At 41.4% G+C, this 144179-nt stretch overlaps 4 protein-coding genes and 1 long non-coding RNA gene across 13 annotated transcripts; 3 read left to right on the top strand and 2 right to left on the bottom strand.

Annotated features, from left to right (window-relative positions):
• Window positions 1-27905: 27905 nt before the first annotated feature.
• IPMK (inositol polyphosphate multikinase) lies at window positions 27906-72940 on the bottom strand. 2 transcript variants are annotated; one of them, XM_056494541.1, is made up of 6 exons: window positions 72571-72938; window positions 68387-68472; window positions 54730-54826; window positions 49013-49185; window positions 40647-40728; window positions 27906-39701 (listed from the first exon to the last, which is right to left on the bottom strand). In XM_056494541.1, the coding sequence occupies exons 1-6, from the start codon at window positions 72818-72820 to the stop codon at window positions 39067-39069; spliced, it is 1323 nt and encodes a 440-aa protein (XP_056350516.1). In that variant the 5' UTR covers window positions 72821-72938; the 3' UTR covers window positions 27906-39066. The 2 variants fall into 2 exon arrangements, with proteins under 2 accessions (XP_056350516.1, XP_056350517.1); XM_056494542.1 differs by lacking the exon at window positions 54730-54826 and having other exon boundaries at window positions 72591-72940.
• A 57-nt stretch (window positions 72941-72997) lies between these two features.
• LOC130254702 (uncharacterized) lies at window positions 72998-77449 on the top strand. Its single transcript, XR_008840796.1, has 2 exons — window positions 72998-73414; window positions 76930-77449. It is a non-coding gene; the product is annotated as an uncharacterized LOC130254702 (long non-coding RNA).
• Window positions 77450-84065: 6616 nt separating this feature from the next.
• On the bottom strand, window positions 84066-96021 carry CISD1 (CDGSH iron sulfur domain 1). Of its 2 annotated transcripts, none has more exons than XM_056494553.1 (3): window positions 95917-96021; window positions 90124-90329; window positions 84066-85999 (listed from the first exon to the last, which is right to left on the bottom strand). In XM_056494553.1, exons 1-3 carry the CDS (start codon window positions 95945-95947, stop codon window positions 85910-85912), a joined length of 327 nt encoding a protein of 108 aa, XP_056350528.1. In that variant the 5' UTR covers window positions 95948-96021; the 3' UTR covers window positions 84066-85909. The 2 variants fall into 2 exon arrangements, with proteins under 2 accessions (XP_056350528.1, XP_056350527.1); XM_056494552.1 differs by having other exon boundaries at window positions 95738-95928.
• Window positions 96022-97430: 1409 nt separating this feature from the next.
• UBE2D1 (ubiquitin conjugating enzyme E2 D1) lies at window positions 97431-128549 on the top strand. 6 transcript variants are annotated; one of them, XM_056494550.1, is made up of 8 exons: window positions 97431-97809; window positions 120063-120126; window positions 120210-120241; window positions 122758-122871; window positions 123236-123313; window positions 123556-123661; window positions 125909-126002; window positions 127677-128549. In XM_056494550.1, exons 4-8 carry the CDS (start codon window positions 122821-122823, stop codon window positions 127720-127722), a joined length of 375 nt encoding a protein of 124 aa, XP_056350525.1. In that variant the 5' UTR covers window positions 97431-97809; window positions 120063-120126; window positions 120210-120241; window positions 122758-122820; the 3' UTR covers window positions 127723-128549. The 6 variants fall into 6 exon arrangements, with proteins under 6 accessions (XP_056350525.1, XP_056350521.1, XP_056350522.1 ...); XM_056494549.1 differs by lacking the exon at window positions 97431-97809 and adding an exon at window positions 101809-102139; XM_056494546.1 differs by lacking the exons at window positions 97431-97809; window positions 122758-122871 and adding an exon at window positions 101587-101793.
• A 2281-nt stretch (window positions 128550-130830) lies between these two features.
• TFAM (transcription factor A, mitochondrial) lies at window positions 130831-141545 on the top strand. Of its 2 annotated transcripts, XM_056494544.1 has the most exons (6): window positions 130831-131159; window positions 132983-133053; window positions 137160-137309; window positions 138657-138752; window positions 139600-139656; window positions 140645-141545. In XM_056494544.1, the coding sequence occupies exons 1-6, from the start codon at window positions 130883-130885 to the stop codon at window positions 140855-140857; spliced, it is 864 nt and encodes a 287-aa protein (XP_056350519.1). In that variant the 5' UTR covers window positions 130831-130882; the 3' UTR covers window positions 140858-141545. The 2 variants fall into 2 exon arrangements, with proteins under 2 accessions (XP_056350519.1, XP_056350520.1); XM_056494545.1 differs by lacking the exon at window positions 138657-138752 and having other exon boundaries at window positions 130838-131159.
• The last annotated feature ends 2634 nt before the right edge of the window (window positions 141546-144179 follow it).

The following is a 144179-nucleotide window of genomic DNA, read 5'->3' as shown; positions in this document are numbered from 1 at the left end:
CAAGCACAATAAAAAGGAGGGGAAAATAACATTAGACCCCTTATCATGAAATCTTCTTCTACAACAATGTACAAGGGTGGCACATTGGAAGTGTGGTGCTAGTACATCTCCATGGCAACTGCTGAAGGATGTGCAGAAGAACCAACATGCCATACCCTGACACGGCAACTCTGCCCCAAAGCACTTAGAGAGTCTTCCCAAGGCAGGAAAAGTGAGTGTCCTGCCTATCCACACCAGGCACAAAGCATGGAACACACTGCTCTTGTGGCAATGTAGGTACACTCATCCTTCTACAGTAGGGCCAGGTGCCCATCTCAACTCAATGCATCAAGCTAACAAGAACAAATGACGGTTCCCTCCATCTTTCTCCAAGTCCCCAAAAGAATAACAGAGTAACAGAGAAAGGTTAAGAACCAACAGGAAGAAGCTGAAGCCAAATTGTAAGTTAAGCAATATCCTTGCAAACAATTATTGAAGTTAGCCAGCAGGATGGGGGAAAAATAACTAATTAGTTGTATATTCTCTATCTTCTTGTGTTTTCAAATCAAATAAAATTCTTTATAATATGCATTCACTAAATGCCCATCCCCAAGGTCAGTACAGAATACACAGGTTAAATACAGTGATTTGTGTTCACGCAACAGAATGAATGGCGTGAACTAGGAGATCCCCCAGTGAAAACACTGATCAGTCCCTGAAAACATTGCAATTAGCTGTCATTCTGCTTGTCTCCCAGTAACAAGCTTCATGACTTTGCAGCCCAGAAAAACTCCTGCAGTACATCCTGGCAGTTAGGCCCTCTTTCTGGATCTCACCTGTAGTACTTCACCTCTGATGGAACTTCTGCTGTGCTAACTTCTAAATGTTGAAAAAAGCTGAAACTGGCAGGCTTTAAGTCTTGAGATGTAAATTTAAAAAATCATATATTGATGTGTTGGTTTCACATGCTAGGGGAATGGGGTTGATTCACCTGAGGGAAGCAACATGAGGCTGGGGAGTGGGAGGGACTCTCCCGTCTCTGGGAGCTTTACCTGTGAGCTGCTGGCACCAATTAGAGAGCTGGTTTGGTGATGGATAGCTCGGGAAACCAATGGAAGGTTATTTCGCTTTCACAAATCACATTGGATTAAGTTAACTGCCCTCTCTTTTGGCTTCTGGCTGCTGGGAGGTCTGGCTCCGGGCTCGGCGCGGGGAATCCAGCCCGGCACCCCGGCCCTGTGGGGCTGGAGGACTGGCTCGGCACCCCGGCTCTGGGCTCGGCGGGGGGGAGCCAGGCCCGGCACCCTGGCCCCGGTTTGGTGGGGGGGGGCCTGGCCCGGCCTGGCTGCATGGTCCTGGCCCCCGGGCCCCTGACCGCATGACTCTGGGCAGCCCTGGCCCTGGCCTGGTGGCCCCCGTCTCCGTATGGCCCCAGCACTGGCCGCATGGCTCCGGCACCGGCCCCGTGGCAGAAGAGGCCTCCAGCTGCCTATGTGGCTTTCTTCACGATCTGGATACAATTTTAACTTCTTAATGCCTGGATAAGATTCTTGATCTCCTGAGCTGCCCTGAATGAGAAGAAATAAAGCGTGGAGACTACAGAGGTCAGCGGAATGAAGATAAAGTTCCTGGTGGGAAGAGATTGAAAAGATGCAACTGATAAGTAGCTGAAAACCTTTTTTGTGGGCCAAGGGGATTGTGACTTCACTAAAATTCCTTTAAACTGTGAAATATACTTGGGGAGATTTGGATGCTTGAGAAGAAAACTTTTTGCCTCGGGGAAATTGGGCTCTCTGTTTTGGGACTGGATTATGAACAGAGACATCTGATAGAGAAGGAGATTAAGAGAATTTTGTTTTTTTCAGCAGCCTGCCTTTAAAAGTAGTACCCCATGTGTGAATCATAACCCATAAAATGGCTCTGGAAGGACTGTGTAAATGGGAGGAAAATTCATGGTTCTGTAGGTCCCGGGTGGATGCAAATTTGTAGGTGAAGACACCCCCCTAAGCCATAACTAAAAAAAGGGACTTTTCTCTCTTAAGTGAACTGAAATGATTATTTGGGTGGATAACTGACTGAAGTGTTTTCTGTATGATGTGGTTAAGGAATGTGGAATGAAGGGAGGAGGGAATAATCTAGGAATCTTATTCTGAATTCTTTTTTGTGTTATTAATAAATTTCTTCTGGTACCTTTTTAATTTTTGAGCCTGCCTTGTCTCTACTCCCAAATCCTATCTCTAAAAGAAATTAAATATATTAAAATTGGCAAAACCCAAGTCGCACCGTGACAATTGATCAGTTGAAGCACAGTGCTAAGTTAAACGTTGATTTTCAACTGACATTTTGCATTATTTTAATACTGTGACCTCTCTTTCACCACAGATCACAAAAACAGTGCTCAGCAGGAAGCAGTGTTTTGAGGGAGATCTTTCAGCTGTTTTAACTAGCTCTCATTGAAGCTAGTGAAATGAGACTAGGCATTACCAAAGTTCTGTCATGATGTGGGAAGCATGCTCCCCCTGCAAAAGGCACCAGCATAGCAAGGCTTGCCTGTTAGAGCTTGGGCACCCAAGTACTTTTGGGGCAGTGAAAAGTCTGCAAAATAATTGGAGCTTTCCCTAAGGAGTGGAAAGGCCTTTAGCTACTATAACAAAGGCAACTTAATTGCAGCCATTATACCCCCAAATAGTTTGGTTGATTCAGGCACAATATACAAATACCAGGGTAAGCAGTGTGGATAGAAGTATTTAATTGTCTACAAGTATAAGTGGCATTTTGGATTGCTGCATGCCTATTGTGGAATGATGTCTGGGGTAAAATTAGAGAAAACTGATGTGGTTTAGGAATTTAAGTCCCCCACAAATACTCCAAACCACATTGCTACTCACCTTCCCTTCCCTTCCCTTCCCTTCCCTTCCCTTCCCTTCCCTTCCCTTCCCTTCCCTTCCCTTCCCTTCCCTTCCCTTCCCTTCCCTTCCCTTCCCTTCCCTTCCCTTCCCTTCCCTTCCCTTCCCTTCCCTTCCCTTCCCTTCCCTTCCCTTCCCTTCCCTTCCCTTCCCTTCCCTTCCCTTCCCTTCCCTTCCCTTCCCTTCCCTTCCCTTCCCTTCCCTTCCCTTCCCTTCCCTTCCCTTCCCTTACCTTACCTGAAACTTCCCTGAAACTTCCCTGAAACTTCCCTGAAACTTCCCTGAAACTTCCCTTCCCTGAAACTTCCCTGAAACTTCCCTGAAACTTCCCTTCCCTGAAACTTCCCTTCCCTCTCTGGCAATGGAGTTAAGAACTGGAAGCACAAAAGGCAAACATCATAGGTTGAGATAAGAACAATCTTCCAGAAACAGCATTGAGGTAAGAAAACAAATAGTAACAGCAACTATATTAGTAACGGAAGTACACAAAGAGAGAGGGTGATTCACACACAAAAATGCTCACTGAAGACCCTGACATAACGAACAAGGACAGACAATGCCACTACCTTTTCTGACCAGAACCACCAGGCTTCTTCTTGGAAGACGGAGCCCCTTCCCCTGCCCCCAGCAATGATGTGAAGTAGCACAGAATAACCCCTCTGTCCTGGCCAAAACTGGGACAACTGGGAAGTATACAGAAGGTGTAATGTTGTAATGTAAACAGAAGGTGTAAGATGTAATGGCCAAGACAGAGAGTACTGTGAATTTAATTGGCATATGCAGTTTGATAACCAAGATGCCTTGGCAAGAGCAAACAAGTTTGAAGATTACAAGAAGATTGGATCAAGACTGGCAGCAGGAAAGAAGATAGAATTAAGTAGAAATGTAAAGTTTGTCTGTGTGATTTTTAACCCAATGTACGTAGTAAAAAATTACTAGCCTTCCTAAAAATGGTATATAAGCGTATGTAGCTCACAGTAAAATTGGATTCAGATCATGAATCAGTAGTCCCTGCCTCTCTCTCAGTCGTCGATATAATGATACAGAAATTATAGAATGAAATGCATTTGATACTCCCTGGATGGAATGCAGTTGAAATGCCCAAAACCTGTTCCATGACGATTCCTCACTCACCAACCATAGCACTTGCTAGGGAGATGGAAGGGAGGCTGGAGCAGAGTGGAGACACCATGGCCAGGCTCTGTAGAAATCCTTGCAGGTTGGGGAACTCCATACCTTGTAGCAGATCAAACACAGAGAACCCCTCAGCCAGGGGTTGAGGTGAAGCAGAAAGGTATCCTGTTGGTGAGCCAGCAACTGGGGAAAAATCACTTTCCTCGGGTGAACTTGATTTATTAAAACCTAACCATAATATTAATGCACACCTCCATCCTGAAGTTACTGGCATCCAAGGTATGTTCACCCCTCGCTGGGGATGCAGTCGATATTTTATTGGCTATATCATTAAAAGCAAAGGCAGAGAATTTTACACCAATCAGTAACAAAGGTATGTATGACTAGAGTCACTCAAGCTCCACCTAAACATAAAGAAATATTTTAAAATGTGAAGAAATCAAGGAAGACTCCATCATATCTTCTTGGACCAGCTGAGGGGTTGAACCTGCCTTCTCCCTCACAGGCACCCATTGGGTGAGACCTGCACTTTGTGCATACTGAATGCTTATCTCAAGCTCACTTTTACTAGGGATTACAGCTTGTCTATATATCACTTTGAATACTTCTTTGCAGTCAGACACTGTCTCCAGTAAACCTTGAACCTTAATCTGTCACAATTTTCTATTACCAGTGTGTGTGTAATAAAGAGTGTTATTCTGTAAAATGTTAGTGTGAGTCCTTCACAGGTGCTGGCAGTCACCAGTAGTGGGTAACAGACTCAAAGGTACGGAGACTCAGGAAAGACTCTCTGAGAGTCTCTATGGAGACTCTTATGCTGTTGGTGTGTGTCCCTGAACATGTCAGTCAAACACCCTCTGATCCAGCAGGACTGCTCAGTGGGGAGTCCCCCTAATGGGACACTGACAGACTGGTTGGGCACAAGGGTCTCAGCTTTCCTGAGCACTGACAAGACTGAGCAAGCACAAAGGGTTTGCTGAGATCTCCCCTTGTCACATGATACCTATGAAGGGCTGTGCAAGTGGAAACATGGAGAAGCAGGAAAGAGAGCCTGGGAATCCTTGTGCACATACGTAAGTAGCCAGGAAAGCCCAGAGGGGGTGAACTCACAAGACTTTGCATCTGAAAAACCTTTTCCTACAGGTACCACAGAAAGGAAGGAGGATGGGATTTTCTGCTGTTCGCACCTGCAAATATCCTTTTAACTAACCTCCATCAAAATACAGTCACTGAAGATAACAATCCAGCAAGTTGTGGTAAATAACACTTCCAGCTCCAAAGCTTACCTTTTAGATCTCCAGCAAGTGAAAAGTTTCTAACACCAGGTCTACTTTAGAAGCAGGATCCCAAATTTATGAGATGATCTGGTGTCTGCAGGGCCTACAATGTATTATCCTACTAATGAAAACTCTGTCTTCATATCTAATCATGACATAGACATTTAGTCTTCAATGCTAGATTATACATCTAGAAGTATAATATAATAAAATATAAAAATAATCAGTTTCCTTTTACTCCATAATGCATTTGGCTCTTGTATCCTTTTTCTGGTTTTCTTAACTCATCAAATGAATTATTAAATTTATGAGTTTGGTTGAATTTATAAGTTTGGTTGAATTTATAAGTTTGGTTAAGCAAAAGCTAGCCATCAGTAAAATCAAGTGCAACTGGGTGTAGACACTACAGAGAAACATGATTTATCATCAGCATTTTTTATGCTGTGAGAACATAAAGCATTTAGATTCTAGAGTTTCCTGTGATTATTTGAGTGTAGACATAACAAAGCAGAAATAACCAATGGTCTGCCCTAAAAGCATGTGTAAGCAAAGACCAAACAAAATGACACAGAAATCTGCATGAGTACACCCAAGAATTGAAGTTATTTGAGGAATAGTAATACTGATCCTCTTGCTATGAAGTAGTTTTCAGTCATTCCTGGCTCAGAGATTAGAAACGTTTCCTGAAGCATGGTGTGAAAAGAGTTTCCCTTGAGGTCTCTTCCATAGGCCTCTTGCTATCTCAAGTAAATGCCTCAGAACCGTGGCTCTAAGCTGCTCCTCTTTGTGCTTGCTCAGCTGCAAAGCATAACTGTGAACACAAGCCTGCCCTCCACAGGGAACTTTCTGCAGCTTCCTTTGGGAGAGCAGAAAGTCAGTTCCCAGCAGGTGATGTGGTAGGAGCACATGGGCGCATTCCAGCTTAGTCACCAGCTGAAAAGACACAGAGCTGGCACATGGCTTGAATAAGCACTGTGCATTACGAGGACAGGTTGATGAAGGCCATTTCATTTCCCCTGGTATCTCCATAGGGAGGTTAGGCTCAGCTGAAACACAGTTAAGACAGATATCTCTTAAAGTTTTATCAGTATGAAAACCAGTGTCTCCAAGTAACTAACCTGGACTCATACCTTTCTAAGTGGTTTGGACTTGTTTGCTGTGTTTTGTTGGTGAACTTTTTTTACTTTACATAAAACCTAAATGCATTAAATTATCTCCATCTTTATAGCATGATAACCAATGCCTGTGCATTATTACAGGGCAGGGGATAAAACAGCAAATATATACACTGGTATGTCTGTGAAGTCCTACTGTTGACACTGAATTGATTTCTAAAAAATGTAATTCTTAGTGGTCAGTCTGGAGGGGGATAGCCATTTACAGCAGTGCATTTCCACATAACGCTGCCCTGCTATGGATTACCATCTATGTAATAAAATGACTTAAAATACTCACAGTGATTCAAAGGAATCTACTCCACAGCAGGTATTGTATAACGTTGAATGGGGCTGTGGTTGGAGACAGAGACATGACCCTCTTGGTGGTTCATGTGACAAAAGCTTTTTTTACTGTTCTGAACCCCGCTAAAAAGGGGGTTTGAATTTCCTGGGTGTGCACATGTGATTGGTTGTGGTCTTACGTCACTCATTTCCTTGGCCAATAATACATCTGCTCTTAGGGTTCAAAAGATTGGCTGGGCTCCTCTGTATTTGTTCAAATCATTCTATCAGGGCTGCAGCTTTTAGGCTAGCTGCAATGTGACAGTATTGTAAAGTACACCTTTATTGGCACCAGAGAACATGTAGGGTTAATACCTCTATGTATATGTCTAGCTGTTGTTCATTTTACACAGACTTTTATTTTTTTACAGTTTTGGTGACTGTCCTTGTTTATTTGCTTATCTAAAAGTTGCAGTTTTAAGGGTCTTACAAAACTTGTGGCTTCTTTATCTCAAGGTTACAAACACAGCACACAGTACACACCTAACTTTGCTATTACAAAACTTATATTCTGTTTATAGCTGTGCTTTATTGATTATGTTCTTCTGTTTCATTTCTGTTACAAAATAACTTATTTTTTTATTGTTTTGGATCAGTTCCCCTTCTTATCTTCTTGGCCCACCTGGGCTGGACCCTTGTTTACAGAAGTTAAAGTTAGACACAGCAGTTATACTTTTCCTTCCTGCCATGTCCTTCCTACCTCCTTAAACCACCAGAAGCAGCAGTAGTTACATTCAAACCCTTCCCTTCTTAGCTCCTTAGCCCACTTAGGGCTAGGTTTCTATTTACAAAAGCGGTTGCAGTTATATGCAGCAGTCACACTTAATTCCTTTACTTTTTTTTATAGCTTGGTTCTTTTGCTAAGTTGTACCTCTACTAGAGTGCTTATTCCAAGTGAGATCTGTATTTCAACAGCTAAGGTCTTTTTGAGCATCCTAAATTTTTTTTAATGGTTCCTTGTAAGAAATTCAAAAATTCAAGCTGGCACTAATTATTCTGAGGGTACCTACATGAACACACAACAAATGCAAATCTTTATATTACTATAAAAACTATGCTTTCTGGTACTAGCATGGCTCCTGATGGATTCAGTGAGTTTCTTCACCTACTCTCAGGTTCAACATGTTGGAGGGAGACTCCCCAACTTCCACCCAAACTCAGTCACACTTCAGGATATATAGAAAAGAATGAAACACTAATGCAAAGAAAAGTACTCAGATACCGTGTAAAATACTGGAAATAAAACCCACTCAGGCTCTAAACCAGAGGAGACATATATATTTATGTAATTCCCTTTACAAATCCTCCTGTCCAAAGAAGAACTTCCAGAACAATGAACCCCCATTTCTTTGACAATCTCATAGTTTTACAGTTTGGGTTTTGGATGAGCTTTCTACAGGGTTATTAAGAAGTCATAGTCTGTCACATCCTGAGGTGTCCCCTTAGACCTGAGATCACCTCGGGAGGACATGCAGGTGGTCTGGAACCCAGCTCTTTCCGATGCCCACCGATGAGAGACTGCATGAGGCTGTTCTTAGAGGTTTTCATGGTTGTTTATTCTTCCTTATCTCAGGAATGCTTTGTCCAGCGAACAGCGGTCTGCTCGCTAGAGGTCCAGGGCAGAATCTGCCTGGTAGAGGCAGAACTTATCTTTTATACTCTAAATTACGTACTAGGTATTTACAAATGACCCCCAATACAATACAATCTTGTTACATGGTCCAGCTCTGTCCTCATCCAATCTAAAAGTGCCAGCATGTCACCCAGCATGGATGACACGGAGAAGAAGGAGGAAGAGGTATCCACACCCCAATTCTCCATGTTGGCCACGTGTCCCTTATCACAAACATTCTAGAAATCTGCTAATTCTACATTCTAACAGTCTAATTTACACTCTATTTATTTTTGCGGCTTGCATTTCTTCTCTCAATGTTGGTAAATTGTTCCAAGCAGCTAAATCCAGCCCCTGAGACACCTGGGTCTCATTCGAGGGTCTTTGAGGACCCCGCCAGGGGGGTCTTAAACCTTCCAGGGAAGCCAGAGGAATACTCTGGACTCCCACAATAGTCAATATTAACTTGTTCAAGCTATTACAGCAGTATTACAGCAGTGTTTTCCCTTAAAAATTTACCTAACTTTATGTATCTATCCAAACATTGGACTTACTCCTACCTTTAAATACTTCATTATAGCTGTTTGTCTTTCAGCAAGAAGTTTGCGAGAACAACAAATGCAGTTTCTCCAACATCATTCTTTGCATTAGCTAACATGAGATGCTCTGAGACACAGACAGCAGCATCACATACTCAGAAGCAGCTATAATATGTAACCAGGATTTAAGGAACAATGTAAGTTTGTCTGCAAGGCTCTGACTTGTATTTCTTTTTTTCTTGTAATTCTTTATTCCTCTAAACACCCAGAGCCACAGCAGCCACTTCACATTCACTGCTGCCCACTTCAAAAAGCAAAGGAAACTAATGGGTAACACCCACAATTTCAAACTGAACATGTCCCCAGAGGCAGGCAAAGGCTAAGTACACCAGCTGGTAGATTTATCATCAGCATAAGCTTGCTCTTCAAACACTCAGACTTGTTCAATGCCCCAAGAATCAATCAGATTCTTGAGCACGCTCATACATAGTACAGAGGTGACTGAGAATAAATTAATTTAGCCTGTGCTATCCAGAGAAGGAAAACATTGCACTATAATATCCTCTCTTTACATGTATGGGCATTGGGTGAATCTGCCACCTAATGACCCTTTTTATTTGGTTCAATAAAATGATGGAAATATAGTATTATTACAATAAATAGACACCAGGTAGAGCTCTAGGGGCAAGGCCACACTCTCCTGTGCCAGAGAGAGTTATCTCCAGTGTGTTGGCTGTTTCTCCTTAATCTTGCACAGGCTGTCAGTGACTACCTTTGCTCAACAGTACATACATATGGAAATAGCCTGTGCTCAAAAAAGCCCCAAACCCCACATATTGCCCAAAGTTCATCTGAATCACTTCATTCTCCATTCAGAGGGACCCAAAAGACCATCAAAATAGGCTCAAGAGCATCATTTCTACAGCAAGTAAAGGAAAGCATATATCCTGCTGCTGCAAAAACATTTCACTGAATTCGGACCATCAGAAGATGGCAATGGCTCACCCAGTAACACAACAGGAGTTGCACAGGCATGCAGATATACTGTGAGGAAAAACTGGTATTCAGTGGCCCAGCATACAGAGCAGGCTGTGGGCACAGCAAATCAGTTTTGGACCCCACTCCAAGGACAGTAGGGGCAGCTACTGTTAAACACTATGCATTTGCTCTTCTCTAAAAGGGGCTCTCTTCAAAAAATTTATTTTGTGCTAAGGTCATGATGTATTCAAGTGAACAACACACTCATTCTTTAGAATTAATTAACATATTATTCATATCATGTGAATTAGCATTCATCAGTGTTTGTAATGATGCTTATACAGGGCTGCAGAGCAATGTCAATAACTTTCATTATGAAATTTATCCTTGCATTATGAATAGCCAATTGCCCATTTTGATGCCAATTGATGGTGATTGAGAGACGGGACTCTGCAAGAAGCCAAAGCCAAAGTCAGTTCGTTGATTCTATAGCTCAGTTTATGTACTCTTACAGCTCTGGATAGAACTCTTTACCACCTAGGCAATAACCGCAATATTTATATTTCTTAGCAACATTGATTAATCACAGTTTTGCATGATTCCCTTTAGACAAAGTACAACATTCCTTTTGCTTCATCCTTCGGATATCTGTTTGATGTTCTCAAAGCTTCTAGCCCACCAGGTGCAGGATGTCCACATCATCCATCAACTCTGCAGTTGCTTTCTGCTCTACTACCCAGCTGCCCCCTTGTCCAAGTTTAGGACAAAACTGGGGGAAAGCCTCCAAAGGAGCCCCCCAAAATAAACCCCCCTCACAATTCCTCCCCCCACTGGGCTCGGAGAGAATTTTACTCGGGGGGAAAAGTGGAAAAAACTTGTTTATTAACAAACACAAGAAAAACACTTCCCAGCAACAGGAAAGTACAATCCCAGATGACAAAAGAACTGTTTTCACCAAAGTGAGAGACGGTCGCTGCTGGGAAGGGCGAGAAGCTTCTTGGGCAGGCTCCGGAGGCAGTCTCTGATGCTCAGGTCCCGTCCGGAGCCGGTACAGATCTTGGAGCTGAAGGAGAGAAAGGGGAAGGGGAAGGCAGCAGCAGCCAGGGCAGAGCTGGGGCAGCAGCAGCAGCGGGCAGAAGCAATAGGGCAAAAGCAGCAGGCAGAAGCAGCGGCCGGGGTAGCTAGCGCAGCAAGCAGCAGCAGCAGCCGGGGCAGCAGGGCAAGCCAAGCAAGCACAGCCCGGGGCACCACCCCCCCAGGGGGGGAGAAAGGGCACCGGCGGCAGCTCCATGCAGACAGTGAGGTGTGGGAGCGGGAGAGGAGCAGACAAAACACCAACCCAGGACACCCCTACAGCCAACCACTAAAATGAAAAGCAATTTGATGCAGACAGTGAACATACAACCTTACTGAGAAGTTCAAGTCACAAATCTTTAAACAGTTTAATTTTACAGACTGCTATCCACATTTCCATGTGGATTAAAAAAGGCAGGACAACAAGAAAAAGCAAGCCCACCAAAGGATGCTGTGCACAGCCTCACCTTAACGCACTGACACACAAACTGACTCCAGTTAAGGAGCTTAAGCCCACAGGGGCAGACAGCTGCACTTTTCTTCAGGGCCCCAAGTGCCCTGACAGCTCCAGAACAGTCACATCTCTCAGGCTATTCATGGAAAGCTGGAAATGAAAGAAAACTGCCTCTGTCAGGAACTTCGCAGAGGGATTTCCATACCGGCATCCCCAGCCAAGCAGGATGGGAGCACTGGTGGGCTCCTGGCCAATGCCCATTTCTCAGCTGTTCCTGCTCAGCCTGACCACCTCAGCTCAGAAACAGCAGCCAGCTCCCCCTCAGCATTATTTTATTTTTATGCTTTTACCAGGTTTTTGTTGCGTTTTTTTTGCAGTCTTCACAGGTTTTTCCCACTGACCTTTCTTACTCTTCTCTGATTCAACAGCACACATTTCAAAGCACAAAATATGCCTAATGAACATGGGCAGTCAAGAGCTAAAATAAGTAGCTTTATTCTGGAAAGATCATTGATATGAGAAACTCCCAGAGTACTCAGACTCCCAGGCTATATTTCCTAGTGATATTTCCTACAGTCACTGTCAGAAAACCTGCTCTGAGTTTTATGGAAAGCCTGTTCTGCTGTACAGAAGACCCTAACAGTAAAACAGCTTTAAAATCTCAGGCTCCCACAGCAGGTACAGGCTGGTCACACATGACCACAAGCTGCTGGGTGAGCATCTTTAGTCTTAGTACAAGAAATTATGTTAGTTTTTTCTGGGCCCATTTTCTCCAAGTTGAAGGGTAATACATGTCTTGGTACAATATGAACTTCACAGGGGCTGGGGAATCACTGACGTGCCCAAATCATACAACTCTTACTAAAGCAACACTGTCCACACTTGTTCCAGGTAAGGAAGCTCCACCTGGCCCACATCACCACCAGGACATGGATCTATGTCTGACTGCAGGAGATGCCCACATCACGCTGGTTCTGTTCCCTCTGTTCTGTTCCAAATAAAGCATTCTTTAAAAGTTAAAAATCTCTGCTTCAAGGAGCTCAGATTTCATTTTTCTTGTCATAATGGCTCATACACTAGCTTTGAATTACCAAAATAAGAGTATTGGTCTAATACCGATACTCAGCTGTGACAGACAAAAGACTCTCTAACAGTTTAAAGTTAGAAAGTGTATGTTTATTCAGCGCTGAGCAGCAGTATGAGGTAATCCTCTAATACGCACTGCAAAATCACAAAGGTGATCACAAAGTCTATTTATTAGCAATGGATTCAAACAAATACATATTCATAATAACAGCCCCTCCCATCCCCCACTTCCTATGATAATTAGCTCGAATAGCTATTAAGCATGCATGATTGACTTCTTAAATTAAGTCTGGGGTCGTTTTTGTGGGGAGGGGTCTTAAAAGGAGGAAGTAAGGCACGTCTTCTTCACTCTAAACTTTTGACCTTTTCTATCACTGACAATACAAATTATTTCTGGGGATAGTCCAATTTTCCAAAGAATGGGTTTCTGGTTTCATTGTCTATTTTCCTTTGGATCTGCTCACTAGTTTCATCTTTTCCCATTGTAAGCACAGCTGAGCAAACATGAAATGACAGACAATTAATTATTTAAGTTTTGGATAACTACTTCCTTCTAACTTTTAATTGTTTTCAGCAAGGTAACTAAAATCCAAATTTTCTAAGATTAGTGTTTCAGCTTCATTCCTTATCCTCAGGTATTTTCTGCTTTTTAAGTTACAACAAAATAGCTTTTAAAACTTTTCAAAAGCCACTTATGATTCAAGTTTAGTAATGTCAATATATCACTACAGAGGGGAAGGCTTGAATCTAACAAAGACTCCAATCTTCTTTATTCATATCCAGTAATTAGCAGATGCTAAAAACAGCATCATTTCTGAGTGAGCCTTTCCACACTTACCTTCAAATGCAGGAATTAATTTGGAAACTTAAACTTAGTACAGCCTCATAGTTCTCCCGGCTGCAGGAACACTTAGGTTGGTTCACCACCCCTTCTGGCTAGAAACTGCACCATCAAGCCTCTTCCAAATATCTACTGCTGCCCTCAATTGCCTCTCTGGTACAGCAGAATGCTTTTCAAAAAAGTAATTCTTTATATCCAGAACACTGCTGTCAGCTTAACAAAAATGGCACCAAAGAGTGTCACCTCCACCACATTCTCTACAGCTTCTTCACACATTTTGAAGATATTTCTATCATAGAAGTGTCTGTTGTTTCTAGCCAAGGCCTTGAATGAACACACTCTTCCCAGCAGGCTAGCCTGCAAACAAAGAAGCACAGTCTGAATTCACAAGGCATTAGATGAAAGGAGAAAAACACAGAGGTGTGAGGTTACCAGTAAAATCAGGGACAAAACCAACTCTCACGAGTCAGGCACAAGTCCCTTTATCAACACAGCCTTCCTTTGCCTCATGAATCAAAGGCCTCTCTGGACTGCACATGTACTACTACTCAGAGAATTTACTTACTTGGTTCTACATTCCATTCTGCCACAGTTTGTACATCACTAATCACTTTCTACTCTTCATTTCAAAACAAGCACTAGTTTCAAGGTATAAAAATCTCTTCCTTGCCAATCCACCCCATTTCCTCCCATGAGGACAGTGACCTCTTGTGTGTCTCAGTACTGCTAGATTATCCTGCTTCAGCAACTCCTGTTTTCTATTACTTTAACATTGCAGTTTATTAAATCCCATATCAAATACTGGAATACTTTTTGACCAAGTTACCAAGAACTCACAATAAAATTTGTAAACACTATCTGAGGGCGAATGGAAGGTTTCAGATACCTTATGTATTTTTATGGTTTTGAGAACCAGCATTTGCAAACTGTCCTACCCGAGACCAGTCACAGGAAAAGGTGACTGAAACTCTAAGCCCCTTCCCAAAAAACCCATCCATGTTTGGAAAGGAACACACAGTATGGCACATGCTGATACTATGCTTTCTCTTTCATAAACATTAAGTTTGACCAAATAATTTACTGCTTGGCGTAAATCCACCTGCTGCCTTTTGGGGTACAAAAGAGTGTTTTGGTGTTCACTAAAGCCTTCTGGGGCAAGCTGTGTGGGCTGATGGGTTATTTCTAGAACACCACTGAAAAGTCATCCCTGAAATTACATGCAGGAGATCACTGGGAAAATCCCCCCACTTTTAGTGAAAGACTCCTCCAGAGAAAAAGATCCCACAATCTCTCCTGGAAGCAGAAGTGATGACAGAGCACTTTGTGACCCTTCTTGAAAATGGTCCCAAGCAGAGCCAGGGGAAAGTCCTATTATTTGAGGACCTGATATTGCTTCTAGTGTAGCTCTAAGAAAGCCCACCAGAAATTACAAGGAGAGGACAAAGTCATGTGTAGCAAAACCAGGAGGAACAGGGTACATGCAAGAGAGCTGTGCCCACAAATGCCAGGGCGTATGGCATTGGGAATGAACTTAAAATCACTCCCTGTAGTGTCAGAGTATACACGTCATGTAATATTTAACATCAACAGCGCTGTCTTCCTATAAATCATACATAAATCTGGAGACCCTCATTTGAGGTTCAAGCACCAACACAAGGGTTTCTCAACAAGGTTTCTCCTGTTTCCTTCTTGACCAGCCATGCATGACCACCACTCATCACATTTTCCCAATATGATAAAAAAGCTTCAGTTAGCAGAGGCAGGTAATCCACTATGGCAAGAGATGAAATGGGACATCAAAAGTATGACAACATCAGGGAGATCTCAGCAGTATTGACTGCACCTGCTTAGACCACGATGGCTCCACAGTGGCTATATCTACCCATTAGAGAGTTTTGCCACCACAAATTTTAAAAGATTCTTTCCCTTACAGTTATTTTACAAACATTAAGGGAAAAATTAAACTCAACTTGTTCTCAGCTCCTTAAGGGATTTGAAACAAGACCACTTAGCCCTTTAAAAGTCATTACCCTATTTTGGAGAACAGGATGAAGCTCAGCATCCAGGAAACTAAGAAATTGTAGAAGAATTCTACTTTCATTTTCTGTTCTAAAAATTCAGCTGTCCAATTGCATCAAGTCTGGTTTGCTGTTTAATACATGGGGACACACTGAGGAAAAAATAGTGAGAAGAATAAGCAAATAATTTCACTGAAATAATTCACAAGTACATTAAATTTTTACATACATAGGTGCATTTAAAGAATCTACTTTATTAGCATCAGGCAACCAGATACTCCTGCTAGCAACCTGTCAATATAACACAATCTTATTGTAAAATATAGTTTTGCAGGACTCAGTTAAATAGCAATTTGTACAAATTAATTCAAGTATATGATATCTTCTTCATATTCACAATGCTCATCTGTCCTTATAAGCTTTTGAAACCAATAACCTCCACATTTATCACTTCACAAGTTTCTACTGTTCTTAACTAGAAATGCTACTATTTATTTCTGGGAATGATAGAGCCAATATGGAAAGCCTTTACTTAAGAGTAACACTTGATCCAATTCCCACTATTGGAAATAATCACACAGAAAGAGCAAATTGTACTTGTCTTAGAGACAGTCTGTGTACATAGAGTAACTTAACAGTTTTAAAAGTTGTTTTTAAAATACTTTCCTGTCCTTTAGCTGCAAAGCTCAGTTTGGCTGATGCCACCAAGCAAAAAGTCATAGAACACATTCAAGTTTCCATGAGAACACCTTAAATTGAACAACACCAGATTATATTAAAAACACTGGGATCCCAAAGTTGACATTCTTTTTCACAGATTCACATTGGGATTGACTTTTTTAACCTTTTTCTTCAGCTTTGGTTAGTATTTGATAGTAGTTCACAGTGACTGGACAGCAATGTTCACTGCTATGTGTACAATAACACAACACAAGTGTTCTCTTTCACCCCAATACAATTGTCTTTTAAACTGACAGCATATATCTCCTCAGGAGGGATAAAGAGTACCTATCTTTGGTGCTGGACAATAACAGAATACATCACTGTCTTGGGTTGCAATACAAGAAGTAACCAAAAACACGTATTCTCTCACCATCTGTTGAAGCTAAGTAAAGCATGATCTTTATTGCTGTAGCACATATTATCTGTTAATGAGCCATCTTTAAAACCAAGAAAACAATTATCTTTATCTTTTCCACAACCCATCCTCCCTCCAAGAAGATATCATCTGCTAATAAACCATTAAGTCCCACTGTATGCGTGATAAAATTACATCATCCCATTAAAAAATGCTCCAACCAAAGGGAGAAGCCAAGCCTTTCCTACCTAAACAAAAACTGAAATTTTGAACGCCAAGGTACCTTCTTTTCACTTGCTTCAACTAAACCACATCCGCCACTGCAAAAAGATTGTAGCCACCAATTAATCAAACTGCTACCAACACCCGGACTGACAGTGTCAGGTTGTATTCTGACCCTGTTAGTGTTTTAAAATTGTTCTTTGTAATACTGTATTTGTATTTTAATTTTCCTAGTAAAAAACTGTTATTCCTAATTCCCGTATCTTTGCCTAAAAGCTCCTTAATTTCAAAATTATAATAATTTGAAAAGAGGGGATTTATATTCTCTATTAAAAAAAAAACAAACTTCTGCCTTTATTAGCAGGCACCTGTCCTTCAAACCAAGACAATCACTTAAACCTCTGTTCCCCCAGTGTAAACCTGACCCTTTGGCATATTGATGGTGGCAATTTTTCTCAGACTGGGTCAGGACAACGACTCTGGGTAACAGCCACCTCTCCTACATTCACCCATTTGAAATTCAAGAGATTGTGCATACAATATACAGAAACATACACATGTATTCTGGATGTCACAAATACCTGTCTGTAATGGACAGTAGACCTCATGTTGCATTTAAGGTTATTTTATGATTAGTTTATTTGAGCTACCTTACACAATTTATTAGTAGTAGTAGTTCATTTCTCTTTTCCACTACAAAATAAAATATTTCTGCATGACCAGTACGTCTGTCCTTAAACTCCTATAAACAGACGTTTGGACTCAAAAATTTTATATTAATCTATTAAATATTTCTTAGGAAAAAGAAGTACGAATAGAATCCCAGAATGGTTTGGGTTGGGAGGGATCTTAAATACCATCCTGTTCCAACTCCCCTGCCATAGGCAGGAACACCTTCTAGACCAGATTGCTCCAAGCCCAGATCAATGTGGCCTTGAACACTTGCAGGGATTGCAAAGTTGGCTGTATTATCCAGCTTCTGTCACAACATTAGCCACAGTATTTTTTTACTAAGAATTATGAACCAGGAAACAGTCTAGGACCACCATGAAAATGTACTTTTTCTTTTATAGAATTTTAAGCAGAAAAATCTGAATATTTTAAGCAATTATGCCACCAGCTTTTTATGTTAGCTTTCCTGAAGTGTGATAAAGAATGCTTCATTAAAGCACCTTGCTGGCAGTGGTCCAGTGTAAGTTTACAGAGGCAAGCAGCTAAACCAGAGCCTTTAGACCTAAGCTACCTTTTTAAAAATAAAATGTTCTTTGGTAGTGTTTGAATCACCTTTGAAACTTTCACACCTGCCTTTTAACAAGCAATTGTGACAAGACAGATATTTGCCAAGTTACAAGCCAAGATGCAAATTTTATACAGTAAGAACTAAATAGCCTATGCATGATCTAGAGAAATGTCAGAAAACACATTATTTTTGAAAGTTGGTGACCTAAGATAATTATTCACCAAGGACAGCAAAGAAGGAGAAAATATAGTTTCGAAGGACAGTAAATTTGTATGTATTTATTTTTGAAAATATCGAGTAAGGAAAAGGCATCATGTGCCAAAAGCCAGCAGCAAATAAAACCTGTAAGGACTGACACAGACGCTGGCAAAGCATTACTGACATCTAGTGCTACACCACAGCTTGTCAGCATTGAACATGCACTGCAGAAGCACTTATTTCTTTCTAATCCAAAAAGAGGACTCAAAGCTATATTTGAGACAACACTAAAATAAAATTGTACTGGTTAAGACTTAAAAGGACATCAGGTCAGGACTTTTTCCATTTTGGCAAAGACTGGAAACATAATTTCATAGTCATGCATTGCAAAGTAGTTGCAGTACCCACCAGTATATGTAAATTTTTGCTTCTACAAGATGTTGTCTCACCTGACATTGTTTCAGCATAAAAGCTGGCAGTAGCTTGCTCATAGTCCTGAACCATAATTTGGCCTGTTATAGATGGGTAATGTGATGATTTGCTATCACAATTAAGAGACTAATACTGTGTGTATGTTAAGAGAAGTTTTGTTGATGTATGGTTATGTTATTGTAGTTTGTTGTTTGGACACCGTCTGTTCTCCCCATGGTCTCCTTTCCCCCCCTGTATCGTTGCCACCTGACAGCCTTGGTTGTCAGGGTCATGTGGAGGGAGGGTGTATACATGTGCCCTTTGCATGGGGCAACTGAGACACCTCACCGCCAACCAAGTCATAAGAAGGTCTCCACAAATGGACAGCAAAGAAGAGTTAACTGGCAAACTTTGGGAGGGGCCAGGGTTGGCTGAGGCAACACCAGGAGTATAAAAGGCAGAGAAGCCATTTTTTGGATGAGTCTCTGGCAGAGGCCATGATCCCAGTGCTGTTCCTTTTACCTTATTGAGTCCTTTGTTGTGTTTGTTAAGGTTTAATGAACCTTTAAAATTTTAGAGTGGTCATTTCTCTCAGGCTTGTGCTTGACCTTCTTCCTCTGTTTAAAGGAACACAATAGCCAGGAAGTAGGTGACAAAGTGCAGGCAAACCCTGCTGGATCAATGCCAGGATTTGAGCCCTCAACTTAACTAATTGAACCATATCACTCCCACTGGCAGCAGTGGGACAGGATTTCACTCTAGGACTTCAAAGCAGATCTGAGCTTAGATGAAGGCAGTGTCAGCAGGATACTGATGTGATAAGCTTCAGGCTCTACCTTTTTGCACTTTCAAAACAGCAAAACAAACAACAAAAGGGAGTTTTGCCCCCCAAAACCTCATATGTGTCCCCAGAGACAGACATTCCTGTCATTCCACAGCCCAGCCTACAGCTCCTCTCAGCCTGGGGGAAAATAAATGCCCCATGAGCCAGGCTTCAAGGGGTAAAACAAACTCTCTGTGAGCCAGGATCCAAGACTGTGGTGAAGGCAGAGACCTGAGCATTGACAAACTTCAAATTCACCTCATAGCACACAGATATGTGCCCTGCAGAATGGAGCGGCTGCGTGAGTGTGGGTCAGCTTACCACCACCTTGATGTCAGCCCCAACATTTTCCACATGCACACACCCCTTGAAGGCAGTGACAGGGGTTAAAGTGTGGCCTGGCTCACCTGCAGCATAAGCTTCACCCATTCAGGAGCCACTGCCTCCCCCCCTCCTGGGAGCCCCAGCTCAGGGCTAGAAGAAGGGCCCAGCTGCCGCCCCTTGGTTTAGCACAAACCAGCCTGATCTGCATTGGGTTTAGCAGTGTTAGAAATAAACTAACTTTCAGATACAATTAAATGGGGGCAAAGTACTCGAAGCAAAAGAAAACTATTTTTTAGTAACGATTCAATTGAGCGAGGTGGACTTCTCTCACCCTTCCCCGAGCCAAACACACACACACACACACCCTCCAACAAAATGGCTACATTTTAGACCCTTTCCCTGGCCAGGGGTGGTCCCTGTCCCCTTTTACATTGTCTGGGTACTCCGGAACTCACATTCTCTTCCGACCGCCTACTTTTCTGTCCCCTCCCCTTTAATTCCAGTTTCTTGTGGTCAGGTCTTCAACTCCGCCTCTCTCCCAGCTCGCAGGAACACCCAACAAACCAACCAGAACAAATTCAAACCACAAACAACAACACATAGAACCAAAAACTTTCACTTAAGAACTTTTTGGCTGCAGCAAAATATTACCTCATCTCTCACAATCCACCCTTTCCTTTTATTATCCTTTCTTGCTGAAGCCCTTGATTTAATTATCCTGTCTGATCAGCAAAAACTGATTCCTTTTTCAAAATAGTTATAAAAAGATAAGTCAGTTTTTTATTCCGTTTATTTAAAATATACCTGAGCTGCCAATTCACGTTGTTGTTCATTGGTCTCCTCCAACCTGCATAAAATAAGCAGTAGATATACTTGTGTATACTTGTATATACTTGTGTATATACTTGTGCGGTTCCTCCTATCAGCAGTTCCATCTTTGCTTGCTTGCACTCTAAGTAAACCTTAGACCACCATGACTGTATAGATTCCCTTCCTCTGAATCCATACCTGCTTCCTAAGTTCTATATACTAGAATAGCACACTGTAGGGATAATACAGGTAAAGCACATAAACCATGATACTCCATCCAGCAACTTCCAAAGTCTTAGAACATCATTTCCTATTTTGTCATGGTCTGGTATGACTTATATTTCCACTACTCAACACCTGAGGGATTACAGTCCACAGTGGAGCAAAAGTCTGGTGGCAAATCCAGAGGTCAGTACAGTCTTGCCCTTGACTGTTTACTATTAAATTATTATTTGAAGATTAACTTTAAAGGGTCACTTCCCTGTACAACTGTCCAAGTTTGGGGAGGAGCTTCCACTGGTCCTTTTACTTGAGAGGCATGAGACCATCCCTTTACCAAAGTCCTGACAGCTGTTTCAGTTGTTAAAAAGTACTTGAAAGGGACCTTCCCATCATCATCTTTCCCAGATTTTATCAGAACCCAATCTCCTGATTTTACCTGGTGTAACATTGATTGGTGCCAGGTCTGAGACAGAGACATGGCACTCTGATTCTTGTGACAAGGACAAAAGCACTTTATTTCCTCTTTAAAACACTCTTTAAATAGGGAGTCACGGGGAACACACGTGATTGGTTATAATCTCAATCACTCGTTTCCTTGGCCAATGATACATCTGCACTTAAGGTCCAATAGATGGCCCGGGATTCTCACTCAGGTAGCTGCCTGCTTACAGGCTGGCTGGGCTTCAGATTGCAGCTTTAAACCTAGCTGCAATATGCAATGCAACAACCCGGTGTCTATGAGAGTCTAAAGATGATGTTTGGGGTAACAGCCCTTTTCTTCTAAGATCTAAGAGACAAAGTGTGATTGCCTGCAAATAATTTCTTAAAGTCATTAGTTCAGCAATTGGCAACTCCTCCTCCCTTCCCAGATAAGGTAACCCAAATAACATTCCATAGGGAGATACTTCTATATCCTTTCTTGTAGCAGTTCTAATCCATAATAATGCCAGAGGTAAACATTTAATCCATGATAATCTGGTTTCAAACATTAATTTGGTAATATGGTTCTTAAAGATAGCATTTATTATCTTAAGACGTCCAGAACTTTGAGGGTGTCATGGGGTACGAAATTCCCAATTTTTGTCTAATGCAGCATATATAGAAAGTAATATTTTTGAAGTAAAGTGTGTTTCCTTATCTGAGTCTATTCTTTCAATTATCCCACATCTGGGAATGATTTGTTCTAATAGGATCTCAGTCACATTTGAGGTAGTTGAGTTGAGATAGGAAAGGCTTCTACCCAGTGGATGAGGTGATCAACTATTACAAGAAGGTATTTCCATCAATGTAATTTGGGGAATTCAGTATAATCTATTTGTATATTTTTGAAATAGTCTAAGGTCTAAGGCTCTTCCCCCTCTAGGGCGTTTTCTCATTATGTGTCTATTCAGTCTCTGACAGATCACACACTGTTCTATCACTTGCTTGCTTACTGTGTAAATTCCCATACAACCATAGGGTCTTAAAATTAATCACATAAAGCTTGCATTCCCCAGTGTGTTTCCTGATATAGTCTGATTAAAATTTCTCTAGCAATTGCTTTATTCACTATTTCCCTCCCATCTGGTAAAAGCCACTATCCTGATTTCTCTCACTTCCCAATTTTTATAACTATTCCTCTTCTTTAGTAAATGCCAGTTTTACCTCCTCTGTCTTTCCACTACATACTAGTGCTAGTACCTTTGTTTCCTCTTCCTCTGCAGCCTCTTTAGACAGCTTGTCAGCTGAATGGTTGCTTTTTACTTCTAAAGTTCCTCCTTTCTGGTGTCCCATTACTTCGGGTAATCCTAGGATTTCTAGAACTTCCGAAACCAATTCTTCATGCACTAAGTCCTTCCCTCTGGAAGAAATTAGTCCACATTCTTTCCAAAGGTGTGTGCTACCTCAAAAGCATATTTAGAAACAGTATATATCGTTCCCTTTCTTCTTCTTAGCAATTCCAGGGCTTGTTTTAATGCATACAATTCACACATTTGAGCTGAACAATTTTTTTTTTTTTCTAACAGACTGCTTTGCTCAACATCCACAATAGCATAACTTTTAGAGCATTTCTCACTTGTAAATTGAGGTGATCCATCCATTAGGATTCTTTTTCCTTCAGCTAATGGAGTTTCTTGTAGGTACTCCCTAACCTTTTTTTGATATTCAGTGATCTCCATGCAGTCATGTTCAGGGACCTCTACTCCTGACTTCCTGTATAAAAATTAAGAGGGGTTTAAAATTTTGTCGATGAGTAATGTCAAATACTCCTTTTCCATAAGAATAGTTTTGTATTTCCAAATTCTAGAATCTGTCACTGTCTTGAGTTGCAATATACAGGATATATATATAGGATGTGGCCAAAAATGTTTATTCTATCACCATCTGTTGAAGCCGGGTGGGCTAGTGATTTCCTTATCTCCGTGGCAGATACTATCTGCTAATGACCCATCTTTAAGACTAAGTGAGGCAATGATCTTTATCTTTTCCACAACCCATCCTCCCTCCAGGAAAATATCATCTGCTGCTGGGCTATTAAGTCCCACGGTATGACTTATAAAATTACATCATCCCATTGGGAGATGCTCTAGCCAGGGGGAAGAGCCAAGCCTTTCCTACCTAGATAAAAAAATCCATGATTTTGGACAGCAAAATATCATCTTTCCACTGGATTCCAGAGGAAAACTGGACCTTTCCACATCATCCCTGGACCTTCAGAGGAAAACTGCACCTTCTACAGGAGCACTGTTTCAGCTGAGCCACATCTTCCACTGCAGATGCCACCATTTAATCAGACTACTACCAACACCCTGACTGACAGGGTGTCAGGTTGGATTCTGACTCTGTCAGTGTCTTGGGATTGTTCTTTGTAATACTGCATTTCTATTTTAATTTTCCTAGTAAAGAACTGTTATCCCTAATTCCCATATCTTTGCCTGAGAGCCCCTTAATTTCAAAATTATAATAATAATTTGGAGGAAGGGGGTTTACATTCTCCATTTCAAAGAGAAGCTTCTGCCTTTATTGGCAGACACCTGTCCTTCAAACCAGGACAATCAACCACCTCTCAGACTTTTGATTTAAAACTGTCATGACTGTATGCAGAGTAGTTACAATTGAAGTACCCTCAAAAGTAAGTTTTCTGCTCTCTTCTAGTAATAAGGCAGTAGCAGCAATAGCTTGAAAATAGGGCTATCTTCGAGACACTGGATCTAACATTTTTGGAAGGTATGCCACAGGTCTCTTCTGCCCTCCCCCATATTTGGGTTAATATTCCATAAGCTGTCTCCTCTTCCACAGTGACATACAGATAGAAGGATTTTTCTAGGGAAGAGAGTGCTAAAACAGGTGCTTGAATTAATTTCTTTTTTAGATGTTCAAATTTCTGTTGCTGATTCCTATCCCACTCATTTTTTTTCTCCTTTCTCTTGTACTTCTTCGTACAAAAACTTTACATGCTGTGCATAATTCTCAATTCATAGGTGGCAATATCCAAGCAAACTTAAAAATTTTCTTATTTCTCATTTGGTTTTAGGTAGGTGCATAGCAACAATGCCAGAAACATGTTCTGGGGTTATTATCCTCCTCTGCCCTTCACTTTTCATATGCCCAAGATATTTTACCTCTTTCTCCACAAACTGTAATTTATTCTTAGAGACCCTTATTCATTTTTCTCCCAAAAAGTTCAATAGCTTAATTGTGACATCTCAGACTTTCTCTTATCCTGATATTAACACATCATCCACATATTGTGACACTTTGCCTCTGGATTTAGATTAAACTCTTCAAGCACCTGTTCTAAAAACAGTCCAAACAAATTTGGAGACTCTGTAAATCCCTGTGGTAAAGAAGTCCATCATCACTGTTGCTTTCTCCCAGTAGTGGCGTTCTCCATTCAAAGGTAAATATCTCCCTGCTGTTTTCTGCTAGTGGACATGTACAAAATACATCTTTCAAATCAATTCACTGAACCACATTATGGGGAATCTTGCTTAGTAAAGTATATGAATTAGGGACTACTGGATGGCGTACTTGAAAAAGTTTATTCAATTCCCTCAAATCTTGAACAAGTCTGTATGTCCCATCTGGTTTCCTGACAGGTAAAATAGGGGTATTATAAAGGGACATGCAGGGTTCTAAGAATCCATCCTTTAAAAGTTGCTCCATTATGATCTGTAATCCCTTTTTTCCTTCTAAAGATATAGGGTATTTTTTCACACAAACGGGTTGGCTCCCTTCTAAAACCTCAAGAGAAGACCCTGCAGGCATATGTCCTAGTGGCCTCTCTCCCTTACTCAAATAAAGTTGCAGTTGTATGGAAAATCACACTATGTCCATAAAGGAGACAGAGGAGTCCTCAAGGTTTAGGAGGATGCAGCCTCCTTTTACCCTAGACTCCCAGCTGCATGTTGCCCTCTTCCTTTCCCCATTGTCTGAGGTACTAGGAAGGTATAGTCTTGCCAAACCGCCTACCATATATTCCCTCTTGAACCTGTCATTTTCCCCAAAGTTTAGAAACTCAGGCTTGTGCTGACCCATTTGTCTGTTTCAGGATTTAGACTGTCTGGGTTCTGTAACAAACCTATATATTGAAGTCGGTAGAGACATTGAAACCCATTTCAAAGATCTTAATATCCTTCCCCTCACCCATGGAATTGTTTGTAAAGACAATAGCACACATCTTTCCTATCATCAGCCTGCAGGGCTGGGAACAACCCTCATGCAAAAAGAGAGCTCCACAGCCTCCAGATCAGCCTCTGACAAGACTTTTTTTCAGTGTTTTTTAGCCCACCTTTGAGATTGGTAACTTCTCAGCAATAATTTTCCCATCATCAAAAAACAAAAACCAAACCATACCAAACCAAAAAAAGCACATAAAATAAGAAAGGCCTCCCAACAGTTAGTTAATAAGCATTGCAAAGCTTTGCACAGACGGCTAAGAGCAAACTTTGGTCAGTTTTGGTTTTTAGCATCTCAAGTTTTAAATTTAACCATCCCGTCCCCTATTTACCATCTCTAAAACAGCAAAAGCACTCAAAAACCATGACAATCCATTACCAAAGAAAAGGAAAAAAAATCCACACCACTGTCTATATTTGTATTTTTATCAATCCCCTTTTTTTTCTATTCCAGAGGAAACTGATATCCATCACAGAAAACAGAAGTCATCTCATACACAGATGAAAACCACTAAAGCTTGACCAGCAAAGGCACAGGTGAATATTTCATTCAGAAACCTCAGTGACTATATTTGAAGCAAACAGTGCAGGGCTAAGTAAAACTATTTCATTTTTAATCACTCAAAAATAGTATCTACCTTCAAGTGCCCAACATGCCACCTCTTTAAAGTTTCACTTTTGCTAAGAGGAAAAAAAATTTAAAAGGAGAAGCTGTGCTGAAACAGAGTTTACTGCTCCCTCCAGAGTTTCTGCTGCTGGACCCAGCTTGGAAACACTGCTGCAAGTGCTGGCAGAGCTGTAACTCTCTCAAGTTTTCACCAGGAAGAAGGAATTTTCCCTGCAATTCCCAGCCACTGTGACAATAAGACCCCCACTGCCCCAGATTTTCATTGCTGGGACCAAAGCTCCTACTAACATATGTTAAACACACATTGCACTTAAACACACCCCTTTGGGAAAGTGCTCCTGCATATTCATAGTAATTAATAATTAGTCCGAAGAGTATTTACCATAAATCCACTGATAGAAGTGCTCTATTACTTTGCCACATCTGGTGAGATAATCCCATACATGTGTAGATTGGTTTCTCTAATAGACATTTATAAAGCCAACAGATAAGCAGTAATAAACCTGTCTTGGTCAGTTTTAATGCACTGTCTCCATTTATTGAGGCAGAACAACTCTCCTTATTGTTGGCAGTATCTCAGCTGTTGCCTCCAAAGAAAATAGTTGTAGATCTCCTATCAGGGGAGAGAAATTCATGGAGGTTTTCAGCAGCCCACTTAGCAAACCCCTTTGTCCTCACCTGTTTGTACAATACACAGAGTATGGAGCGTCATGGAAGCTCCGCCAAATACTCTTACTATTTTCAAGCCAAAATTTTAGCCTTATTTAACCAAATCTCCACTTTAAGCTAAATGCTGTACAAAGGATTGACAAGTGTTGTCCTTTCCTCTCCAGGTAATTGGAACACTGACTCTAGGATGTCTCACCTGGCAGCTGAAGATATCCCACAGTTGAAACACAAATGCACAACATTTTCCAAATGCTCCTGAAGGATGCAGAGCCCAGCTCGTGTATCTGAGTTGGGGGGAGGGGGGGGGGGGGGAAAGATAAACCATCACTAGCAGAGAATAAAAACTATGTAATTATATCTGATAAATTTTAATTAAAATAATTGCAGGTCATAAACTAAAAGCTCCATGGGGAGTAGGCATCTCTGCCAGGAATTTGGCAGCTATTCATCTAGAACAATTCCAGGGTTGTCCTGTGCTAGTGAGGTATGAACACTCTCACTAAGAATGGGGCCAGGGCTGCAGAAGTGCCAGAAAGTGCAAGAGAATCTGGGAGACTCCAAGGTCTCCCCCCCAAGCTGGCAGGCAGAAAAATGCAGAAGATACTGTCCACCCAAAACCCTCAGTTATTCTCTGTGTGTAAGAAAGCTGCATGATGTATTTCCCATGTGTAGGGTTGCACAAGTTTGAATAGCTGTTGAAGTATTTGGAAATAATGCTCCAGTGGTAGAATTCAACACTGTCTATTGGTGAATTTAGCTCCTGCTGAAAGAAAGACAGGGAAAGAGAAAAAAACCCTGAAGCAAGAAAATCTCAAGAGGATCACTGGAAATTCTGGAACCAGACAAGCTGAGAGGCACTGAGACGAAATAGGACCAGAATTTCTGTTACTACACTGTTGTGCTACATTGCTGTGTAGAAACTCTTCTTTTTGTTAAACTTTTATTTCAAAGCACTTTCCTTTAAGGTAGAATGCCCAGTTCCCTGCAAATTAATTCCTCCTCTTCAGCCTGGTTCTCTCTCCCTGCCCTTTCTTTAATTGATTGTCTATTCTGCGTTGGGTTCTATGTAGATATTTACACTTAAGCAAAGCCAGATAATTGAGGACTAAAAGTAGGACCTTCTTTCCTGGTGTCACGGTGTGACTTGGGTTTGCCAACCTTAATATATTTAATTTCTTTTAGAGACGGGACCCAGGAGTAGAGGCAAGGCAGGCTTAAAACTTAGAAAGGTACAAGAAGAAATTTATTAATAACACAAAAAATATTCAGAATAAGATCCCTAGATTGTTTCCTCCTCCTCTTCATTCAACATTTCTTACCAACAAACATACAGAGAGCACTTCAGTCAGTGATACATTCAAATAATCAGTTCAGTTTACTTAAGAGAGAAAAGTCCCTTTTTGGTTATGGCTTAGGGGCATCTTCACCTTCACAATCCACATCCGCCCGGGAAAAATATTGCAGATTATGACTTTCCTCCCATTCTGTCACAGTCCTTTCAGAGCTGTGCAATGGGTTATGTTACACACATATGGGGTAGTACTTTTAAAGGCAGGCTGCTAAAAAAACAAGATTCTCTTCATCTCCTTCACTATCAAATGTCTCTGTCTTTATTCCAGTCCCAGGACAGAGAGAGCTTCATTCCCCAAGGCAAAAAGTCATCTCTTTCTCTATTAAATGTCTTTGTTCACATTTCAGTCCCAGAACAGAGAGCTCTATTTCCCCAAGGCAAAAATAAGGTTCTTCTTCTCAAGCACCCAAAACCTCCCCAAGTATATTTCACAGTTTAAAGGAATTTTAGTGAAGTCACAATCCCCTTAGCCCACAGAAAAGGTTTTCAGCTACTTATCAGTTCGCATCTTTTCAATCTCTTCCCGCCAGGAACTTTATCATCATTGTGCTGACTTCTGAAGTCTCCAGGCTTTATTTCTTCCCATTCAGGAGAGCTTAGAAAAATCGAGGATCTTATCCAGGCATAAAGAAGTTACAATTGTATCCAGATCGTGAAGAAACAGCATGGGCAGCTGGAGGCCTCTTCTCTCAGAACGAGGAGGGAAGGGGGAAGGGAGAGCCTTTGGTGGCTCCCCGATCCCCCCTGCTCGGCTATGGCACGTGGAGAGGGGAGCTCCGGGCCGCGTGGGGCCATACAGTCAGGGAGGGGGGGCCGGGACCATGCGGCCGGGCCGGGCCCCCCACCGGGCCAGGGTCCCAAGCCGGGGCCCCAGCAGAGCCGGGGTGCCGAGCTGGGCCCCCCGCAGAGCCGGGGCAACGGGCCAGACTCCAGGCCGAGCCAAGAGCCGGGTCGCAGCCCTCCGGCCAGAGACCACCACCCCCGGAGACCAGAAGCTGAAAGAGAGCCAGCAAACCTGATCCGCTGTGATTTGTAAAAGCAAAATAACTTTTCATTGGTTTCCCGAGCTGTCCATCACCAAATCAGCTCTCTGATTGGTGCCAGCAGCTCACAGGGGAAGCTCCCAGAGACAGGAGAGCCCCTCCCCCCAAGCACGTGAAACCAACACACCTGGTGGTAAAGAAGTTTTCATTATAAATACTTCCTGGTTCACTTCTCCGGCTTCCCTGCCTGCCCCGCTGACTGCTCTACCACATAGCACAGCTGCTTTTGCACTTGTATGAGGTGAGGTGGAAGCCTTTAAAGTGAAAAAAACTCAGTAAAGAAGTGCAAATCAAGGGCTTACTCAGGACTTGTGTCTTTGATATTTTCCTAGAGGCACACCAGCCTTTGAAAGTCAAGCAATTTATCATTTTACTTCTCCAGGCAGAGTTTTAATAGTGTTAATACACTGGTACTTTTGGTCATGCCCCAAGCAAGTAGATGTGAAAGCTGAGATGTGACAAAGCCTGGCTGGTTATCAGCCTCCAGCAAGACATTACCATTCCAGGGGAGAGACTTGTAGCCTCCTTGCTCCAAGTGTTGGGCTTGCAACATTAAAAATGGACCCAAAAAGATTCCAGGCAGGTTAAGAAAATGTTCCAGCTGATAAATGCCAATACACATTGTGTGGTTCCAGTCATTGGGCTGAATTCTGTAGATTCCTGACTGAGGGGGAGTGCAGGGGGTGTGCTGCACTGGAGACTTGCCTTCTTCTCTCACTGCACAATTAATCTGAAAAGGCCACTGAACAAAAAGCTGTTTCCCTGAAAGGAGTGCATTTTACACTCCTTGAGAGTACCTCTCCTTCATGAGCAAGCAAATATTAAGCTTTAGTCAAACTAAGAAACTGTCATTACCATTAACATTATGTATGTCAGCTCCAATATTTCAGATAGCTCGAGCTGAGCTGCTTGAAAACCTTCAGGTTGTTTCAGAAGAGTCTCACAGAGTGTGTGCACTGTTGGGTTTTAATTAGACTGAAAAATTCAGCTACATGAGTTTTGATTAAGAATAACTGCAATTTAATCAAAGGTTATTTATGGGCCATCGGTTTGGTTTATTTTGTTAAACATTGCAATGGAAAGAAAAGCTTGTCTGAACTGCCCAGCTTTCCAATGATAATTACAAGCAAATTGTCTTAGGTTATAGCAAGACATAACCAAAAGTATGTATTCTATCACCATCTTCACAAGGTGTTAAAAACAGGTAGGGCAGTGTTTTTTATCTCTTCCATGACAAATCCCTGATAACTCCCTTGGGGGTGTAGGGGGATATCTTCTGCTAATGGCCAATCTAGTCTCGCTGCATTACTCATAAAATTAAATCATCCCATTGTGAAATTGTGCGCCCAGAGGGAGGAACCAAACATTCCTACCTCGATATAATCTGAGGTTTGGAATACCACAGGCAGCCTTACCTACTGGATTCTAAGAGGACAAGCTCAATAACCACCACTGAACCTTCACAGGAAGACCAAGTCCTTCTAGGATTACTACTTCAACAGAACCAAATCTATCACTTCAACAGGATTGCAGCCACCATTTAATGGGACTGCTACCATCACCCTGGCCAACAGGGTGTCAGGCTGTATCCTGAGTCTGTCAGTTTAAGCCAATGTTTTCTGCCTGTATTTTAATTTTCCTATTAAATTGTAAGTCTGACTTGGAATCTCCCACTGGTTTGTTTTCAAACCAGTACACCCATAAAAATACAGCTCTAGATCCAGACAAATGGTAACCATTGCTTTGATGTCTAGATTAATCTTTTTCCACTTCACTGCTGCCATCTTCCACATACAGATCACAAAATACTCTGATAGAAACAATTATAATATGTCTCTTAGACAATTTTTAAACAATGGTTTTAATACTGAAGTTCAGTAAAAGGTTCAAAAGAAATAAAAACAGCCAGCCTGAGGTCATGCTGTCTATTTAGAAAAACGCTATTTTTCTTTATAAAGAAGGTTGTACAATGCAGTATTAATAATAATTACTTCAACCCATGGCAACATATGTAGTCTAATGGGTTATTCTGGACTTCTGTTACACACTACAGAGAGCAGTGTACTGCTGAAGAGGGCTTCGATAACCAAAGCAGCCTGCCATCAGAGATTACATGGCACTTCACAGGTGGAAAATGCTGCTTTGGGTTTTTTTCCCCCCAGATGTGTTTTAAAAGAAGAAGAAGAAGAAAAAAAAGAAACAATAAAGAACTTGGAATAAAACTAGGAAAGAAGATAAGGAGTGCCTAATCTCAATGTTTCATGGTATACGAAAAAAAAGGACAGAGGGAAACACTCCTCCAGCCTCAGCTGGAGATGAAATGTGCCCTGGTGACCCAAGCAGTGTCCCGGGACATGCACCATGCACAGGTGATAACAAAATGAAAATTTAAACCTATCACAAAGTTGTATGATTCTGCCCAGCCAGCTCTGCTTCCCACACTTGAGTATTCAAGCTGGAATTCAACTATGCTCAACAGAGGACCATTGCTTTTACAGATTTAAATAGTAGCATAACAGTTTTCTGCTTGAAAACAGACCCATAAATTCCCAAGAGGTTTTGATTGATATGGAACATGATGTTTTTTGGGAATTAATCCCTCCTACCTACAAACTTATATGAACAGGTATTGGGGAAGCTTAAGGGCATATCTTAGGTGAGACAACAGTAGTAATAATCAGAGTATTTGAAAACAAAAGGTTCGTTTTGCCCAAGTCCAAATTGTCAGCATTTTATTTGTAGCTATTCCTGGTTTGTTTTCTTTTGAGAAGTGATTTCCTAAAATTAGTACCAGGGCATGGTTTCTATTTGACAGCTTCCCATCTGCTGGCCCAATTTATATCCACTGAAACTGCTAAAAAATCAAGTTTTTATTGCCAGCCACATGCAGTTTATATACCTATGGAAAAACGGGCTGAGTTCCTCCTTATGCTTTATAAACCAAAAAGTGTGTGCTGACACCAATCCTTTACTGCCCTCCAAGGCAACAGGCAACTGGTTGATCTTCAGATACACTGCACAACACACAGATGGATTTATTTGCTCTGTTCAAGGTTAAAGGTAGTGTAGAGATGGCCAGAGGAAAATGTGTATATGGCAGGTATTTTACAGTTCTTATTCTAGGTACTTATACTCAAATCTTGTGCTGGCCTAAACCTCAAACTACAGTTACATTTAGAGGAAGTCTACATTTGGGGATGGCAAGAAGGATGAAAAATATAAGCAAAAACAGCAGAGCAGCACCAGGAGATAAGGGAAATGTTTGATATTAAATGTGAGACTTTTAAATTACTCTCTAGACACTGTTGTTCCATTCCATAAGGAAACTTCCCTGTCTGAGCATCCAGGACTACTCTGACAGTCACTCTTGCACCACCTGAGCTGGACTGAGATTCCTCCACAGCTGCATCCTACATTCACACACAGGGTTCCCTTATGGGCTCAGACCCAGGTTTTCCCATGGTAGAGTGTCAGGCATTCAAATTCTTTAAAAAATTTAATCTTGGTGCAATGACCAAATAACTAAATAACAACTCCACCTGGTTCCTTCAAGGAGGGACCCCAAAAAAGGAACCCCCCTTGGCTTTTATCCCCTCACAGTCTGGCACAAAAGTCTGAGGTTCTCCGCTTCTGCTGTGTCTCTGAGTGTCTGGTCCCCCAGCCAGGCCACAGGTCCCTGGGCTACTCATTATAGAGAGGGCCAGCAAGTCACAGCCTCTGGCCGTGGGCTCCGCCAGACATCAACCTGCAGCTCCACTGCAGCTGCCCTGACCTAGCTGCACTGAAGGAATATATTAACACCCTTATACAGCCCATCTTTCTTCCACACAGATGAAGCACAACTCTCCCTAAAAATGAGCCAAATTGAGGAAGCAAAGAGAGCAGAAAATTAGTAATTTATGTGTCAGACAGGTGGGACTGTAATATTTGGCATCTGCCAGGCAGTCAGTCTGTGCACAGAGGCAATGGAACACATACCCAAGAGGTATGCTAGTAGAGACTCAGAAGCAGGTCTTTGCACTAAGAGAATAGTAGATTTGGTTGTCACACAGGGCCATATCCCAACAGCCTGAACTCTGTGTCCATCCTGGATGGCATGTCCCTGTGTGGGGGCTCTGTGCAGTTCCCCAGCTCCTTTCCACACCTCCCCACATGGCATTTTCTTATTCTGAGGCAGTTCTCAGCTGCATCAGCTCCCTGACATATTTCACTGCGCAGTTGTTCAAACAAGCACATGTGTGAAAGGAAGAAGAGAACAGAAAGACAGTAGCCCCCAGCCAGGCAACACCCCTGACAAGTGATGTGAACAGGCAATGAAGGAGTGTGATTCCTTCTTCACTTTAAAACAACAAAGAAATAGGGATTTCTTTACAAGACTCATCACTGAATAAACACTTTTCATTTTTTAAATACAAAACACAAAAAACCTAGATCCTCACAATACTGTGATTTTGCCAGTTACAGCCTCACTCCATCATTTCTTCCAATTCTACAGCATGGGAAGGAAGGCTGCACAGAGCCACGTGTACTTCAGTATTTAAGACTACTGAACACATTTAGAAAGCTTGTGGTAGACAAGCAAGACAACACATTAAAAAAACCAAAAAATTCCCAACATAATCCCCCCTGCAAACCAAACCAACTTAAAAGCGAAGCACTAAGGCTCTTCCTGCATGCTTTCAGAATTTGGGACCTGATGTTGGATGCAAAAGACTTGTAATCAACAACATATATAGCCTCTTGTGGTCCTGTTAAGGGTTTTCCAGGATGAGTTTTAAAGGATTGTGGAATTTCTTTTTTTATGTTATATGTTATAGAGATGATTCTTGTATACCCAGCAGGTATTCCTAATAAACAATGGCAATGGATGCTGTGACAAAAACATGGTAGTAAAGCAAACCTGGTAAATCCAAGGGAAACCCATTATAGAGAGCACAGAAAAAAAGAGAAAGAAGGATTCATCAGTGCAGGAAATATTCAAGTAAACTTTTTCTCAACAATCTTCTTGTATTTAAAAGAAACAAATTGTACTTGCAAGTCACTTGCAGAAAAAATTTAATTTGCCAAATATACAGCTATTAGAATGACCCTAAATATCACTAACAATTAAGTTACAGAAGTTGGTAGACAGCACAGTACAATGTTCTATAAAATAAACACAGGTAATATTAAGTATTTTTCCTGTGGTCCAAGAAGGTCAGAAAATAGCAAATGAAATTACAAACACATACAGATCAGAGGAGATTGAGGGGCAGCTTTAGACATCTGGATCAAAGAAACTGAGACTAGACTAGACACATTCATTCATCAACCATAATGAATATAGAACTTTAAATCTCAAAAAATGATTAACAACACAGCATCAGGTGCAATTTCACATGGTTTCATCTATGTTCCAGTACAGTTCCTAGAGGATTGAAATGCCTTTGTGCACTGTAGTTTCATTTAGTCAGGTGCAACACAAATTGTATTTGGAAGGTACTTTCTTTTTAAAAAAGTGATCTATTAAATAAAATAGCTACTTGAAACAATGTACATCATTCAAATAAGGTATTTTGAAGTACCTTTGTTCTTTGCTACTCAATGTCATGCAACAAATTAAACTCCAAATCCACAAGGCCCATCTCCATTAAACAAGACCAGAGTAAAAGATATTTATTGAAACATGTTTTCTGTGGTACAACCCTTAGTTTGCTTATTTTCCCCTTTCAAACACACTTGCCCTTTCAATGACAATTTTCTACTACAGTTTCTATATACAGATTGCAACGAACATGAAAAACACACGATTTGGCCCATGACTGTGGTGATGAATGCACTTCCCAGATAACATCCTTTTTTAACTGAATGAATAAGTAAAACATGTTCTCTCTGTGGGACACCTGAAGGTCTGCAGCCTTTGGATCCATTCTTTGTGCCACAGAATGAACCCAGTGTCCTGCTCAGGGCATCTCAGAAACTCTCACTGCTCTCTGCTGTACTCCTTAAACCCAAACCTCCACCTGAACTGCAGTAAGGGAAGGAAAACTCCACAGAGTTCAGCTGTCATTCACCTTGCCCCCAGAACGTCCTCCTCAACTCACGAGTGAAGAACTCACACAAAACCTATGATCCAGTCTACCATCAAATCATGCTGTCCACCAGCAGCCACTCCTGCTCTTTCAGGAGAGACTGCACTCCCACAGTATTTGAGGCATCTTACAGTGTTTTTCAATAGCAGCACTTCAAGAGGAGTTATGGTGCATAAGCTTTTTAGGAAATACAAATTTCCATCGTGATGGCACCTGTGGCAAGGGCACTCGGGAGGAAACTGCATGTGGGAGAAAAAACCCCTAAAGAAATTAAGAAGATAAACAACCAATCCTAACTTTAAACAGCAAGTGTGGATGTCAGTCTCCACTTTTCCAGTGTCTTCGTACATTTGATTGTGCTTCAAATCATGAAGTGAGCAAGTCACTCCAATGATTTTAGGGTTCATAATGTAAACATGCCTGCACACCTGACATGGCCAGTGTAGGTGATGCCACTCCACTACTGCTGCTGTTACACCTGACAAGGCCCATTTTAAACTGCACAATCCAGACTCAGATCAGGAGCTCTCTTCAGGTGAGAAAGTTTTACTGGGGTTCTAGATTTGTAGCATGTTAACATTACTTCCAATATTATATGCACTGAGATATTTTAAGAAAATACACACTCTGTTAAATTAATGGAAAATAATTATTTCCTAAAAGTACTCAGTACTTTTAAAAAGTTCTCCATGAAATCGTGAGATTATGGAAAAGAACACTCTGGTTATGCATTACAGTAGAAAAAAACAAAACAGTTTCATCAGAATCACAACTACGCATAGTCTCCAGTTCATAAAACAAATTAATTAAATTATTTTAAGTATTTCATAGTAGTATAGTAACTTCCAATGCAATTTACGCAACAAATTTCACCCATATTCAAAAATACATTTGTAAATGTTTTTCATAAAACTTTATACAACTCAGGTTCTCCTTAGGTAAGCCTAAGCACAGTTCTCATATCACCTAGGCAGAAAGGCTTCAGAAGCCTATACTCACAGAGTCCATGAGTGACAATGCTGTATGAGTTCTTCCTTTTTAATAGTCGGCTCTGCTAAACCCAACTCTTATTGCTTAAAATCATCATTTTCCTCAGCAAGCCTAGTGCCCAGCTACACCACAGCAGCCTAGGGCAGCGACCCACTGTTTTATGGGACATAAACACCTACAAGCCTTGTAAACATTCCTGTAGAGATTTCCATGTAATGATTGCCTGTCCTGTATACTTTGTCCAGAGAACAAAAGGGGCATTGCTGAGAGGGAGGGAGATCAATCATTGAGAATACATGAGCTCAGTGACCCACTGTCTCCCTCTTCATCTTCTGATTAATTATGTATTCCATTTAATTATTTCTGTGAATACATTTCCAACTGTAACTGAAAACATTGGCTCAGACACAAGACACTAGACACACTGAGTCTAAAATCTGCAAGAACAGTGCAAATATAAGGCCTCTGCAGGCTCAAACTCAGCTGGTACTATGTCCAAACATCGCCACAGCAAGCTTTATTTACACAATTTCCAATGAAAAATCCTGCTATTACTCAAGCTACATTTGAAATTACCAGAAATACATTGATAATAACTACTGGTACAAAAACAATGATAGATTTTTTTTTTATTTAAAATATTCTGACAGGCTGACAATATTCCAGGCATGTTACAAATGCTGCCATAGCCAACAAAATAATCAATACTTAAAGAGGATTCAAACACCAAGGACATGTATCTTAAAGCAGAGACAGAAGAGTGCATGGTACTAAGTGCATACTAATAATTTTCCAATAACTGACTTGAGGAAAATGCCTCATTTCTCTGGTACAAAATGGATTAAAATCCGGAAGAGATGAATTACAGAGGACAAAAATGAAGACGTTTAAATGTTTTTGCCCATATTTTCCTATAAAACCTTGTAAGTTTATCATACAAGGCCACTACCAGTCTGGACTACTCTAGTGTTGATTATTTACGGGATAGAACAACAAAGAGAAACCAGTGACAAAGCAAACAAAACCATGAACTCTTTCTAGAATATGGCTTAAATTAATTCACAGAGAGTTGGGAATATATTAACTATAAGGTGCAAGAGAAATACTAGGTAGGAAAAAAAGCCCCCCTCTTCCTGGTACTTTCCCCCTCAGACTTCACTGTATTTCACATAAAATTTTCAACACACTGGTCTCACCCTTCCTGCAAGCCCCTTTTTCCATACTTCTAAAACATCATGTTACTAAAAGGTTGGTTTCAGTCTTGAATGTATTGGCCTATACAAGCTCTAAAGTTTAAACCATGTAATTCTACACACAGTAATACCCTGTGTCTCCCAATTAACCCAAGTTCTCAAACAGAGCTAAAAAATTAAGCTTTATTTAAAACAGCAAATTTGCTTGAAAAAGTATGAATCTCTGTCATGTAGAAAACAGATGTCCAATGAAGAACTTGCCAAGATGTGTACACAGCTGAGTGCATAGTGCACAATATCATAGAGAGTGAGCAGCAAGGCCACAGGGTCACTAAGTCCACATGAAAAAGATGTATGTTTCCATTCTAAAACATTTTTGTCCTGGAAATGCTTTAAACATTAAAATCTTGCTCTAGGGATGGCAAGATTTCTCCATGCCCACTTTTCATATAGCTCACTGTAATATGCATGGCAGCACAGCCACCTACACAGCATACAGAAGAGACACATCAAAACTGCTTTGGATACATCATCCTGATCTCAAGTATTCCATACAAAAGATGAAATTTTCTCGTGACAAGGAAAGAAATGGGACAGCTTTCAAACTACACAGATTGCCTGTGTATTATTAAAGAAACATGCAGTGTCTTTAGCCCTGGACGGGATAGCCACAGCTCCACTGGAACAAGCAGTGGCACAGGTAGTGGCTCCAAGGCTGACCAATCTCACAGGAGGCTCCTCCGCCTCTTTTGCTTGTGGTTCCAGTCAGTGCTCCCCAGCAGCTGAAGCATAAATGCTCTCTGCAAAAATGCAAGTGGCTTACAGCCAGCAGAGCTCTGTACACATGCCCAAAACACTTGTTTCCCCATTCTACTAGATTGCTTTTTAAAACAATGTCATTGGAGAAAAGCCATGAGAACAACAGTGAGACATTTTCCTTAATCACAGCATCAGGCACTCCATTAACAGACTGACATAATCTCCTAAACCAAATTAGTTCCTGGAACATCTTGTGTTTGCCTTCTTTCACTTATTCTTAGGAACAAACAGTTTCTCTAGAAATTGTGCAGTTTAAGCCTGTTATGGTATGGTACTCCAGCATTTTCTTAGCACCTCAACACAAATCGCATGGTAGCTCATCTGTGGTAAACATCGGCTACAGAACATCCACGAAGAGGGAAGGGCTGAAAGAATAACAATATTGTCCCCTGACATGGAAAAGCACTTAGGGATACACTGGATTCAGGTCAGACTGCTGACACAGAACAGGATTTCTCTCCAAGCAGAGTTTCTCCAGTTATTCAAATACAGTAAACACAAGGGCAGTACTGAGGATATCAATCCTCCACCTTACAATTTTCAGTCTATTTTCTAAACACCTCTTCATGGAGGTGTGGCTCAGTGTCAAGGCTACATGGGCAAAAATGTCGTCTATGCTAAAGTCATTAAAGGAACTAACATAACCCTTGCTTCTGGTAGTCCTTGGACTTAAGCCAACAACATACATTTCATTCTATTAATTTACCTACCCTACTTTATCTCAAGTATCTTCATCCTTTCATACTCCCTAATTAACTATTAATATTTTTCCTGAGTGAAATTATAAAAAGTTAAACCCTTCTACCAAATGTACAAAGACAAATAAAATATAGAACAATACAAACCCAGTTATGCAGCATTACAAGTGCATGTTGTTGCTCTTTATCATTGGCCCCCAATAAAAAACATAGCAAAGAATTTAGTTATCCAAAATATTTTGTAGTACTGTGATTAGATTCTTCAGACCATAAATATAGCCCTCATCCCTTGTGTTGCTAGGAAACACATGAGCAAAATCAATCATTCGGACTTCGACATTTGCACTTTCCTTGGTCTCTGCTGGCACGTGACAGAAAACTTTTTCCAGTTGGGGTAGAACATTTCCATTCAGGTGCTCCTGTGTAATGCATGTGCTGGTTTTCCACACATTGTCTTGCTCTGAGTTTTCAACTTTTAGTGAGAGCTGACTGTGGTGCCTCTTCGAGCACGCCTTTTTATGAAGTGCATAAAATTTAGACAAGCCTTTACTTACAGAGGCTTCAATTTTTCCATTCTCTGTAGAATTTATTACATGAATATTATTATTATACTCCAATACATTTCCACCTGATAAAAGGCCTTTGGGTACTCTTCTCTTCTCTGCCAAGGTGGCATCACTTAACCGCACAGTTGTCACTTGATATGAACCTTCATAGACAAACAGCAACGAGCTTGCATAGAAGTTGAGTTGCGTCTGGCCCTCAAACCACTCCAGAATCTTTTCAACCTTCTGAATGCTGGCAGCTACCACATCTTTTCTCACGCAGTACCCACTGTGGAAAAACTTTGAGATGCCTGCAAGAAATACACACATACTGGGATTATTTTCAAATCTGAACAGAAAACAAACAATTTTCTTTTTCTTTTGCGATGAAAATAGTTCTTATTTGAAGGAATAGACACCATTCAGGTAGTTTCTGTTCAGGCAATTATAACTAAACCCAAAGTGTACCTAAGAACTCTGAAACCTTCAGTCATGTCACCTGCTGTGTAATACTACAGCTTGGGCTGTATGTAAAACAAAGAGTAAATGAACATGGTTCCTGCTCCCAGGTCAGCTGAACAAGTGTCCGGACAGTTTCGGGCAGCGATCCATTAAATTCTCACAAAGAATCGCACAAAGAGGCTCAAGCAGCTCGTTATTATGAGTGTGTATGTATGTACCTTCTGTCCCTTGCTGGGGGATAGATGAGCCGGTATCAACTTATAACTAGTTTGCAATAATTATCACCAAACAGCCCCACGACGGCAGCATTTTTATTAATTGTTAATGTAGAGCAACACGTGGATTGACTTCAACTGATAAAGTCCTTTGAATTGGAAGATGCTTTTGTACTAGTTTTCTAATAGAAAATAGATATTCACAGAAGACAAATAGAGAAAAAAAATACATTTATAACAAAAACATGTCATACTTTTAGATTTCTATTTCATTATAGTTTCAAAGCTGCAAAGAAGTTGAATTCTAGAATTCTCTCCACCTTATAGTAGTAAAAGAGACATAAGGAGGAAATTTCTATAGTCTGCACTGCTGTTACAGCCAACCTCACACTTAATTTCAGATGGACAGGCAGCTCAAATAGTACAGGGAACAGCCAAAGACCCATCTGACATGAGGACAAAAACTGACTTTTAAAACAGGAATGCCCAGACTACTTTTTCCATATGATTCTATAAATAAGTATTTAAATGAAAAATCCAAGCACACCCAGTTCTTGACACCCCAATTCCCTTACTTACCATCCTTCACTGTTTCCTTGGTCAAGCTCCTTCCGTAGTGCTGGTTTTGCGTCTCATAGCTGTCTGAAGACATGTGGTACACCTGAAAGAGGCATGAAGGGAGCTCCCTATGTATTTTGAACACCAGTATTTCTGCAGAGCAAGAGACACCTCACAGACAGGCCACAAAACATTTAGCCCTCACAGTTATAAAGTTTCTTGTAGTGCTCAGCAGTGCTCTGTAGTGCTCTCCAGAACTCTCCTTCAGCCCTTGGGCTCCAAGCTACAGCTTTCCTCTGCTAGAGGTATCCTGGAGGTGGCAAAAAGCAATGTACTCATTACAGCGGACTCTTTTACAAGGCCTTGCAAATCACAACTGAGACCTGAAACTATCAGATTCCTATCTGTTACTGTGGCAGTTAAATCAGTAAGACGACAAAACAAAAATTTTAATGCAATTATTTTGAGTTCTTAAAACTATAAAACTATTAAACATAAGAGCAAAACAGTAAGAATTACTGTATGTCACCACCAAGGCCCAGCTCCACTGTGACTGTCAGCACAAATGAGGCTGCACTAAATAAATGGCAGCAGCCAAGCAAAAGCTGGTTCCAGCATCAACAGCAGTACTTCAGCTTGAAAGGATTCACATGAGTACAGTTTTTTCCATATCAGGAATTGTACAAGCTTAAGAACTTAATTCAAAACTGCTTCACATATAGACATATTTTCTCTCACACTAAAATATTTCCATAGCAGAAATGTGAGAGGCAGCATGGCCCAAGTGTAATTTATGAGAGTATAGACGATTTTTATTTGCAGAAACAATGGTGTTACCAGGCAGGCAGTTGTCTCTGGCAGGAACTTGGTGCTTAGCGCTTTTTCAGACCATTCATCCCCACGGCATACACCTCATCCACTGCCCTGCTCTCCCTTCACCGCTGCAAACAGAGAGGATCCCACTGAAAGAGTCAGGGCACACTACTGAGGTGCCTGATCTTCATCCCTCCTCTGGGGCCTTATTCTTGCTGAAGCCAACCAATAAATTCCACAATAGTGAAACAGCAGCAATAAAAAGGAGTGGTACAGGAGCATTAAATAAAGAAAATAGAACTCCCTGTTTTCATTACACCCCATCACCCCAAAATGTCTCTCCCCCCTCCTAACAACAATAAATCCAGTATGATTACATAGATCCACACCTCCTGTTTTTCAAAGCAGCTGGGAAGAACAGTCTCAAATAGCTTTTATTTTGACAAAAAGATAGAAGTAATTAACTCATTCCTCGAGAAACTTAAATCACAGTGTGTAGAAATTGACTTTAAGTCATGAACTGAAGGTGCAAAAAATAAAAGGTGTAAAAAGGCGTAAATGTGTAAAAAAATACAGAGCTGTGAGTCTAAATATTTTAACTCACTCAGTAGCAGAGACACTTCACACTGCTATGATACTTGGAGAAACTGAGGCCTCTATGTCTATGAAATGAAGAAGACCATAGCAGAGATAAGTTATTCTAAAACTGCATCTGACAACTGTGATTTTGGTTTCACAAGAACAGTAATTTTTCTCCACTTAGTTTTTACTTTTTTTTTCCCCAAAGCACATGAAAGATGTATAGCATACAACACAGAAACCCACAGATTACTTATGTAAACACTTCAGGTAGCAAAGTAACTTTCAAAAACATACTAGAAGTTTCAAAACTTTCTAAAGAGCTACAAGTCAAAGGCAGTTAAATAAAGAATAATATTACTTTGAAAGATAATCAAGAATCTGATGACTACATCTAAGTTTTAACTAGCTGTGACTTGGTTTTAAAGATATTACGCACTCTCCAGTAGTTGGACAAGGGGCAGCTTTCTGCAGACATTAGAACTGCAGCAGTACCTGACCAAATAATTTTGTTTACCAGAACCTTATCTCTTCCCGTAAGAGCTACAGTTTTTTTGTGACATGGGCACTAGCTCAAACATGCTGATTAAGATCTGCAAACTCATTTTGTTTTCCAAAAAAACCCAAAAGCAGCACATCAGACCCTGTGCTTCTGAACTGGGTTTCCCAAGAAGTCACTCCACCTCTTCTCATAATTTGAACAAAACCATTCCCCAATGTCTTTCTATACAGTTTATAAACAAAGGTAGATGTGCATGCTGCATTAACAGTACATTTTTAACTATACAAAACAGTCACAGTCAGTGACAAAGCACCAAGTCCCAGACCCACAGCATGAGTGTAATGTATGTGTTTAACAGCCTTGTGCAGTCAGAAGGCCCTCTGTCACCAAGAGGCTTGGCTGCAGCCAGTGGCATTAAAGGACAACAAACATGCATTATCACAAAAACCATCTCTTACCACCACCTTAAGACTCAGCACAACTGCAGGAAGAGACTGGTTGATTCCTGGAAAACCTCACTCAAATACAAATATGTTACACCCCATTCTGAAAGCAAGGGAGCTGAAAGCCAAGCTCAAACAGAAACAATCTCGCATCAGCCCTTGCTCCACCCTCACCCACGCAAATGCAGGGGCGGCTCTGCTGGAGGAGCAGAAGGCTAAAACCAACTTCCTATTCGACAAACTTCTTTCTCTACCATGCTTTTGTTCACAGGTCACCACCAATCATCTGCTTTTAATTCTTCCCAAAATGACATTTTGCCTTTGAAACAAACTTTTTCTGTATCCCTGCTGTTGCAGCTGTCTGTACTAGCCCATTTCTGTCAGAACAATGACAAGTCAGATCTGTAACCTTAACAGCAGCCAAGAAATTATTAGACAGGAAAACCTCATTTCTTGTCCACCTGCCACAGCTTGTTATGTGTTTGTTCTGTATCCCCCAGCAGGTTTCCTGCAGATTGGAAAACAAAGAAAACTCTATGAGCCACAAAACACTGCCTTCAAAAAACCTCCTGCTTCATCAACCATTTTTATATATTCTTACTATGCAAGCTCACAGCTGTTCTGGCTCTGTGCAAAGGCTTCTCCTCGTGCCTACACATAGCTCCCACTTATTACATTAGTAGGTCGTGGCTGTAGACAGAGACGACAGTATTCTCAGAGATCCATATGACAAAAGTTCTTTTATTGTTCCCAGACCCTTCATATATATAGAGGGTTTCAATCTCCTGGATGTATACATGTGATTCGTTGGGGTCTTAAAACAACCCTGACATATCTGCAATGATGCGGCCAATGATATATCTGCATTTAGGGTTCAATGAATTGCCTGGGATCTCTTGTATGTGTTCAAATCTGTCCTAAGTGACACCCACTCAGCTTCCTGCACAAAGGACTCTGGAATCCAGCAAGCTAACAGGTGTAGTTTACAATTAGCTGTAGTAGTGACTCTGTACGGGCAGCACATCAAAAAATCCAGACCATTAACTGTTGAGGGAAATTATCTTCAGATATTATAAACCTGCACTTGGCTTTTGTCTCCCTGTGAGGTGTTCAGTCAGTGCTAATCACACACCAAAACAGCTTTTTGTACATTTTTTCAATTACAGTTCCTTCATCTGATGTTTCTGGACTGATGGAAACCTTAAAATAAGAAGTTGGTGCAGCATAGTCTTTAAAAAATCACAACCTCTGGAAGGTCTCAGCAAAGATACAGAGTTTGGAAACCCTGCCTCTTCAGCTTTAGGACATTAAACTGAAGGCAAACAAGTATCAAACGTTATGTAAAGTTAATTATGGAATTCAGTACCAGCGTCCATGATAAGGCAGAAAAATGTACATACTGTGTTCAAATACTTACTGTGGCAACTCCCTGACTTCCACAAAGTACAATTTAAATACATGTTAAGAACTATTTGGGGGAGATACTGCTGGCTCAAATTAAAATCCCTATTCAGTGAGTTGCAGAGCTCTTTCACATCTGCAAAAAATATCTGCTAATCACTGAAACTGGGAAAAACAATCTTAACCTATTTTGAGCAGGCCTGTAGAACACTACAGAGCACCTGGAGAGCGAGGATTGACTTGGTAACATGCACAATACAGACCTGTGTGGCACTGACATTTCAATGGCGCCTGGGGAGCAGCTTCCTGTGCAGCTCCCAATGCCCACCCCTGGTCCCTTGCATGCCCCACGCACAGGAAGTTTGGGATCTGCTGTCCTACACAAGGACATGGAGATTCAAGATACCCAGACTTCACAGGGCCAAGGGCCAAGCGTCTCACCTCTCAGATTTTTTTTCAGTAAATACACCTAAAAGTCACATAAAGGTAGGGGTGAGCAAGTGTTTAGACATTACACAGGAGTTTCTTTTTAGACTGCTCATCTTGCCTCTTTTTTCCTCTGTTCTACTTTAAGTGCTTCATATGACTAAGTGCTTTGACAGTCAACATACAGTTTCAGTAAAGTCCGTACATAAAAAAGTTGTAGAATGAAATTATATTGACATTTATTCAATGAAAAAGCAGGCTATTAATCTCCTAAATAAAAGACAATGCTGCAATTAAATAATGAATCATCTTAAAAATAGCTTAATACAGTAATTTTAGTCTCAAAGAACTTCCACAAAGCATCTCTTTAGAAAAATTTCTTTTATGTAATGAAAGACCACCTGCTCCAGCTTGGAAGATTTTGTTTTTGTTCAGGGCTTTCAGTTGGTTTCCTTGGGTTAGGGTTTTGTTTATTTCTTTATTTATTTATCATTTCATGGATGTTTGGTTCGTTTTCTTTAGGGTTTTGCTTTGCTTTGTCTTCTTGTTTTCTTAAACATCAAAACTTGAATTAGACTTATAAATGTAAAAAAACCCAGTTCTGGCAATTTTTTAGTGTAGAAGAATCTGAACACTGGATGCAAGATTTAACACTTTTATGACTTCCCTCCTAAATCTTGTAAAATCTTCCCTCCTAAATCTAATTTTCGTAATTGAAAATTACCACAATACTAAAAAGAGTTAATAAAAATCTCATAGAGTCAGCTACAGTCAATTTGGAAATACCCTGCAGAATCATGTGCTATAGATTAGAAAATGCTCTTGTAAAACCAGCTTTGATTATTATACATTACTGCCTGCATGTTCACAGGCACAAACAATAGAAGTCAATTACGGATTATACAGGTAAAATTACACAATCACCAGTTTGTGCTTTAAAAAAGCGTTTCAGAAATATTTTGGAGTAAGTGAGATTGCAATCAATGTCCTGGAAACAAAAGAAAATCTGCAGAATCTGGGAACTGTGGATTCCAAAAGGACTGTGAATCTGAAATGAGAGCACAGCCCACACATTGCGCTTGTACTCAACAGCATGCAGAATGCCCTGTATTTAACACTGCACATGCTGTGAAAAGATTACTTACCTGTTTGTATGTCTACTACTGAAATCACATTACAATTTGTATTTTTGTTATTGCAATAGTACCCGAGACTTTCAATCTCTATATTAAGTCTAACTACTTTCATAACAAATCACATCCACTCTGACAGAATCCCAGAATTATCTGGTTCCAAAGGGACCCAGTTCCAATCCCCTGCCATGGGCAGGGACATGTTTCACTAAAGTAGGCTGCTGCATGTCCTGTCCAACCTGGCCTTGGACACTTCCAGCGTCATCTGTTAGAGAAAGGAACTTCTCCACTAACTACAGAATTGTGTTTTTAAACAATGTTATTAAAATAACTGTGCTTTCTACATGTGTTTCCAAACATTTATTCTGTCTATTCAGTGTGTTAAGCTAAACACAGGTCAAATGCCAGAATTGTGTACATAAACTGATTCCGGGCTAGACCGGAGACTCCTGTTTTTAAGGACACACCATCCATATTTTATATATGAACAGACAACAGCTTGTTTAGCAATGCATAAGAAAAATCTGTTTCAATAGCCTTTTGGGTAAAAATACACTGTAAATAGATTTTGGGGTAAAACCCCTACTTATAGCACCTTTTTGCTGGTATCTCTTCATGACAACTCATACTATGGGTGCTTTAGAAAAGCCATAGCTACATTCTCTGTTTTTCCTGGCCCTTTCCTTCTTGGTCTTGAAAAAATTTACCACACAAGCCCACCTCTCTGGTAAAAAAAAACACTCAGTGGAGAGATTAAAACCAAACCCCTGTACTTCCTTGTTACATCGTGTTTTGTCCAGTAAACAGGAACAAGCTTCGTCCAGCATGTGAGTTGTTCTGGGCAACACATACCCATGAATGTTGCCAGAATGTTGCAAAAATAAAGCAAGCAGACAAGCCATAATCAAGAGGCAGAGAACATGACTTGTGAATTCGGACTTTGCTAAGTACCATGTGAGTGTAGGAGGAACCTTTTCAATTCTCCTCAGAAAACAACTTCCACATGCAATTGGGTAGCAAAGGCAAAAATCCAAATCTCATTTAGTTAAACACTGGATGGAAAACTGAACTACTTGGGAGAATCATCATTATACATGCAGTCTGAATTAGGGGATTAAAAAAAATTCTGCAACTGGATAAAGACACAAATAAGTGACAATGTTAGAAACAATAGTCACAAGCATACCACAGAAGCAATCAATTATTTCTTTTGCAATGTCATGAAACAAAGGACATGAAGCATTGTTTTAGAAATGAGATAAGAAAGATTACATAATAACATCAGCCAAATCTAAAGCTATAATCTCTAACTTTTCCATCCAAACTGTTAGGCTTTTTTTTGACTTATCTCCCACATTCTTGCTCATAGGCTTACATAATTACTACTCCCGACCACTATAATTTATATAGCAGCTTATCTCAAGGCAGAGTTAAGAGCTGGGAAGTTCTACACAAAACATTACGGAGATGTTAGAATTATCTTGAACAATAATGCAGTGCAATCTGGCTGCTGTTGCTACTCAGCAGCAAAGGGGAAGCTTATCAAAGTCTCCAGCCATTTATGGATGTTGATGCAGAGCTTGAGGAGCTCTGGCTTCGTATGTGAGAAGAAAAACATAAATCTCACATCAAAAAGAAAACTATTCCTGTACCTATTATTGCAGAAAAAACTACTTTTGAATTCCACCAGGAGCTCAGGAACACATTTTTCTTACTGAGCCACAAACATTCCTTACAGCTTTTCTATACACTGAGGTTTTAAAGTAGCCAATACACACATACTGACTCTTAGTATTTCTAAGAGTATTAAGAATTAATAGGGATGTCTGCATGCCCAATTAACCTTTCCCTGACAGCCGCTCCTTGAGTATGTAAATATCAAAAGAAGTTTCCTTCTGATGGAAAGCTTTTTAAAATGTAAAACATAAACAGCTGTTCATGGCTATATGCATCATCTCTGAGAGCTTACTTACTCTTCCCTAAGAGTACGTAAGAAAAATTATGTAAAATTATTTTTATTTAAAAACAGAGTATCAAGATGAAAAATGAGGAGGATACAGCTCATTATTATATTAGAAAGACTGGTTCAGTATGTAAATCTCTGATATAAGCCTGAAAGAAAACCACACAAAAACCTCTGAATAATTTTAAATATCTGTTGTGGTGGTGAAGAATTAATTGCAACTATATTCAGTTTTAAATACATATACAGTGCCCAGGTTGCAAATAGCTTGCCCTAATGGACACAGTCAAGTTAAATAATTGTTTTGAACCAGAGCAGTGCTTTAGAACAGATTTCACACAACACTTGATATAAGCACTAATGTCCTGGGTTGATGTTATGGTGCTTGTATCCCCCATCATGAGTTCTGTTTATGCCTGGTATTATGTTCTGTGCTTTCAGGACTGACTCTGAAGGTTAAGGTTTGTTTTGTCTGGTTATCAGCCAACTCACCTCCCACATGGTCTGTGCTTAGGAGAGGCTAGGCTTGCTTGCTTGCTTGCTCGCTTGCTTTTGCTTATTAGCTAGTTTAGCTAGGCAGTCCAATTTCTTTCCCTGGACTGTTTTTTTCTTTCTTTCTTTCCCCTTCCTGAATACCACCTGAACCTGTTCCAGACCGGGACCTGGGAAACACCGAAGAACACCGGGAGTCTGCATTTTGTGATCTGCAGCAGTCATCCCCAGCGCCAGAGACCAATAACTGGCCGACCACTTGCAGGAGAGACTTCCTGAGTTTGTCATCCTCTCAGAGCGGTGAAAGAGTTTTTTTTTTGTCATATGGGGCTGTTCATTTTTTTTCTTGTGTTGGGGAGTGTTTTTGTTTGTTAAATAAACAGATTTTTTCCACTTTTCTCTGAGGAAATTCTTCCCAAACCGGTGGTGGGGGGAGGAGTCATGGGGGTTTGTTTTCTGGGGGCTCCTTCCCCAAATTTGCCCTAAACCAGAACAACTACCAAGATATTCAGGTAACACAATATTTACGTAAAACTCAAGAGGATTGTTGTTTGCTAAGAAAACCAACTGCAGTACCTGGTGAGGGACAAGAGGCCTGAGCATAAACTGAAAGTGAAGACAAACCAAGTTCTTACCCTCATTCCAAGAACCAAAAAGCCAATCTCTTCCATCAGTGGGTACTTGCTGACCTGCTGCTGTATCTTCTCTGCTGAAGCATAAGGATCATAACTTTTCTGACCTATTTTTACATCCATTATGCAGGGCTTATTAAACTTACGGGTCACATCTTCCAGTTTTAGGTATGTATCTGTCAAAAAATCAAAAATTTTGTTAACAGTGGGTCAAAGCAAAATTATTACCTAGGTTCTGCTGAGCACTTGAGAAGGAATGTGAATAGTTTAAGGCTTAATATCACATGAATTCTTTAAGAATCAAATTTGTCTCTGAATGCAGACTAAATCAGGGTCACTGACACCCACAAATTCTATTGCTATGAAAATCTAAATGCTTTCTTGTTTAAAAAATTGCAAACAATTAACATGTGTTAACTTAGCATTCAAATTATTGCCCAGATAAAATCCATGAATAGCTTTTATTAAGTCATTAACATATTATAAAGAACATTACTAACCACATATAAATGCAGGGTTTTTCAGCTGTGTGGCTGATTTTGCAAGTCAGATGGTCTCCTGTGTCATTTTAAAAATGAAGTGTTCAGTCCTAGCCTTCAGGGGCTGAAGTGCAGATCATTTTACTTCTTTTTATCCCACTCCTATCTGCACTCATTTCTCACTGCACACTTTTTGGAGAAAAAGCTCTTGAAATCCTAGGCTGCCTTTCATCCATTTCTAACAGCTCCTTTGGGAGGGTGGCTGGCCTAAGAAACTCCAAAAGTACTTGAAGTACCTTAAGATTTAAAGGAGTATCTAAAACCTGATGAAAATAATCATTACCAGCATGACTCCCACACTCACTATCAGAACACAACAAGGATATGGACTTCAGCACCCACCCAGCTCCCAGACAACTCTGCTTGGGAGACATCTGCATCCAACTCTGGTCCTTGCCAAGACATGGCATAACCAAGGCAACACACAACCTCAACACCAGTCTCATTCTTCATATGTACTTTGTAAATCCACCAGTCACCAGGCACAAACTTCAAGTCTGGTTTTCTTTCCAGTACAGTGTATTCCACAGATGTTATTTCTTTGGCTTTAATGCAGTCCAAATACAAAAAAACACTGTATTATACCCCATTTCTTGTAGCATGATCTAAAATGGGATTGTGAGAGAAAGCAAAACTAGTTCAAGTTTAAAAAGAGAAATGAAGTGCCTTGTTTGAAACTTTTACAGACACGTAACAAACCAGTCCAAGTCAGGACAAAGCTAAGAAGCAACATTTCATTTACACTTAAATGTATGTATTAACTTAAACAGGTTTGATTTAATCCTGTTTAGATGCCTGCTTTCTGTATGAATGGAACCAGGCACCTTGTTAATGTAGTCATTTTCAGGAAAACATGTCAAACCAATACACTAATCAAAAACAAAACAAAACAAAACTACTATTCGACTAACTCACTTCACCAGCTTTCAATGTCCTTTGGGCTACAGGATCAATCTAGCTACAGCAAAAAGAGTTTTGTTATAGGCTAGCTCATCCACTAGCTACAACTGCAGGAATACATCCAAGCTGAAATAACTCAAAGTTAACTTTGAGGTGCCCTAGGCAGCCAATATACTTGATATTTGCTCACTGAATATCCCTAAAGGAGAAGCAAGACAAATACTCTCCCTACCAGGCAGTGTATTCTGGATCAACTGAACTGCAGGTGCTACTTTTACTCTTCAAAGTTGTTATACAGAGGTCTAATTCAGTCAGATATTAGTACAGCTTCTGCAGGACTTTGAGAAACCTAAAAATATCTGGAGAGCCCATAAAATCTGTTAGCTATCTCTTATTAAGCCAAAAATTGTAAAAGTCAAAGTGTCATCCTTCTGACTCAGAAATCACTACAATCAACAGATTTGTGTCATCACTCTATAACAATGCAGAAATAACTAAATAAAGTTCAAGGTTTTCAGTACATAGCCATCAAAAAGCAAAAAGCCACAGGTTTACATGGGAAGCGAGGAAAGACAGTAAACGCAAAAAAATCTCAGAAAAGGGCTGCAGTCCTTCACCACCAATTCCAAAATGCTTTGGAGTATGCTGTGAGCACTTCAGAATCAAACTGTTATAAATAAAGTAATACAAATTGTTAAGATGCAATGTTTTCATCAGACCTAAAATAAGTAGTATATAACATCTATTTCCATAGGTACCCATGGGTATCTGCAATCCTCTACTGCACTGGTCCTAATTCCTGGTTTTTAACCATACAGCACCAACATTCAGCACCTCCCAAATACTTAAAAGTCCTAAATATCTGTCACTTCCTTGTTCCCCACCCTACTTCAGATATCTTAAACTGGACTACGTTACTAACCTCCTAAAAATGTAACAATAAATATTTTTTTTTAATTAAGCATTAAATTACCTTTGTAGATAATACCAACTCTGGGAAACACTAATTATTTGGCAAAGCCTGTAAATTACCCAAAAATTTCTCACCTCTCTCACACTTCTTGGAATTAAACCTTTCTTGTCAGCTAACCACTAGCTCAGAATCAGGCCTGTTATTAATACATGTCTCTGCTCTCACAACGTTGTCTGGCCTTGTTGGGAGAGCAATGCCACCCAGATAAAGCATCATATCATACTACACCATTTTTCTCATTATTGCTTTAAACAAATGGATCAATAGTTTACACTCAATTTTTCTTGGCACTGTTTGATGCTTATTTGCACTGTATTTAATAGTTTAATGAAACAGCTCCTAAACCCACAATATTGGTACATACACAATAATCTTCACTTCAGCAGTTACCCCTATGATATCTCCAAGCACTGAGACTAAGACAAATAAAATTAAGCCTCAGATATGTATCAACTGCTCTCCATTTTCAAGTCTGTTACTGCAAGTCTCTGAAGCTCTGACCATAAATGTCCTTCTCAAGGGCATCATTGAGTCTGCACCTCAGCCCAGGTGCTCTCCTCCCTTCTCCTTGCTTGGTTAAACAGAAACTTGAAGATTTTTCAAGCAATTCAGACTTTTAGAATTATTATGAAGTGCCCTACTAATCCAGTGTGCTTCAGGAAATAATGCATTTGCCATCTAAAACTAGATAAAATTAACAACTCCCAGGGAGAGAGTAATTCATAAAGATTTTTATATTAAAACTTGCATTGCTAGATAGTCTTGATCATACATTTCAAGGATTTAAATTAATCATTCATCAGAGGCTTGCCCTGCCCTTTTCTATTTACAGGATGACAGGAAGGTCACATTCTTTACGTATTTTTTACAGTCTCAAAGGAGATAAACCAAAAGACCACCTAAATTCAGGAAGTATTCATGGCATGAACCACTCCAGACTTCAGCACAGACACACCAGTGCATTCAGTCCTCACTGAAGACAGAAAAGAAAAATCACTTGAGGCATCTGATTCTTTTCTGTAACTTAGGAGACATCTCTCAAAACATAGGAATAAGCAAGGAAGAGCCTCAATTGCCCACCGCCATAACAAAGGAAAAAAGAAAGGTTTGAAGCTGGGTTATATGTATCTATCCTGTTCTCAGGTTAGGCAACAACTTTAGGTAACAGTATGAAACAAGCAGCAGTGAAGTTACTTTAAAAAAAAAAAAGGCAACAACTAGGCATCACACTCAGAAAATTCAGCAGCAGATGGCTTCTACATCTTTATAACAACTTTTCAACTGCTTTTCGAATAAACTCCAAATAACCACAATGCCAGTGAAGCTAAATTTCAAATCCAACCCATTTTAGATGAGCTTAGGAAAACAGCATCCCACCTCTACCTCCATTTCCTTTGCAGTAGCAATGTGATTTCAGTGGAACAGGAGCTGTTTTACAAATTGTATTGATACGGAGAGTCCATCTTTTCTGCCACATTTCTTATATTCTCATTTACACTTCACATATTTCACCCCTTCCAGCTAGCAATTTCATCCACTTACCTATTTTTTCAGTATAGAATGCTGATGCTTCTTCCTAAATATTTCTCTAAGGAAATAAATTATGTTCTTCACCTTCAAAACTGCAGTTTCTGCTTACCTGTCACATGGATAGTCACAAATCAAGTTTAGAGTGGACTAAGTTTTGTTTTTTATAGAATTCATCTACCACCAATTTAGCAACAATAGGAAATTACTGGATTCACTGCTACTGAGTTATATGAAGATGTGATTCCAGAGCCTGCAGAGCGGCGATTGCCAGGGGAAAGGTCAGGCTTCTAATGTCAAGATTGCAGCAAACCTACAAATATATCTTCAATCTACATTTAAGAACAAGACACACATACTCTCTGCTAAGCTCTGTCATCTCCAGTAACTTGGATTTCTATCAAGACTACACAAAGCTCATTAATACCACAGATAACAGAGTTGGCAGTGCAGTGTTTTGATTGAACAGTTGCCACAGCTTTCTATGAAGAAAACTCATGATAGTGCACAGCCTTTTCAAGAAGCAAAACAAACAAAATCAAAAGTTTCTCCTCCCTTAAACAGTTATTCCTACTGCCTATGTCTGAATGACTGATGGCAACCTTCCAAAATCCAGCCCCATGGTGCACAGAGCTTTTGAATCCCCAAAGCAAATGAGCAATGTGTTGAATTATTGTCTCTTGGTTAAATCACATATTTTAACATCTTAAGATCATACTGCAAATAGAAAATAATTATTTGCAATTGAGAGGGAACATTTAGTGAACTCTGTGACACATTAAATTGTGAGGGAAGGAAAAAGATAATTCTTGTAGAGCTATTTGAGTTAGCACCAAACAGGAAAGCATGAAGGTAAATCTGAGCTAAGAAACTGCTGGTACTACCAAAATCTTCCTTTCATTTTTTCCTGTAGATATTACACCATGTCTTTGGATACTGTCTTACTACTTCTTTGGAAAACAAGTCCATCAAGTGACAGCATAAGCAGAAGACTACAGAGTTATTTTAAAGGAGCACAGCATCTAGTTTGGTGCCCACGTATTCAAACAGACTCCATGGCATCCCTTTTTTTCTGGGTGTTCCAAAAGCTCCATTTCCTCAGTGTGAATTAGGAAAGTCCCCAGAAGAAAAAATAGTGTCTAATACAAAAATGTCTCTTCAAGAGAAAATGGATAATCTTCCAATTGTTCTACCAAAACAGCCTTTTCTTCCTGACTCTTAATGTTATACAAACACAAATTTTAAGACACTAGATCCTCATTCAAACAAGTAATAGAGGATGACAAGCGAACTCCCCACCACGGCACCTGCTGAAATAAGTGCTTTGGGCGGTAAGGCACAGTGATGGGATCCAACCTCTGGAGAAACAGCAGCAGATTCTAGTTTGAATGTTTCCTCAGTCCCAGAGTACACATCTTTCCTTTCTTCCACACCCACAAGTGCTTCTTGCCTTGATTGCCTGGCTGGACATAACTGTGCAACCAGCCCACTCTTCCACCATGACCCCACCCTAAGCAGGAGCTCTGGGGCAAGGTGCATCAGGTCCAGCTACTCAGGAAACCTTTGCTGCACAAACAGTCACACCCAATCTTTCCTGGGAGGAAGACTCCAAAGACCTAATCCAGCCACAAGACTGAAAACTGAAACCAATTATTAGAGGGAATGTCAGTGGTTTCCAAAACAAGTCCAAAAAACCCCTAAGGAGCTCACAACTGCCAAAAAGTAGTATCCAGCAAATGCTTCCAGGAGGTTTGGATTAAGAGATAAAATTAGAACAGTACCATTTGGTGTAGTAGGTGGTGACCAGACACCAAAGTATTTTGGCAGATATTCCCGCAGCTCCAGAAGAATGCTGTCGCAACAGTTGGAGTCATAGACCTGAAATAAAATAGGGAAGGTTGGAGAGATCATAATTTTCAACATTTGTTTTTGCTGGTGGGGGAGTGAACAAATAACTTCAAGGTATTTGGTAGACGGCTGGGGCTAAACCATGACAACTTCCAATAGTCCTGTAATTATAGTTTCTTACAGACTTTGTTTTCCTAAGTCTAACATACTTATCTTACATTTAAAAACATAGAGGATGAAGATGATAATTACCACAGTCCAACATAAATGAGTAGCATCCTTTCTTTCAAATTTTAAAGTGGCAACGATGCCAAGCACAATTTATGGCTTAACTTGAATAAAAATCTGAACTGTAACTGTTAATTTCAAAGCCTAGCTATTGAAAAAGGTGATCTCACATTTGCCTTCAAGACTATATAGGTAACTGCATCATATTCTATACACAAATCTTTTAAATTTATATCAGGCAAAGTACAGAAGTGCAGATTAGATAGCATTTTCCTGTCTTCCCCAAGACAATTCATGCTGTAGCTACGTCACACAGACTATGTGCAATTTAAGTATATTTCTTTTCATTTGCTTTAACACTTTCAACACTTTTTTCGACTTCTGTAGTAAAAATAGTAACAGTTTGGAAACAGCAGCAGGCTTATATTCCTGAAGGAACAACTCCTCGCAGTTAAAATCAAGCTTTGGATACTATCTGTTATGGAATTGCATGACTCTTACCAGTTTGCGGCATTGCTAAGAGGGTTTCAAAACCATTCCCTTACCCAGATTCCCCCCATCCCACCAATGATGTAGTTCCAGACATAGGGGATTGCCTATACCCACTTCCACACACTCTGTATATATATCCACACTAGTACGGGTTACAATGACTGTTACTGCATTTAGGAACCATCTCATCCCACTCCCCATAGAGATCTCCCAGTTGTGCTGCCATTAGAGTGGTGTCCTTCCCCTCAGCCATATCATGGTCACACAGCAATACCCATTGATGCTGCACAGCGACCGAGGCATGCTCAGGGTTCTGCTGTCACTGCAGTGCAGCCAAAGCCACTGCAAAGTTGGCAGCAAGGCAAAAAAATGTCAGGTGTTAACAGCTCTGAAGACTTGGCTCAGCTCATTGTGCCAGGCCACATTTAACTATGGGGGGGATACCTGGCAATAGCAACTACAAAAGGGAGGTAATGCAAAATATATGCCTGTAGTGTTGTTACATTAATACAGCTGTGGAGGAAAAAAAATAGACCAGAAGTGCAGATGCTATTTTGGAGCACCGAGGCAAGCCTTGGCTATCCTCAGTTATGCCAGTAACTCAAGACAGCACCTCATGCAGCAGCAGTGTTAAAATTAGTTAATGTGAGTTTGTCCCAAATTTTCCTAAATCTCAAACTAAGTAAACTCAAATCACCAGCATGCTTCTAACAGAAGGACTACTCCACAGCTAATGGAGGGCTTGCACCAGCCAAGTTATGACACCTTCACTACTTTTTAGCGGGCAGTTACCAAGAACATGATACACATGCAGACTGTATGCTAAGGTATTGAATTTGACTCACTCCTTTAACTCATAGCATATGCCCCATTTAAAAGATCCTAAGGGAAGGGGCAGAATCTTGAAAGCTCAAACCACACAAATATGCACAGTGTATTGCAAAACTCTAGGGTACACCCAACACCACACCCTCTGCTACTACTGTTGATATAACTTATAAAGAAATTGCTGGGAGTGTATCTTTTAAGGCACGGTGTCACATCACAGGCAACTGATCTCTCCTCATGTGTCATGGTTTGACAATCTGGCCTGACCACTGAGGATGACATATAACTGTAGGTCTAAGTCCAGTTTCCCCCCAAGTTACCATCCATTTAAGTGCATGACAGCTAAGTCACGCACTTAAATTAGCAAATGCAAGATTTACAGATGCTAGGGCAACCTTAACTCCCTCTTCCATTGGGTACATATTATACCACAGACTTTAATTACCTGAGCACACATGGCATTCCCCTCTGGACTTCCACATCAGCCAGCTATACCAGGCAAGTGCAAGGGTCAAAAAAATTGAGGATGAAACAGCAGCTGTGATTTTAGCAATTCATATCTGCTTGGTTCTACAATTCAGATAGCGCTGGCTTTTTATTTTTTTTTTAATTGGTACCATCATGGTTTGAGTTATGTGTCCACAGAACCTATTCAAAAATGACTGGCATTGAGCCAGCTCTGCTCAAAATCTCACGCCACAATAACTTCAGAAGTTAAATATTTGTGACTGCTGTTCTACTAAATGTTATTATACCAAATTGCTTAATTTACTACCTAATATGCAGCCATATTTATGAGATTGCAATAATTTTCACTGAAAATACATACATACAGAAAGAGTGTTTAAAACAAATGAGGATCTATTCCCACAATCTGATCACATAAATGGATTTTCAAGTAAAGATGGTAGACACTTTTGACAAAGTCAAAAGTCTTTCAGGAGTCAGGAAAAAAACCAAACACATAGGAAGGGGTTGGCCGTCTTACCTTCCATAAAATAAAGGCTGTGAAAATAAGCCTCAAAAATCTCCCAGAGAGACCCTCATTTGGTCATGTGTATTAACAAGTCAAACTCTAATAATGCCAAAAAAATGGCAGGTCTTATTTCATCCACTTTTGCATTTTACATAGTCAATTTAGGCTTGGCCCGAGCAAGATTTGAAGCCTCAGGCATGGAAACATATTTAGAAGAGACAAAGCAAACACTAACCCATTTTGAGGATGTAGTAGAGCTTCAAGTCTTCAACAGCCAAGAGAACCACCCAAAAGGCTGCAGTCAGGCACAGCCACCAGCAGCAACACTGAATAAATACTATAACACTAAACAAATACTACACACAGGCACCATCTGCAGCAAGTTACTCCAAAATGGTTAGAAATAAGTTGGGTAGAGACAGATCCTCCGTCCCTCTTTCTCTCCAATAACAACTTACTGCAGAGGCAAGGCAGTAAAGGATTTTCAAAAATGTTAGCAGGCATTTGGCCATATCCTATCAGAAGTAAAAAAGGGCTCACAAGACAGAAACTCCCATCTGCACTTTCATTCCACAAGATTCCTGGGCAACTAAAGATTAACAACAAACAAGTTTAAGTTGCTTACTCTACTCACACTTCCCTACAATTTCTGCAAGTCACCCCGCTGAGCATGGAAAAGGGTAGTGGACATATAAGAGCCTTCTTTGTTGCAAAATCAGAGATCATGTTTCAACACCAATCTCTTTCCTTAGAATTGAGCTTTCTCTTGCCCTTCAGCCTCTCCCCTGTTCACAACTCACTAGCACAGTTAGGTATGTTCAGCTTCAACTGCATAGGAGCTGGAGTCTTCAATTAACTTGAGAGCACTCTGAAGTCTAAGACAATTCTTAAAGATACTCAGGACAATGCAGAGGTTGCTGCCCTCATAAATACCTGTTAAGCAGCCTCTTAAAATAGGTTATGAGATTAAATGAATGGTCAAAAAACACATGGCAAATTGCAAATCAAAGTCTCTACTCTGTAATTTAATCAGAATTCAGTTCAGTTGTATCAAAATGCATGTAAACAAACTCTAGCAGGATTCACATTAGGTAGTCTCCACTAGAGGCAAAAATAAAGAGAACATAAACTAAAAAACGGTTAAGACATACTACTATTGGTCATCCGGTAAGGAATTTTCAATTTTAACACACTAAACATTTATCACATTCTTATTTTTCCTTTCTCTTTGACAACACGCTCAACAGAGCTGGAGAGACGCTGACCTGAAGTTGCCCACTGCAAAACTCAAGCTACCAGGAGGCAGGGAGATCCAGTGAATTTCAAGGCAGAAAGTCAATTACTACTCCCTAGCAGAAGTACAGTACAACCAGTTTTCTCATCTGTCTTCACAACTACTGTGCCAAAAGGCAGCTCTGTTACTGAAATGCACTATGTGCTGCAACATGAATATTGCTTGGGATTTTGAGGGAAGACACAGAGCTGGCCAAAAACCACCACCACATCAAAGCTCACAGACCCAAAGCAAGTTAGGCAAAGCCAGCAGCCAGAGTGTTTTAATAAAAACTCTCTGCTCCAAGAATAATTTTTTTTAAGCAGCTCCAACAAATCAGCTTAAATTATCACTGAAATTACTGAAAGTGGAATGGTAGAACAATACAACAAACGGGAAATGTGACTAGTATGGTTGGCCCACTTTCTGAGAACATTTAGCCTTACTCTTTTGTCTTTCCCAGAAAGTAATTAGGTCCTAACTAAATATTTACAAAGAGGAGTGGGAGAGAACAAGACTTGGGAGGAATCCTGAAGCACTTACACTTAAATAAGCAAAATTTAATTTTACATTTCAAAGAGACAGAAACAGGAACCAAGTCCTGACAGACATATGTTAGCTTTTTTTTCTTAGGACTGGAAGAGGCAGCTGTTATTTGGAGCCATGACATGGCAACACCACTAGAACCAGCTATGACAATTCTGATGTACAGCAAACAGGGAGAAAAAAAAACTTATCCACTGGAAGTTGTCCATGCTGTAGGAGCCCACAGAAGGAATGTACTGCAGCAACTACATGCTGGGGCAGACTGATGGTAGGTTCAGCCACTCAGAGACAGCAGGCCTATACACATTTCCATGCCCTCCCCACCAACAGTGACAGCATACAGCTGGTCCCACAGCCTCCTGAGCACCTTAAACTGGCTCACTGCCCACGTGCCAGGTCAAGGCATTCCATTTTAACTGCCATTTATAGAAGGGCAGAATCAAAGGATGTTAGGAGTTGGGAAGAACTCAAAGATGATGTAGTCCCAAACCCCCAGGCATAGGCAGGGACACCTTTCACCAGATCAGGTTGCTCAAGCCATTGTCCAACCTGTCCTTGAACACAAAAAAAGGGAAAGCCACAACCTCCCTGGGCAACTTGTTCTTGATGCAGGGTGTCTCTCCAGTTACCTTGAGGCCTCCTCAGATACTGAAAGATGCTGTAAGGTCTCCTCACAACCTTGTCTTCTACAGGCTGAACACCCCCAACTCTCTCAACCTGTCTTCACAGGGAAGGTGTTCCAGTCCCTTCAGCAACTTCACAGCCTTCTCTGGACCTGATCCAACAGTTCCATGGCCTTCTTATGTTGGGGATGCCAGAACTGTGTGCATTGCTCCAGGTAAGGAGAGAGCAGAGTAGAGGGGGAGAATCCCCTCCCTCAATCTGCTGGCCACGGTCTCTTGGATGCAGCCTAGAATTCCACTGGCTTTCTGGGCTGGGAGCACTCGTTGCCAGCTCATAGCAAGTTTTTCAACAACAATCATCCTCAAGTTCTTCTCCCAGGGCTGCTCTCAATCCCTTCTCCATCAGTGTCTGGGATTATCTTGCCCCAGGGGCAGAACCCTGTACTTCTCTTTGCTGAAACCTCCAAGGGGTTTCCATTGGCCTACTTCTCGAGCTTGTCAAGGTTTCCCAAGATGGCATCCCTTCCCTCAAGTATGGCATCAGCAACAATATTCTCATATTACAAGCCTGCCTGTTTGGGTATTCTTAATCTGGAAATTAGAATTATTTCTGGAGACTGAATTTATTTTGTTTTTCTTTCAAATAGGCAACCTCCACTTTCCTCAATCTCATTCTGTCAGCTCACCAATCATATCTTACTTTTAAAAAAACTTACAATGAAAAAGGATTTCCTGTATAACACCAACACATATTAATAAATTGATCCATATTCTGAAACATTCATGACTGAAATCTAAACAGTATTTGATCCAGGCTGAAAAAAAACTTGCATGACCCTCCAGCAGAGCAGGAGCACTTTGCTGAGTCTTAACTCAATTTAACATAGTATGCACTTTACACCAATGCATTTTCACTTTAATTTCAACTAGATCTACTCTTGGTAAGGAATCTTCCTCAAATGCAGGCTGCTAAGAGAATTGGATTTTTTTCCTGCTGATTTGCATGGACTATAGACTACTCAGTCCATTCCCAACTCCGCCCAGTAGCTCCACAATTGCATTAAATTGCAATAATGGCCTTTTACTGTCTCCCTTTTTAAAGGGTTTCTTAGATGTGTAAAAGCAGGCTGTAGTTGGCTGTAGTTTATTCTGTGATACACTGTCCTCAAAGAGCATGGGAAATAGACACTCAACAGACCCTTCTAGGTTAATTTTCTACTGTGTGGTGTGTTTCTTCCAAGCTTGTTTTTGCTGCAGAGTGCAAGAACCACAAAAATCTGCCATATTTTCCAGCTCCTATTGTCCAGTCATTTAACAGTGAATACAAAAAAGGTACTTACAGAACAGTAGTAGGAACTCAGCAGATTCTTACACTTCATCCTTCATCTCTTAGACGACTCCTCATGTGAAAAAAGATCTGAATACCAGCTGTGCCACTATTTCACAAGTTTGTCAAAAAGGCATTTTCTGTCATTGTTAAGAATTACTATGTGTCCTTCTTTACATATGCCCAGGCTCATGGTTTAGAGGCAACTTCACATGCTGGTTTGCTCATTTCCCCACCAAAACGGCATCCCTTCTAGACAATTCTTCAGCAGAGGAATGATGCTGAGGGCAGGAATGAACTGCATCAGAACATGCTTCCTATGTTTGCCAACAGGTAATTTGTACACTTCAGTACCAGCATCTCTGCTGTCAATGCAGCAGATCCAGATGTATCACAATGAGGCACAGCCAAAGATCCTTTTGAGCTACAGCTCCAAGTACAGTAGTAATGAAAGGCAAGGGCAAGGCATTGCATCTCAAGATGTTAAGAAAACCAGGCATTCTGTACTTTTGTCCGTATGAGACTGAAAATCAAAACCTTAGCCAGAGACGTGATCACAGGATAAGGATATTTCAGTACAAAACAGCAGCACAATGGCCATCATCCAATCCTTTTTCAGCCAAGGATAATCATCTAAGTCAAGAGTACAAAAGTACTTAACTAAGCTTACAAAATAGGATAACTTATTCTGAAACAAGATGCACTTTGCCTCCCCAATCCCTTTCCTTTCCTGTCAGTAGCAGAGAACAGTTTATGGAACACAGCCTGCCTTATCATAATTTATGCAATATAGGCTTAAAGGGAGCTGAGCCTTATGAGTCAGCTATTGCAATTCTGTGCAAATTCAGGTCAAAACCCATCTTTCAGACTGCTGGGTTCATTTTGTGCCATGGAAAGGGGGAGAAATCACCACAAGTCTTCTGCACTGCCTGAAGCTACTGGAATACTAATTAAAATTAGTAAGAAAAAAAGCAAGCATCGTGCAGGAATGAAAAGACATAGCCCAGGATCTGCAGCAGGCTACTGAGAACAAAAAAAAATAAAAAATAAAAAGAGTAAGGAGATTACTGCTAATGGTCCAAATGGGCACAAATCCTGAACATTTCCTCTCTGTAACCCCAGAAGCACAAGGAACTGTGGCTTCAGAAATATTAACGTAACTGGGTTTCACTAACACATTATCCTCTGGTTACAAACTCAAAGACTGACTGCTAAAAAAGAGACAGCAAAAGCTGCACAAACAATATCCATTCTGCCTTGTATCAAGCTCTAAAATAAGCTAGTAAGTTCTTGAGGGAAAGCAAAACAAACACAGGTCATTGCCCTATGGAAGCTGCACTTCAATGCATCCAAGGAAGTGTCAGAACAATTGTGAAGGCAACCACAAAACCATTCCTTCCTAGCTTTCAAGTGCCTCTCACCTAACCATTGTAAAGCTCTTTCACATGTCAGAGCTATTTGTCTCTCTTATATCCTGGCTTTGTTTTTAGGACACATAACAAGAGTGAAAAATATTTTCTGCTATCTCCACTGATAACAACTTCCTTGCATTCCAGGTCAGCAGGACTCAAACCCTGAACCTGGACTACTGCTACAGCAGTTAACAGAGCCATCACTAACTGAGCACGGATGAAAGATTTGTTAACCAGAAGAGCCAAATGATTAGCTGAATTATCTTTTCATGATGCTGTGTGTGGGTTATCAGCTCCCTTGGTTTACAAGCACTGGCCAGAGGTAGGAAGTTACCGAAGCTGAGCTGGGACTGGGAGAACCCTGTCCACCTCCTTCAATCCAACTCCCCAAAACCACCCTTGCACCTGGGACAGAACTATTTGAGCATCTGAGTACAACTTGCATTACTGTAGCCTTGGAAACCTTATACCATTGCAGCTATGTTATTTGAAGCCATGACATGGCAACACCACTAGAATCAGCTATGACAATTCTGATGTACAGCAAACAGAAAAAAGAAAACTGTATCCGCTAGAAGCTGTCCATGCTGCAGGAGCTTTCTCAGGACAGTTTTCAGCAGGCAGCAGGAGGAGGGAAAGTATATTGGACACCCCCCACATGTTTTACAGTCACCACAGGAAAACTGAAGGGCAGTTCAAATAAAAGTCTACAGGAACATTTATTGATCTGTTGAGCATAAAATCCCAGTTTATTAGCTGCTCCAGAAGCAAATTTTAAACTTCAGTAGGCCATGCTCAGAAAAGTTACACACAGTAACCAACAGGTTTACAATCACACTGAGTGAAAGCCAAGATCAGAAGTGAAAGAGTAGCCAGTTCAGCAACCTTCTCTTGTTCTAATGAACATTAAGAAACACTCCATCTCTTCATGCTTAACACACAGCTTGGAGGAAACCTATCTTTGTGCACAGTCACAAAGCTAACAACAACTATAAATTCTCTCTTCCTTAGTTTTCATAGAATCACAGAATGGTTTGGGTTGGAAGGGACCTTAAAGACATCTTGCTCCACTCCCCTCATGGAATCATGGGTAGGGACACCTTCCACTATCCCAGGTTGCTCCAAGCCTTGTCCAACCTGGCCTTGAATACTTCCAAGGATGGAGCAGCCCCAGCTACTCAGGACAATCTGTGCCAGGCCCTCACAACTCTCATGGGGAAGAATTTCCACCCAATATCTCATCTAATCCTACCCTCCGGCAGTGGGAAGCCATGCCCCTTGTCCTGTCCCTCAAGGCCGTTGTCCAAAGTCCCTCTCCAGGCTCTCTTGGAGCCCTTTTAGGAACTGGAAGGGGCCCTAAGCTCTCTCCAGAGCCCTTTCTGCCAGGCCAGAGAACCCCAATTCTCCCAGCCTTTCCTCATAGCAGAGGTGCTCCAGCCCTCTCATCACCTCTGGATTCACTCAAAGAGGTCCATGTTCTTCCCGTGCCAGGGACTTCAGAGCTGGAGGTAGCTCTGCAGATGGAGTCTCACCTGAAATTGTCAGCATCCCCTCCTTGCAGCCCAATCTCTATTTTAGCACCAACAAAAGCAGCTGCCCTATTTAAGGCTTGACATTCCAGCATCCACCCTCTCCTACAGGAAAACAGTTTCTGCAATGCTACATCCTTGACATGACAAACTAAGGAAAGCCCTTAGTGCTTAGCCCTTAGGGCTGAAGAGCTCTGAAATTCAAAGACAGAGTTATGCTAGCACAGAGTGCTCTGGAGGACAGCTGAGACAGGAGATCCCCACCCAGCTAAGCAGTGGGTTACCTCATACAGTGGCTGCACTTACTTTTTCAAATTACACTATACTAACATTTTTCAACTCACCTGGTGCAACAGATCACCGTAGGAGTGCTGATAGGTTTCCTCCTTCTATCAACAATGCTGAACTAAATCAGAGCATTTCATCATGGATAAATGAGCCCTGATATAAATCAGGCTGAAGCCAAATGCCGAAACACATTGAGGAGCAGGCCACTTCTGTGGATTTCTTAGCATGCTTGCACAGGCAGCCTACCGTAAGCTCACACTGCCTTTTACCAATTTAGTTTCTCTAATTCAAAAGACTGCATTTTCAAGCAACACTATTTCCCTGTTCCCACATCGCTGTATATTGCTCCCTCCCAAAACCCCTTTAAAAGCAGTCCTTTGGAGTACCTCCACCTACACTTTCTCACAGAGCATTGCCATTACACAGAATCAACTGATCAGCAGTGTAGATAGCCATTAAATAAACACCACCCTTACATCTCCATTACCTTAATTCTCTTGTTGCTCAAACCAATTGAAAACGAAGTCTTTTGTAGCTATTAGAGGTTAAAAAAACCTCATATTTTTTTCACACAGACAAGGGTACCAGAATACCAAGTAAAACACTCCATGATTATGCAGACAATGTAATGTTTGCCCTCAGGTACAGAAAGGGAGTTTGCAGAAACAAAATTAAAATGTTATTGTTTTTATTAGATTATTATTATTCAGATTTACAGAATTCAATTAGCAAGTGGACATTACAGCTAGAAAGTCACACTCCAACAAGAAGTTAAGTAGTGCACAGTAAGCTATTAACAAACCAGTATAAACAGCTCATTGTTCTACTGTTTTATCATAGAAGGTATTCATTATAATCTTGTCATAGTGTTTTCCCCTCCCTCATAACACATGGCAATCCCCTTCCCTAGCAGTAGAGAATGAGACGTAGTGCTACAGTGGATAAAAGACTGGTTTATTTGGTGAAATAATCTCTTACCAAAAAAAATCTGGTTTTTTTTTGACTGCTAAAGGGAGTCAAACATAGTATGAAGAAAATAGAAAGGTAACCTGACAGCAGCCCGAGTGGAATTACCTCAGCAGTTTTCCAGATTTGACAGAGACCTGTGAAATTCTTCCAAATTTCAGCTGCCACCTGCTTCTGAGCAAGTTTTGGATCACTTATTAGTATTTTGCAGTACATGTCTTGCTCAAGTTTCCATTCCAAAATGGAAACCCATTTTGCTTGGGCTCCACTGGTAAGTACTTAGCATCAGGCTGAACAGAAAATAAGCCATCAATAACAAGTGAAAAAACATCTGATTCACTAACACAGAATTTTACCTCTGTTATGGTCACACATCGAGCTGCAAGCAAATCCAGCAGTTTCAGAAGAGAAGACTTTCTTGGTCCAAACAGAAGATAATATCTACTGGGTATAACATTAAATACATCAGAGTTCTAATCAAACTGGTCTCTTAAATCCTCATTATCATCTATCACGAAACATTCCTTGCAGCCTTCAGCTCACAAGCACTAGACTGCACACTGAAATACCACTTCCTGGTTCTTGGAAGACATTTCTGCTTCAGATCTGTGATAGCTGCTCTCCAGCTGACTCATGCAGCTGAAACTGAGACATGCTGATCTTCCTGCTACCATAAACTACAGAGCTTCTCAGTTACTTCACATGAGGAGGTGTGCTGTTCCAGGAGGAAAGACACCCCTCCTTGTTTCTTACCCAGGTACTGGGGCACTAATTTTTATTCATGGTAGTATAAGGTGGGATGCAAAGGGAGTAATAACTTACCTACCTACAGGCAAAACAGTTCTAAGCATATATGTAGAAACAGGAGAAGAAATTTTAAAAAAAAGTGCAATTAATCCACATATATAAATGGACAACCACCTGCTTTGATCTTACCAATCGACCTACTGTTTTGCAGTGACAAAGTGACAGCTTGGGACTTATCAGTCTTATTTCACTTGTTTCATTTCTGCACGGTTTCTCACCATCTCCTGCAAATAGCTGTATTTCAAACAACTCCCAGTCTCAAGGAGCAGTAAAATTATCCTTCCCTCAATCTCTGGAGGCTCAGCAGCCTTCTCCAAGGTGATAATGTCTCTTTGATTACAGCCCACAAGATGGGCTGAACTCAGTCACCAAAGCAGGGCAGCCTTACTGCTGTTCCCACTGCTTGTCAGCTTAGTCACCTAAACTGCCAGAAGTCTACCAAAACAAGGAAGTTTTGCCATCTTTTACATGGGTCAAATCAGTTCATAAACATCCAAAAAAGCACAATCATGGAGCAAGGTAAATGGCAGGAATGGGAAGAAAAGCATTTCCCTTTTGGCAACAATGAGCTATTGGATCAGCTCAAGCTGCATGTGAAACTGTACCTGAACCTGAACCTCCCAAACCAGAGCAATTATCATCCTATAACAACAATATATAGTGCTTAGATGTCTATAGCCCACATGACACAGTTCTTGCCTGAGAGTAAACATGATAGCAGTTAATAATTGAAAAGCAACAAATCCCCAAGACCTTTCTCCTGTACTTTTACCAACACAACACACATGTATGTGCTCTCCCCTTCCCTTCTCCCACTAAAACACCTAGTCCACACACAACTAATCACGTCTACCCCTCTCCCTTTCTCTGTTATTTTTCAAGAATTGCCCAATCCCTTTCCAAGATGACATAATAAAAAATAATTCAGTGTTGAAAGCAACCCAGCAAGGTCTTAGAAGACAGAATAGAAGCTTACTTCACAAGTTACTAACATTGAGATATGACCTCTTCACAGCACAGTAACAAGCACACTAGCATAGACATCCCCTTCTCAAAGACTTTGCCCAGGGTCTTGATCACGGTTTGTCACATGAGTCTAAGCTTAAACAGGCAAAATTACAAAGTCTCTGATGTGAAGAGTTCATGTCCAAGCAATGCCTGAACTTACCCCTCTTACCTACTGGCTTTAGGCAGGGACAGCATGTTACTGTCTTTGCCCGAAGATTTCACAGCACAGTAAGTAGCCTGGTGCTCAAAGGAGTCTGTTCAAGCTTTCTCCTTCTACTCAAGTTACCACTCAGGCTGGACAGTGTATTTCTTAACCTCATCTCAATGAGAGTCACAGAGAAACTCAGAAAAATATTTACATTTAACTGGCTCCTAGTAACTCAAGAGTTGCTGCTCTATCTGATCATGAGAATTATCAAATAATGCTAGTATGCAAACACACTGTTCCCTTAAAGCACCTTGCTTTGTTTACATGAGACATTTTCATGAAATCTGCAAGGTCTTTTGGTAACTTAAATAAATACTCTTTTAGAGAAAAATAAACCAACCAACCAAAATCCAAGCCAAATACCAGAACAAGTAGAGGGTCTCAAGACTCCTCTTACATCAAGTGTGAAGATTTTGATAGTTCATTGTACCTAATAAGCCATGGAAAGGCATGGCATATCAATCTGACATACAAAAACCACATGACAGACTATCACCAGCAGGTAGGACACTGCAGGCTCTAGAAACTGTTCAAAGGAAAGCAACAGCTTTCCTGGTCTTCACTTTTTAAAGTTACTGATAAAGCAAACTAAAGATGAGCAATAGGAAAATACAACAACTGAAGTTAAAACAAGTTTAAAGTTTTGATTTTTATTGACTTTTTAAAGGAGCTGAGTTTTAATACAGTAAACAGAGCAATACTTCTAGCAGCAAACCAGACTAGGAGGAAGCATAAAACATGCTAAATTTAGATGTAAGCAATTTTGAGAGACTTAGCTACGTGAGAAAGTTGGGATCAAACATACAACCTTTTAAACATAGAGAGGAGATAACATTTCTCAATAATTTCTCTTAGATGCTGTGAAAGTCTGACATCCTATGAACAAATAAGAAAGCTTAAGTCCTGTGAATTAAGTAGGTCTGGCATGAGGACTGACATGCAAGGAGCAGAAAGTTCCATGGCATGGTATTTTGGGTTGCACTTTCCCAACTGCAATGATAATGAGGTACTTCTACAGGAAGCGCATCCCTCATTTTACCTGGAGCAAGCCAGCCTCCTCCACACTGTGGGACCCTCACCTTGTTGTAGAACTCTTGCTCCCTTGGACCACGTGGTGGTGGCTGCAACTGCTTCAAGACGGTTCCATCTGGATGCTGTAGAATGCCTAGAAGAGAAGCATTTTCTTCAGGGCTTAGTTTTAAGAGGTACAATTTTCTTTTTGCTTTCCAGAAATAGTGACTTCACCATCAAGGACAGCCTATTGAAAAGCTGCTACTACTTCCACTGCACACACAGTAGAGACAAAATTGTCAGCTCCTACATATAACCCTTAGCAGAGGTTTGCTTGCATTTCTCGTATTTCTACCCACTGAATAACTTCCTGGGTGTAGTTCTGCTCAAGGCCAACACAGTACTAGGACTTGACATTAAAACTTCCACCCTCAAAACCCCCATCATTAACTAAAAAAGATTACACAGACACTCCCTTTTTAAATAATTCATAAATTGTTTTCCAACAATGCGTAGACATTAAAGGAGTACCACATTTAATGCATTTCTCACTACTAGAAGAAAAATAAATGTCCTGTGGATGTACATCTATACTAGGGGCACAGAAAGTGTCAGTAGAAAGTGTCTTTACTACAAGAAGTAGCATCTATACAGCACTCCAAGCCATCAGATGCTACTATTTGTATCACCCATAATTATAGTACAGAATTTCATCTCAGCCAGTCAACACCTTCATCAAGCCTGCACAAAAATCCTCTCCAAAATATCCTCATGAAACAGCCTTATGACTCTCCAGACATCAGTATTTCTGAATATCTGCAGAAGAAATGCAACTGAGTATCCAAGGATGCTTAAGACATTGTTCTAGGCAAGAACGGAGAAAAGTAACTGCATTCCTCTGAAATGTGAACTGTGTTGCATCATCAGGTGCAAGGGAAAACAAAAAACCCATGTATGGAAAAGAAATTTTCTGCTAGGATTAACTTCTAGCTTTTCAGACATTAATTTATGTTGCTTAGAAGGATAGCAAAAATGTCAACTGTATCCAAAAAAGGTAGTTTTCAACTACCAAGTGAGAAAACATAAAAATGAGCCAGAAGCTTTGCATCCCAAAGAGAGTTTGCAGTTATAACAGCAATTGTGTTTTTCATCTCTTAAAAACCATTATCTATGAATAGGGTCTGTTGTGCAGTCTCAGAAACTAAAAATATTTAGAGACCAAGATATTTACTTTAAAACAACTACCAGATTTAGAATAGTTGTTTCAATAGTTTGCTATGCCAAAGATTTGCTTTTAAAATTTGTGTAAAACAGCTCTCAAGTCATGTTTCTTGCTTAAAGTTGGATTTTATGCACTTTACAAAACAAGAAAAATATTGCCACACACATGCAGACTACCACATCTTCCAGACACAGCAGCTTGTGTTCACCCTCCCTGTACCGTTTTGCATGTGATGGAAATCACTCTGCAAAGTGCACCAACTACTTCAATGGCATGCGAATTGTTAACAATCACATTAAAATAAGATAGGTTAAACATTAAAATAGGTTTTATAACACAAAAAACTTGCATTTTGGCTTTGATAAGCAGACAATCTACAAGGTAGAAAGACCAGGCAAAGATTCCTGAAAGCAGAATCTATACACTATTGGGTTGATATGTATTACTTGAAGAGTTTAATATAAATTGATATCCAAAGTTCCCTCATTCTCTGCATTCTTGACAGATTAGAGCAGTTACTACACTACTCTTGTCACTGTGACTGGGGCAGGCCTGAAAACCGGAGCCATGTTTCAACATTCACCATGAAGATGCAAACTCCATAACCTTCCCTCTGATATACAATCATATGGATGTTGTTCACGGCTTTGTTGTAGGCTTCCTGGGAGTTTTCAGCACAGATAGAGAATAGGACTGTTTTAACACATGAAAAAGTAAATTAACATTCCTGATGAATCAACAGAATTATGTTGAAAATAAAATCCTGAAATAGCTCACAAACTTTTCTCTCTGCCTGTGGATGGAAAGCTTGCTACCATTACGAAATGAGCAAGCAATTCACTCTGAAGGAGAATGGCCCCTTCAGCTACAGAATCCCCTACTGGCCTGGGGACCCCTAGCATTTTGCAGATACAGGCACCAAATCATAGCCAGGTGCAGAAGGCTCTGTAAGTGACATATCACACCAGCTTCTGTCTCTCTCTACCCACCTACAGAATTAAGCCACAACCCAAAGTCATTACTTGCTAAGCACGATTTATCTGGGGGAAGCACCACTGCACATAGCATTCAACAAAAGGGCATTTACAATGCACAGACGCCTAATGTCTATACATGCATGCACAGAGGCTGTGAAAGGCCTTTCTTTGCAAGGCAGTAACAGTCACAGGAAACAAAGAAGGGAAAAAGGAGGGTTACTCAGAAGAAATTTTACAGGTACTTTTACTACAAAAAACCTTGTTAAAAATACTTTGGATACCTTCAAGTCCTCTGTCTGTTTGTATGCAGGAATAGAAGGGAAAATCAAGTTACAAAAAGGAGAGCTGTGAGTATCAGAGCAGCTTTGGTCTTCAACATAAAACAGTTTCCAGGATGAGATCAACCACCATAGTGGTACCTCTGCAGAAAAGCCCATGAGATGTAGTGGGGCTACCTTTACCTAATCCATTGGAGTGGAACTCAAAATACAGATGATCACTTGTGCTGTTCGATCTAACTGCAGTAAGACTATGTGCCAAAGGTGAAACTCTCCCTGAAGTGAGCCCTTTTTTGCCTGATCCCACCTCATGCCGATGTATGAACACAGAACACATACACCTTCCAGGATCCAATGCACCTCCATCTACATTTTATTGCACTCTCTGCAGCTGGGGCAAGGGACAAGAATTACTTTCCTGTGGAGATTATCAGCAGCAAGACACACCGTGAAAACAGGCTGTAGATAGGACAAATTCACAGTGCCCTTAGTGCTGTAATGCCAGACACTAGTGATCGAAAAGATTCTGAAGTTCAGCCCTTGCCATGGGCAAAGAGACAAATTACTTTTTTGTTGGATTATCTGCAGCAAAGCAAACCATGCATGGAGGCTGTAGATAAGACAAATTCACAGCATAAGTGTTGTAATTTCACTCACTGACAGTTGACAGAGTTCTGTAATTCAGCCCTTGGCCTATTCAGCAGGGGCAGTTCCTACCACCAGAGATCAAAGGAAATATGCCAGCAGGTACTCATTATAACTACTCTCAGAGGGCACGTTGCAAGTTGAATGGATGCATACCTTTCACCTGGCTGAGAGGCATGAGTTATCCCAAACAGGACGTTCTGGAAAGGTGAGAAATGCCACTTGGCAATATTAACTTGACCGCTTGCATTGGTACTGACCACTGCCTAAGCTAAAAGGCCCCTTCACCCTTCACTAACACCTTACTCCTCAACATGAAATTAAAACAGAAATTTAGAGCTGGTGGAGGCATACTTTAAAATGCTGTGTCCTCGTGTATTTGTATTATTCCTAGACATTGGTTCAGATTTATCATCAAATAAACAAGCAACTAACAATAGCTTAATAATAATTTGCTGAAGTTTCTGGTGGCCACAGGTTCAGGTGGTCCCGTTAGATAAACCACGTTTCTGACATCTCTTCTAAGAGAACCAGTATGCTATTACCTGAATTCCCACTTTCAAAAACGTGTCTGATAAAATGAAGCTGAACGGCAGAAGTCCTTCGGTTTAAGGGTGCCTGATAACTTCACGTCCTGACAGACAAATGCCATTAGGAAAAGCACCAGAAAAATGAAACTTGGCAGCGGTTACACTGCTCCTCCATCCACGGTCTTTGCGTAGCGGGGAGCTCGACCGGCCCCCGCTCCGGCCTTCCCACGGAGGCTCCGGTCCCTCCGCACTGCCCCAGGCCCCAGCACCAACCTCCCGCGCTGCTGAGGCACCTTCGGTAGTGGTGCGGTGTCCGGCGGACAGGTGCGGGCGGAGCCCGGCGGCGGGAGCTCGGGAACGGCGACGGCGAGTCCTGCACTCGCCTGCGGGCGCCGCTCCCGCCTGCACCGACCCTTGCCCCGCCAGCCACGGAGCTGCCCCTTCGCCTCCGGCGCGAGGGAAATCGACGCCAAACCCAACCCGTTACAGCTGGTCTAGGAGAATTCAGATAAACGGAAGGTAGGGTGGAGGTGGGAAGAACCCCCTCACGAGTGACCCGGCCAGGCCCGCCGCCCCCTCCCCGCGCCCGACGCCGCTCACCGCCTTTATCCTTGCCGTACATGTGCCCGGCCACCTGGTGCGACAGCGGCACACATCCGTTCAGCGCCAGCCGCCGGCCGCCCCCCGCCGCCGCGGGGCCAAGGGAGGCGCCGAGCACCGGCTGGGCAGCGGCCTCGGCCTCGGCCTCCTCCGTCTCACCGCGCCCGCCGCCCGCGCCGCGCCCGCCGCCCACGCAGCACCCGCGCCCGCCCTCGGGGCGCCCCGCCGGCCGCGGGTGTTCCGTGGCCATGTCCCGGCGATGGGAGGCTGAAAGCGGCGGGCGGTGGGGTGGCCGGGCCTCAGCGGGCCCTGCGAAACACGACGCGGCCAGCAAGGGCCCGCGACTCCATCATCCCGCACCGCGCCACCCGCCCACCTCGCGCTGGGACAAGCGACCGCCACAGCTCCGCCCCGCCCCAGGCGTGGCTCCGCCTCCGCCGCCTGGCCCGCCCCGCCCCGCCCCGACTCGCAGCGGCACCGCCGCTGTGGCGACGATGATGGTGGGCCTGGTGGCGCCGCGTGGGGCGCGGCCCCAGCAGAAGGCCTAGTCGGACAGCGTCAGTTCAGCGGACGCTGGAGAAAGTAACAGGGCTCGGCGTAACCGCTGAACCGGCCCCAAGCCGCAGAACGGCCTGGAACCGCAACTCCGCGGGCACCCAGCCCTTGCTCCCTCGCGAGAGCCGGCAGAACCATGCTGTGGAGGGCAGAAGTCGTTCTGCTCCACTGGTTCTCAGTAACCTGAAACACCCCCGAATCCCCTTAGTTTTTAAAGAAATCTGCCGTTACGCCGAGGGTTGCTCAATTTCTCTCCAGTAGATCGGAGTGACTGCAAGATCAAACCGAGGTATACGAACAGTACTAACCTTTACAGTTGACAGGGACCCTTTAAAGCAGCCTGAACCAGAACGTTTACACACACTTTACGTGCGGGTCTTGCATTAGAGATGAGTGCACCTGGCCTAACACCAGATCAAACTGGATAAAGGATTAATCTCTAAATTGAATTTTATCTCCCCATGACCAGTGGAAGGTATGCATGGCCCTGCATTCACTCTCAAGACCCCAAAGCTTGGCTAGGAGACTTCATTAACACTTCACTAGGGTTCGTATCAGCTCTATTTAGCGGCCTGTAATTATTGCCTTTTCTTTCTGCTGTTTCTTTCCCTTATAAAATGAGCAGATCTCTGTGAGTATTAAATATGCACATTTGCTGTGATATCTGCCAGTATCAAGTTCTGTTTAGCATTAGTAGGACACAAAAACAGAAAAAAAAAAAAAAAAAAAAAAAAAAAAAAAAAAAAAAGGCCAGAAACGCCAGAGGCAGGAGGAAAATTAATTTGAGCAGATATAGGTTGTTTTCCCCAGTCTAATAAAACGGCCTAATGCATATTCAAGAATTGGCAATGATGTCAGAGAAACCTCGATATGGTGAGCTTGGCCATTTACCACTTTTTCCCCATCCCATAGCTGGGAGATGTGGAGATGTGGAGATGTGGCAGATGGCTGGGAGAAGTGATGGCAATTTAAGGGATTTACTGGGGAAATTAAAGTATTAAAGGAACAGAAAGGTCACAGGGAAAATTAAAACTTGAAGAGTGAGAGAAAGGAGCAAAACATAAATCTATTGAAACTGAGTTTCTTAGTTCATTGTTCATGGAACAGTTTGTTTTACACAATTGTATAAGGTGGTGCAGACAGGGTTACAACTCAGCAAGATCCTTCGTGAAGTAACAAGGCTGGGCAGAAAACATTTCTCTCTCCTGAATATCCCCTTCTCATCAGTCATTACTGTCCAGCACTAAAGATTAGGAACCAGATGGGTGTGAAAGTAAGCTCCTATCTTCAGATACCCAATGATGAATTTTCCCAAGGGGTTGCTGGCACAGGAGAGAAATAACACAGATTGGCCAACTCTTGCACAAGAATTAGTGAGGTATACAGTGAAAAAAAAAGCACAAGTATGTGTGTCTGGCAGAGAGAAGGCTCCCAGTCTTGACAGCAGTAGCTGCTGCATGGTTTGGATGCCAACCTCTGTGGACACTGCTGAAGGCCTACGCACATTTCAGCCAGGCCTTTTTCTCAGGTTTTGAATCCTTTTCTCAGGCTGTGAAACTTTCTTAGTTCTGGCCAGGCTAGAGGCTTTTTCTCTACTGTAAACACAAGAGAAAGAATCATAATAAGAGATAAACACCTGCTGGATCCGTAGGAAAGCCAGGGACAAGAGGTGTCTCTTTCTCTGACCAATGAACTGTCTGTGTTCTGTTTTTCATGAACTATCTTATTTAAAGCCATGGCTTCCTTCAATAAACTGCTCTTTCTTGCACCATGTAAGGGAGTGCCTTGTTGCCGTGTTCTCCGTGCCGCTCCGTAACCCTTCGTACAGCAACAAACCTGAGCCTTGCAGAAAGATATTTTCCTCTGCAAAGATGTGAGGCACTTCGGCTAATCTGGGTCTAAATACAGAGAGAAAAACAGCGATGGCCTTTCAAAGTTGTCTAAGTGCCCATCTAACACAGCAATCTGCCTGAACTTAAAATCTCTAAGAAAGAATGGAATTAAAATACAAAAACCCTGGAATTTAAAGATTATTCAAGCACCTAGTCCTCAACAGATAGCTACTAGATATTACTGCACCTAACAGAAATGTGCCTGGAGGGTATTAAAATAAATATGAAAGCATGAGTAACTGGAATAAGCAAACACTGACTCTTTCGTTTTCCCTGACATTTGCTTTAGTCAGTTTTAAGCATATAGGAATCAAGTAATGTCAGACAATCCTCCACTCAGTCATTCCACCCTCACACTTCAGCACATGGAGTTCACTAATCTTTCTGGGAACTTTTCCTAAAATGAAACAAGTGAAACAGAATAGCAGAAATGGCAAGCAATTCCTTTTTCCGCAATGTGATACTGTAAGAGATTGCACTGAAAACTGAACCTACCAGCAAGATTCCCAAGGAAACTTCTCATCTCCAGGCTGTGCAACTGCACTCCAGGAGAAAGCAGAAGAGGCTGTGAATAGCTCCTGAAGGAGGGGCTTTAGTTTGAGAATCTCCTCCAACTCCCCTGACAAAATGCATTTAGCAAAATTATACTTAATTCTGATTTACTCTTCCCCACTGTTGCTGAAAATCAGTCTTACCTCATTCAGTCTGATGATAATGTACAGACTAACAATGCCTAGAAAATACCAGGACTGTGTTTGTGCTATGAGAGGATGTGTCATGGGCAGATTGCACAGTGGCACCAAACTGAGCGAGGATTACAAAAGAATCGCTTTCTGCTGAAATAAAGGGTTTTTTTCAAACATAAAAGCTACTTAATAATTAACCACAAGATGCACTGGTAGTTCAGTACAGGAAATAAGCTCCTATTTAAGTGGAAGTGCAGGAGGACATTAGGTAAACAAAGTAGTGGGGCTGTGTCTTCGCCAAAATATTGGTAATCTAGAAGTATGCCAACAGCAAACTCTGCTGGATTTTTCACTATGCCTTCATATGGTTCACAGCCACCTCTTCCATACCTTACCAAAAATACTGCTGTTTTGGCAGAGTAGTGCTTTCTGCAAAAGGTCTGTGTGAGAGATGTGGATCCTGCTGCCCACAGAGCCACTTCCTGAATCAGGCTGCCACATGTGCATAGCTCCTGCCAGCCAGATTGCAACAGATTGCAACAGACTGCAACAGAGCCAGCCAAGACCATACTTGTGGGCTTGCAAACAAAGGTCCATCACCCAAACCAGTTATTTGCTGGACAGGTGGAAGCATGTGCAGTGGGGCTTCTGCAGGCAGGGAGGCAGTGGGACACCACTCACACAATGCAGGGCAGATACCATTGCAGCAGCAAGAAAGTTCTAGCTGCATTGCAGCTTTTTTTTTTTCTTGCCATTTCAAGGCAGAAGTGTTGCTGTATTATGACCTCTTAAAATCACACAGGGCATTTGTAAATTCACAGAAGTTCTGTCCTGTTTTGTTCTTGTTAAGTGAAAGAAAATCTAAGCTTACCCTTATCTGATGTAACTGTAAAATTCAAGGGTGCCATACTGCTTTCTTTCCCACCTATGACCATGTCACTTAGGCATCATGTCCCACAATGATTAATATTTTACCTGGCAAATAAATGCAATTCTTTGACACTACTCTTGTCCCTGGCAACTGGTCCATTTGGGTTTTCTAGAATGAAAACAAAGGGATGCTGTCAAAAGCCAGCCTACACTCTCTGTGATACTGTGATACATTTAAAAAATTACTGCAAGGTTAAGTCATGGCAGTAGTGTATCTTCCAGATCACCTGTTGGGGGTTGAATGTTTTTCTATTACTGTGTCAATTTAAAGAATTTTTCCCATTATCATGCCAAAGGATCTGGCCGGGTTACACCCAGGACCTTTGACGACTCTGGACAAAAGGGGTAGGTGTGAGCTGGGTTTCCGGAGGAGACTTGTGTTTCCAGAGGGGGGATTCGTGTTTACAGTGAACTCGGAGGAGGATTCCCCGTCTGGAGCCACACGGCCGAACACAGGAGAGCCAGACCCTCTGCGATCACCTACCCTGCATCTGCCCCACTGCAGCCTCCTGCCTCTGTGGACACAGCGAATCACCTGGACACAAATGGTGAGCGAGGAGCTGCCCTCTTCAGCCTGTTCCCACCCGAGACCGGCATGGCCGCTGCCACCTCCTCCTGCCTCCGCTCCCACCTGCTTCTCTGCAGCTGCCGGTCTTTGCCCGTCTGGAGCACACCAAGAGAGAGTGTGCCCACAGCTAAAGAAAGGACTAGAACCGAGTCATCTGTTCTGTTTTGTTGGTAATTTTAACAACTGCTGTTGTTTCTGCTTGTACATTTAGATATATTAGTAAAAGAGCTGTTATTCCTACCCCCTTATCTCTGCCTCAGAGTCCTTGATTCAAACAATTATAATACTCAGGGGGAGTGGAATTAAAGTCTCTATTTCAAAGGAAAACTTCTGCCTTTATCAGCAGACACCTGGCCTTCAAACCAGGACATCACCTTTTCTACAATCAGAAATCTGCTGTAAATCTGGGGAGGTCTGTTCTGTATTAGAAAGATACAAGGACTATAAAAGTGAGAAGCTCATTTCAACAGTTCTTCAGAATCCTTGGATTTTATTCTCTTCTTGGTGATCAATAAAGAAACTAAGCCAAGTATTTGAAGGAAAAGTTCATTTTTCAACTGAGAGTAGGTTAAAGGCTGGGAGGCAAATGAAAGGGCTTTGATGGTGAAGAGGCGGCAGCAGTGGGTGTTTGCTGAGACAGGTTTTATTCAACATCTTCATTTACAATCTGCAGAAGAGAAAGTGCACAAAATTACCATGTCTACAGATATTCCTGATCTCCTTCGGGCAGTCAAATGCCATGTCAATGACAACATAATGCAGGATCTCACAAACAAGATGCACACTGTTGGCATAGGAGTTCCAGTCTAAATGAACATAGGGTAACGCACGTAGAGGAAAATAATCCAAACCAAAGCTCTTTGATGCTGTTGATGGAACTGGACATCATGGCCCAGGAAAGAGACCTGAAGTCGCCGAAGTCACTGTTAACAGTTGCCTGAGATCATCAGCCCAGTGTGCATCTGCCAAAAAAAGCCAACAAAACTTTTGGGAAGCAGCAGGAAAGACGTTGAGAGAAAAACAAAAGGTGTCATTTTGTTGCTCTGTGTACCTTCAGCATAACATATACTGAGTTCAACTCCCATGCCTGGTCTCTCACAGTGAATAGGAACATATCATTAACAGTGTGAAAGATTAAACCATGATTTGTGGAAAACCTAAATAGCTGAAGCATGCTTTAGTGTAGGAGCTGGTGGCAGGACGGTGGTCAGGACAAACTCAGGCGCTCTCTATATTCTTCTGGTCTTGAAGTTTGCAGTTTATTGCATCGGGCATGGGTGAAAAGGGCTTAGCTGGGAGCTGCCAGACACAGCTCAAAGCAGCCCAGGGCGGGGAGAGGGGTACAGGGACAAGAGCAAGGGAGCGAAAGGATGTTCAAGGATGTAAGAGCAAGAAAGCAAGAGAGATATTTTTCCATTTACAATACAATAAAACTTCTTCTATGTTGAATATTCTAATTTCCACTAACCAGTCTAATACAGGATACAAATTCTCTAACATTTACATACAATCTATAGGAATCGCTACATTACCATGTTTTACTACTTTCTTATCTCTAAGCCTTATCTTGGACCCTTCCTGTCATGCCTGGAGAGGTCTCTGCTGGCTTTTTGGTATTTGCAGCAACTGTCGTTATCTTAACAAAGGGAGAAGATCTTCAAGTATCCACAATGCTGCTTTCCAGCCACTTAGTTGAAGACTGCTTTCATTTCAATCTCAATTTCAAAATCTTTTCCTAGGCAATCATATTAAGGTTTTCCTGATTCATCATCATGACAGATATGTGTGCTTTGATATCCTTAAGAAAGAAGCTGAGCTTCTATCTGAAACAGAAACTTTAGATCAAAGTCTTTGGTACCATCTCCTGATCTCATGGCTTACAGGCAGATACAGATGCTTCCTTTCTCCTTCTAAACAGGGATTTTTTTCCAAGTACAGTGTTGTATCACTATCGCGGGTTGCTCAGTGTTTACAAATGCATGATGGCATTTGGATTTTACCAGTCACATCCTAATGCTTTTGGATAAGCCCAGAACTTGATTTAAGGTGATTAATATGCCAAGAGGTTTATTTAAAATGCCATTTGTATTTCCCTACAGGTGACTCAGTTGCCTTCACCTGCAGTAAAATTAAACCCACTGGCATTAAAAAAGTCTGTTCTAATAAATAGTATTCTACTGCCAAATTTATTTACAAAACAACAGTCACAACCCTTAAAAAGTAATTTAACCTGCATAGCTGTTAAAGCCAAGAATGAGATTGAAAGTACATGCTGTTTTAAAAGAGCATCATATTTAACAATTACTGCAGTGGAAGTCTGTGTTAGCTGTTGTTTTGGTACCTGAATCTTGAGCAAGAGCCCTGGCAGTGAACAGACAATGCATCTTGAACACGTCTTACCCATGTATGGTGATATTTTCCAGCTGTAGAAAAGTATTTGAGAAAAGTTATGCAGTGTAACCATATCATTCATTTTGCTGCCTGTTGCCAGCTAACTTGACTGAACAGAACAAACACTGCAGTTACTGAGCAGACCCTTGGAGTACACTGATTTTTGAATGCTTTACACTTTAAAGATGTAATCTCTGAGATGCTCAGGAAGCCTTTTTTGCACAAGCTGCTCCTAGAGAGGAGAAGGCACCTTTTTTCAGTGTAAGTCTGCCACACATACAAAAACAGCAAAAGAAAACCACAGTCTGCATGACAAAAAAGGATGGAGAGCAGAGTGGGTTCAGGGCAGTGCAATGTCAAATAGGAAAGAGGGATTGTTGAGTCTTCAGCTGGGAAAAACATAACAAGAGACATGATCTGTGCTTATGTGAGATGTGTGCAGCTTCTATATATTGAAGGAAACAGAAGTTGCTTGAGAAGCCAGGGAAATCCCTTCTTACCACTCCAAACTGCATTTGGGAAAGGTGGACTGCATCCTGCTTTGCTAGTCCAGTAAACCTGTTGTGATTTTACTGACTGCTGGGGAATACCAGTAAATACTCCTACTATTTATTACAACTGCACATCTAATTAAACAGTTTACAAAGTGGGGTGTGAAGGAACAGGAGACTGCTAATGGGACCCATTGCACTGATGTGTGTTGCTTTCTGTCCAGTACTGCAGGACTTCACAAACAGTTGAGGAAGAAAAACCCCAGTAAGAGAAATCTGCTCAAACACATAACTCCTTCAACTCTGAGAAGCATGGGTTTGGCTAGTAGAACTGCCACTTTATACTTTTTATGCTTGGCTCTATTAGGGTATATAATGAAATGCAACATACCATTGTGTTGTTTGATTTATCCCTTTTTGCTACCATGTAGTACTGTTACATTATGGTAAATCTTCTCTAGCTTATGTGCTCCTCCCATCCACCACATTTTTTTTCTCCCTTTTCCTCTTCTTCTTTCTCTTCACAATTTTGTTTATTTTTATGTTATTTACTTTTTATTCAGCTGCTTTCTGCATTAGCCTCAGCACTACACATCCTGGCAGCTATAGAAAACAAGCATCAGAGAGCTTCAAGCAGCAGGCCCAGGTACCCATTCCAAATTAATCATGGCTCTAGGAAAATTATTATGACAGTGCAAAACAAAGAAGCCACTCATCAATGCAGGAAAGCCACGGCAGAACAGAAAGCAATTGGGGGAACAGGTATCTGACACTGCTGGACAGAATATGTGTCAGCGCAGATCTACATGAAATGTTCTGTCTGGGCTGAAATAGCAATGGTGAACAATAAACTCAGCTTCCTGGCAGTGGTGTTGGACATCCTCTCTCTGCCCATAGGCAAGGGGGAGGTTGTACTTGTCCACCTAATCCAGTCGGGACTCAGCATGGGTTTTGTCAAGCTTGAAGCTTCAGGAGTTGAAACAAAAGCCAATTTTAGCATGAGACTTCCATGTCCAGTGTAGCTGAGGAGAATCCAGCTGACAAGATTCCTTTGCAAAATCAATGTTTCGTTTCATGCTTACATTCTTATCCTTCCTGCAATTGTAAAATGTTCTGTTTCTTGGAAGTGAGCAACTGTGATACAATAGTGACTCATGTTTCCAAGTCTTTAGTCGAGTTACAGGGAACCTAAAAAGCCAAGTCTAATTGCTACACAATTGCACGAGGTAAGTTTTACAGACCCCAACAGTGCCAGAACAAGGCCCAAACAGTAACGATATGGTAATTTTAGCAGGCTTTTGCATGCACTCAAAGTGCATGAGGCTCTGGGCATGAAATGCTACTCAGTCACTAACATATTTATGCAGCAGTTCCAGCTGCCTGGGCTCATCCAGCCAGCGCTGCTGCTGCAACCCCTTAAATCCAACGGCTGTGGAGAAAGCCCCATGGGCTCCCCATTGCACAGTGTGTTGATTTGGCATGGACTGGTTTTCTGGCAGCAGGGGAGGGCCACAGAAAGTGGTTTCTTTGAGAAGCTCCTAGAAGCGTCCAAATAGCCAATCTCTGATGGCTCTGAAGATGGAAATGCTGCTGGCCCAGAGAGGGTTGGTAGCGTCTCTGTGATGATCTATTTAAGAAGAAAATCAAAACAGCGCACGCACAGGTTTTATTTTTTTCCAGGGGTGGCGAGGCGCCACCACCAGGGCCATCTCAGCGCAGCGCGCGACAATGTGGTGAGTCCGCCGCCACCTCGACGCGGCCTGCACCGAACCTTGCCTGCCTGGCCACCCCTAGTTAACCACGACGCCGGCAGAAGGACAGGGACGGTGGCTTCCCCTTCCCAGTGCCCTGCCTGAAGAAAGGCGTTAAATAGCACCAATGCCGTGGCGTTCGCCACTGCCCGCAAGGTGGCGGCAGGGCGCACGGCCAACAGGGAAAACATGGTGAGTGACTCTCCGGCACGGAACCTAGACGAGATCAACCTCTCAGCACTGCGAGATCCTGAAGCAGTCTTCGAATTAGTGGAACATGTTGGCAACGGTACAGGCAACAGTTTTTTTTCTAGTCAGAGAAGGAAGTGAGCACAGGTGAGGGAGAACAACATAGTGGCACCAAGGTCAGGTGAAAAAAGGGGGAGATGCTCCAGGCACTAGAGCCGAGATTGCTCTGCAGACCGTGGTGAGGCTATGGTAAAGCACGCTGTCCCCTTGCAGCCTATGAAGTCCACGGGGGATGCAGAGATCCACTCACAGTCTCTGGGAGAAGTGCTCACACTGGAACGGGTGGGTGCCAGAGAAAGCTGTCATCTAGTGGGAGACCCAAATGGAGAGAGAGGGTCCCTGCTTCCAGAGATAGAAGGAGGGCCCTTGCTTTCCAAATAGAGCAGCCTATTCTTAGAGGATTGCACCGCATGGACAAGTGACCCACATCACTTTTGGGAAGACTGTTTGCCCGTGGGAGGGACTCATGTTGCAGCATTTTGGCAAGACTGCTGCTCATGAGATTAGAGAGATGCTAGAGAAATTCACAGAGAACTGGCTCACGTGTGAGGGACCCCACAGCACAGCAGAGGAGATACTCCTTTCCCTGACTGAACTGATGATCTCGGGTGAGGAACTGACCAAAACTCCCACACTCTGTCTCCCTGCACTGTCGATGGGAAGGAGGAAGGGGCCGGGGGGAAAAAAGATGTTTTAAAAGGCTTATTTTACTTCTCATTATCCTTGTTAATAATAAACTTACTTTATACCTTTAAATTTGAACCTGTTTTGCCTTTAAGAGTGTTTTCTCCCAGTCCTCAACTTCATAGCCCTTCATTAGTTTTTTTCCCCTCTCCTTTGCCCAGCTGAGAGCAAGAGAGGGTGAGTGATCAGCTTTCTTGGATGCCTGGCATTTTGCCAGCATCACACCATGACACACGGCCTCTGTTTCCATCCAGCAGAGCAGTGTAGCTGCAGTGCTGGCTGCTGGCCTCCACTGCCTCCGCAGCCTGCAGACTGAGAGTACTGCAATGAAATATGCAGGCAATACCTGTAACTTACAGCCTCTCCCATTCAAGGATCCTGACTGTAGAAGCACTCTACCTGACATTCACACTATTTGGATGAATCACACTCAGTTACTCAAGAAACAGGAATTTCTTGACCTTCCCAACAAACATTTGCATGCTGAAAATAGCAATGAGGAGCAGAAACAGTTTTACTCTGTGGCAGGGATTTTTCTCTGCTTTAATTTTTGAAGGATTTCTATTCGGAGTTTCAATCTGAGATCAAAATTGCACATCTGCATAATTTCTTTATGGTTTAAACTGGTAGAAATGTAACCAATGCACTTCATACTCTAGAGATTATTTGAGGAAAGCACTAAAGAAGGAGACTTAGGAAAATACTGGAACTGTCAAGCATTGCACCCGTTAGAATGTTGTGACCTATTATGGTACTAAGAGAAAAAATGAAGTGTTCTCTGTGATGCTCATTGAGACTACTTGGTTAAGTTTGTTTCCTCAAATCCAAGATTCTCTTAACACATTTGAACAGCTTGCATAAATAAGGTACAGTACAGGAATTGTATGTGCCTCTAATTAAGATCTGAATACTCAAATCAACATTCAGAAATGCAACACTTCTCCAAAACAGTCACCAGGATGCAAATCAACAAAGACTGCTTCTGCAACTCTGCTTCCCAGGAATAAAAATTTCTCACAGAGCCCACTTCCCTGACACAGAAACCCAGAAATATTTTATTGGCAAACTCCACAAAATAGTTTAACTCAGATTCATCTGAAACCTCAGGACTTCATTTCTCAGACCATTAACACTGAATTTCTATTCCTTCAGGAGCAGCCAGGCTTTGATATTGACAGGAAAAGCAATCTCAGAAGGGAAATCCACTCCAGACACAGGTTCATGACTACAGCAGCATTATACAGCACTACTGAAAGAAAAAGCACACTCATGAGAACACAGACTTTACAGCCTTGAGATTAAGATGAGCTCAAATGTGTATTTGACAAAAATACAGAAATATCCAGTGTCATAGTCTAATAATACAGAAGTTACTTTGCTTTGCATAAATGTATTTGATAATTTAAGGTTAAAACAACTTTCCATATGCATTAGTACTCAGCAAAGTAAAAAATATAGTGTCTTTACATTCAAGACAGACAGAAAAGATGAACTGACATATTTGACGGCAACTTCTTTCAAGTAGAAGTCTCTTGGACAGTAGTGCCCTTACTTCCACATTCCATCTTTCTCTACCTGTGCCTCCTTCTTTATGTTTTATGCCTTCTACCCAAATCCAGACCAGCTGGCCAAGACCTCAGCCTCTGAAAGCCGCACATAAAGACTACACAAAACATCTATTTTAAACAGTTGTATCAACCACCCTTTAAAAAATAAAAAAAATAGAACTTCTCCTGCCCTGATCATCTGAAGAATCCTTAAGGGTCCAGGCTAAAATGTCAGCTTCTTAACAAGGCCTTTCATCTAGCCCTGAGGTAGTTTCTGTCCCAGGACATTCAGAGCTCAATCTTATGCAGGCCAGTTACGCTAACGGACTGGGTTTAGTACAAAATTGCCCCCTTCTGCCCCACTCTTTGGGTTTTGCTTTGTATTTACGTGCATATTAATACATTCAAGCTATTTAAGAAAACCAACATGACAGCCATTAATGCAACCATGCCAAACACGAAGACAATTGCCATGGGTAAGGAGAGTAAGATCTCTCTCTCTCTCTGTCTCATCCTTCCCTCCCTTCTTGTTTTTGTTTTCAAAGCCTTTCTTCTTCCATGCCACGGTTTTTTGGTAAAATCAGCTACGCCACATTAGCAGCCCAGGAAGGCAAGAGTTAAGACACATAGAGCCTAAGGCCACATAGTAAGAAAGGCATGCCTCCTCCCTTCTCAGTGGGAAAAGTTTTCCAGAACCAGCCAGTGCAATGGTGAAGCAGATGGTGATAATGGGTGGGGTTTTAGTTTTAGCTTCTAGAATTAATCAGCATAGCCACCCCACAGAAGTATCCTGTGGTCTGGGAAGTTGGCTTCACTAAAAGACTGCAAGTGAAACTAAGCCTTTCTTCAACAGCAAAGACAACCCTGCTGCCACCCCCTGCCTATCGCTCTTGGAGCACTTTGTGTCATTCCACTCATCTGTTAAGAAATCTCTCAGAAATAATTTCCCTAATCTACTCTAAATACAGGTCCACAGTTTGGATAGTATTTTCTTGATACCAAATGGAAGTACGGTCAAGTTTAAATGCTGCTGTAAAATCAACGGTAAAGTTGTGCTCTAGTCCCATCTTACTTTCAGCCATTTCTGCTGTCTGTTCATAGCTAGCAAATTTGAATTTGTTCGTTTACAGAAGCCATATAACACAGTAGTCTTAAAGGACAAATGTGATACCTGCAGAAAATGCAGCATAATCAGAGATTAAGATGGCACTATGATTTCTTTGCTGCCACTGCCTTTTACATGGACATTTATCCAGCTTTAGAACTCTCCAGGACTTTAGTATCTGGCTTGAAATAATTTAATACCTATTTCCTGATGAAATACATTCTGTGCCTCATTTTAGTTTTACACTCAGTGAGAGGGTACACACACTTTACAGGACAAAAAATTTAAACCATGACTACTTAGTATATTATGCATTGTAGTGATTGAAAGACAACAAGCACCAGAGAAAATAAACATGCAGAAATCTGATGTATATACTACATTGGGAAGTCTTCAGGCATATGACAAAGAATTTGTGGGGGTTTTCCCCCCAATTACAAGAGAACAGAGCATTTGTCAGACATTGATTCTGTAGCTTCTACTGTCCCCTCTACGCCTCCTTCCTCTTGATGATCAGAGGCCCAACGTTGTCACCAGTTTCCTCGTTGTGCTTTGTGTGAGAGCCATCACACAGTGGGAACTGAAAAAAGAAAGAATAAACACAATAAAGTACATCCAGAGTTAGAACTAAGAACCTAGGCTGAAAGTTTATTAGGCATTTCCTCATGAAATCCACTGAAACCACAGGCCACAACTTTTATGCAGCATCTCAGGTCTCTCAGAGTTTTGGCTGAACACTAACTTTATCCTTATTAGTACAGAGCAGATAAGAGGCTTGTTCTAAAAAAGCATCCACCAAACTCAATTCTCTTTGGTATTCCTGCCTCAGGTGACCAGGACAAAACTACAGTCTGAGCAGACCTTCAGCTGTAACCTGCCTTGAGTATCTTACTCTCGACCTTGCCCCACACTTCCTCAGTGCTGCCTTTAAGAGCCACATCAGTTACAAGTAATTGGAAGAAATATCTGTTCCATTAAAAAATCCCATTCTAGAACAGGCTGGTCAGAGCAAGAATTACAGGGACTCCTTTAGCCAGCTCTAACCGCCCAGATCTCAGAGAAGAGATAAATACTATTCCTGGGAAGCTCTTATCACATGGAAGAGCCGAAAGACATTCTGTGAGTCAGTGAGGCTGGATCCCATCTCTTCTCAAGGATACGTTTTCAGGGCTACACCATCTCTGCACAGGAAACTCTGGAGACAATCATAGAAATCACACACCGGTATTTTGCATTCAGTTACAATTTTGTTTGCTTAGAAGTAATGGGACTCAAAGTTGGGCATTACTCAGCTTTTGCCTCTGCAACAGTACTGTTCTCTTCCAGCAGCATCACAGTCAATATTCAACATTCCACTGACCTCAATGTTCCTACTTCAGTCACAGCCTTTGAAGAACATTAATACCCTACCACCCAGTCTTAGAATAAAAGATTTCAAATTAGGGCACAAAACTAATACAATGAAACGATATACAGAGCTTTAAAAGTAACGCCACCTTATCTGCAGGGTAGTATTGGGAGGGAAGGAGAGAGATGAGGTATGGAGGTTTCTTCTGGCTTTTCACAGTAATGAAATGTCAAAACCCAAGCTAAAAATGGCATGCAATATTTCTGAATAAAGAAACACTGAATTCAAAAAAATGCTCATGTAAGCTGATTCATGGAGAAACTTTCTCATCCCATCAGTCACTTGCAACTCAATGAACAAGTAGTTACAGATGCTTGGACAAAATCTGAGCAAACAGGAATGTATGTTTTTGGGACACTGATCAGCTTTCAACAGCTGATGTTCCTGGGCCGTTTCTCCATGCAACACCACAATTCACTGGTCTTCACAGATGCAATGACACAGCTTCCATGAGACATTAACATCTCACAAGCTCCAAGGAGGCAACCCAAAGTCCAGCTACAGCAACATCATTTGCTTCAAGTTTTCAAGCAACAAAAATGGTGGGATTCCTAGGTTCATATAGTATCCAGACATATTTAACAGCTACCAATGGTGACTGCTCTGCATTCATCCTACTGGTCAGCTGGTCTGAAAACATTGCCTCCCAGAGGCTGGAACACTGGACTTGAGCTTCTCAGGAAAAACACCAAACCAAACACCACTTTCCCAGAGCACCCACTTGGTCACCTTGAAGACCAGATACTGCATAGGAGGATATTGGCCTGACACAATGTGTTCATCCCTGATTAAAAAGAAAGCAGGCTAGCAGTAATAGTGGCCAAAGCCCAAACCCCAGGGGAATTGTACAGTTATCTGGACAGCTCAACTAAGTTCCCCTGCCACTGAACACACCTGGATTCTCTATCACTATTTCTGCTGATGGTCTGCAGCAGTATTCCTCAACCCACAACCTGGGGACTAATATTTCTCTGGAAGACACAGAGGCTGCAGGTCATTGTAAAAAAACCAGCAAATTAATTTCCCATTCCCTCAAATCACACCTAAAAATGAAGACAAGCAAACAAGTCTTCTAACTTTAATTAGTTTAAAGACAAAACTCTTGCCTATACACTGGTAAGTTTGAGCATTGGGTTTTTTCACTAAAGTGGACATTTACAAAGTGCCTGCAGAGCACAACACTGAATAGAAAAGGATCATTTAAAGAACCACCCACTTACTATTAACAGATAATTACATGCCAAGACAAACTTATTTCAAGATACCACATGTGTTTTTTTGAAACACATACATTCCACAAAGTCTTTGGCCAGCACAAAAGCCTTTTAAGTTCACTATTTCAGGAAAAAAACAAACAAACAAACAAAAACAACTGCTCTTTTTTCAAGAGTTACCCTAAAATACTCTGGTATAGTCCAACTGTTTTGTTATTATAGTACTAGTTCTATCAACAGCCTCATGTCTCAGGTGAGCCTGAATCTCAAGAGAATTACAGAGTGACCCAAAAAGACATTTCTCCTAGCCTTTATATGCACCTATTTAACTAAAACATGGCAGGTACTTAAAGCATTTGCAGTAACTGTAATTTCCTGCACTGAAAGCTCGCACATTCCACATTCTGACACCATATAATTACAAATTTAAATAGTTTGAGAAATGTAAGAGTCAGATAATGCTAGCTGACAGCTTCCAAAAATGACAAGCATATAGGAATTATGTATTTTATTATTGTTTGGCAATAAAATATATGAGAAGCATGCAAACCCTATTAAAGGCTATGCTACCCATTCTGCAAGGTCAGGCCCTCAAGTCAAGAGGAAGGCAACAAAACTTGAAACTACAGTCTCTGAAGTGGAACATGTTGACTAAAATACTTATCATTAAGCAGTAGTAAAAGGAAACTAACACCTTCCAAAATTTCCACTGACCTCCTAAATGCCTTCACAAGACTTTTCAGATCAGAATTCTGAGAATGCACTCATTATAGCCTCATCTACTTTCTTTCTAACACAGTAGAGTAATATGTTCCTAAACTGACAATACCCCTTAAACATATGCCAAAACATGTTTCTTAAGGTTTTTATTTCACACCAAAAAAAAGAGTAATATCAAACAATAGCAAACAGTTGGCAGGACCTGCTATGCAACCAGTAGAATCAGCCACTATCTTCCATTTCTGTTTAGAAGACTGAAAGGGAAGCAGAAAGCACAAACACTGGGGTTTAAGTAGGGTTTTTTCAGTTCAGACTCCAGACAGAATAAAGAAGAGAAAGCCACTTCCACGTGACTACTTCAGCATCAAATCATAATGCTGCTTAATCCTTAGCAGTGTTACATCGTATAAACCGAATTCAGGTACAAATACGTAAGCTCCTGAGTTACCTGCAAGGTAATGAAGTCAGCTCTGTCAACGGCAAGAACCTGAAGTTCTGGAAGTATCTGGAAATTGCTGAGTTTGACCTAATAAGACCAATGTCTAAGACTTGAGAACTTGAGTAGTCACCTCCCTGGAGGAGAACAAGCTAAATCTCAAGGTAGTTATCTGGCTCTGAAGATCTGTATTATTTTAGTCTCCACACACTGGCACCTCCTAAAAAAGCTTTTAAACGTGCACCAGTGGTAAATGGACAGGATTAATCATGCAATCCACTTTCTGTCATTACAGATCCCAGAATACCATTACCGATGAAGTATTTACATCTCAGCTACATCAGGTGTCACACATCTCCAAGATCAGATTTAAATTTGAGGTACTGTTATTGAAAGGCTAGGTTATCACTAATTTAAGACAATTGAAGCAACCCAACTTCAAATGCAAGCAAGCTGGACCAATATTTAGGCCAGACTTTTAATTGCACAAAAATAGAAGCCTAAAGTATGCCACTGTGATTGCACTGGCATACACCACGTACTACTTGCAAGGTACTTTCTAAGCTTTCAACTTTCTCCAAAAGGAGGTGTTTCAGATCCTCACAGACTGTTTCCTGAGATCAGCACAGGTAGCACACAAAATGGTGTCTGTCATTCATGGTCATGCTCCAGACAATTGCTCTCTTTTCAAGAGATCTTCGGAGCTACAGAAACATTTTGTCCACTATTAGCACTAATTTGCAGACTTTACTCTGAGCATTAGCACAAACCTGCGTATGTCTACAGATTAGAATATTGCAACATGTCAGTGCAGAATAGTTTAGGTGAAAAGAGGTTAGTTTGCTCTAAATAAAGCAGTATTAAAATAGTTTTGCTGAAAGATGCACACACATGAACAACACTGGATCCATTCATTCTTCTCCTACCTTCTTAGACCTCCAACAACGACAGTACACAGCCTTGTCTCCCAGATCTTCCATATCAAAGGCATGGACTACCTTGGGGTTATCCTTCTGGATATGGGGATTCACCATTGCTTTAAAGCATTTGTCCTTAGAGAGAAATTTTTTGTAAGCTAGATATCCAACAGCAGCTGCTCCAGCAGCTAAGGAGACTGCAGCAATCCATTCAACTAGAATAAAAGAAGAAGAAACAAGAGACTGTTAGGTTTTGACCACAACATTTTATTAAAACTATTCGGCAGTAAAAGTTTTCATGCTTGCAGCAACACCTTCTTACTTTTCAACAGGTCTTTTTGTTCTGTAGCAGTAATTCTCTAGTTTAGAAGAATATTTTCCTTTGACAGTCACCTAGTTAAAATGCTCTTTTCTATTGAACAGAGTTCTAATTCACCTAAGTCCTTTCTACATCTGGCAGTTTTCATGGTTTTGTTTTGTTTTTCACTCTTTTATTTAGCAAATTCTGATACTAACATCAGTAGTACATTGTTTCAAAGTTCAGCATATTAACCCAGGTGTAAGTACATCCTGTAGCAGCAAAACAAATGTGTTGTTTGTTTCAGTTGCAAGAAACTCTTAAAGAACAGTCAGCACAAACAACCCAAAAACAGGTTTCTCCCCGCCAAAGGTATGGGCTCTGATTAGCTTTAATAAAATCTTGTACCTAAAAAACCTAAAACCAGTTGTTTAGCAATGGGAAAATTATTAAATATACTACCACCAGTAACAAAAGCCATCTTAGATTAAATCGCTACTATGGTACAAAAGAAAGAACAAGGATCCAAAAATATTATATTTAAGAATAATAGCACACATTTATTTTAACTAAATTAAGTCTTGAACCTCTGCAAAACAATTTTAATTTAAAAAATCCTCTTGCCACCACTTCTCATCCTCACTTTTCCTCCCTTTATTTACCAATAAAATTTTTGCAGTCTTTCTTAGTACAATGTCCATTCCTGCAAGAAATTTTCTATATATTTGTGGCTCTACTGTTTTCTCTCTGCTTCATGAAAATATGCTGGACTTTGGCTCAAAGATTCTAGTTGCAGCACCAGGTCCAGTTGTTTCCTCTCAGAATAACAAGTGATTGTTCTTTGCTTTTTATCCACCACTTCTACATATGCATGTACTGCTAGTTCTGTTTACAAATAAACAGGAATTTAAATTTTAGCACATTTACAGAACTTAATAAAATTACAACGGTCTCCAGTTGGGAATTTCTATCCTGTCCTATTTTTAACTGGATTTGTAAGATGCCAAGCCAAATGGTATCTGAGGAGCAAGAGACATCACTACGTCCAAGTCTAGGAAGAAACAAAAGCCTTCCTTAGTTCTTGCTACTTTCCATGACCAACTGACTTGCTGTATTTAACACTGTGAGCTTGGACTAAAAGTATCAAGGTTTTCTGTCCCTGTCCCACAGACCTTCCTAAATCTGGATCAAGCCCTTTCCTCAGCTAAAATACTGTGTTAGCTCATAGGCACCACCCTGATCCACTGTATCTGGCTGTAGCAATATGTGGAGTTAGACAGCTCTCTGTACAGTGTCTGCAGCCCTGTAAGATCAGGGAAGGCAGGCCCTCTTTTAGAGTCTTACTAAAGAGTAAAAGATGCAGAAATCCTTCAGAGTTCATTTTCTTAGTAAATGACACAGAAGAGACCAACATACACTGAGACCTCCCCTGGTAATGAATGACAAACCCTTCCTGTAACAGTAAGGTGGTATTAAGATACAGGCAGGCATGCTTCTCTGCTCCCCAGCTCCTTAAAATAATAAAAGCCTCAGAGACCATGTTTTGAATACTGTGTTTTATATCCATCCAGTGAGTTCTCTCACCCTTTATTACCCAGAGTAACGCATTAATTTAAATAAAGAAGGAAATTAAATTTTAAAAAGGGTTCTACGAAAATCTGCATTAATTTAGCACAACAGCCCAAACTAATCAAAGGAACAGCTACAGTTTAAATCCAAGACAGGAGGTCTCCCAAGAAAAGTCACTGCAGCACCTCTGCCCTGTCTCACTTGAGCAGGCCTGCAGCAGGGAGGAGGTGCTCAGCAAGCTCAGAGACCTTCTGGGTCTGACAACTTTGAAGTGACCCCTGATGAAATGTCAAATGCAGCTACAACAGCAAAAGCAAAACGAAGCAACTGCTCATTGCATGGCTTTTGGGGAAGCAGCAATTGCAAGGATTACCCAAGCTGCTACCAATGCACTGCCAATGGTCCAAATCTTCACCCACATTTTAAGTGATAAGGGGACAGGGGGATCATATCCATTCCCTTATGAAATCTAAGGAGAAAGAGTGACTTTAATGAAGACCACAGTTGGCTCCTGTAACTGAAGCACCCTTTAAGGTACTGCACTTCAAGGAAGCTGATCTTCATTTGTACCTATCCAAAAGTCCAAGACAACTTAGCAAACAAGAAGAGGAAAAAAAATTGATAATATTCCTGTGACTTTCTACAAGCAAGAAAAGTCTGCACTAAAATTCAGCAGCACATTCAGAAGTGCTGTTTTGCACATCTGCAGCCAATTCAGACACGTCTGACATCTCTTGAGCCATCCCCCATAACTGTGCACATCAGATCCAGCTCAGCAAGCAGAGATCATTAATTAAATCATCATCTCATCTTGCAGTGATCCTCTACCTCTTCTCCCAAGAGCCAGAGTCATCCTTCACACACACAGATAAGCTGTATATATATCAAAAGCTTTAGGTATTTTTTCTTATAATAGAGGAATGTCTTTTCTGTATTACCTTTTTTTACCACCTTCCTGGAGCAACTTCGCTTTTCCCCTTTCAGGATGGAAAATTGTATCAACCAATAATGCATTAATCCAAACATTTAAAGCAGTCTTATTCTTTAAATTCTATAATTGCCTTAATGAATATAATTAAAATTTAGAAGAAATATTTGAATTTATTCAATAGACTCCCTGTTAAATCACCCTACAGGATTTCAGAGGCATTAGGTTTTTGTCTTGTTTCACACACAGATCTGGAAAAGCTGGAACACCCATTTAATCTAAGTTAACAAAAAATGCACCTGGAAGAACACTTCTAATTTTAAATACTCTGAACTGTTTCAAAAGACCTCTAGTGCCAATTCAACAGTTTGCTGCCAAACTCTTAAGGTCATGCATGACGCACCTGTTAAGAGAGTGACACTGATGTGGAGTGTCAAGGGGGTTTTATTTCTTCTTAAAATAAAAAGCAGCAGGAGCAACTTCAAAGTTACAATGAAAGAACTTCCAATCCTGATATAATACCAAACTACAGTGTTACAAGATAAGACAAAACTGGCCTGTGTAACATGGCAGAAAAAACTGGTTTTCTGTTATAAGCACTAAGCAATGGAAATAGGTTTGGCTAAAACCTCAGAAAAATTAACACACACAGGAGAGAAGAGATGGCAAGAGAGATGGAAAGAAGGAAACAAAATTAAAGAATAAAGTCCAAGGAGAGAAGGCAGAGCACAGAAGTAAACAAAAAAAAAAAAATCGAAGATAAGAATGGCAATGAGACACTGATAGGGATTTATTCTCTTCTGTACTCTTTCGACATATCCTAATGAAAGATTTAGATCAAAGTTTCTCCTCTCTTCTTTCTCTAAACAACTTGAACATTGCTCTGGATGTTTCCAGATCTACACTACAGAGGGTTTTTTTGGATTTGCTAGAGAGCTCCTAGAGACTTTATCCACAGCAAAACACACATTTACCATCTGCAATTGAGAAGTGCCCAGTGAAGTGGTCTTGCCTCTCCATTCTTGTTAAGAACCCAGATAAATTTACATTCTAGCAACTATCAATATTATGGGAAAGAACTACACCCTGACAAAATTAGTCAAAATCCAGCCTAAGAGGCAATATTCAAGTTACCTCTGCTGCTTAGAAAATGTTTAAATTTTAAAATTTATGTTATTCAGAAGTCACAGAGGAATAACGCCAGACATGAAAAACTGTTTTTTATGTCTTCAGAAGTCCTTGTAACTTTCAAGCATTTTTTTCTCCTCATTTTGTTGCCAATGAAGAGACTATTAGTGTACAAGATTATTCAAGACAGTCCAGTAGTGTCACTATCCACAACAAAAGGAATGCTGGAGAAACACATGCTATTCACTTTCTGAAGAGTCATCCAGGATAACTGGATCCACAAAACGCCTAACAGTAAAAACCAAGCAGTCCATCCAACAAAATTACTTTTACCACTCCACAGCATCCACAAAAAATGAGATTATGACTGGCAGGTTTAATTTAAGTGAAGACATATGGTAAAGAGGCCACCTGGGGGAAAGATTGTTAGATTTCACCAATAAGCAGTAAAAAGACAAGTCACCATGATCAGATCTGTAATTAGTCACACCTGCAAACAACCACAACTCTCAGACAAAAAGCATTAGGTGTGTTACTCACTGCCTTCCAAAGGGCACACATGCACAGAAGCAATTAACTCCCCCACTGCTACCATGAATTAATCTCACAAAAATATGGTAAGTTTCTGGTGTCTAGTTTTCAGCAGAGAATAAATTATTTTTTAAATTCATCAGCCTGAGACACATGCCAGCTGGAGGAAGAACTGTAACCTGCCAATCACAAGGCACTGATCAAGTTTAATCTCTTCAGAAATCACAAAAACCTAATGCTGTCTCCTAAAAAGAGCACCCTCCAGCCTGGTCCTATCAGATGCTCCTGTGCTTTCCTTAGACAAAGAGGATATTTTCAGTTTGTTTAAGATCATATTCTTCTCCCATCTCCACTGAGTTTTTCTGCTTAATTCCTAGTGTCTAGGAACTGGTCTAATTCTTGCAATATTATAAATGACAGCAAGCTGCCATTGGAAACAAAACCTGCAAGTTATTACCAAGTCATCCTGAGGGCTTTGGTTATTTAAATTAGCATAGCCTTCCATCACTGTAGCCCATTCTAGACTAATATCTTTACCACTATACTATGTACCAGCGGCCTCCACCCTCCCCCACCCCTCGAAAAAAACCCCAAACCATCTGCTCGCTAAATTAAGGGCATAAACCATGAGCAACTTTGCAAGTGGAAACCAGTCCTGCACGTGAAGCTCATTTTTTATAGAAAATTAGGTAATTCACCTCTCTATTCTATCCTCCACCCGGCCCAACTCTTTCATCCTGTCTGGTTGTGCAACAGCATACAAAGCACACTAGGCATGATTCAAGTTAATCATTACACAACGCAAATGTCACCATTACATCCACTGTACAGTATCGGGCATTGAAAGCCAGACAAAACCTCTGAAATTTACAGGTTTACACGAAATTTTCACTCAAACAGGTGGAAAGACAAAAATAAACCAGCGGTGTCCGAAATGGGCTGTCCACACTACAGGCAAAAGCCGGCGGGCGGCCGAGCCCGCCGCGAGGGCCGAAGCACCCGCAAGAGCCTGGCGCGGAGCTCGGCAGCACCGGGCCCTCACACCGCAGTGGGGTGGGACGGGGGAAAGGGGACCCCTCAGGCCGAGCCACCACACCGCGTTCCCCCCTCGCTGACCGCAGTAGGGGTTTTAATGATGAGCGGATCCCACTGGCCGCTTCCAGACCCACCGCATCCCGCGTGGACGGTGGAGTGGGAGCCCGCCATCTTGTCCCAGGGGTCCAGCGGGGCGCCAGGCGGAGCCGCCGCACAAGGAGCGACCCCCGTCCTGCCCGCGCGCGGTCCCGTGCCCCCAATTCTGCCCCGCCCCTACGATCAGCTCACAACCCAAACTCCCCCGCACTCATACCCCTCACGGCGCAGTTCGTTCCCGACCCCATCACTCCCGCTCCCAACTCCGCACCGCGCACGCGCCACTGCCCAAGATGGCCGCGGGGCCGCCCCTTAAAGGCCTCCCGGCAAGAAGCTAGGGGAGAGCTGGAAGTAATGGGATATGCGAGACGGTACTGTAGAGAGGAGGAAGGAGGAGGGCCGTCACTGACCTGATACCCGGCACTGGGCTCTCAAGGAGGCCTCTGCAGCTGTAGTATGGTTGTTGAGCACCGCTGTACAGACACTGGCTCGGCGCGGCCCCGCCGTTCTCTTCTTGGGGTGCTATCAGACCCCAACAGCTCTGCAAAACGCTTAGGACAGACAGATCACTTTATGAGCCCTCTCCTGTGTAGTTGTGGAAAGAGGAAGCCGAAAAGCGATATCCTCCGAGTGACAGCCACCTCGAACCTCATAAACTGGGGTATTGATGTGAGAATTACTATTCTTTACTTTTAAAAAAAGTATTACCGAAATTCTGCACCTGATTAAGGACTCTGGCACCTCGTTTATGGCTGGACTTGATAGGAAAGATGTGACTTTACAAATATGAGTGAGGGTATGGGTGTTAGTATCTTTGAAATACATCTTAATGTCTCTACCAACTTCAAGCCGCAGGTTTGTTACAGAACCCAGATAGTTTGACTCCTGAAACAGACAAATGGGTCAGTACACGCCTGACTTTCTGAGCTTTGGGGGAAAATTACATATATGTCCTGGTTTGAAGGACAGGTGCCTGCCAATAAAGGCAGAAGTTTCTCTTTGAAATGGAGAATGTAAACCCCCTTCCTCCAAATTATTATTATAATTTTGAAATTAAGGGGCTCTCAGGCAAAGATATGTAAATTAGGAATAACAGTTCTTTACTAAAAAAATTGAAATATAAATGCAGTATTACAAAGAGCAATCCCAACCCTGACATGAGTCAGAATACAACCTGACACCCTGTCAGGGTGTTGGTAGTAGTCTGATTAAATGGTGGTTACAGTCCTCCTGCAGTGGCAGACGTGGTTCAGCTAAAATAGTGGCCCTGTAGAAGGTGCAGTTTTCCTCTGAAGGTCCAGGGATGATGTGGAGAAGGTCCGGTTTTCCTCTAGAATCCAGTGGAAAGACGGCAATTTGCTTTTCTAGGATAGGCTTGGCTCTTCCCCCTGGCTAGAGCATCTCCCAATGGGATAATGTAATTTTATCAGCCATACAGTGGGACTTAATGGCCCATTAGCAGATGATATTTTCCTGATGGGAGGATGGGTTGTGAAAAAGATAAAGATGATTGCCCCATCTAGTCTTAAAGATGGCCCATTATTAGCAGATAGTATGTGACACAGAGACGAGGAATCACTAGCCCACCCGGCTTCAACAGATTGTGATGGAATACACAGTTCTGGCCACATAACCCAACACAGTATACAAGGGGGGAGTATGTCGTAGGCGGTTCGGCAAGATTGCTGAGGTAGTACCTCAGCCGATGGGGAAAGGCAGAGAGCAACATGCAGCCGAGAGCTGAGAATAAAAGGAGGCTGCGCCCTCCAAAGCCTTGAGAGAGAAAACGCTGCGGGCGTGTGCCCCAGTGGACTTCCTTTATTCGAATAAAGTCGCAGGACTCCTCTGCCTCCTTTACGGACACTGGCTTTTCATGGAGTCGTTTTTCCTCACAAGATGGGGACTTGTTCGGATCTTTCCGCCGTCTGGGAACGGCACACTGCAAGGGGAGCTGGAGGTGCACGTCACTTAGTTTCAGTGATCAGCTCCCTTCAACACTGGCCGGCATCAGGCAATTGATTTGGTTCCCGAGACTGTCTGTGAGTGACGAGTGACGGACCGAGAAAGTCTATGAAGAGTCCACAGGAAAGGACCACTGAAAATCTCACCGGTGAGTTCAGTGGGATCTTCAGGGAACAGAACATGGCAGAAAGCCCAGAGAGGACAGTAAAAGAAAGTCAAGAAAGGGTCTCAACTATGAGATTCCGAAATACTTCTGAAGGCTCCTTGAGCCTTGAGGTATTGTTGAGATGGTTTGCACATTTTCCTAGAGGCAGTTAAAGACATGGACGCCCAGAGGGAACAGTAAGGAAAGTCGAGAAGCCGTCTCGGCAACAGGGGACGGATAGTGTTGGTTTGGGAAAGGACTAGTTAAAGGGGAGTGTAGAGGAATATGTTGAAGGCAAATAATAATGAGAGACTATGTGATAAGGAAAGAAAAGAGGAACAGTGAGGATCGGCATGTTTGCCGCCTTATCTGCAAATCCTGCAACCTAATACAAGGCCGGCTGCAGGTCCTTTGTATTCCCGTCTTTCCAGATAAGGAAAACAGGGAAGTATTGTTCCTACATCCACCCCACCCTTCCTCGGGTCATTATTGAAGCCAGGGTGGAGGATCTGGGTTTGTCCACTTACTATTCAGGACTTAAGAGGCTTTCTGTATGGGTGAGTGTTGACACCAGGTATGAAAGTGCAGAACTGGCGGCACGGACTCGGGACTCGTGGGAGAGGTGCGGGACCGAGCTGAGGCTATGGAGTAGCCGTGGTCTCAGTGCCGGGCGGTGCCTGATGCCATCACACCGCTGGCAGGGACTGCAGTGGCCCCAGCCCCCATGAAGCGGCGGGGCGTCTTGTCAGTCTTCCTGTCCTTGTTACACTGCTGGCTATGGCTGCCCGCCGAGCTGCGCCTGGACCTGGTGTTTTACAGAGCTTGTGGTGCTGGGAGAGCGGCCCCGGGGCCTGGACACGTCTGCTGCTGGGGTGCATCTGGACAATGCGGCAGGACAGGGACCGACTTTGGTGTACGGTGTAAACACAATCTGTCACCAAAGCCTGGCCTGATAGAAGAGGGGATTTTGTTTGGGTCGCTCCTGATAACATGCAGGGTGGGTCTGAACTGATAAGTGTGTTTCCTGGAAGACACGGGTGCCCTCAGTCTGCTTTGAATTTTATGCCAAAGGGGAGACAGTGGTCCAAATGTTCTTTTGATTATTCAGGGAGTAAGTGGGAAAGATGAGTATGTGCATTTTTTTTCAACCACTATTGGTGAATATGGGAGATGAGTTTCAAATGCATAAGTTTCTGTTTGTTCCTAGTTATGTCTGTGGTTTGCTAGTGAAAGGAATAAGATGAACGTATCTTTACAAACAGACTGTGTGAATCTGCTTGCAAACAGGACTAGAGACTTACAAATAGGGAAGTGACCAAAGAAACTATTAGTTATTGAAAATGTTACTAACCAACAGAGACTGATGCTCAGCCAAGCCTGTGTTAAATTCCTGAACCTAGAGAAAAAAAACCCAAAGACTTCATAGAATTATGAATAGTTTTTTTTCTTTCTTTTATATAATAAAAGGGAGGGGGTGCATATTAAAGTGGGGCATAAAGCAGGTGATTCGGGAAGTCTGTACCTTCCGAGTACCTCAGCCAGTGGGGAAAAGGAAGAGGGTGATGCAGCAAGGAGCTTAGAATAAAAAGAAGGCTGCATCCCCCATTAACTTGAGAGTTGTTGGGAAATGCCCATAGGCTCTCCCTTTATTCGAATAAAATTATAGGACTCCTTTGTCTCCTCTTTGACATAAACCTCTGACATGGTAAATGAATTTTCCTGACATAAACTTCTGACATGGTGAATGAATTTTCCTGACACTAGGAAGGATTTGATGACTGAGCTGGGTAGTGTGTTGGGAGGTCAGCACTGTTGTGACACTGTGTAAATTATCTAATAAAGTTTATACTAAATTGAACCCAGAAGAGTGAGGACTCCCAGGGAAATATGGAAAACTGTATATAGAGCCTCTCCAAGTGACTGAGGGAACCAGGACAAGTGGTGCGTAAAAAGCAACACACTCTTTTAAGGGAGGGAAGGAACGGATTGCAGCCTGTTGCTGAGTCCCTGTTGAAGGCAGGTCTTTTGGAGCCATGTATGTTTCCCTATAACACTCCTATCCTGCCAGTTATGAAATCAGATGGAACCTATAGAGGAGGTGCAGGACCGAAGAATAATAAGTGACATTATTAAACCCAGGCACTCCATGGTCCCAGATCCTTATACCATCTTGAACCAGGTTTCCCCCTCACACCACTACTATTCAGTACTTGATTTAAAAGATGCTTTCCGTGGGTGCCCACTCACAGAGCACAGTAAACAGTATTTTGCCTTTGAGTCGAAACAACAGGAAGAAGGGAAAATAGTAAAGACGTGGATGGTCCTTCCATGCGGATACATGGAAGCACTGTCTTATTTGGGCAAGATATTAAAAGAATTTAATCCATCCCCAGGAATTAGGTTATTGCAGCATGTGAATGACTTCCTCCTGTTCCTGGGAGAAAGGGAGGAAGTGGTAGGGGAAGCTACTGTGAAATTGTTTTTTTGGCTGGAGTGGGATTTGGAGTATCTGAAGGCAGGGCACAGGTGATGGAGAGAAAGTTTGAATGTTTGGGGCATATTTTGACTGAAGACTTGTGGTGTGTTCACCCAGAGGGAGTCCAGGGAATCTTGGAAGTGCTGTTGCCCAGAATTGAAGGGGAGCTGTGACAATTTGTAGGATTAATAGGATATTGCAGGACCTGAATTAAGGACTTTTTATTCTGTGACTTTTTAAACCAAGATAGCTCCAATGTTGTGGTATGGACCCCAGCAGGACAGCAAAACTTTAGCTAGTCTCCGAAAAGAAATCGGAATTGTATGTGGATGTTAAACAAGGCTGTTTCAAAGGAATTGTATTGCTAAACTTTTTGACCCATTGGTGATGGATGTTCCCACTGCTTTCTCTAAAGGTAACTGAGGCTAGGTTGTCTGCAGAATTGTGCAACCGCAGCTTTCATGGTAACCTGTGGCAGGATTGTAAAGTCTGGCATCAAGTTCAAAATGGATGACAAGCACCAGATTGTTAAATATTAAGCAGAAAAGCGACGCTATGAAAAGCCAGTGTCTATAAAGGAGACTTGCGGCTTTATTTGAATAAAGAAGAGTCCACTGGGGCACACTGCACTGCAGGGTTTTCTCTCTCTCTCAAGGTTTTGGAGGGCGCAGCCTCCTTTTATCCGGAACTCCCGGCTGCATGTTGCCTTCCATCTTTCCCCATCGGCTGAGGTACTACGAAGGTGCAGCCTCCCTGAACCACCTATCACATATTCCCCCCTTGTGTATGTAATTTTTCCCCAAAGTTCAGAAACTCAGGTTTGATCATTTGTCTGTTTCAGGAGTCAAACTGTCTGGGTTCTGTAACAAACCTCCGGCTTGAAGTTGGTAGTGATATTAAGACGTATTTCAAAGATATTAACACCCATACCTTCACCCATAGACACTGGTTTTTCATAGCGTGATTTTTCTGCATAGACTCGATCTTAGAGGTCTCTTTCAACTTGAATTTTTCTATGACATATTCAACAGACTTTTCAACCACACACGTTTACCGCTTCTCTCATAAAGCATCATGAATATGACACACCTTTTTCTTGTATGCAGTTTTGAAGCTCCACACGGTTACTTTCCGTAACGGCGGAGGCCGTGACTTTCATCCCCTTGTTCATTAGACACAGACACTCCAAGTTTCTCACTCAGCCCCATGGATCCTGAGGGGCGGGACAGGACCGGCTCGGCAGAGACTTCGCACCCGCGCACCGCCGCCCGACAGGAGGCGCGCGCCGCCCTGCCCGCGGACTGCGCTTCCTGGCGAGCCTCGCACGCGGCCGCAGCTCCGCAGACGCAGGAGGACACAGAGGGCACGGCTATTGCGTACCCGCTCCTCCCGCTTTCACGGCGCCGGCTCCCGCCGCCCGCCCCGCCCCAGCTGCGCTCCCACCCCACCCTTCAGCTGCCCGCTTCGCGCTTCCGCCTCGCGTTCCCATGGCGCTGAAGCGGATACAAAAAGTGAGTGGGCCCGAGCCAGGGAGGGAGCGGAAAGGACCCCTTGCCCTGGCGTGGTCGCTGGAGCTTGCCCCTCTGTTGCCGGGGTTTGAGGCGGCGGCCGGAGCGGGCTCAGCGAGAGGTGTCGCGGCAGCCTCTGCTGTACGCTTTCTTTGCCAAGACTCATCCTTCCCTCACCGGCAGCCGGGGAAGAAGAGTGGGTGTGATGTGGAGAAGGGGGAACTCCTGTCGGCCGTCTCACGGTTTCGGGACTCCTTGAAGGCCCCGCACTCGGAGTCGGTGCTTTAACGCGCCATTTGTGGACCATCCGCGATGCTCCGAGCGGCGTGCGGGAACGAGGAAAGCCGAGGTGCTAATGGCGAGTCTTAAGCAGAGGCGCAGGGACATCGGTCGCCCAAACGTTTGCGCTGCCGTTGTGCCTAGCTGGTCCCCACTGTGCTCAGGCTGTTGCCTGGGTTTAGAAGTATTGTCAGCATAGTTCTTGGTGTGAACTTTGAACGTATCCCGATTGTAGTGTTTTTGGCTGATACTTGTAAATGGCCTGGTTCAAGTTGTGAATTCCTAGTTTCCTTTTGTTTAGCAAGGCTGTGCTGATCACTGTACGGTACAGGGTATCGCGGCCAGCACGGGAGGGGAGTTAAGGTTAGTGCTTTGGCCGTGGGACAAAATCCGTGGTGTTTGGTTACTGTTGATGTGTCATGTTTAGGCGGCATTGGTACCATCCTGATTATGTGACGGTGCTATTATTTCTTATGCAAGATCCCCTTTTGCTATCAGAAGCCATTAGTATTGCAGAAATTGGATTCTATAGTGACTGATTAACCCCAGACAGTTTTGGAATACTCTACAGTAGGTACCAACTTCACTGGATGGAGTTCTACCAGTAGCTGGTAGTCCTGTCTTATGCTGCAAAGCTTATGCCTTTACATGTAGTGCAATTACACGGCAATTTTCTTCCTTCATATCACGTTTATTGTGAATGTTGCATTTGACCATTATATCAAATATTAACAAATAACTACAGTGGTTTTCTTTAGCAATAACTTTGTCATGCCTCTATATATTGTAAGAATGGTTTGCCTTTCTTGCCATTTTAATTTCCAACCTCTTCTTGAACATCTCCTTACCCTCATGCTTCAAGAAAAGGATCATTCTGAATACCATCTCTTTCCAATTCTTGTTCAGCTTCTTTCTGCTAAGGTAAATAGACAAAGGGGAAAGTCTGGTAATTAAGTATTTTTGAGGTGGAGTGGTGGTTTGGGGCTTTCCAAATGAAGTCCTGCTAGAATAGGATTATTCTTCATACTTTTATCATTTCCCTGCATAACTTTTCTTTCTGCTTTAAAGATGTTCATACATATTGGAAAGCCACAATTTTCTTTAATGTGGTGTTTAATAACTTTGATAGATATGGAAAAATGGTTAGACTTTTTATGTAGTATCTTTCATTCTGTTAGCCTTATTAAATTCTCTTTCTACTCTTTCAAAACAAAGTGATCTTTCCAACCTGCTGACTGCAAGATGCTATGAGATTTCCTCGTTATACTATAACTTCTACCTGAAACATGAAGAGATACTGGATAAGAACCTCCAAGAAGAGTTGAGATTAAATTCAGAAGTAGTTACCACTTGTTTCTAGTATTTGCTGCCAAAGTGACTACTGGTGGTTTTCGTTTTTTTTTTTTCCATTAACTACCCTCATCACTCTCTTCTACCTTTCCAGGAGAAGAAAAAAATTCTGCTAGGGGGATTTAGCTAGCAGCCTACCTCTCAAGAAGTAGAAGAAGAAAGGGAAGGGAATGGCAAAGAAATAGGTTTGTTTCAAATGGGAAGTTAAAATGGAGAAGTTTGAAAAGACAAAGTACTTTGATGTCACAGTAATACATAAATCACGGAACTGGAAGTTTAATGGTAGATGAAGTGTATTTCTATGTTGGTGTGTCTATCTCTTCTACTTTCCTGGTGTTTAAGACTGGCTGTAAAGGTTGATAATTATGTTGTATCCCAAGGACAGGAAGGGATAAGATCTGGAGTAGAGGAAATGATGTGGTTTCACAAAGTGCCTGGAAGAATTCTTTGGATAGCAGAACACTGTCAGCAAAGACTGTGGTATTGCTTGGGAGCTTGTGAGTCTAGACATACTGTCTGAAGTTAAGCTTGGGTGGGTTTAGGATGGTTCAGAATTGTGCTTAAACGCAGCCAAGGGATTTTGGTGGCAAGCTTCAGTGTTTGTTCGCAGTAATTTTGATAATTTGTTCAGTGTGACAGCACCTATGAAGGAAGCAAAGCTATAGTATGTCAACCTGTTTGTAAGCATATTTTTTGTCTGGTTGGGACTCTGATTTCTAAATAATATTGCCATTGGGATTTGTGTCATTGCATCCTGCCTTTGGTTGATTGTCTTCGAGGAAAGGAGGATAACAAGGACTTCCAAGACTGTACCCTAGTTACAGAAAGACATATTGTGCTTGGGAGCTTTCTTAAAAAATGGGCAACTGAGTAACCAGTAAAGAAGGTGATCACTGCACATGGAGGTATGTTGATTTTAGTCTTGTAGGTGGAAGAATACTGGGGTCCTGAGGCTCTGGTCTGCAGGCTGAGCTGTCAGTATTGTTTCCGTGACAAACTCATCTCAGAGTTCCTCAGATAGTTTAGTTCAGGGGATCCTTTAAAGAATTACATTAATTAAATGAATACATCTAGCAACAAATGCACTGTTACAGACTTGTGGCTCTAAGTGGTTGATTGGTAGTTCCTATATACATATGGAATGTTTGCATATACTTTAAAGACTTTCTGAAAAGTTTAAGCTACATATTTTTCCAGTTACTGCCTTGAATTTAGTAGGCAATATTAACCATTATAAAATGCATGATTGTTAGTTTCAGTTCTCTGTTTCAGCGCTGTAGTGTAGCTGTTTGGTTTTGGTTGGGTTGTTTTAGTGTGTTGCAAGACTTAACCTTCTCTTGTTAGGTTAGATCTTGAGTTGCAAATTAGAGAAGATAGTGCCTGTAACAGCTCTGCTGCTGGTCATGTTTGTCTCTGGTGACGGCTGGAAACTTGAGATTTGCTGAATCCGTGTGTATACTGGCAGTGACTTGGCTTTGCATAAATAGCTGGTTCTCTGAATCACTCCTAAATGAAATTTGAATCTTCTGGTTAAGATGAGAACTGCACTTCTAATGTGCCTTTATAAGTTTAAGTCTAGCCCAGAGTGTTGTTTCTGGATCAGCATACCGTGTCATGAACAGAATAAAGTTAAAGTGCAGTGAAGTAATGCCAGCTGACAATCTGAGCTATTTCAGTATAGGAGAAAGTGTCGCTTGTTTTAAATCACAAGAGTTGTGAGAAGTGACTTCGGAGCAATAGTAAGATATGGTGCAGTGCTTTTCTTTGATTTCAGGGCCAGGAGCAGACCTTTAAGTCTGGCTGAATTTAGGTGTCAGGTCCATGGTAAATTGAGTTGAAATATTTACTGGATGTTGTAAATGGAAAAATAGATCACAGCAGTTGAGAAGTGTAGATTTTTAACCCTTCAAATTATATGTAAGGCTTGATCACACTAAACACACCAGTTCTACACTTGAGTTAAACTTAGCTCCAATGTAAACCTTGATTTTTTTTTTTAAGTAGTTGCCTTGACTAATGTATTTTGAGTAAAATGTTTCCGGTGTTACTCCTTATAGTAAACTCACAGACCTGGTTATGTCTATTGTCAAAATGTGCATGTTTTGAGTAAGGAATTGAGTTAGTTACAAACAGTGATTTAACACACATCTTTTAACTTACTTTGAAGGAAGTACTTGGATGTAGTCATTACAGTTCCTACAGCATGGTTTCTATCAGCCTAGAATTGGAAAAAGTTATTTGTCCTTAGTACAGTAAAAGTTCAGACATCAAAAGGAGTATATTGAATTAAATGAGGGAAATAAACTAACATTACTGCCTGTCTTGTTTTCTGTTTGAAATAGTGATGATAAATCAGATGAAAAACTGAGCTGGTTTTGTGAAATCACATAATAATTTTAAATCATTTGGGACTCTATGGACTCGTGTAGCTGTCGGGGCCTGGGGGTGCCAGACCTGTGGCTGCCATGATGTGCCCAGATAAGGTGTTCATGGTGTCTTGGGCAGACCCAGCCCAGCCGCTGCAGAGGGAAGAGACTGAGACGAGCCGAGTGGGGGTTCCACAGGTGTTTATTGCTGCAAAGGGTCCAATACCAGCTCAGTATGAAGGGGCTGAGTTCGAACAGTGGTTTTATAGTGTTTGAGTAGCTTGGAAAAGGAACCAGTAGCTAGGGTTTTCTAGGAAATTATAATGCATGAAATCTACTGGGAAATAAGGTGGTGGGCTTAATAACAAGAGAATATTTCTATGATTAGCTCACTCTAGTTAAGCAATTCTTATCTAAGTAATTTCTTTCCAAGGAGGCCAAGTTAAGGTTTCTGCTCCCTTCACAACTCCTCTCTCTTTATGTACTAAAAAGGCAGTCCCATCAGCTTTTCTAAAACACTGGACAAGGCATGAAAACATAGCTAACACAAGGATAATTTGTAATGATTTTGGAATCAAAACCATAGAGAGACTCCAAGTCAGAAGTACAATTTAATAGGAAAAAAGAGAAAAATAAAATACATGCAGTACTACAAAAGAAAAACCACTGGCAGAGTCAGAATACAACCTGACACACCACTAGTTATCAGTGTGGTGATAGCAGTCCAGATGATGTGGTCTTCTCGAAGCAGTGATCCTGTAGAAATCCTGACAGTAATCTTGGTAGCTCTTGTCCTCTGGAAACCAGTGGGTAAGGGCAACTTTGGTGTTCCAAATCTCAGTTTTTATCTAGGTAGGAAAGGCTTAGGTCCTCCACCTGGATGGAGCATTTCACAATGGGATGATGTAATTTTATCAGTCATGCAGTGGGACTCAATGGCCCATTAACAGAAGATATATTCCTGGAGGAAGGATGGGTCATGGGACAGATAAAGAACATTGCCCCCATCTGATTTTAACAGATGGCCCATTAGCAGAGGATATCTCCCACAGATAAAAGAATCACTGCCCCACCTGGTTTCAGCAGATGGTGATAGAATACATCCCTTTGAGCATATCTTTACATTGTAACCTAGGACAGAATTACAATCAAAATCCACAAGATTCCCGTAACAAAAGATGAAGCCCAGCCTGTCAGTCCCCATTGACCGAAAAGGTCATTGTTCCAGTCTGGGTTGGTTTCCACTTTCAAGTCCTTCATGAGTTCTTTCAGCTTCTGGATGTTTGCGTGAATGGATGTTGAACATGAAGAGAGGTTGAAGCAGCACATCACTTCAAAGTCCTGGCAGCTATGTCCATGGGCAAGTAGCAGAAAGTCAATTGTGGCTCAGTTTTGCAGGGATGCAGGTCTTGTGGTTTCTTTGTTCTTTAAAAGATCGCTCAGGGCAGCAGATGTAGCATTGGCTTGCTTACTGACCCAGCACCCCAGGTGATTAATTTCGCTGAGGGCCTTTGCTGCCGCTACCCATGGTAGGAATAGGGAGGCAACAACCCTTTTTTGTTTGTTGCAATTGTTCAATTTAGGGTCACAACTTTAATTGAATTCAGTGTAGCATATTTTTTCACGTTTTAATTAGCTTTCTTTTTTCCAGTTGTGTAGTAAGGTAATGTTGGGGGTGAAGGTAGAAAGCCTGCCAAGGCTACAGGGTCCCCCCTGGAGACGAGAGGGCATCCTAGCCCAAACTCAATTACAACAGGTAAGAAGCATTCCCCGGGGCAACGTTTTGGGGTAGAGAGAGGACTCAAAGAGTGCACAAGCAGTGTAATTACACCAATCTGGATAATTATAGGTTTTGTTGATGGGTGATAGGTCTTTCCTGTATGTGTTTTTTATCAGATTAAATTCAGGCAAATTTTGTTTTGGACATTTAAAGTAGAATTTGACACAGTATGTTGTCTTGGAGGACCCCAGCAAGTCCAGTTCTTGGGGTTCCTCCATTTTGGCAGCATTTTTGTCCATTCATCCCAAGTGTCTACCAGGTTGGGTCTCTTACCTGTGGTGCAGAGGAGCTCTGAGTTATAGATGTGCCAGTCGTCTGGTACTAAAGAAATTCCTACCAGACATGTGGAAAGTGGATTGGCAAGGTTGCCCATAGATAAAAGCATGTTACCTTGTTTTAATGTCCTTGCTAAGGTCACCCAGATATTATGGTTGGGTTGTGGGCTAATCCAGCCGAAGGCATGCAGCATGATGAAGAGCATCCAGGCAGCAGTGAGGGTAGCACCAACAGAGATAATTTTCATCTTTGGACAAGGATGGGGCTTCTGACAGAGAATATAAGCAAAATTTTTTATCTTTATAGTGGGAGGGGAATGATAGGGTTCCCTCCTTCATCCCTTTCCTTCGTTCCTTCCCTCCTCCCATGTTTTTTGGGGGTTTTTTTGTTTTGGTTTTTTTTAGGTGTGTTTTTTTTTTTTTTTTTTCCTTTCCTAACTCTAAGGGTATGGGAATGGATATAGAGATAGGGATTTTTGGCAAGGGTTAAAGGGAGGGACCAATAGGGTTTTTTCAGGAGGGATAATAACATCTGAACTAAAGATTACTTTGTGACTAAGCTAAGTCTGGCCTATGACAACTGGAACAGAATGCTGTTTAGTTGTCTGTTTTGTCTGCTGTCGTGTGACAGGACGGTCTTTTCTTTGGTATATGGGTGCCTGCGTCTCCAAGCAGAACTGGTCTGATTTTAAGGAGGTTTTGTATTGGACTCAAGAGAATTTTTGTTGGTGTTTGTGAGAGTAGTATTGCAGTGCCTAGGTATGGTTTTATGTTTTTCCCTGGGAACCATCTTGGGCCAGATGGTAGAGTTACACAGGCGTACCTCCATCTCCAAGTAATTAATTGGAAAGGTCCAGAGATTTGATATGTTTCTGGGTCTTTCACTAGCACTGGTGGTTTCTCAGTGAGTTGAGCTTGGGTAGAATTTGCAAAGTGGCAGAGTGTTGGGGAGTCAGGTCCCGATGCTGTACAATTTAAGAAGTTGATGATGTAGAGAGCTTTGCAGAGTCTTTCAACTGGAGATAAAATTTCTGTTTCTCTCTGCTGCTGGTTGAGGACTCTTGAGAGTTTGGTGGATTCTCTCTACAATGGATTGTCCTGTAGGATTTGCAGCAATGCCTTTATTATGTCCAATTCCCCACTCACTGAGGACCCTTTTTAGTTTGCGAGAGGTATAGGCGAGCCCATTATCAGTCTTGGTCTTTTTTGGGACTCCCAGAGTGGCAAATGCAAGAAGAAAATGCTTAATAACATTAACAGCCTTTTCTCCTGCATGAGCTGATGTAAAAATTGCTCCAGAAAATGTGTCGACCAACACGTGCATGTATTTTGACTTCCCAAAGGATGGGAAATGGGTCACATGAGTCTGCCACAGCTGGCAGCTGTTCAGGCCTCTGGGATTGACCCCTGTACCCATATAGGGTATCTGGTAATTTTGGCAGTTTGGGCATTGTTGGAGCCTTAGGGAAGAATCTTCATGGCGAGATGAGAAAAGACTCACACATCAATATGATGGAAGTCTAATCCATTTATTAACTGTACAGTGCTTGTTTTATACTTTAAACATTGTTGCAACACGCGAGGCCAGCAAACATATCATTGGTTAGTAAGCATCATCCATATATTACTTGTTATTTGTTGATTGGTTTCATGCACTTTTACGGCAATTTCTCCACCTTTGACTCAAGCAATCTAGCACCCTAAGTCTCTTCTACCTATTTGCTACTGTACTATATTTTCTCTGCACGTCTACCTTCTTGCTTGCTACTTTAATGTACCTTCTCATTCGTCTACTTTTGTGTCACATCCTTTGTCTTTAATTTTGTCTGCGAACTATTTTCCTCACTTCCACGATTGGCTTCTGCTTGCGTTTGGGCCCAATATGGTTTCATGTATTTTGTAGGAATCCATCTCAATCCTTTATCTGTGAAAACACAAGCACAATCTTTTCCCCACATGATTAGTTTGAAAGGCCTTTAAGTTTTTACCTGTTTCTAAATTTCTGATCAAAACCAAAGGATTTTCTTTTAGCTTTGCTCTTGTATCATTTGTAAAATATCTTATAATTGGTGGAGTTCACTCTAAAAAAGAACTATTTAAGAAGTTTAATACATAATAAAACTTTTGTTCAACCACATGTGAGGCATAGCTTCTGTCTCCCCCCCCCTTTTTTTTTTCTCTAAAATTGTTCATAAAATGATGTCAACTAGAATATAAATGTTTTTTCAGTTTTCCAAAAAATGAGTATTTTGTCACATCTGTCTGCTACAGTTGAAGACCTTGCAGTCCCCTAGGGTTGACTGCTCCCATAAAAACTGGCGACTATATCATTTGACAATCTTGACAGGACTAAGTAATTTCTTTTGCTTGGCTTTTTTTAAAATGTGAAAAAATTCAATCAATGCTTGTGTATTTTGATGAAAAATGCATGGCTTAATTTTACTTGCTTAAAAATATCTGGCAAGGTTTGCAAAAGACATGGTCAATCCATCTGTCCATGCATTCCCTCTACCAAAATTCTGGGAATGATGAGCTTTAATATGTGTAATAGAATATTTATGTGTCCTGTTTTTCTGCAATGTTTTCATACATGATAAATACGAATATAGAATGTCATTGCTTGTTTTCTTCAAAAGTGACCCTTCCAATCTTTTAACTATGTTTTTCACATGCACCGAATCTTTAATTAAATCAAGGGGTTACTAGAACAATTCAAAAACTCTGACCATTGCTGCCAATTTCACAATTTGTGGTGAATCTTGCACTGTTTCCACATCCAATTCCTATTTTCCTATAATTTAATTCTGATATATAATTACTGATTTGTGAGTTTTCCCTGAACCATCAGTGAACACTATGATCTCGTCCAATGGTTCCTCATTCATTTTTGATTTTTCTCTGAACTTTAATTTTGCTTTCAACAACCTGTGACTCAGATAGTGAATTGTATAAATACCTGTATAATATAACAATACAATTGCCAAATCCAGTGATTTTGGTGTGCCAAATCAAAACACTGCTTTTTCATGGGTAAATGCATTATAAAAAATCTCTGCCTGTCATTGTCATCAGCCTTGTTTTTCCCTTTATTATGATCTATTATTTTTAAATCTGTAAAAATTGTCTTCGGGGATTGGTAAGATAGAAAAATCCACTCTATAATTAAAAGTTGGTCCCTTTAAGACTCATCCCATTAAAAAATTAAACCATATGACTGTGTTCCTTCTCCCAACACCACTAAACAAAAAGGCAATGAATCTAAATAACGATGTGCTTGTTTCTGCTATAAAATTTCTGCAACCTTTTCCAAAGCTCTTAGTGCTTTTGGTGTGAGAGTTTTAGGAAATTTAATATCGCTGTTCCTTTCAGAAAATTAAATAAAATGAAAGGTCTTCTCTTGTGATTTCTAAAATCAGTTTCATCCAGTTTATCTTTCCAAAAAATTGTTGTAGGTCTTGCAAATTGTTGGTTTTTGAGCTGATTTCTATTTTCTGAGGCTTTACAGTCTCATTCAGCTTTCTGAGATCATGAAGCAATCTCCATGAACCAGAGGTCTTCTTCAGAGTAACAAACATGAAAAATTCCAGTGTGCAATTTCACAAATCTTGAAGTGCTAATTTCCAATCCAGCCTTTTTCACTTTTGTGATCAGACAGTCATGAACTTTTTGCAGCTTCTGTTGCATGGATGCCGCAATGAGCAAATCACCATCTTGACTAAATTCTTCAAAGCACTCAATTTCTTCTTTTTCAAGGCCCACTGACCCATCTAAAGAGGTTTATTAGTTTTTCAAGTCAGGTGTCTGGAGAGAAGTTCATCATCTTTGTTTCTGATTCAATCTGTGAGCTTGCTCTTTCACTTCCAGGGCTGGCATCTGCCCGCGTCTTGGCTGGACATTGCCTCACGTATCTCATTGGCATTCATCTTTGTCCTCTCTCTGTGGAGACACAAGCAGAACCCTTCCCCCAAATACTTATTTTGAAAGCTTTTCAATTTTTCTTTGTTTCTAGATTTTTGATCAAAACTGGAGAATTTTCCTTCAACTATTTTCTAACAAAAAACAAACACAAAGTTTAAATCTTCTGAAGTTAAAACACAATACAGCAATTAACAATACCTTAAACATCAAACATACATTTACAAGATTAGATAATCATCAATTTTTAAAAACGGTGTCATCACCTCTTAAAAAACTGTGTCTTCACCTCAGGGTCTGCAAACAGCTGACAAACCTCGATTCAGTGAGGAATCAGATGGTCATCTCCGGAAAATGAACACCAAATTCACTTCAAGGTTAGCTTCAGCTGTCATACTGACAAGGTCAAATTACCAATCCAAACGACTGGAATATTATTTTGATGCAGAAAACTCCTGGGTTTATACATTTTTCTCTTTCAGTTAGAATCAAGGCTTGGCCAGAGCCTAAACTCTAATTGGAAGAGAAGTCCCTGACATCTTCTTATTAAAGAAAAAAAAACTCACAACTCTTAACAACAAAACTACAATACAAAATATTTCAAGGTGAAGAAGAAATCAAATTCCTTTAGCAACTCATTTTCTCTAAAATTCTTCTTTAGGGTAAAATGCTTTGAACATGGCAAGCTGCTGCAATGCTTCTGTGATAGCAACTTAGGAAAACCATAACACTAGAAATTCATTCTGAGAATGGAGCTCAAATAATTTTCTGAAATTCTGCAAAATATTCAAAACTTACACAGGGTCAGGTCACAAAAGACCTGCCAAAATAAAAGAGAGAATTAATAAAAGAAAGACAAAAAACCATTAAGTTCACAACTTAACTAATTACACATTTGATTCAAGAATACACCTGGAGACTTTCCAAAACTTACTTAAAATGCTGACAGAGTTCAAATTAAACAATGAAACAGAAAATAAAATCATTCTGTGATGCAGAATTCATACAATCTTATTACAGTGTTTTTAAAATTAAATACAGAAATTATATTTAAATCTTAAAAATTGAACTGATAGATAAATACTGCTTTTCCAATATATGTGAAAAGAATTTTGATTTAAATTAAGTTTTACAATTCAAATGATGATCCTAGAAGTGGTCTTGATTTGTGTTCACACAACATTTCATTGATAATTTTAAAAATGTAGACTAGAAATCCATTGTAATTTGATTTGAAGGGAAAACTAAAATATTCATAAATCTACAAAACATAAATCTGCAAACTTCTTACAAGAATTCGAAATCTATTGGTTTATATTGACAGTATTGCAAATACTTAGAAACTGGTTTCTTTGAAACAATTAACTATAGGAAAATTAAAACTCAATGTTGACATTTAAATAAACGTACACTCATATCTGAGAAATAACAAATCACTAAATATAGCTGATATGTATTTAAATAAAATATAAAATACCTTATTATACCTTCAATTATTAAAATACCTAATACTATTAAAATACCTTCATCACTCTTAAAATTTCAGCATCTTTTTAACAATACAAAAACAAACACCTTAGTTTAACATACAAGAACTGAAAATAAAACTAAGTCTCTTATCAATTTCCCTCGTTCTGCTTGTTCTCCACAATATAGATAAAAACAGGTCTTGGCGTCTCTCCATCCCCCATTCCTCTTCCCCTCAGCAGCACTTGACCCGTGCAGGGCAGGGGAGAGCAGCGGGGGTACTGTCGGAGCCCTTTTTTGGGAGCGGGGCAGCGGTGCTCCCCCTCCTCTCTGTGAGCCCCGGGCTGGGGACCTCCCGCTTCTGTGCCCGGGTTTTCTTTGAATCAGCTCCGTTCGGGCAGCTGCCTGTAATTGCTTAAAAGTTGTTAAATTTTTATCTTTTGACTTTACAAAGCATGAATTTTTTCCTCTTTTTGAATCTGTCTTTCCCTGAAACAGTTTTCTCTGCATCGCTGGCATTTCTGGGTTTTGTGTTTCCCGCGCGTTTCCTGCCCGGGGCCGGGGCCGGGGCCGCTGCTGCTGCACCCCGTCTGCCGTGCCTCCGTCCGGCACGGGCCGGCTCCGCCCTGTGGTGACTTATTTCTGGCCCTTCCGAGCTGGAATCACTGCTCTGTGAACTAAATTTTGGCTTTTGGGCTCGCATGCCGTGATGCCTGTGTCCCTGTTCTGTTCCTGTCACTTTCGTGTTCGGGGATGTTGGCATCTCCAGGCGCCACGCCTGCGTGTGCTCCCCACGCCCAGGTTGAACCACGCATGCGAAGCTGGCTGCTCCCGGGTCGGGCTGTCCTGATCTCCCTCCCGGGTGTGACTCGTCCCCACCGGACGTGGCTGGCCCCGCCGCCGCTCCTGTGCCGGCAGCCGAGACTCAGCCCGTCCCCGGCATGGGCAGCGCCACCCCCGCGAATCCCGCCGCGCCGATCCCGCCCGGAGCCACCTCCCCCCGGCCGCGAGAAATTCCCCTGCCCGCCGCGTCAGGGATCGATCCCGCCGCCCCTGGGGGTCGCTCCGCCTGGGTTCCCCATGAGGCGCCACTGACCAACGGGGTTTTTCCGCGGACAATGAATCGCGCTGCGGTTTCTATACTCATATCTCCACCCCCTGCCGCTGCTGCACGCGTTCCTGTCCCCCCCGCCCCGCTTTCCGAGATCTGTGGCGTCCCTCTCCGCGAAAGTGGTGTCAAAGCCGGTAAAGTGTCCCTGGTCTGAAATCCCGATGGCGTTGCAGTTACTCTGTGTATTCCCGCAGCACCACGAATTGTCTGTTCTAGCATTGTAGAAGTATAAGGTATCGTGTGTCCCATTTCATCTCCCTCCCTTGATCCCCCCCACCGCTCCCTGGGTAGAATGCAATTGCCTCCCTGCTGGTGGTGAGGTCATTTTTGAGGGATTGAAAAAAACAAAAGTCTAAATCGTCAAAATTCTTTGGAAAAACCTCCATTCTGAGTTTTCCTGATTTAGGGGTAGGTTCAGGTAATTCTAGGAATTTGGGTGAATCTGAGGAATCTAGGATGTCCGAAGACGAACTGGTCTGCTGCTGGCAGACAGTTTGTGTAGACACCAGCTGCTGGCTGGATGTCCCCTTTTCAAGTCCTGAGAGACCCTCTATGGCCTTCAGAGGACTAGAAACCTTTATTTTTTTCAGCAGACAATGCCTCTAACATAACTTGTGCTACCGTTAAAAAATCCTTTGCTGAACCCGCTGCTGCTGGCACGGCAGCCATAAACTTCCCTCCCCCAGCTCATAGCTAGGTGAGAATCCTTCCCCAGTTTCTGAGGGACTTTAATTGCTTTCTGCCAAGGAGAGACTGGATAAAGCTACACTTTCGGGAGTCCTTCACTCCCTCATCTTTCAGAGTTACAGACTTATATCAATCACAATTAACTTTTTGCCAGAATCCTGCTGTAAATAGTACATTTGTTTCTGCCTGTGGGTAATGAAGCTTCACCCACACAAGCAAATCTCAGAATTCCTTCTCTGTGACAGAGACAGGATGAACAAAAGCTAAAACTTTCAAAGTGGATAGTAAAGTGAGCTGTTCCTGGCTGAGAGTTCTGCCTATAGTGTTCCTATGATGTATCTGAATCTGAACCGTCTTACCCAAAAGCAATTTGTCCAAAATCGATTCGGAGGTTCCTGAAACTGACCAGCAGTGCACAGGAGCGAGGCTTCCCGGGACACCTCCTCTCCGACTCGCGTCTGGACCTCGGCTTTTCTTGGCAGAGGGCCAAAAATCTCCTCCGCAGTCCTTTTCAACGGCGTGCCTCTTCTGAAGCTCGGTCTTCTGGAGGTCTGTACCTGCCTTTGCAGGCTACAAGGACCAGCCAGGTGGTCAAATGTCTCTGCCTGGGGGGGTCTCCTCCAGCTGTGTGCATCTTCTCGAGCTGGGTTTTCTGGGTCCAGGGGTCCGCACCCACCTTTGCAGGCTGCAGCCCATCCAGAGGACGCCAAATGTCACATCCTGAGGTGTCTCCTTAGACCTGAGATCACCTCTGGTGGACATGCAGGTGGTTTGGAACCCAGCTCTTTCCAATGCCCGCCGATGAGAGACTGCATGAGGCTGTTCTTAGAGGTTTTCATGGTTGTTTATTGTTGCTTATCTCAGGAATGCTTTGTCCAGCGAACAGCAGTCTGCTCGCCAGACGTCCATGGCAGAATTCGCCTGGCAGAGGCAGGACTTATCTTTTATAGTCTAAACTACGTACTAGGTATTTACAAATGACCCCCAATACAATACAATCTTGTTACATGGTCCAGATCTGTTCTCATCCAATCTAAGAGTGCCAGTGTGTCACCCAGCATGGATGACACGGAGAAGAAGGAGGAAGAATATCCACACCCCCAATTCTTCATGTTGGCCACGTGTCCCTTATCACAAACATTCTAGAAATCTGCTAATTCTACATTCTAACAGTCTAATTTACACTCTATTTATTTTTGTGGCTTGCATTTCTTCTCTCAATGTTGGTAAATTGCTCCAAGGAGCCAAATCCAGCCCCTGAGACACCTGGGTCTCATTCAAGGGTCTTTGGGGACCCTGCCAGGGGGGTCTTAAACCTTCCAGGGAAGCCAGAGGAATACTCTGGACCCCCACACTTTTGCTGCTCTAAGTCTTTCCCATCCATTCATTGTTATTATTTTGTACCTCCTTTATGAATAGCTCACTGTCAGTATTCTCTCTGAACAGTACAGAATTATGCAGTTCTCTTAAAGTCAGAGTCTCTCATATTCATGTAACACAGCCAGAGCCCCGACAGGGCATGTTGCAACAATAGCTTTTGCCTGATCTTTTGGGAGTTTGAACATTCTGATTAAGGCAGGTACATTTTGATGAAAAAATGCATGTGACAACTTTGCCTGAGCAGAGATGTCAGGTATGTTAGCAGTCTCTGCCAACATGGCCAGTGTGTCTGCTTTTCTGTTCCCTTCTGTGACAAAACCTGGGAGGTCGGTGTGTGACATTACATGCATAACATGGTAAGGTTGTTTTCTGTGGGAGATTAGGTGTGTCAATGCAGAAATCAATTGGTATAATTTTGGATTGGAAATCTCTTTGAGGAGGGCATGATCTGCTCTCATAGCTATGCCAGCAACATAAGATGAATCTGTGACTAGATTAAAGGTTTTGTCTTTGAATCTCTCAAAGGCTCTGACAACAGCTGCTAACTCAGCAATTTGTGAAGATCCCTCCACTATTTGGACATCAGATTCCCAATTTTTTATTTTGGGGGCTTTCCAAGTCATTAGAGACTTGTGGGATGACCCTGAGCCATCTGTAAAAACAGAGCTTTGAGAGGTGCCCTACTTTAGACTAATTTTGGGACCAGATGAAAGGCTGTATTTCGATTAAAAAGTTTGCGTTTTAGTAAATGGATGGAAATTTGGCCTGTATAGCTATCTAGAGCAAATTGGAGGCTCTCATTGGTCTGGAGCAAGTGCTCCAGATCCCCAGTGGTCAATGACAGGTAGATGCATGTGAACTCACGCCCTGCAAGAGAGTGGAGGTGAGTTATGGCCTTTTTTCTTGTGCCATGATTTCTTAAAATGTGTTAATCGTCTTTGTGGGTTGATTGTTTATAAAGATCCATTCGAGAGTTAAGAGAGGCTCTGTAAGTTGAAGGTCCCATTGGAAAATCAGTCCATGGAAACGAGGGGCCTTTCCCAAGATGACAAACTGGAAAGGCAGGTTGGGCTCGAAGTGATGAACCTGGCATGAAGACAGGGCTGCTTGGACCTTGGTGATGGCATTTTGGGCTTCTGGTGTGAGGGTGCATGGGGAGCCCAGGTCTTCGTTGCCACGGAGAAGGTTGAACAGGGGGGCAGTGTCCTCTGTTGTAATTCTCAGTGGGGGGGCATATCCAGTTGATGGATCCGCACAGACTGTGTAGGCCTCTCAGGGTTTTTGGGTCATCTCGAATGGAGAGCTGCTGGGGTACAATGGTATTCTCATGAATTTGGAGTCCGAGATAAGTCCATGGGCTAGTGTACTGTACTTTGTCTTCATGAATTTCACGAATCCTGCTTTTTCAATGTTTTTCAATGGTTGTTTTTACTGCTTTGTCCAAGTACGTCTTTTCTGATGCACTAACTAGGATGTTGTCCATGTAGTGGTGGCTGGTTGCATCTGGGAATGAGTTCTGAACAGGTGAAAGAATGTGAGCAACATACCATTGGCATATGGTGGGAGAGTTTTTAAGTTCTTGGGGAAGAAAAAGCCAATGATATCTTTTGAGGGAAGCCTCTCTGTTAAAAGAGGAGATGGAGAAGGCAAACTGTGGGACATCTTGTGGGTGCAGTAGGATGCTGAAGAATCAGTCTTTAATATCTATGATGGCAAGTGTCCAGTTTTGAGGCAGCACCAATGGTGAGGGCAGGTCAGGCTGGAGGGGACCCATGTCCTTGATGATGTTGTTGATCTTGCGAAGGTTGTGGAGGAGCCTCCACCTGTCTGTCCCAGGTTTTTGCAGCATGAAGACAGGAGGATTCCAAGGGCTTGTGGTTTTGGTGATGTGGCCTTTGGCAAGTTGCTCTTTTATGAGGACATGTAGGGCACGCAGTTTAACTTTAGAGAGGGGCCACTGCTTGACCCAAACAGGGTCCTCACTTTTCCAGGTGAGCTGAGGGGTAGATGCTAAGGCGCGCTCCTCAGTGGCCTAAATTAGAAATCCCGACTGTGACTTTTGATGGAAGCACCTCATCGGAATAGGACATCCCTGCCCCATAGCATGATGGGGGTCCTTACACAAACAGGCGGATGGTTGCCAGCTTGCCTTCAGGCCCTTCGACGATGACATTGTGCTTGCTCTGTATAGACACAGTGACTCCACTGATCCTGGAAACCATGCCTGCTACCGGTTGAAGTTCCCAGTATGTTTGCCGTTCTAAATGGGCAATGATGGTCACGTCAGCACCAGTGTCCAGCATCCTTGGTCTGTGGATCCTTTCTTCTTTGCAGAGAAGGTTGCACTCGAGGATGGGCTTCTGTGAGCCCATGATCTGTGCCCACATTATTGTGGGGTTGAGGGGGATCCATTCTTTGTGGCAAAAAGGCCTGTGTGATTGGTGTCTCCTGTGAAAGATAAAAGGCGTGTCCATACAGCAGAGCTGGACAAAGATTTCTTGCCCAGATGATACAGTTTGTATTTCTGGCAAAACAAAGATTTGTGTTGGACCGTGGAAGTGTCACCAATGATTAGAATGTCCCAAGGACCATCTGGTGGTCCATTCTTTGCTGTGGGAACACGGTGAAAACTCCCATCTGTAAAGTTCATGGACAGTGTTGTTAGCAACTGGCACCTGGTTCCCACCTGTAATGCTCCATATGTCGGATCCCTTTGATGTAATCTGGGATCCCCTGGGGCAATGGGCTATGATGTCCCACAATTTTTCACAGTTGGGGTGGGGTGGGAAGCAGCCTTTGATTTGTTGTCTGGGTGCAGGGCCTGCACCGTGCTCCACTGGAAGTTTCCTGAGATCTGCTGGTACCTTTGCCGTTTCTAGGGGTTCTGGTAATTGGTGTGAGGGTTTTGGGTAGGTGCCTTCTCTGGGCAATCTTTTATGAAGTGTCCAAGTTCCCCACAGTAAAAAGAGCAGGCCTTATCTTTGGAGGCCACCACTGCAAATGCATCAGACGCCTGCAAATGAAATAAATCAGTTGACCATCAAAAGCTCCTCTGAGTGCTTAAGTTTCAACTTGGGAGTTTTTTAGTAGTCATTAAAAAAAAATTATGCACGGAATTGAATCAAGGTACAATAAATAAGGTGTAGAGCTAATATTTTTCCTTTAGTCTCCAGTTTAGTTAGGACCCTTTATATTATGTTCATACATCATCTACATGCAGGCTCTAAACATTTTATGAGCCAGTTTAGCTCAACTGATGTCCATAGACTAGGACAATACAGAAACTTTTGTAAAACCAAAAGCTAAGGGAATATCAGATTAGCACCTAACTAAACCAAACAGTGAGTTTACAGACTAATCAATAAACCGTTTTTATTTGTTTTGTCTCCTTCAAGTATATTGAACTTACTGTGAACTTGGTTGCAGCTCTTATATTCTTTTAAGTATTAATTTCTAGCACAGTGTTAGTTGTAGGCCATCTGGCAAAAAATCTCTTTCAGTTTCAATTCAATTTCAGCTTCAATTTCAAATGTTGATTGTTTTATTAAAAGGCCATAAAAAATGCCCACGGATTTAATAAAATTGGTGTTCCCAGTTTTGAAGGGATAATGCCAAGCGGTATGGGTTTTCATGTCCTTCAAATATCTTTGTGTTTTTTGCAGGAACTAAGTGATCTGCAGCGAGATCCACCAGCCCACTGTTCTGCTGGACCTGTTGGAGATGACTGTAAGCTCTTCCTAGTGCATTCAGTACATTTCAGTTCTAAAAAGGCTTAGAAAATCTAATTGTTGAATATTTTTGTCTTTCAGTGTTTCATTGGCAAGCAACTATTATGGGACCTGTAAGTATAAGAATCATGCCCCTTAAAATGTAAGACCTTCCTTCTCTTTTTGTTACAGAAGGACTCATTTGAGTTTCTGTAAACACAGCAGCTACGTTCAGCTGTGTGATGTATAGCTTAAAACTTTAGGGTTTTATTGTTGTTCTTCTTAGTAGTCTGGTACCAGTTGCTTTCTGTAACACCTCAAAAATCTCTCTTTTCATGATGTTGGAGATGCTTAATTAGTCAGCTGTGGTGTCTGAGTTGGTGATGTGTGCTACAAAGCAAAGAGCTTGCTTTTCGTAGATGGTCAGATCAATTCTGGAAAATTCATCCATCTGAAAGGAGGAAGAGTGGGTGAAATCTAATAGTAAAGTTGGTAACTATAAACAAGAGTGGAGTTGGAGAGGGCTTTTAGATGGATCTTGTTTTATTTGATAGCTGTGATGTAACCTTGGCAAAAGCATAGGCTTTTGCAAACTGCAGGCCAACAGTGGGGTGCTTTTGTTGGTTTTTATGCAAGAAAGGTGTTTTCCTTGAGTTGAAGAAATTATGACTCTTGTGAAGATAATGACATAAGAAATAACAAAAATAAGTTTAAAACCAGAAGATTTTGGTGGAAAACTGAGAATAATTCCAGCAAGAAAAATACTAAAGAACAACATGAACTGAGGGAAGGTGTGCTTATTAATGTCCTGGTAAAAAGTTTGTATTTCTAGCGTTTTCCTTTTGGATTTTATAATTTGGAAAGAAGAGTGTCTAGTTTGGAGAGTGAGCTGAGTCACTGTATGAGGTGAAATTTTGAGATAATACTTAATCTATTAAGACGCAGCATTAAATTGTGGAGAAAAGTGGAAATGTGTCTGTTTTGAGAGTAATTCTCAAAATTTGAGAGTAATTTTCAGCACAGTTGTTCTGAAGCAGCAGTCACTAATTTACTGGTGGTGTGCTGGAGTCTCTTGTCCAACTTGTCCATTGCCCGGCAGCAACTGTTTTCTGTAGTACACTAATGCTTTTGCCCTTTTGCTTGAACAACAAGCATGTTGGTATGTTCTTCCACATACCAAGGCCTTCTGACTCTTGCTGTCTTGCACTGCCAAAGGGTGAATGACAAAGTGGCAATGAAGAGTTAAGAAAAGCTTATGTGCTGGTTGCCATCAATAATGTCTCTGTCCTGAATGACTCTGATGATATGAGTAAAGGAAATACTACCACATCAATTTTGGCTTAAATTCCATTTTCTTCTCCAGCTTGCAGTTCAGCTTTCATATTCTGTAGTGGAAAATATTCTTTTCTTTGCTTTAAGCTCCTCAAATGTCTCTACTTAAGGGTAAGAATGAGCATCTCTTGCCAACCTTTCTCAGCCATATCTAAAGAGATATAGGAACAGAACACTTCAGATATTAATTCTTTATCTTGATAACAAAATAATTCAGGGATTAAGTTTCTGTATGTTTCCAGATGGCCCAAGGGAAGCGTAGGACTAAAATCTACCTTCAGAATTCACTTTCTGTGTGTGGAAGTAGGATAACCTCTGTCTATGGGTATCATCAATTTGTTTTATATACCTTGCTCATAAAACATAGAGTGAGTTCACTTTGCCTTCTTTTTGACACTGAATTTGTCTCATCTTCAGCTTACTTTAACTTTGAAAAATCCATTTAGTATGCAAGCAAGAAGTCCTTTCAAACCTAATTGGAACTACAGTGGCAATCTTCTGAAGTCACCTCATGCTGACTTAGCATGACAGTATATAACCTGGCTTATGTTATGTTGTTAGAGTAGTTCCTGTTGTTTCATGTGTTGGGCTGGGGGGGGGGTGGTGTTGGGTCCAAGACAAAGACACTCCATTCATAGTTCACTGTAACAAGACTTAAGCCACTTTATTGTCTGTGAGCACGCTTAAATAGGGTGCTTCATCTTTCCCGGGCTCACACAGATGGTTACAATTTCTGTCATTCACTTTCTTGACCAACATTGGCATTTAAGGTTCAATAAATGAGCTGGGATTTTCACCCAGGTACCTGCCTGCTTAACAAGCTGGCTAGGTTTCAAATTGCATCTTTTAGAAAAGCTACCATATTCACTGCCACAGCCTAACTCTGCAGCCCTCTCTGCACTTTGAGCATGTAAGGCAGCATAGCTTAGTAGACCATTTGTAGCATTGTCTCTTACAGTCATATAGTCATCTATAAAACTGTTTATTTCCAAGGTAAAGGATTTACTTAAAAACAGTCTGCCTTTCCTTTCATAAGAAAACCCAAAAATTTGATCTTCAGCTTTGCTGCGATTGAGTTCCTACATGGTTGTTGTAAACTTACTTAGTCTCTTAATGAGAGTAGTTTTCTTCTTTCTCTTAACCAGAAATGGCAGAACTGTTCTCCATCACTTAGCATCAAGACTTTCCACCTCACATTTTTAGTTAATAAAAGATGAAAGTTCTTTAACATTTCTACAAAATTATTTATATCTATTAACTGTGTGCAACCTGGACATAAACCTGTGCACATGTTGTCTAACAAAATGCATGTTCACAGATTTGTACAGGTCATAAAGATGTGTGTTTTAAAACTCCTGATATCATCATGATGAACTGAATTATGTTGGAAAATCCCCCTCTTTGCATCTGCAAAGAGAAACCACTTCTTATGGTAAGTACATTTTTGTCTTAAGATTGGAGGAAGATCAGAGCAGCTGTGGTCTTGAATGGAGACAGGATTGGAGGATCTGCTCTGGTTTTTGTACTCCCTTCATGCAGTGAAGCTATTGCTCTCCCTCTCTTTTTCTCCTCAGATGGGCAGTGCTTGATAACTTGTTGTGCTGCTGCAGTAGTAGCCACAGTTGACTCTACTGTAACTGCATGCCAGTGAGAGGGTTCAATTCCCTCTATGCTTTTCCAGTTTATGTCCCATAGTGGGCTATGTACTAGGGAAAAAATTGATTTTATCTAGGAGAAGGGAAGCTTCTAAACAGCTGAAATATATTAATGTTTTATTTGTTTGTTTTTTTTCTCAGCCTGATAGTGCATATCAAGGGGGAGTATTTTTTCTCACAGTACACTTTCCAACAGACTATCCTTTCAAACCACCAAAGGTAAGTCCTTTCTTTTAAGGAAAGAAAGTTTTTTGTCAAAGTTTATTCTTTGAGGCTTAATTTTGGAAGTTAAACCAGAAAGGTGAGCAATAGTATATATGTTCATCATGGATGCAGGTAAGACTGTAAAAAAATTGTGTTGGCAGATCTGATACGACTAGAAAGGAAGGGATGTGTTAAGGATTCCAAATGTAATAACCCTAATCTGATGTTATTTGTGGTTTTTGTATTGTTTATTACAGATTGCTTTTACAACAAAAATATATCACCCAAATATAAACAGTAATGGGAGTATTTGTCTTGATATCTTGAGATCACAATGGTCACCAGCTCTGACTGTTTCTAAAGGTAAACTCACTGATTTGATAATGCATTTGTGAAGCTGCATACACTGCCATAGCACTTTTTTTGTGTATTATTGCACTGTCTTAAAGGTAGCAGTGGGAACTCATTTATCCTGCATGTTTCAGAAGAGGCAAATTCCATTGGAATTCTTGTTATGATCCAAGATATTGGGATCCAAGTTTATTGGGAGTGTCACATTACCAAAAAAAAAAAAGGTGTTCACAGTAAAGAAATATTCTAAACCAAGATGGGTAAGATAATAATGTACAATTAGCCTGAAATGTGATAGATGACTGTGCATACTGAATGGAGGAGAAACTGATGAGCAGGGCTTCAAAATCATAACATGGAAGTAAATGTGAAACCCTGATACTGATGTTATGTGAGCTTACATGATCTTTGAGCATCCTTGTGTGGACTAAGTTCTTAATTACACTTTATTTTAAAATGAGATAATTTGTTCTGGTTTGAATTTCTTTGTAAGATGAATATTTTAAAATGTAGCTCCTTTCAGAGTCCTCAGTAAAAGATTTATTAAAATATTCTCATCCAGCAGTTAAGCATTCTCAAAACTTGAACACTATAGAATTTTCTAACATTGACTTAACAGTTAAGCAGTTCTTTTGTTGCAGGTATTTTGTTTCACTTCAAAAGCTGCTTAAAATATGGGTGCTGTTGTTTCTCCTCACCCATCTTCAAAATGTTAGGGCATGCTTAGTCATATTACAGAAGTTTCTCATGTGACTCAAAAGGTCAATCCGTATCACATGTTATGTACTTGGGAGCTCTCTAAGCTATGTGCCAAAGTGTCATTGCACTGGGTGTACAAGCAAAGAAAAAACAGTGGGTCTTTGTCCGATGGAAATTGCTCTATGCAAGTCCAGTTGCTGTTCTTCCTTGGAAAAACAACTTTTCATGCATACAGGCCTGTGCAGTAATCTCACAAGCCATATAAAAATCTAAGTCTAATACTGTTTCCTGAAGTCATTGCCAAAGACATCAATTACTCTTATTTTTAATTGGTGTAATTTTTTCACATAAATTAGTTGTTTTATAGCTATCTAAAAATTGTCTTGTTTCTAGTTATAAGGAGATGAATGTTGGCACTTAGGTTTAAAACTTGGCATCTACAACTGAAAACTCATAGCATTTTTAGATCTTCAGAATTTTTCTGTCTTCTTACTTGTCTTTACTTGTTTTACTTGTCTTTTTACTTCATTGGTTATAAAGTGGAGAGGTCTGCTGGTCTCATGTTCAGATTATGTGCTTTTAATCTGCTTACATATTATGTATTTCATAAACTAGAAGTTAGCTCAATGACTCATGGAAGTTTCTCCTTTCTAGTCTTTGTTTGACTGAATCAAAAGTTTACAGCATATTATAGTACCTCTAGCCATGTGTATGACCATGTATTCTAACCTGTTTTTCTAATATTACTGGCACTTATAGCAAAATAAGTCAGTATTGAAGTGGCTGAACTTTCTATTCCTGAACATAGGTATGGGCTCTTGAGTTGTTGCTCAAGATAAAGCAGGGGAAAAAAATGTATTCTAGAGTTGATTCTTATGGTAGGATGAAGTTCCCTTTCACAGCATATTTAGAATTGTTTAACTGTGTACTCTTGTATGCAAATTAGTTCTGACCATAAAAATAGAAATTGCCTGAAAAGTATGCCCTAAAAATATTAGGGAAAAAAATAAAACCTCCTTGGTTTAATACCAGGAAATTAATATGAAATTAGAAGTGAATACCTGTATTTAATGCTGATCAAGTATTTCCCAAAATGGAAGTCACACTTAGGTAAAATGTTCTCATGATTGAGATAATAACTGTCAGCACCGAAGTGGAAAAGGATATGCACAAATAGCATACTGCATGGCACTGTAATATTAATAATATTAGTTACCTTAACTGCAGATGGAAAGCTTAGTTTGAGCAAGTATCTATATGTAACTGTGTTGTCTGTAGTTTGGCTAATGTTCCTAAGCTAGGATGTGGGAGAGAGAATCATTATGAAACGTACAGGTTCATGGTTGCAATTTCCCTGGGCTTGTATCAGGTGTTTACTTGGGCCCTAGGAAAATGATGCTGTATAAACATTTCTAGACAGAACTGTTAAATGACAGCTTAATACTAATATGCATTCTTTTTCCAAAACCCTCTTACAATCCTCCTTCGGTGTATTGGAACATATTAAAGGATTATAGAAATAAAACAAACTAACTTGTTTAATCTAGTGTCTCTTTTTAGTTTTATTGTCCATATGCTCCTTACTTTGTGATCCTAATCCAGATGATCCTTTAGTACCAGATATTGCACATATCTACAAGTCAGACAAGGAAAAGTGAGTATAACATACGTAATTGTGTGTGTGGTACTTGCAGATGGCTATGTGCTATGCACCTTCAATATTAATTTTAGCAATACTGTTTTCCTAGATTTCTACAGGATTAGCTCTTTAAATATCAAGAATAGCGATGGCAAGTAGAAAACTGAAGGCATACGCAACTGTTGGTAGCTAATTTTTTGTACTTAGTTACATAAAACCTTCAAGCTTTTATGTCTTAGATTTATTGCATGAAAAATTATTTTCCCAAATATGAGTTATTTATTGCTACTGCAATTCTCTGGTTGTAAAACCTGTACAGAATAATTTTTGACCTGTGATTAACTGAGTTGTTTGGTACCTATTTTTTAGTGTTGAGCCGTTGAAGACTTTTTCAGTGTATACAGTGGCCTGTGGCTCATCACATGTCACAGGTTCAGGAAGATTTGAGTATTGCTTTTACCTTGAGCAGTAGACAATGAAGGAGTGATCTAGAAGTTACATGGACTTGTGTGATCTAGTATTTCTCTGCGTAGACTAAGAATTATTAAAATGTCATTTTTCTCACAGGTCAATGTCTGCTATAGTGAAATCATGTAACTTCTCAAGTGCTTGAATGCTGTAGCTCATTTTGCAAAGTAGATAGTGTTCAAGTTGAAGATGATGTGCATCAGCTTCTCCCCATTTGTGGCTCAACTTTTTTCTACTTATTAGTGTTTTCAGCTGTTTTGCCTCCTGTTTCTGAAGGAAGTGAATAAAGGATTGTTTACTATCTCCAAATCTCAAAATTTAATCATTGCTAGAGAAAGTGAGAAAATATATAGTCTTGACAATAGCTTTATCTTCTTATGATGATCACTTATTAACTTTTATTTTTTGTTTTATCTTGGATGTAGGAAATGAAAGATATGGCTGGTTCCCCCTGAGCATTTATCTATGAGTATTTTATTATCAGTTAAGATCCAAAGACTTGTGTGGTAGCATATTCTTAAAAAGAAAACCAATTAGTATATGAGTTGCTCTACTGATCTTAAGAAAAAGCGTTAAAAACTTGTCAGCATTTTTCTCTGGATGACTCAAGAAAGTGAATCCAGTCTGAAGAGTAGAATGTAGCAAATGTAAGGACCAGAGGGGAAGCTATCAACTCTCTAAGGACATTTACCCTTGAGATTATGGAATTATGAGATAATCAGTTTCATACCAGAAGGAAAAGACCCAAGACTTAAAACCTAGTAAAAAATGCTTTTCAGAAAATTTTCTTTTTGAGTTCTGAAATGCAGCTGGCACTGCAGAATGGAGATCATAAAATCCCAGTTAATTATACTGAATTTTATGGAACTAAAATGTGTAAACTTTGTTAGACACTTAAAAGCATATGCCTTTAGGAGTAATTGACAACAAATTCCTGTTAAGGTGCAAATAAGGCAACCACTTGTGAAACACAAATGAAGGATGCTACGCAATTTAATGCAAACCTGTGAAGTTTCATTTCAGTCTGAATTGCTCTGATATGTGACCTTAGAAACTGAATGTGTAGTGGGTATATACTTCTTGGCTTTTAGACTGCTTTAATGTTCTTTGACTCTGCTCAGAGGTGAAAAGCTCAATAACACCTGTGTTAAGTAAATACATCACCATTGCAATGCATCACTAACAGCTCTTCACTGTAATGCCTTCTTTCTGCACATACAGATACAACAGACACGCAAGAGAGTGGACTCAGAAATATGCAATGTAAACTTTTGAAGACATTTTCGTATACCAAAGAGTACTGTAAATTCTAGGTTTTTTCAAAATTAGAAGGAAATGGAGCACAGTGTATGGCTTCATTGTGACACTCTGATTTTTTTTTTTCACCCATGTAAATGTGTTTCTGGAACAAGAGAGAACAAATTTATAATAACCTTATGACTTTGATAAGAATATTTATCGTCTTTGTTTGCTTTGCAGAAGACATTTATTTTAGTTTTTAAGAGCTGGACACTTGCATCTTCAGACTACAAAACTTATAATTCAGTTGTAAATCAACAAAATTGTTTTTGATGGAAAAAGTAGCTGCTTTCATATGATGAATACTGTATGTATGTCATTGAAGTATATTGTCTGTTTCATACGTGTGTTCAAGTTTCTTTTTGTTAGTTCTCTTATATAATTTGTATTTTTTTACTGTATAGACTATTTTATTTGCAATGTGAGTAATTTCATTTTAGACTTGCTTGTGCACAGTATTGACAAGATACAACTGCTAATAGTGAAAGTAATTGGAGAATCTCACCCATTGGAATATTTTTAAGAGACAGAAAACTTCTTAAAACATAAAATGGTCTTTGCACTGTAAATCTTTGTATGCTGATTATGGAGAAGCACTTCATTTTGATTCTGTTGCATACTTGATTTAATTTTATCGCAATGTGAACTAATTGCATGGTTTGTGGAAAGATATGTAACGGTTTTGTTGCTATTCATAACTGATTTTTGACGCGTGGGCAACATAAGACTCTCACAGACCTTTTACAAATCCAGATGAAGCCTTTTCCATATAAATAAAATACATTTTCTGCTTTCTTTGCCTGTTTATGTATCTTAACTCATGCATATCCTTAACCTACTTGTTCTAACATTGTAACAAAGAATCACCAGTAGCATGTGTGTCTTTGTAGACAGAATGTCCAACAAAGCCATGCATCATGTACTACTTGGAACTGAATTGCAGTTGATTTATACACTACCTCTAGCCTAGTGGATTTAGTGTACTGTGCTGTTGTAGCCTGGATAACTGTTAATATGGTCGATGGTAAAGAGGCAGGAGGGCCCTTTGTATGGGTTCCACAGAGCCACACACGTGGATAGTCCAGGGTCAGAGGAAAAGGCAAACTTCATGAGGGTCCAGGTTCAAGTACATGGGTGTTTGGGGCAGGAGGAGCATCAGAGACTAATTATCAGGGGACATGGATGTGGCACAAAGGTGGGGTTAGGGCATGGGAGCCAATGGGGAAACAGGGTGGGAGTGACCGAAAGACTGAGGGACAGGGACCGGAAACTGGGCCGTCCAAGGGAACAGAACAGGGGTACATTGGCATTTGCTCTAAGAGAAGCCTCTTATGTCTCCCAAACTAGGGAATGCCCATTGTTGGATATAGGATTTCAAATATGTTAATACCATGCTACACCAATATTCATCTGTGGAGGAGATAATCACAGGAGTCTGTTAAGGTGGTGGATTTGCAATATCAGAATGTTACAGTCAACTCACACTTTTCTTCTCACATTGGAAAGTAACTTTTCCATTAACTTGCACTTCAGTTGCTTCAGACTATGTGGAAAACCAATAGTGCTGGAGAGGGGAAATCTATTCTTAAAACATAAATTAAAAGCAAAAAAACCTCTTGATTTTCTACCATTCATTCTTCTTGGTTATTTGAAAATTTTAAAAGATGACAAAATGTTGGTGTTTTGCACATGAAAGTAAAATGATGTTCAGTTTGGAAATTTTTCATGATAGAATACATTTTAAGATGGCAGATATATTTGATTTGGGGTTTGTTTGTTTGTTGTTGTTTTTTATTCTAATATGCATCAAACTGGAATGAGGGGTATGGGTGGTAAGCATGCACAGTAGGAGCTTTTATTCCTACCAGTGGAATATGAACTTCACATTTGCTGATTTACTCACCTTAAGTTGGTCACATATGGGAAAATGTTATTTCTGTGCTAGTTTTATGTGTGATGTAATGGTGACGTTTGAAACAGCAGCTTGATTGAGAGTGATTGTAATAATCTTAAAATATCGCTGTTCACTACATTTGGCGAGCTCTAAATAAAGGGATTTTTTTAATTACTGAGTGTTTCATTATACTTGAACTAGGGCAATGTAGCTAGGAAGGCAAAGACATAATTTATAATTCCTGCTCAAATTATTGTAGAAAACTGACCATCAGAATGCATTCGCAGTTTTATTTTTTCTGTAAAAATAGTGTTCTCTTTGTACTTAGATTTTTGGAATATCAGCACTGAACTCTGTGAAATCAGAAGTTTGACTTAGTTTCTTTTAGTTTATCCATTTATGTTAGGGATGGTTTGAAAACATTTATATTTTAACTGGTAACGTTTCTGCTTTGTGCCATGCATGGAATGACTTTTCACCACAGTATGAAACCAGCAGGAGGATTGAAAACCAACAACCAACATCCATATGTAAGCTGTATTAAGCATATGTAAATATTAAAAAAGGAACTTGTCTTATGATCATGCTGGTTTAGAGGTGTGAAGCTGTCTTTGATTCTTATGATATTCCTAGCAGTTCAGCCTTTCTGCTTTTGAAATTATCGGAATGAAATGATAAATAAATTTTAAAAAAACTTCAGTCATGCTATGAAGTGGCTGTGTTTAATCTGTGGAGAGAAACACCACTACTGCACCCTCAGAGCTCCTCCGTTAGTGCTTTTTATACAAATTGTGTTTCCATGACTGAAAAGTTTACTTTATTCTGTGCTGTTTACTACGACGGGGGAGGTTGGTGGGGATAAAAAAAAAAAAAAAAAAAAAAGGTAGATCTTCCTTTTTCCCCGAGAACTGATCACAGTTGTCGCGTCTGCTGTTTCAGACATGGCTGCGCCCAAAAGCTTGACATGTCGAAGAAAACAGTGAAGCCGTGGGGTTAGTTTTTGGCCACACCTCATCAACAGATAGTTACTTAGTACCCAGTTGGTTTCCGATCTGTATTACAGTTTCTGCCTGCGGGCGCACACAATGAACCCGCCCGCCCGCGGCTCGGAACCTCGTGTGCCCGGGGTGTCGCGGTCGCGGGGGTCACCTTGTCGCGGTCGCCCTGACCCCGCCCCTCACGCCGCTGTCCCAGGGTGCTGCGCGCCCCTCAAGCGCAGGCGCGGCAAGTCGGGATGGCGGTGGCAGCGGCCTTGCTGGGCCGGGCCGCGGTCCCGGGCCTGTTTACGGCCACGGGCGGGCGGCGGTTCCTCCGGTGTGGGACGGGAGCGGGACTGCGCGAGGTGGGGACGGGGACCCTCCTTGGCGGTACCGTTGTGTGCAGGGTCGGTGGCGCGGTGGAGCAGTGCCTGTCTCGGGGGATCAGCTCGGATCAGCGCCCGAAGCGGCCCCTCACCGCCTATCTTCGTTTTGTGATAGACAACCGTCCGGCTTTTAGGGAAAAAAACCCAGGTATGAAGTTTGTGGGGAGGTGGGCCCGCGGTTGGCGCTCTTGGACGCCGGGGCTCCGATACCTTCGCCCCCCAGAGTGGAGTGAGCCAGGAAGCCTGAATAACCCATGCCATTGTAAAACCGAACTTTGGGAACGATCTAAAGACGTGATCACAGAGACCCAATCCGTCTGTGTATCCAAAGCATTTCCCAAGTGAATCCAGCATGGCCATGTTCATTGCCTGCACGTGCCTGCTTGGTCTTCCGTGCTTCATAAGTCAAAGAAATGAACATATATGTGTTACTTTAAAAATGCTTGATGCAGTATCTCTCCTAGGTAATACATGTTAGCAATGATTTATGATTCTCAATTATTTGTGGACTTATTATTTAAAGTACATTTTTGCTGATATTATGAGCTGTGTATGATTTTATTTTGAGGCTTAGTAATTAAGAAATTGCGGGTACTGGATTGCATCTGTATATGGGAGAAAAAGTAAGTGTATTTAGAGGAAAATGGTTTTCTCTGAATATGTTTGATTTACTATCAAAAGCTTCACTTACAGGCAATGCAGTGAGTCTTGCCGGAGAGCTGCAGAATAGAAAGATATGCTGGTTTTGAAAGACTATTTAAGGTTAAAATGTTTAAAGAATTATGGTCATATTGGGCAAGTCCTAAGGAAGATTTAAGGGATTTTTTAAGGAAAACCATTGGTAGCTGAACTATCACAGTATATTGTAGTTATATACCACACCAGTGTTTTCCACATTTCCAAAATTTGAATAATCTGTAAATAAACATACTGGATCTTATATACAGATTGAGAGTTTGGGGTTTTCTTGTTCCAAGAGAGGTAGTGGTCAAAAATAACCCAGTTATTTATTCTCTTTTATGAGTGGTCAAAGCATCATATTTTCAGAGGTTTTAAAGTTTATCTACTTGTACTAAAACTTACCAGTTGCCTTGCTTTTCCAGAATTCTGAAAGTCACGTCACTGAGAAGAGTTTAGTTATGCTTTTCCACCATTGAGGTGCCTAAGCTTTATGTCTGAGAGGGAAGAAGCAGCTCATCTGTTTCTTCTTTTATTATGGAGGGAAAGCCTGGAAAGGATTTTTCAAGAAAACCTTATATCTTCTTTACACCACACTTGAGTTTGTTTGGAGTTTGCTTGGGGCTTTTTTGTGGGTGGTTGGTTGGTTTGTTTTTAATTATTCTTTTCCTCTTTGCAAATTCAAGTCTGGCTGGAGGCCTCATCAAATCACCCTAGTGCAAGAGCCAGAGGCAAAAACAGTCAGATGAAAACCAAAGTAGACTACAGTCACTAATTTTGTTTGTTTGAGAAGGAAATTACTTTTTAACTTATTTTGAATTATATTATAAGTAAAGGATAATAGAATCAAAGTATATTAAGTGGGTGAAGTCACATTATACTTGAGTGAACAATTCAGCAGACTCTTTTTGCTAAAAAACTTAGAGCTGGAAATCTTATTTTGATTTTTTTCCCTGCTCCCCACTTCAAATCAGACCATCTTGCATTGTATAGAAAAGATCCAGCTCAAAAGGCAAAAAACATTAAATTGTTGTGGAGTAATAATAGCTGCCTTGAAATGGTGCTTCAGTTTATAACTGCATGTTGTGTTCCAGATGAGCAGGGACTCTTTCTTTTCCCCCAAATATTGCATTGCCCTTTAACTGCTACAGTGAGTTAGTTTTATGAAAGGACAAAAATGCATTTGTACTGGAAGATGATACCTGTGACAGATATCCTTGGGAAAAATTGAAGAAGCTTACTAAAGATACAATGTTGATCTTTATTTCTGGGCTTTCTCATTTTGATGTACAGAAGCGAGCAACCTGGAACTGATTAAAAAATTAGCATGTGCATGGAAGTCGTTACCAGCATCACAGAAGCAGGTAAGATTGTATCCTTTCCCTGAGTACTTTGAACTAAACAGGTGGTGAGGTTTTATTTGGTTTGGTGTTCCATGGTTTTGTTTATTTAGTCTAGTGGATTTGTTGGTTAGTTAGTTGGATTTTAAAGGGCTTGAAAACACATGTCAAAACAGTCGGGAGAATTGGGAGCTTTGAATAACTCAAGGGAAGTGTGGTGGGGTGACCCTGGCCGAATGCCAGGTGCCCACCCAAGCCACTCTCAGCTGCTCTCTTCAGCTGGGCAGGGGAGAGTAAATACAGCAAAATGTTTGTGGGTTGGAATAAAACTTGGAGAGGTCCTTCACCAGTTACTGTCAGGACAAAACAAACTTCACTTGGGGAAATCAGTTTATTACCAGTGAAATCAGAGTAGGGTATCCTAAGACACCTTTTCCCCTATTCTCCCCTCTTCCTAGGCTCAACATCACTCCCAGTTTCTCTACTTCCTCCTGACAGAAGTGCAGGAGCACAGGGAATGGGGGCTGAGATCAGTCCATCATGTGGTGGACTGACCTCAGCTGCCTTCTTCCTGTTCAGTGGGAGAACTTGGGGTCCCTCCCCCCATGGACAGTTTTCCATGAACTGCTCACAATGTGAGTCTTTCCCATGGGCTGCAGTTCTTCAGGAACTGTTCCAGAATGTGTCTCTTCCCATGGGCTGCTTTATTGTGGATCCACCACAGGGTCATAATCCCCTTTATCCATCTCCCTGCTCCAGTGTAGTCTCCTCCATGAGCTGCAGGTGGATCTCTGCTCCCCCATGGTCTTCAGGGGTACAGCTGCCTCAGCATGAGCTGCACCCCAGGCTGAAGGGGAACCTCAGCTTTCGTGCTTGGAACATCTGCCTCTTCCTTCCCTTAGGATCAATAGAAAAGTTTTTCTGACATGGTTTTCCTCCTTTCTCTGGCTGAAAGTGCAGTTTTCTTTTTCACCTTATTAACTTTGTTATCCCTGAGGTGCCACCACCATAACTGATGGCCAATAGTGGATGCTTCTTGGAGCTGGCTGGCCGAGGCTCCATCAGGCTTCTCATAGGAACCATTCCTGTACCCCCTTCACTACCAAAATCTGGCCATGCAAACCCAATACAGGAAGATTCTTTGCTACTTGTATTTGCACTTGTACTTTATATGACCTTGGCTTTAATAGGCAACCTAGTAACTAAAGACGAGGAAAAGGCGGAAATGCTTAATGCCTTCTTCACCTCAGTCTTTAGTGGTAAGACAGCTTGTCCTCAAGACCACTGTCCTCAGGGGTTGGTGAGTGGTACCAGAGAGCAGAATGGTCCTCTTGTTATGCAAGAAGAGGCAGTCAGAGAACTGCTGGGATGCTTGGATATTTATAAATCAATGGGACCAGAGGGGATCCATCCCAGGATGATGAGGGAGCTGGCAGATGAGCTTGACTCATTTATCATGAGTCGTGGCTCACTGGTGAGGTTCCAGATGATTGGAAACTGGCCAATGTGGCACCCATTTACAAAAAAGGTAGGAAGGAGAATCCTGGTAACTACAGACCAGTTAGCCCGACCTCAGTACCAGGTAAGATAATGGAGCAGTTCATAAAGAGTGCTATCACATAGCACTTACAGATGGCCAGGGCATCAGACCCAGTCAGCATGGGTTTACGAAGGGTAGGTCATGTCTGACCAACCTAGTCTCCTTCTATGACCAGGTGACACACCTGGTGGATGCAGGAAAGGCTGTGGATGTTGTCTGTTTAGACTTCAGCAAGACCTTTGATACTGTCTCCCACAGCATACTCCTGGAGAAGCTGGCTGCGCACGGCTTGGACAGGAGCACTCTTCGATGGGTTAGGAACTGGCTGGATGGCCGGGCCCAGAGAGTGGTGGTGAACGGTGCTGCATCCAGCTGGCGGCCAGTCACCAGTGGTGTCCCTCAGGGCTCTGTGCTGGGGCCAGTTGTGTTTAATATTTTTATAGACGATATGGATGAGGGCATCGAGTCCTTCATTAGCAAATTAGACGACACTAAGCTGGGAGCTTGTGTTGATCTGTTGGAAGGAAGAAGGGCTCTGCAGAGAGACTTCAATTGGTTAGATAGATGGGCAGAGTCCAACAGCATGAAGTTTAATAAATCTAAGTGCCGAGTTCTACATTTTGACCATAAAAATCCCCTACAGTGTTACAAGCTGGGGACAGTGTGGCTGGATAGCGTACAGGTGGAAAGGGACCTGGGGATGCTGGTTGACAACTGGCTGAATATGAGCCAGCAATGTGCTTCGGTGGCCAAGAAGGCCAACAGCATCCTGGCCTGCTTTAGGAATTGTGTGGCCAGCAGGAGCAAGGAGGTTATTCTTCCCCTGTACTCAGCACTGGTGAGACCATATCTTGAGTACTGTGTCTACTTCTGGGGCCCTCAGTTTAGGAAGGATGTTGAGATGCTTGAACGTGTCCAGAGGAGGGCAACAAGACTGGTGAAGGGTTTGGAACACAAGCCTTATGAGGAACGTTTGAAGGAGCTGGGGTTGTTTAGCCTAGAGAAGAGGAGGCTTAGAGGTGACCTTATTGCTCTCTACAACTTCGTGAAGGGAGGCTGTAGACAGGTGGGGGTCAGTCTATTCCACCAGGCAGCAACTGACTGAACAGAGGACACAGTCTCAAGCTACGTCAGGGAAGGTATAGGTTGGATGTTAGGAAAAAATTTTTCACCTAAAGAATAATAAAGTACTGGAATGCTCTTCCCAGAGAGGTGGTGGAATCATCATCTCTGGATGTGTTTAAGAAAAGGCTGGACATGGCACTTGGTGCTATAGTCTAGACTCTGAGTTGAGGTGTTAGGACATAGGTTGGACTCGATGATCTTAGAGGTCTCTTCCAACCTTATTATTCTGTGATTCTGTGATCTGTAATCTGTTGCCAGAGAAATGACACAGTTCTCACTCCATGTGGCTGTGGGTCTGCAGACCAATTCTTTCTCCTTTTTGAATGGCAATATTGCATTACATTTATAATACAAGTATAATACAAGTTTTGTAAAGTTGTTCTGCTCTTGTGTGTAAGGTAGGTGAAACCTCAGTTAATTTTGATGAAAGGACCAACTTCTTTTGCTTTGTATGAATTTCTTCAAGACTCATCAAATTAAGTCATAAGTAGTGAAGTTTCTCTGAGTGGCAGTTTCAAGGTGTGGGAATCCTTAAAATCACAGGGTTTTGGGAAAGCTGAAAAAAAGCAGGCCTCAGAAACAGCAGAACTGCAGTTGGACTTGGTAGGCATAAGGTTTGTCAGCAGAAAAGTTATATGAGATGTAGAAAGTGAGGACAATAAAATGGTCTGTGTATTAACACTTGGCTAGAATAACTCTCTAAGCTGTGGAAAAGTATATCTAGCAAGATATTAGGAAAGTCTTAGCTTAATAATGGCGCTCTGTGAGTTTTATTTTAAGGCTTACAAGTAGATATTGTATTCGAAATAAGCAAGCATTGTTTTAACCAAAGGTACGTGTACTTATAGTGGTTGGATAGAACTACTGTCACTATGCTTTTGCTTTTTGTGGTTGGTCAAAAAACTTTCAAAGTATGTTGTAACATCACGTTCTGCGGCTGCTGCCGAGGACGTGAACTGCTGGCATCTTCCTGCTGTCCCAACCATGTAATGAGACTGATGCTTGGAAAATAAGGCAGCTCAAGACGCATTCCACAGCAGTCCTGTCCCGTTTGTGATTCTGTGCATAAACCCATGGCTGGCATTACAGGGGATAACATAAAGCAAATCTAGGACTTGGTGATCATTACTGAATTTAAAAGCCATTTATAGCAGAGATTATTCTTTCTTGACTGCAGTTAACAATTAGAGGCAGGAAGTAAATTCTGGTTTCTAAAGGAGATATCTTTGTTGAGTAGAATTAATGTGCTCTCACATCCCTTCTGGACTTCTCACTCTGTGTACCTTTCCCTTCATGTCTCTGAAGTGTAGAACAGGTAATCAGATGAAAATCTGATGTTCTGGTGTGAGTTTTTCAGTCTGTCATTTTTCTACTCATAGGTTAGAAGTGTTACCTTGTCTAATGGTCAAGTGCTTTTGACTGAAAGCATCTGGCTTAAGTTTAAGGTTGGTGATTTGTGCTGTAGGTTTATGAGGAATCAAGAAAGATAGACTGGAAAAGATATGGAGAGCAGATGGCTGCTTATAAAGCCCAACTGACTCCAGCCCAGGCTGCAGCTTTGAAAGAGGAAAGGAGAAAACAATTGGCAAAGAGAAGATCAATCAGGGCAAAAAGAGTAAGTATTTTGAAGTTCATGTTTCTTTTCTCTCAGGAACCTGAAGTCTGTTTGTCTAGTATACAAAGCATGTTTTAGAAATACAAAAGCAACTCAGAATAGAAGAAAGCACACAACAAACACAAACCCTCCCAAAATGCCACAGACTAAAGTAATTACTGGTGGTAGCAGCTATTTTAATGGCTTTCCTGTGCTTGAAGAGCACAGAACTAGCATGAATCTTTGTGCTTAGAGGTAGCTTCTCTAAGCTTTTTTCCCTCCCTATTTCTAGAGCTACCAGAGAAAGGATAGGCAGTAAAAGATGTTTGGACCAGAAACACTTCCTTTGGATGGGAAGACATTCAGAAATGGCTTTTCACAAAGACCTTGTATCTGTTACCTCATTAGGGCCTACAAGGTAGCAGCTGTTTGAAGTAGCCTTTTTTTCTTCCTTTTTGGGCTCTGCCACGGTGTAGCTGCTGCTGTGACATCTGTTTGGGTCATTTACTAGCATATTCATAAAGACTATCTTCCCTACTCCTTTTTGGCTGGTTTGTGTATAGATCCTTAGAGACAGAACCATCTGTAACAGTACAATATTATGGTTTGTCTGGAAAAATCAAAGGGGTTGCATATTGCTTATTTATTTCTGTGAATTAAGCTGTGACATTGCCCTGATTTGCAATAGCAAAACTAATTTGGTTTAAAAGACCTCTACTTAGAGGAAGTTTTTAATCTTAATGATTCTGCTGATCCTTTTTAGCGTATGGCACCACAAGGAGTTCAGTTGGCGTATCTCATACCTAAGGAGATGGTAATTTACAGCATCTAGGCTCCAGTGGGAATATCAGGACTGGAGAAAACAGGAAGTGTAATTGCATCTATAACTTGCTGTACTTTTATTCTCTAGCCTACATCCCTGCAGGTAAAGCATTCTGATAGCAGAAACAGTTCTCTTCCACCTTCTCACCTCCCACAGATAAGTGTTTGACCTCTTCTCTGCACACACGCAGTATTTCATGCCAGAAACTGAAGCCTTACTGAAGAATAATAGAAAAACTGTCATCATGACTTTGTTACAGTGTTTAATTTAGTAGCACTCTTTGGTTTCTGGAAGAATTTGCTGAAGTAAGAATCAGTTTTAAATGCTTTTTCAACAACTTGTGAATACTCAAGTTGTTAGTTTTTTGTAGTTTAAAATTAGTCTTGAAAAGAGCATCTTGACATACAGTCCAGTTTACAGAATAAAACACCAAAGAAAGAATTTGTGTTTGATTTTTGCATAAAATATAAAGATAAATGCTGAGTTTAGTTTTGGAACAAATGCATGCTTGGTAGATAAAATAACTTCCCTTGTTGTTTTTAAAGGAATTGAATCTGCTTGGAAAACCTAAAAGAGCTCGTAGCGGCTTTAACATTTTCCTGTCAGAAAATTTTCAAGAAAGTGAGGGAATTTCACCTGTGGTAAGCTAGGAAAGATTCATTTTCTAAAATATATCCATTGTATTCAGAAAAATCTAGTTTAGATTCTGTCATTTTCAAAGATACTGTTCAGTAGTTCACTATCAGGATGCTGCATCACTTAGGTTATTTTTTTTAAGCTGTGGCAGTCTGGCTATACTGCTAGCATGGTCTGTATAAAGTGCTATGTGGGTATATAGACTTAAAATGTTTGTAATATTTTTTGCACTTTAATGTTGCAGACTTTATCAGTTCCTTCTGTAAGGAGAGTATTATTCTTGCCTTTGTTTTGATGTAGAAATAGAGTTTTTCAAAGAGTTGTGGTGGTGTGCTCCTGTTCTGGCAGTAGCAGTTTATTGTACCTCCTATAGTTCAGTTGGTAATACAACTGAAAATACAAATACAAGAGCTCCTCAGCAAACTCACAAGTTCTGCACTAAACTGTGCTTTGGGGTGATGTAGGTTGCACTGGTGGATTATAACACTTGTAGTGCTGGAGACTCACCCTGTGTGCCTCATGTTCCTTACCCCACACATTTAGTCAGTAAGTCAGGATAGTGGATATAGTTTGTTCCTCAGTTTTCCATGTACAATACAGGTTTCTCCAGTCAGCTGAGGCCCACACTGTAAGTATGGCTCAGATGATTCTCAGAAGCTTGTTGTGACCTATATAGTCGATTATTTACTTACATTAAAGGAGTAAATAAGGGGAAGCAAGCTTTTGTGACTTCGTGCTTTTTTTGCATTGTTTTATGCTTGATATTCACTCATGCAGTATTCATCTGTACCCCTCTGAAGTCAGTCTACTCCTAGAATAACTCTCATGTATTGCATGTTTTGAATCCCCTAGGCAAAGCTGAAGAAACTATTTGATACATGGCAGAAACTGTCTACTTCCCAAAAGCAGGTATGTCAGAGGATTTTGGATGAGGCTGTGATCTAATCAGAATTAAAAACTTGAATCAAAATTGATATATTCATATGAAATCTTGAACTCGGTTGCTCAAAATATAATACTGAAGAAAATACTTCAAGATCCCCATGCATCTTGAAAAAGGTTGTCATTACCTTTATTCTGGTAGTGACCATTTAATTCATAGTGTTGTTGAAATGTGAGTCAGTGGGATAGGGTGGAAGTTTGGTGTGCCTTAAAGCAGGTACTAAGCAACATCTAGAGAAGAAGGTGGAATAATATGCAACAATTTAATTTTTTTCTAATAATCCATAATATCTTTAAACACCAGCATAAGAATTTGCAGCTCATGGAAGGACTCTTAAAAGGGAAAGTAACAGAAATCTACATGTGATGCGCACAGGGTAATTTATTAATTTTGATTGTCTGGGGGATCATTTTCTGCCAACTTTCTCACTGTATTGAACTACAAACCTGTAGATGAGCAAATCAAAAGTGGAGGGGTGCTGTACTGAAATCTAAACAAAACCTTGACATTTTCAGGTATTCTGTACCCTACTGTCCTTCCTCCTGAATGTCCTTCTTCCAGGTGGTTTTTAATGTGTACTTAGGACATACCCTAGGTTCATGTTCCTACTGTACAGAAATAATTTGAAATAATTCTACAGCAATATATATTCTTGTGCCTCATGTAATCTAACTGTCTCAAACCGATGCTCAGATAAAAAGCCTTAACTGTTTGTAGCAGTACTGAATAAATTTCCTCTTCAGGAATGGCCAGCTGTTGACATAACTGCAATTTAGTGCTATTAGTTGTATTTTTTGCAATTTTGATTTTTTTTTTTCTTTTTCAATCAGCTCGGGGCACAAGCAAATGCCTGGGCTTTCACTGCACAGGTGGTGTTCAAAGTCACCGTTCTGTCATGGCTGTTTTCCAGAAGAAGCTCCTTCTGTAACTTCTTGATACCTTATTTTCTTTCAGCCATACTTGCAGCTTGCTGAAGATGATAAGGTTCGGTATGAGAATGAAATGAAATCATGGGAAGCAAAAATGATTGAACTGGGACGAGAAGACCTGGTCCGTTCTAAAAAGCAAAAGTTAAAAAAGAAACCTGCTGAAACTGCAAAGCAAGCTGAAATAGCCAAAGCTTCCTCAGCTGGAAACAAGGCAAAATTTAAAAAATCTGAAGAATAAAAAATCCCTTTGGTTGTCTTATTTCTATCTTGCTTTGTTAATGCTGCAGTCAGCATCAGCACTGAAATTTGGAAAACCCATGAAGGGCCCTTTGGAAAGGTGATCAGGTAGGAGAGGAGTTACTGTCTCTCAGAACTGACTGAAATAATCACTGCAGGTATAGCCTGAACTGTAGAATCAAGCTGTGAATACTGATACCCACTAACATCAGCAGAGCTCTCCAGTAGTAGTAGATAATATCCAGCTTTTATAAGATATTTTTAATGAAAAAATAGAAAATATTCTTTCTTTATGAAAGAAAATATTCTGCAATGTTCTCATCTAAATTCTGTAAATAAGAGCTGAAATGTTAGTTAACACTGCTGTGTTTTATTCCCTCCATCTTATTGCGAGTGAGATGTTCTACATTTCAACAACAGGCACAAGAAACATAAAATAATACCTATCGTTTTATGCATCTGTCTTTTTTGTACCTGGTAAACTGTATATACCACTTATGTTGTATTTAAGGACCATATGAGTTTTGTATGAATGTACCTTTCTTGGACTTTTATTTCATGGTTTTGTTTGGATACATACAAACATTTTTGTCTTGCTATTGTCACATTTGGGATGACCTAGAAGAAAAAGAAAAAACGTGAACTGTTTGGACTTTGAGTTTTGGTGTAATAAATACAGGTATTTTGAAGAGGTGCATGGTTTCTTTCTTGGGGTTTCTCCATCTAAGTCAAGTTTCATAGATATTTTGAGGAATCTATTTTTAGAATGTGGAACAACTTTTTCAGTATTTGGTGGATCTCATCTGTTCTGAATGACCCACCAAATAATGGAATTCTAGAAAGGCTTGGGTTGGAAGGGTCCTTCAAGATCACATGATTCCCACATCCCTCCCATGGGAAGGGATGCCGCTCACTAAACCAGGTTGCCCACGTAAAAAAGGGTGTTTTCCTCTAACCCTTTGTGTTTGATCAGTCTATCAGTGCCCTGGAGTTGAAATAAAGAAATTGCAGAAATAAACTGGAAGCAATTAAAAGCATGCTCTGATTGCCAGTGCAAACCAGCTTGAGATAATCATTCAGTGCACATAGAATCACAGAATATCCTGAGTTGAAGGAGCCATTAAGACCATGATTACCAACTCCTGGCCCTGTACAAGACACCCCAGGAATCCCCCCTGTGCCTAAGTGTATTGTCTGAAAAGACTTCCTGAAAGACAGGCTTGGTACTGTGACCACTGCTCTGGGGAGCCTGTTCAGTGCCTAACTACCCTTTGGGATAAGAATCTTTTGCTGATACCTAACTTAATCCTCCCTGACACAGCTATAGCCAGTCAATTGGGCCTTGTTACTGGTCGTGAGACAAGAGATCAGTACCTGCCCTTCAAGAGGATATTGAAGACCTCAATTAGGTCTCCCCTTAAATCTTCAGTTTTCCAGGCTGAACAAACCAAGTGACTCAGATGTGCTGAGGCCTGAGCATCAGGCCTCAGCCAGAGTTGACTTAAAAGATGAAACCTGAGCATTATGTGACCGACACCGTCAGTATTATTTAGCTAAAAATAGATGACTGAGACACGCTAGCTGTTTAACACCAAACCAGCTGCTTTAGAAACATTCACAAAACCCCTGTAAATTGGCAAAACACTCAGCCTCCCCTCATAAGGCTTCACTTGCAGATCCTTCACCATGCTTGTGGTGCTCCTTTTGATGTTGTCTTATAGATTAATGTCTTTGTCCTGTAGTGTCCAAAACTGCCCCTAGGACTCGAGTGCACAGCAGAAGAGGACAATCACCCCCACGAGGGAGAAGACAGGTTCAGCCTGTTGACTTATAGTGAAAGTTATGCTAGAGTTTTTCTGACCTCCCTTCGCACTACAGCTATAATTATATTGTTTTCTTTGAGGAACGGGAAAAAGTAAAGTTACAGTTGTTGCAATTTTATGTTTCACTTGGTGTCCTGCTCCCAAGGGATGCATACAAGTCTGTCCCTGGTGAACTCTTGCTGATATAAGCCTTTCTTCTGGCTGAGCTATGCTTTTCAGTATTTTCCCTAGATGATGGATATGTAATGTTATACAACACCATTGAACACGCACAAAGCACAATAAGGCAGCATTCTAAAATTCCTTGAGTTCACAGTTGACATCATTTAGGAATCATACATTACACTTCAGTGTGCCCAGGCGATCTAGAGTCTTATCCAGGCATTTAAAGGGTTAAAATTGCATCCAGAAAGTGAAGGAGCTGGGCCAGGCCATGCTGGAAGAAACGTGCCAGGATCTCAAGACACTTGGGCCGCATCGGGGAGCTGGGTGAGGGCTGCCTTCCGGCGCTTGTCTTCCCTCTACCTTGCCCAGCAAGCAAGGGCGTGGAGGGGCTTTGCCAGAACTGGGCCCAGCTGCCTCCCCCACAGGCTGCGTGGGCGGCGGGACGGGCCCGGCCACCCCGCGGCTGCTCCCAAAATGGCGGCAGAAGCCCCGGCCGAGACGTGGCTACACTGGGTGGGGGGGGGGTGCGAACGACAGGACCCTAGTAAGGGCCTCAACCCGCCCCCCTCCCCCGGCCACCAGGGCTCCCTAGCCGAAAACAAGGGGAGGGAGGCCTCGGTAGGATCCCTTACCCCCCGCCGAGTCAAGCCGCATGGGGAGAGGGGCCAGCCTGGCCGGGGCCAGGGCTGGGTCAGACCTCACCTCCCTGGCGGCCGGAAGTCAAAAGAGCCTGATCACTTTCACCAATGTAATTTATGAAAGCGAAATAGCTTTTTAATTGGTTACCCGACCTGTCAACCACCAAATCAGCCCTCTGATTGGTCCTCACAGCTCACAGAGGAAGCTCCTAGAGAGGGAACAGCCTTCCTCTGTTTCCGTGCTTGCGCTCTTCCTCTCCGACCGCTCTCAGGCGACTTCCCTCTATGCACAACCAGCCCATCTGGTAATTTGAAACTGGGTATCTTTGGTTTTTTGAGCTACGTATTCTACTTTTTTGGAACTGGATTAGTTTTCCATTAATGAACTTGGTATTGTGAAATTGGTTATTTTGGTATTTCTGAAATTGCTGCTCTGGGAATTTGAAAAAGGCTTACTTTGGTATTTCTGAATTAGTCGTTCTGGTGTTTTGGAACTGGGTTACTTTACTGTTTTGGAATTGATATTCTACTATTTTGAAACTGTGTTACTTTGCTATTTTGGAGCTTCATATTTTGAAATTGGGTTACTTTGGTATTTCTGAAATTTCTATTCTTGTAATTTGAAACTGGGTAATTTTTGGTGTTCTGGTTTGGGACAAATTTGAAAGGGAACTTCCAAAGGGATGTTTCCACAAAG

Source organism: Oenanthe melanoleuca, chromosome 6 (assembly GCF_029582105.1).
Source record: "Oenanthe melanoleuca isolate GR-GAL-2019-014 chromosome 6, OMel1.0, whole genome shotgun sequence".
Lineage (NCBI taxonomy): Eukaryota > Metazoa > Chordata > Aves > Passeriformes > Muscicapidae > Oenanthe > Oenanthe melanoleuca.
Note: the sequence above shows the minus strand (reverse complement) of the source record. Positions and strands in the feature narration are given on the sequence as shown.

Excerpts from the sequence above, each read along its gene's own strand:
- IPMK (XM_056494541.1), bottom strand. The coding sequence starts at position 72,820 with ATGGCCACGGAACACCCGCGGCCGGCGGGGCGCCCCGAGGGCGGGCGC. Across the intron at positions 54,827-68,386 it reads AGCAAGAGTTCTACAACAAG|GTCTATGACTCCAACTGTTG; the intron begins GTGAGGGTCCCA and ends ATTTTATTTCAG. Across the intron at positions 40,729-49,012 it reads TTTTGGTTCTTGGAATGAGG|GTGTACCACATGTCTTCAGA; the intron begins GTAAGAACTTGG and ends TGCCTCTTTCAG.
- CISD1 (XM_056494552.1), bottom strand. The coding sequence starts at position 95,774 with ATGGCGGGCTCCCACTCCACCGTCCACGCGGGATGCG. Across the intron at positions 90,330-95,737 it reads CACCGTCCACGCGGGATGCG|TTGAATGGATTGCTGCAGTC; the intron begins GTGGGTCTGGAA and ends CTTTTATTCTAG. Across the intron at positions 86,000-90,123 it reads GTTGTTGGAGGTCTAAGAAG|TTCCCACTGTGTGATGGCTC; the intron begins GTAGGAGAAGAA and ends TTCTTTTTTCAG.
- UBE2D1 (XM_056494546.1), top strand. The coding sequence starts at position 101,770 with ATGGCGCTGAAGCGGATACAAAAA. Across the intron at positions 123,314-123,555 it reads ATCCTTTCAAACCACCAAAG|ATTGCTTTTACAACAAAAAT; the intron begins GTAAGTCCTTTC and ends TGTTTATTACAG. Across the intron at positions 123,662-125,908 it reads AGCTCTGACTGTTTCTAAAG|TTTTATTGTCCATATGCTCC; the intron begins GTAAACTCACTG and ends GTCTCTTTTTAG.
- TFAM (XM_056494544.1), top strand. The coding sequence starts at position 130,883 with ATGGCGGTGGCAGCGGCCTTGCTGGGCCGGGCCGCGGTCCCGGGCCTG. Across the intron at positions 131,160-132,982 it reads TTTTAGGGAAAAAAACCCAG|AAGCGAGCAACCTGGAACTG; the intron begins GTATGAAGTTTG and ends TTTGATGTACAG. Across the intron at positions 139,657-140,644 it reads TGTCTACTTCCCAAAAGCAG|CCATACTTGCAGCTTGCTGA; the intron begins GTATGTCAGAGG and ends ATTTTCTTTCAG.